Genomic DNA, 133,387 nt, shown 5'->3' with positions numbered 1-133,387 from the left:
GGGAACTTGTTACTCTATTTGTTGGAGTAGAAACAGCTGAGTACAAGACAAGCAAAATATTGGAAGGAACACATCAACCCGAAAGAGTTTATAAATAGCCCCCTAAACTGTTGATTAACCCTTTATAGGATAGGAGATGAGAGAAGGGCATGTTTTGATTATTCATATTGCATCTATGTGATCACAGCCAGCATTTTGACTAAAACCATGAGTGATGATGACTTCTAAACAGTATGCATTTTTATAACATCAAACAATGGCAAAGCTGTACACAGCATATGTTAGCATTCCTTTGACTTCCTTTGACTAATGAAAATTTATGAGCCATAGGTCAGCCAATCATGTTGTCAATGTGCACAGCATATATTATATTATTGTCATTTAGCAGGCACTCTTACCCAAAGCAACTTACATTGATTAAAATTTGAAATGTCATCATTATCATTACACATTATCATTATTTAAACAGCTAGATATTTACTAAGGCAATTATACAGTACCTTATTAAGTACCTTACCCAAAGGTAAAACAGCACTGCCCCAGTGAGGAACTGGACCAGCAACATTTTGGTTATAAGCCATGCTTCTTACCACTATGCTACACTATCATTCAGCTGATTTTAATAAAATTAATAAGCAAGCATGTAATTTTCTAGTTGACTGGATGAGAATGGACAACACACATAAATGAAAGATCGACAAATACACCATATGCTTTGAGATGAGCAAAGAGGCAGCAATGTATCTCTTGCACAGTTTTTCTTGGATACTAAATTGTGCAGAACTTTGGCAAGTTAATACTAAATGTTCAAGACTCAAGGCTGTTCATAAATGTCACAAAGTGAATGATACCTATTCTCAGAATGCACGAGGATAGGTATAACTCAGGGCAATACTTCCCCAGCTTTGGGTATTTTCCCACAAGAAGCAGATCATAATTTCAGCTAAAGCAGCATTGATATCAATGTACAAATTATCCTCAACAACACCTCTACATTCTGCAACCTCTTCTAGTAAAAAAAAAAAAACCTGAGGTTAGGGTGATCAGTTGATGTTTCTGGAATGTAAAAGGCTAGACTGCGGAAATGGGTAGCTAAGCACATAATCAGCTTTGCCCTTAATTATGCTGTGTTACTTAGTTTACACATTTAAGTCCACATTACCAGTGCTAAATACAATCCAATAGAAAATGTTTCCTTGTGCATACACATCACACTAAATCAAATAGTAAACTATTATTACTACTTTTTTACTGTATTGTAGAAAAATATTCCCCAAAACAATTATTTTTCAATGATGTATACAATGCACTTCCTTCACTTAAATCAGTAAAAAAAGCTCCACAATGTAATTAAGAGTTTCTGTTGTAATTTTGAAGAAAGAAATTACACAGCAGCAACAATAGGTATTTTCTGAGTTCCGCAACATCAAATTACGAATGCGTGTAAAGTACGCTTGAAAGACAGGAAGTGGAGGCGACCACCTGCCATAGACTTATAAGAGCTGTTTATGGAAGGGACTGCAGTCAAAGCTGCTTTTTGTGGGTTAGGCCCAAACATAATGCCAGCGATTCACGGCGTCGAGAGATATGAAGGCAAGCCGTCTCTTCTCCTTCATTTCGAAAACCGAGATTCCCCAGTCAATTATGGCTTTACGGCCAGCGGTTGCTAATTTATGATTCTGCATTTTCTTCATTCCATCCACTCATTATGTCTACTCAGAAAACAAATGAACTCCCACTGTTTTTTTTTTTATAAAGCAGTGGGGAAGAATGATTATACAGTATATTTGTAGCATCTGCAAATTGCAAAGTGTTGTAATTGTTGGCCCAAACTCAATCATTTCAAGCTGCACTTAATCTAATACAGACAGCTCTCAAAATGCAATAAGCAGTGTTTTGTTCAAGGAAAGAATCCAGAATTGTTGAAAAAAAAAAACAAGAATGCTTCTGTTTTTGTGAAATCACACTCATTCTACAGTTATTTTGGGAGTGTGGTGTGGGGGTGTGGGAGATGTTGGGACTTTATTTATTTGCAGACGTGGTGTGCATATAGGTCTCTGCTTTCACCAGCTGAGACTGGATGTTCTCCAAGGTGTGTACAAGACATTACATCAACATCAACAGACAGAAAGCCATCAGACCACAACGTTAGTGGCCATGAGAGAAGTACGGTTCCTTAGCTGCCACATTGATTTGTGCATACACACACTCACATATCCACATCTCTGCACAGCTACACAGGGAAACACATTGAATGAGCGTTCTGATGACCCATGTTGAGCACTCTGGGAAAGAGAGGAAAAAAATTGGCTTCACGGATTGATCCCAGATATGCAACACATGTTAGAATCAGTTCTGGTCTTGAGGGCCTGTTTCTGGGCCCCTCGGTGGAGACTGTGTCCCGTGCACAGCTAGGCCATAGCATGACCTTTCCATCTCTGCATTAAGACGACCCAGTGGACCTGGCTCACTCCCCACATGAAATACTGTGACCTCATATTGATTCATTGTGAGGTGTTGCTGCCTGAATAATACATTATCTCATGCCAGAGAAAACAGAACCTTTAATGCCATACCTCTAATAAGCCTTCCATATAATATCAGCATAGTCATTAAAGCCGGCATCAATAACCTTTTATATACAGTTTACCTCACACGCTGAGAATGAGGGATTGTTTTCCCAACAGCAGTCCTGGTGTTGAGGGTAAAAAAACAGGAAGTCTTTCTAGAGATATGCAGCATTAGTGGTACAGGCCTCTGCTCTTCCTGTGCAGGTCTGAAGGAAACCGCGCTGTGAAAATAATGACATCAGCACATATTGTGTCCCTAGACGCAGAATTTAAGCAGAAAATGTCAGAGGCAATTTTGTCTTGCTGGCACACTTTCACTGCGGATACAGTTAAAATCCAGGTCATGTCAGAAAAGGGCAGCCTCCATATTGTTCCTCCTGGCAGTGAAAAAATATGTTTGACATACGTTTTGCTTAAAGAGACTTTTTGTCGTAGCTTCAGCATAAATGTCTGTAGCCTTGACAGGAAACTGTTTTGCTGCTGGTTTGTCAGATTACTAAAAATGTTTTCTTCAGACTGTATGAATAAAGGCAGCTATTGCTCTCAACTTCATTAAGCAGAGCAATCTAATTAAAATTTCCCATTCCCAAATTTTATTTTTTATAGTGGCTTTTTTCAATAGAGATTTACAAAGAGCATTGTGCATCTAGCATAGTGCATTTACCAAAAGGAATAAAAAAACAGAAAAATTGGGGAAAAACCTGGTGAATTATTCTCTGACCTAGAGGAAAGGCAGCTGAGAGACTCCTGGATAATAGTGGAAATGTTAACACATAAAAGGCATCAGTTAATGGCAACAGTTCTATTCTATAGCTGGTGAGGTGGACAGGGGATGCATCTTATTTGTTGCAGCCAGTAGATCAGCAGGTGATATATTTGTCCTATTTGTCCTATTTGCAAAGCAAATAGAAAGTAATGGTTGAATTAGAGTGAGACTAATTTCTTTAGCAGGTGAATTGTGTCAAATGTGTGCCTAGAAAAATTATTTAAATCTAGCAAGAAGCAATTCTTTGGGGCAAGAATCTCACTAGCTCCAAAGCTGATGACACTCTATGAACAAGATTCTGCACTATGTAGAACCTGATATTTTTTTTTGCTGTATAGTTTTGCAGATATCTAACCAGTATTATCCTACATTTAAGAGATGAGACTGCAAGATAGATGGCTTACCACCTAGGCCATACCTGTTTGAACAACCAGCTGTTTTCAGCTTTGTTTATATCAGATTACTGTGTCTGAAATTTATACAGATTTTAAGGCTATTCACCACCAAGTTACTGCACAGTGCCAGCAGGATTAGAGCATTTTCCATGCATCCCTCTCTACCGACAGCTTAATCCAGAATAAGTGTTTCATAATATGTATTCGACTCACCTGTGGGGAGTGGCCATCCCCCTTGCACCTTCCCCAGGGTGACTGACACATGCTGGCATGAAAAAGCAAGGCAAACAGCAAAGATGTGCAAATGATTATAAAATATCTATGCAAATTATTGCATGGTAAAGTAATGCAAAACAAGCAATATGAAAATCAATGTAAGTACACAAACCAGAAAACAATGTCCACTTATATTTTTTTAATTTGGCTTTAATGTTTTATTGTTATTATTATTGTTGTTATTATTATTACTTTCAGCACAGATCAGCCTCTGTAAATTGATATGCCTCTGTGCATTTGTTAAAGCATTTGTTAGAGATGCTTTGACCTAGAGTCTCACTGGTAATATGAAACTGAAGAGTAAAAATTGCAAATTCATAAAGACTCTGGACTGTTTTACCTACATCCTCCACATCATTACAGTGGAGAATAAGTGCTGTAACAATGACAACTAAGACATGCTTTCAAATGAACAAAGGGTTCTGTCTTGTGAGTCTGGCTTGACTGCCTTTTCCATAACCCTTGACCGTGTGACGTGTGACTGGGTCAATTATAAAATTAACTATTTCCGAATAACAGCGCAAATGAGCCAAGTCGGCAGGTTCTCATGAAATAGTACGCAGATGTGTTTTCCCAAATCCCCATGCACGCTGTTTCCATCTCACGGCATGACTCACCCTTCAGTGTGCTTGGTGCTGCGTAACCCGCAAGAAACCCGTCACTGTCATGTACCAGACGCTACGGCTTGTTCACCAGACTGCAATCTGCACAGTGCTGTGTCGCCGGCCAGACAGCTCAGATTTAATTCAGTAGTTAAGCTGAAGAAGCTTTCCCTCCTGCAAACAGAAGAACAGACCAACTCTTGCTCTCCCTTGGTCTGGAACAGTCTCAGTTTGAAAGATGAAGTGTATTGTCCTCCTGTTGACATCATGTTGTCCTCTCCTGATATTTTATACATTTTCAGAATTCCGATCCATGATAATACAGTACATGATTGTAAGTTGCAATTTGTAAAGCTCCAGCTAAACTGTCGGCCAAGAGACGCGTAGGCCTTGGGTGGAGGTCATTCCCAATTTTAAAAAAAGTTGTAGTTTGTATTTGTATTTATTCAGTTCTGGTTGTTTTGATAAAATGGCTTTTTCTTCCAGGGCATTTTAGATATCTCCATAGATTTCCTGGGTTACATTACATTACATTGTTGTCATTTGACACTCACCTCCAGAGAAGATTACGGTTTTATCCACTTAAACAGCTGTATAAATTCTGTACGAGTTCAAGAGAAATGTTCAATGCAGCATTGTAACATTCAATTGAATATTGGTATTTTTTTTGAAAAATGAATATCTGACTATGATAAGAACTGAACTGGTTTGACATAGGCATGAATGACCCTGATATTTCACACTGTGATTGGAACTCTGTAATACCTACACTGTAGTGAGAGTGGGATTAGATATGATTATTGCTGTGGATCTTGTCTGGTCCAGTCAGTGCAAGCCAGGTGTGTAAACACTGACTGTTGATACTATTACATTTAACTCAGGGATTTAATTTTAAAACCATGATAAAGAAATGAAAATATGGTTCTTATTTGTAATCATTGCCACTATTGTTGAACTGGTGAAATGGGAAACCCATGCACGCACACACACACACACGCGCACGCACACGCACACGCACACGCACACACACACGCACACACACACACACACACGCGCGCACACAAACACACACACACACACATGAATGGACTTCTTTTTGTAATGTGTGAGGTATTAAGAATCTGTCATCATCATCTGTCATCATAATCAATAACCAACATCTCAACAGTGATTAAAAGTGATCCTAAAAGACATTTCACAGTGGATGGTGGACCAACGTCTGAAGCTGAGACTGGCTAAAACTGAGATGCTTTTCTTCCCATCCAAGCTTTCCCCGTTTCAAGAGCTCTCCCTCAGCCTAGATTCTACATGCCTTACAACCAGTAGCACTGTCATAAGCCTTGGTGGAATGCTTGATAGCCAACTGTCCTTCTTTACATTACATTACATTACATTATTGGCTTTTAGCAGACACACTTATCCAGAGCGACTTACATCGATTATAGGCTTTTATAATGTTATCCATTTAGACAGTAGGATATTTACTGAGGAAATCGTGGGGGAAATACCTTGCCCAAGGGGACAGCAGTACTCCTGTGGGGAGTCAAACCGGCAACCCTTTGATTACAAGTCCTACTCCTTAACCGCTATGCTACACTTCCACCTTCTCCTCTCAGGTGGCAGCAGTGAGTCGGGCTTGCAGATTCCTCCTGTGCAACATTCGAAGCATCTACCCCTATCTCACTACATATTCAACACAGCTGCTAGCTCAGGCCCTGGTCCTCTCATGCCTGGACTACTGCAACTCCATTTTTGCTTGCCTTCCTGCCTGTGCAATCAAACCTCTACAACTAATCTAAAATGCAGCTGCATGACTTCTCTACAATCTCCCTAAATGTAGTCAAGTTACTCCCCTCCTCACCTCTCTTCATTGACTTCCTATTATCACTCACATCAAGTTCAAAACCTTGGTGCTGGCATACAGGAATGTGAATGGGACAGCTCCCTCATACCTATGACTTGATGGGGTCAGTCTTCTCAGACACAATTCCTGTCTGTACTGGTCCCCAGTGGTGGGATGAACTCCCCATGGGGTTAGAACAGTGGAATCGCTGACCATCTTCTGACACAGACTGAAGACCCACTTCCTTGAATGGATACACTTATGTTCTATTATGCTGGAAGTTGCCCTGGATAAGAGTGTCTGCAAAATGCATGTAATGTAATGTAATGAAGGCAAAGTAAATTGGTTAAACTGAACTGTAATTTGTAAAGTAATACAGTAACTATGTTGGAAAGGAAGAGGTGAATGTGAAGGATCTTTACCATGAACTTAAGCAGCCCAACCAGTTTAACCCAGTTGATGCAATACTCATTCAATCCAATGTAATAAGGATCTCCACTTTATAGAACGTTTGGTTCATCCTCACAGTCACAACACCAATGAAATGCCAAGACTGAAATGACAAGCAGTCACTTCATAATTATCAGCTGGGTTGGGGAGTAACGGAATACATGTAATGGTGTTACGTATTTAAAACACAAAATATGAGTAGCTGTATTCCATTACAGTTACCATTTAAATTGATGGTAATCAAATTACAGTTACTTTTTAAAAATATTTAGATTACTGAAGGGATTACATTGGATTTGTTTCATTTAATTTCATTTATATTTGTCATTTAATATTTATTCAGTTGGAAAATCTAATGATAGGCAACTCCGGGGTGTATTTCCCATATGCCCCTCATGAAAAAAAAGAAGAAGAAAAAAGCACGCAGCCTGCCTGACTCAAAAGACAGTAGAATAGAGAGTGAGACAGAAAGCAACCAGCACAAAGCGTTTATGTCATGGAAATACTGGGACAATTTTACTTTCAAATTTCAAATAAGGTTGTAAAATAACAGTAAAATGCAAGCTGTATTTGCCAGCAACCAAACTGCTATCTGCTTCAAATTAGTCGACCTCTAACCTGAGGAAGCATCTTGAAGTAAGTTCTCTTTTTCATTATACAATATTAAGCTAATATTGATCGCTAGCTAACTATTTTACATAGTTCGGCTGCACTGGATTAGCTATTCAGCTAGCTAGTAGGCTAGGTATAGTATTAAAGCTAACTAGCTAACGAGTAGATACAGTGAACAAGTGAAATTTCACATGTTCAAAACTGCAATTAATCCAACAAGTTTACACTATGCATATTATACCTTAAATTGTTAAGCTACTCCTTTCTCACTCACAATGTAGTTAGGGTGGTTTGTGCCTTTTCTTAGTCATGTTTTCGTGTAATGTACAGTTTTTGAATTAACATTTACAGTTCTGAAGAAACTGTGATGAAATGCCCATAGACTTAACATGGGCATGCCAATGTTAGCCACAACAATGCTAAGTGAAAATTCTAAAAATAACCTCTCAGAGCCTTAGTCGGATGAACATTCTTTAAAAAACTGTTAAAAATTAAAACACAGTGTTCAGAAAGTAATCCAAAGTATTTAGATTACATTATTTACCTTGAATAATCTTAATTTTAGAGCAAGTATTCTGTAATCTGTAGTGGAGTACATATTAAAAGTAACCCTCCCAACCCTGATTATCAGGATGTTTTCATTTAGCCCTGAACTTTTGCCCTATACTGGCTGTATCAAAGAAACTCCATTGCTCCATCCTTGCAGTTTGGTCTGGGTTGTCCAAATACCACACTTCCTGCCTCAGATCACATGACTCCAGGTCAGCAGGCTTCCTCATCCCATACTTGGATTGGCTTCCTTTTAGAGGAAGACTGCTGCATTATCTTATTTTAACAGCTCCACTTTGACCTGTCATATTGCATTATTCAGCTTCTATAAGAATACATTTTATATATACCATGAATGTGTTTAACCAATCAACAGCGGCACTATTGTCATTTGACTCTGAGATTACCTGTGTATTGTGTATATCATGACTGTTGCTACTAATACCGCAGTCAGAAAAACATAATTACTGAAGTTGAACAATATGTTGAAGTGAATGAATCTCACCATTGCTTGTAAGCAGATCAATAAAATGGCTTCCTGATGCATTATGTGTGAATACTCTTTAATTTAGACAAACATACACTCATTTCTACAAGCCGTAAAAGCACAGTAATAGAGAGGAAACTCAAGACAATAGCTGTTGGTGCCAGAGGCCATCATGGCAGAGTTTCCTTTAGTCAGCACATGCCAATGTGTCCCAGTGATGGACGGACAGCTGCCTCTTCCTGTTTTCCTCGACCCTGTGCTGAATCAGCTGGAGGGCCGGTGGGGTGGCCCTCACTCCCAGATGCACACTCCCTGGAGTGCTCCTCTGAAATCTGAATCAAGGCTCTTGCGGGCACACCAGAGTTTTTGGAAAATCAATATTTTCACTTGCTTTTAAGCTTATTATTGAAGATTACAAAATGAAACCTAAGCTCTTTGGGAAAACAGGTCAATAAGTATTTGAAACTCATAAAATATTAGCTTGGGCAAACAAAGCAGAGGGCTCTTCCAAGACTGAGTGGTAAATGGTTGGTGCGTCTGAACACTTTCCCTGAGTTTATTTTTTTCATAGAAATACCTTGAATTGCATCTGGATGAAATCTGTGAGATAGATATGAGAGACACTAGTCACCATTGGAGGAGGGGTTGGTCTTATCCAGGGGCGTGTCTAGCTATTGAAAAGATCGGGGGCTATAGCCCGGAATGATTGGACCTAACGACGCCACCGGTCTTATCTTATCTACTTTTACAGGATGTGTTTCATAGACCACGCAACAGAGCTCAAGGCAGACAGACTGTTCACCGTTCATTTTAAGTGTTGTTACAAGAAAGTGCTTTGTTTGTTATCTTTATGCCACATGGTTATTGTGCTTCTGAAAGACTTTTTAGATAATGATGGATTTATCTGACAGATGATGGGGAGGGGGCAGGGCACAAGAATGGCAGTAAGTGGCCCTTCAAACTGGAGTTGAATAGAGGAGTGACAAACAGTAGCAATGTGGGCACATTGCTACTGTTTGTCTTTTTCTTCTCTCTGCAACTGTATGTTTCAGAATCCCAAATAGGATATATTATGCTAGTCTCACTGCAGTACTCACACAGGAGTGTTGGAAGGTAGCAAATGCAATTCTCCAATACAAATACATTCCAACCGCGACTATTTTTCACGCCTCATGTTGCCCAGCAGACTACGTTGAGCTAAGCACCAGTTGGGGGATGGGCGCAGCTTCACTGATGTCATGCAGGAATGCTGCTGGAACCTGCAAGTCACAGGGTTCCTGAGAGCTACAAGACAAGTGACCCCTGCCGACATACCCACCCGCCCTATCCCGGGCGCAATGAAACCAATTTGTTCTGCAGCTGTGGGCTTCCAGTTAGTTGATGACATGGCTGGGATGGTGTCTGGGCTGTCGAGCTCAGTGCATGCTCAAAACGAATGCCTTGTCTACTAAGCCAATTGAGAGCCCTACTGGGCATGCCTGAGGCATGTGGCCATAGGCCTAGTGTGCCGTCACCAAGGTGTTAAAGTACACATAAGCTGTGATTTGCAACTGATGCAGTGAGGCAGGAAAGGGCTAGAGTAGGTGGAGACAACAAAAACCAATCAGGTCACAAATATATGCATATGTGTAATCTCATGTTCATAGGTCGATTTATCATGTCTTTGATCACCTAATATCTAAAGGTTTTACAAGTGATTTCAGTCATGCTCCCTCCACTCTTAGGTCCACTTTGGCTGATACTCATACCGAGGGTGTCCAACTCAGTATAAGTACAAGCTTGGCGAAATGGCGCAGTAACATACAGTTTAAACACAAATTGCATGCTATAAAATGCAGGTATGGATAGAAGTGTTCTAATGTATGAGCAAACACAATATTAGAGTTGGATTTAGTCCCTGAAGCTTCATTTTACAAGTGAACCTGGGTAAAGTGTTAAGGAGGTGAACCTTCATAGGGGAACCCAAGCTGCAGAAAGACTGTGGTGGGCTGCTTACACCAGTATTGGGCCCCACATGCAAATGAGTAGGACAACAACAGAGGAACTGTAGAGGAGACAGACAGACAGAAGCACATTGACAGAATAACACAGAGTGAGAGAGTTCTACTTCACTGGTCATGCTAGGTCTTGGTACCAGGCCTTAAAAACACATTTCACACTTCGTAACTGTTTCCCTTGGTTTTGTAATTTTACCCCCCCCTCCGCACAGTTGGACCTATGCTGTGTTCCCGGGCAGAGGGTATGCTCAGATATAAACGCATAATCCCTGTGATTAATAGCATGGGATATGTCCCTGCCAGAGTTGCTGAAACATGCTGATGTGATGCTTATCTTTTTTTTCATTTTTGATTTTCGGAATATGCTCTATCTCCAATACCAACAGAAGCACTGTCACCCTAGCTACAAGGAGTCTGTCTGTTCGTAATAATGCTGGCCATTTGCCTCAAGATTTTTTCAACAACACTGCAACCTATTGGAAGTACAATGAACAGGCAGCATTTTCAAATGTGAAGAATTTGGGTCATACCCTGGTGCAAAGAACAAACACACTCACAGATGAATGTACAAATGCATAGATTCACTCACACACTGTCAGCAAAAGAGTAGAGAGAGCGATAAATAGGTCTTTTGGACCTTGTTATATTGTCAATACGATTACATCACCAGTTTGGACTAAGTGTATTTTCAAATATTTGCACTCCTCTTCCAGTAAATCGGTGCTGGGGAAAGTTAAAATTTTCATTATGTGGATAAGGTGAAGGGAAAGCACACCTCAATTCACTAATGGGAATGTTTTCCCCAGGAACTTATGAGGGACACATTTAGGAGCAACATTTAGGAGCGACAACTAGCTGCATGACAAGAAAAATTGAATAAAGAAGCAAAACTAATGTTTTCAGAATCATGCTTTTGTTTCATGTTAGCCAACTACAAAAAATTACCAAAAATACCTCATATTAACTAATTAATTTCAGTGGTTTTCAGAAACTATCTACAATATTATTTGTTCACAAATTCCCTGTAGTTTAAGACATCATACTATATACCTATTCATAAATCAAAAAGAAAATGTAGAAAATTAAATATCTTGTGACTACAGAAAGCAAAGATAATGAGCCCTAAGCAGGAAATGCCACAGCACTCCAAAATATCTCATTTTTAACCAGAGGGTGTGCACTGTGCACAACATTTAGGTGAATGTCCCATGTATATCGCTTAATTGGCAAATGACCTTAAAAATCAGGTGTTGATTGTCGTACATGCTGGGACCTGAAAAGCATTTCATTTAAATATACTGGTGTTTTAGTAAGTAAGTAAGTAAGTTTTTGTGATTGCTGTGTTTCTGCCACTCTGGAAACAGCTCATGTCTGCTCTTGCAAAAATAATGGATCTGAGAACAAATCCATTTAATTATTCATTACCCAATGACATTTGAGTCAGTTCCCTCAAAGTACATCCATACCAAAATGAAATATATCAAAATATATTGAGAAATATATTATTCAGCCTGAAAATGTCACCCCTATACATGCCACTACTGCTAGTGAATAAGGACTAATTAAAGGTCTCCTCACTCATCAGACACAGAATATTATCTTTTAAATTTTTATTTCCATCTGATCTGTTATTTATGCTGGAAATGGTGGTTATTTATGTTATTCATGTTCAGTGGTGGTTCTGCTATTGGTAAATCCACTGTCTAAAGGTCTTGACCTATGGGCACAACAGCCTGGCCAATCATTAACAGATGTCTGTGTTTAAGCACTGGGTCACCCATTCTCACACATCAACTCGCCACCATGAAGACTGTAGCCACGTTCTGTGTCATTGTATGCATTCTGTACAAGATCATATTGGTTGTTGGGGATGACCAAGTGTATGTATACATTACTTCATATATATGTCTGTGTGTGTGTTTGAGTGTGTGTATATGTGATTTTGTGTTGACTTCTTATTCATTGAAGCTGATGTTTTTTGTTAAAATTTGGAAGCAACTGAATTGTAAAGCTAACTAAAAATTATATGGAATCATAAGCACATTTGTTTCTTTATTAGTTTTACTTTAATACATGATCTTGCTTCTTGGCATTTTCTCTGGGTAACTTCAGTCAAAAGTATGCTAAATGGCAGTTTTGTGACCTCCAGCGAGGGTCAGTCTGTTCAGTCACGGCGGACTGCGCGGGATGTGACTGACCCAGCCGCAATCGACTGCAAGATGAGCCCCTGGACAGAATGGAGCAACTGTGACCCCTGCTCCAAAATCATGGTGAGCAACCGTCCATTCTGCAAATCAGAAGGGGTTGACCAGCAGCAGCTGATCTTACGCTTAGTGTTTCACAGACACTAAACCACTGTACTAAAAGACTGAACTAAAGTGCTTGCCTTTCAAAGAAACCACTATTACGAATGTTTGATTCAAGGTTTCAGATTCAGTCTAAATATGAAAAGGGGCCCATTTATAGCTTATAGCAATATATAACTGCAAGGTATAGTTTTGGGGCAGTATTGAATGAAATTGTAATGGAGATGAGTTCTATGTTTCACTTACAGTTCCGCTCTAGGAGCGTGGAGGTTTTCGGTCAGTTTAAGGGCCTGGCCTGCACGCAGCCCCTCGGAGATCGCAAGCCCTGCAGGACAGACCAGGCGTGCGAGGAGGAGCTGCCCCCGCAGTGCTCCAGCACAGAATTCGAGTGTGAATCAGGTGCTGCCATTACACACTGCCACCACCAGCGTCACACTCCTTTGTCCAGCCACAAACAAACTCTCAGTCGATCAATGGCGTTCAGCTTCACCAAAGAAAAACGTGTAATTGATGGGATTGGAGGTGTGTCAAGCTTTGCCTCTCAACGTCATATGTTACAATCACTCCCCTTGGCACCTGCTCGACTCGTGATACTGTTGTAAAAGATAACTTGTCTTCACGTTTTCAGCTTAGTAGTTTATTTGGGTTTCAGTTCAGAAAACCCATAATATTACTGTTGTTTTCACAAACATTTTTTTTGGTAATCTGTTTACAAGTCGATACTTCTTCCTGGGTCGTGCCTATGCCCCCACCCCCAAGATAACTCCTTGGCAAGAGTTTGTGTTTCCTGACAGCTGTAATTTCACAGAATTTTATTTGTTCAAAAAGTTGGTCACGCTGCCTCTCAAAGTTAGGATGTTCAGCCACTTTGATGAAAAAAGGGTGACAGACAGCACTGTCCTTCACACTGACATCACATGAAAAAAAAACTTTTTGCAAGGCTATCTAGCTGTCATTTAATCCAATGGAGAACAATAGATTCTTTTTAATGAGTATTGGTATTCCACTTTAGAAAATAACTTTTAATCTGTTTAAGGCATATAATATTTCATTGTTTTTCCAAACAAGTATTTTGTGCATTTCTGACTCAAGGTGAGGTGAGGGAGGTAGCTACAACACACAACACCTCTCTGCTGCCAGTTTAACTTCTTGTAATGACTGTCTCCTGAATGCCATTATTTTGCATTCTGTTCTTATTTGTTTTAGGAATTGCACATCATAGCAGATTTGGCACGGTTATAATGAACTATCTGTGTGTAACCTGCTGTATAGTAGTCTGAGTGAGAGTGGCCCGTCTCCCTGCACATCAATGCTATTCTAACATTCTACATCATATTGGCAGCACAAATCCATCAGACTGTCAGGGTTGGCAGGGAAAGGACTCAGGCGCAGATAAAACAGGCAGAAAAAGGAGATCCTTTAATCACAGGTCCAAATGCACAGGCAAAAGTCATAGTGAAAAACCAGTCCAAAATCAGTAACCAAAAAATCCACAGAAATACACAGTATCAAAAAACAGCAGGCAAAAAAGGTGAATCAGGAACAGGCAGAATCAAAAACCAAACAGATTAGAATTCATCAAACAGCAAGAACTACACAGGAACAAAGCTGAGACAATCAGGTAAAGAACAAAGGAAACAGCAGGGCATATATACATGGGCTGGTGATGAGAGAACAGGGAACAGGTGTGCAGGATGGGCTTCAGGTGGTGGGCGTGGCAGGAGGGCAGATAGGCGGGACAGGAGGTGGCTGAAAACAAAACAAAAGCACATGCATGGGAAAAACAAACAAAAGACACACCCACACTGACAGACAGGGAGAAACCAGCAGCTCAGGCTGGGGTGCTGACACAGACCCCCTGTGCTTGGCCCAAATTCTTTTTAGTCTTTAATTTTTAAAATCCATCTTTAACATTTCATTGACACATTTAATTTTTTAAACAAACTTTTTATTTTACTAACTCAGATTCAAGACTATGTTTGTGTGATATTTTTGTGTGTTCACCAAATATTAATTTTCAATTCTGAGAATTCAATTTTATGTTTTGAGACTTGTAATTTAAATCTGAAGATATTTAGCTTTCATGACAGTTTTTTCCCCAGCTCCATTAATTATCTTAATGCTAATCACATGCACACACAGGAATGTGCGTATAGCAACGTAGCAGTTAAGAGCAATTCCGCACCAGGGCGTTGAAAAGTGCGTTTCATATTTAAGGCACCTGCATTAAGAAAAGGCTGGTATGCAACGGGGACAATGACTGTGGGGACTTTTCCGATGAAGATTGCGAGCAGGACCCCCGCCGGCCCTGCGGCAATCAGGACCTGCAGCTGTCCGAGCTGGGAAGGACCGCTGGATATGGGTGAGCTCCTGAGAGATGGCCGCCTTACCGTACGCGTTCTCAGCTTGGCGCTGAGCTCCCGCACGCACGTGCCAGCCCTCGGTGGCCTACAAGTTGCAAAACAATAAGTAGCGAGTTAGCCCCGGGAAGTGTCTGTACTGTCTAACGCTTAAGTTGCTGCATTCCCCTACAGCATCAACGTGCTAGGCTCAGAACCCAGAAGCAATGCCTTCAACAACGACTTCTTTAACGGGCTGTGTACCCGCGTCAGGGACCCGAGCACCTTGGAATATCACCGTGTACCGTGGAACGTCGCGACTTTGAACTACGCTGTGAGTTCCTGCTTACGTTACTGCGGAAAGCTTTCCTTCAACGCTTATTTGTCTTCTTGCAATCTAGATTTTTGGACAGTTTACATACATACATGAATACTAGATTTTCTTGAAGCGGATAGTTAGTGTACCTTTACTTGGTAAGAGGACAACTTTACAAGCTTTGGGGCTAGAACCTTTTGGGTTTGTTACATCTCTGACAAAGTATTACTACATAGCTTTACTATTAGAATTCTACATTAAGCATCGGTAAGAGCTTTAAATAATGGAGCAGTTTAATCAATGTGTGAAAATGGAAGAGTAAAGTGTTTGGTTATGTATGCAGTACCAAAGGCACACCGTGCACTGGAATCTGGATGAACTCTTGGTATGTTGTCCAACCAGGTAGCTTCACTGGATGTAATTTTTTCCTGGAATGCAGTTTGGGTACTGTAAAAATTAATATTTTATGCAGACAATCTCAGAAGAGTCCTTTTCCAAGGAGATTTATGAAGATACCAGCTCACTGCTGAAGGAGATTCTGGAGGAAAGAAAAAGCTCTCTGAGTCTGGGACTCTCTTTCAAATTTAAACCCACAGAATTAAGTCTGAGTCCAAATTCAACAGCGAATGCAAATATAGATTTGCAATATGGACATTCCGACAGCATAAAGAAAATAACTGAATATTCCTCAACTAAGGTAAGAGTCCAGTTTTTATGATTATATAGACCTGTGTCATTATGCTTATTTTCTTTCTTGGTGTACAGATAAGTGGTCAACCCTGTCATCCCATAAACTGGCCATTGGCATACCTCCCACCTCTCTCTATTCTCTCTCTCTCTCTATATATATATATATATCTATATATGTGTGTGTGTGTGTATGTGTTTATATAAATATATATATAACATGTCCATATTTATCATGTCTTTGTTACACATATTCATTTTTGGCGGTGTGTTTAAGTCTTTACATGCACTAATTAAGATATGATCATATTTATTATGCTTATGTTGTTTGCAAAATATTTTGAAGGATGAAGGGAAGGGGTGCAGAGTCAAAGGGTAATCCTCCCCTGTTGGGTTTCAGAACCGGAGTTTCATGAGAGTAAAGGGCAAGGTGCAGCTGAGCACCTTCAGAATGAGGTCACGTGACCAAATGACGACAGAGACGTTCCTGGATGACGTGAAGTATCTGCCGGTGGAGTACGCCAAGGGGGAATACTTCAGGTTCATGGAGGATTATGGAACACACTATGCGGCATCTGGGAAGGAGGGAGGCGAATATGAGCTTGTCTACGTGTTAAATAAAGATACCCTGAAGACCAAAAGTATGCTAACTTTAAATCATGGATCATTAAATCATAGCAGCGTTCCACCAAGTTTTATAGAAGGAGGACATATACTATTATGATGCAGAACTGTAATAAATCTATTTAAGACAATCTTAACAAACTGTCTAAGGTTCAACTTAGTTTTTCATCCAGCAGTGTAAAAACTCTAAAGTTCACAGCACTGGAGGGGCACTTGGGGAAATCTATTAAGACTGCACTCATTCATTTAAATTACTAAAATTATTTAATATCTGTCTTAGCAACCTGGAACTAGTATTATACATTTAAACCGGGGAAAATGTTTTGATTAGACATACCAAGCATGGAACAAGTAGATGGCTTTTGTGAAACAGATTTACAAAATGCTTGGTGCAATCGAATTGAAGGGTTGCCCTGTAACGTTGATTTTTCACCTTTCATATGATTTATAGTGACGCATAAAACTGTTGCTGTTGGACATATTTAAGTCCCTGAAAATTGTGCCATGACTCTTATATAATCCAGTCTGTTTAACATAAATGTGTAAAAGTGACATTTCAGCTCATGTCAGGGAACAGTCAGACTGACCTTGCTCTTTTTTTTGCCACAGAGCTGACAGAGCGAAACATCCAGGACTGCCTCACCCTAGACATGTCTATTGACTTCCAGGGTACCCCCAGTCTAGAGAAAGCAAAGGCACACGTTAAACCTGGCTTCTGTGATGACGTGAAGACCTCAGAGGATGGTTAGTTTCTGTCTGCTTTGTGATTGGAGCTTTTTTGTCACAGAAAAAGCCGAGGCTGTGCCCTGTGAGGTGTGTGAGATGCATGCATGCTATTCATGTCCATGGTGTTTGCTGCTCTGACCCCTGTGGCATTGGCCATACTGCGTGACTTTCACTCAGGACAGGGCGATGGGAAGGCACTCATTGACAAGGTGGTGACAGCTGTCAAGGGGGGGACGATCCAAACCGCCACACGCTTCAGGACGCAGATACAGAGGGATGGTGTGCTGGATGTGGAGACCTATGTGCAGTGGGCCAAGTCGCTCGAGGTCGCCCCTGTGCTGATAAACAACCAGGTAACGGCATGAAAAACTCTGCTAGAAGGCTTCAGACTTCTCACCACATTCCACTGATTTAGATCAATTGCTTTAAATGTACTTTGACCCCATTTCAGTGTTGCAATAGAATTTGTCTGTGTGTGTGTGTGTGTGTGTGTGTGTGTGCATGTGTCTTTTTTGTTGGCTCTGAATTAACTAAGATTGATCAATTTTTAAGTGAAAACCACTGTTCATTTGACACCATCTGTCTTTGTTACACATATTCATTTTGGCAGTGTGTTTGATTATTTACGTGTGCTAATTAATGAATTATTTTTATACTGAAAGAGAAATGAAAAATGAAGAAAAAAAACATCACAGCTGAGATCTGAAACAAAAAGTTACGTATAGAAGGAGATGAGGAGAACATAGCAAAGCTGAATGAATAGCAGTAAATCCTCTTAACAAAGAGAAACACAGTCTGGCCACTGTGTATGAGGGGGATGCTATGGCAGAGAGGAGGTAGAATACATGTAGGTGAATACATGTAGAAGGGAAAAAGCCAGGAAATAGTACTCAAACATGGCAAAGAACAGGAAGTGATGAAATGAATGACATTTAAACCAAACGTCTGCTACATCACGTCTGTGATTATAGTGCAGTTTGTGACAGATGTAACATGCACATTCATACATAATCATATGCAATTATAAGATGCAAGGCAACCATGATTTTTGCATTAATAAAGTTATGCAGTTTCCCATGGGTCTAGTTTGTGACATACCCAGGGGAGGGGTGTCCATTCCCACTGGAAAATGGATGGTGAATTCAGTGTCTTTTAGTCTTACAGTGCCATCTAGATGGAGAATGTGAGGCATAGCGTCTTTTCGTTTGACACTGACTGAGGTAATGACAGTGTTCCCTCTCATTGGCATAGCTTGCAAAGTGAAGATATTAGAGGGCATTTCAGGGAGTTCCTTGGACAGAGCGTTGACATTTACAGACAGAGGGGTAACAGTTGCTTTTTCTTTCCTCTTCAAGTGCAGGGTGCTTAAATCTGAATGCTTTTTAAGTTCCCAAACTTCTTTTCACAGTGTATCAAGGATTTACTTTGCATCACATTTCTCCAGATGTTTCAGCTTGCTGTCAATAACAGAGATTGAGTTCTCATCCATGGCAGTAGATTCCTTTTCTGATGTACTGCTGTTGCTAAGGCTGGAGGATTTAAGTGCTCTTTTTTACTTGGTCCTCTCAGCTTCAGAGTTTGCTTCATGTTTTACTGACATTGAATTAGCCTTTACTCGGATCCCAGCTGAAAGCTAAAAAGTTTGAGGAAAAGCTTTAAATTGGCTTGAAGAAGCCTAGCATGGTAGTAGTTACAAATTTTGCTTGAGAAACATATATATCTGCTACAGCAGGCCCATTGTGACATCACTGCATGTGTGTGAATATTGCAATTCTGAATGTATTATCTACATTACTCAATGGGAACATTTGCGATCAGCTGTGCCACGGGGCCGCTACTCACTTTGTCTCCTCTGACCACCAGCCCGAGGCCATCCACTCCCTCATTCCACTGAAGATGCCCCACGCCGAAGCCAAGCGGGAGAACCTGCAGAGGGCCATCGAGGACTACATCGCCGAGTACAGTGTGTGCAAGTGCCAGCCCTGCCACAATGGAGGCACCATCACCCTGATCGATGGCCTGTGCCACTGTCTCTGCCCCCCTGAGTTCGAAGGGCTGGCATGCCAGACAATCAAGTCGGATCTTCTGAAAGGTGAGCTGGCTCATCATTTCACCTGCGCAGAGTGTGGCCTCACGACAATCACCCCACGTGACCCGGCGGATGGATAGTTTTCACATACAGACACGCTTGGCATTATCATGTCTGCGGACACGTCTGTGCATCAGTTTGTTTCTCTCTCTCGCAGAGCGTGGCGAACCCATCCCCCAAGAAGGAAATTGGGGTTGCTGGTCTGCATGGAGCAGCTGCAGTGGAGGCCGAAGGTCTCGAACCCGCAGCTGTAACACCCAGGGCCTGACCGGTGCATCGTGCAAGGGGGAGACCCTCAGCACCGACTACTGCTGAAACACAGCTGTGGCACAGTCAGGGCCCGCTCTCTGTCACACAAACAAACTGCAAAGCAAAATGGATTCCCTCTCATCAGCAGTTGAATGTTCTACAAACCTTTTCACTTTTTTAAAGCACGTAAATTCTGAATTATTTGTGCAAACAGATATTCACAATAAAAAAAATCTTTGAAATGAGCCGTTTGATTTTCATGGAAAACTGCTCATATACAATCAACAATGTAGTAAGTTCATCAAAAACAAACAGAAAAGTCATAAAAAACAAAACCCTCTCAGCTGAACTGCTGCAATAAAAACAAACCCACATGAGTATTACATAGTAGATATGTATATGTTTATTCTTATTTGTACATATGTAGCTTGCACATAATCATCATAATGTTCCTACTTCAATGCAATTGGTTGTCTAAATTATTCAGAATGAAATATATTGTTTACGTTTTCCCATCAATGCACACCAATAATGTTTAAATACAGGTTTTGTACACCTATATTGTACTATTAAGAAATGTTGAAATGTAACATATTGGCAATGTAAGCATGGGGATATGGCTCCATAGCACTGCAGTGACAGATACATCATATTAGATTTAAGAGTTCACATTAGGCTAATGCTGAGTGCTCCAGGAAGCCTAATTCAGTCATTGCACTAGTTCTTTATGTTTTATTAGCAGTTAGAAATATTAACAACAAGGAAAATTCAAATAATACATCACAAACCGTATGTATTTTTGATGTGTTGTATTCCTTATGTTTTAATATTAGTTAGAAATATGAATAATAAGGAATGTTTGATTAATTCTTCACATACCTACACTGGCATATCTTTGACTGTTGACTGCCGTTGCTGTTTCCAAGCTAGGTGCATTGATTAAAACTGGTTTGTTTAATGCTGTTGAGGAAAAAAGATCCTCCTGGTTATTCTGTTACTTCAATTTAACATTTATGCTGGCTCAAAGGGAAAAATGAGAGCTTTACACTGCAGTAGTGTAATATAACAGTACATTTGCCTTTTGTGCCTAAAAACGGAGTCGTGCTATTCTGTCCTTCAAATGATATAGCATCAACATTTCATTTTAATAGGCCCTAACTGAGCTTTTCATAGCGTCCGCATAAGGACACTCAGAAAATTGATTTGAACATGGGTTATTTGTACATGGGTATTTTATAAGTGATGAGTCATGTCGCTTAAAAAATCTCAACTTCAAATGACCCGTATAACACCACCATGCGTGGTAGCACCGCCAAGTTCGTCATTTCTGATGTGGGCATACAAGCCATGGCCCTGCATCATCCTGCCAAGCTACATTAGAAGTTAGCAGTGTATGTGGGACTTAGGACCATGTTTTATCCAAAACAGCAGAAAAGACGGATAAAGAGACAAAACAATAGGATACCTATGCACTTCGGTGTTTGTCCCGCTAAATATTTCAGCTGTGTCCTTTCTCCAGTTTTTCCAGTCTTAATGGAAATATGTTTCAACGGATGGCCTATCCAATAGCACGTTTGAAAACGGCACATATACTTTACAGAAACGTTGTGGTTTGAATTTCACATTATGAAGGTATTCAATATCTGAAACTGGTTTTGAGGATACAAATTCGCACATTTGAGCTCAGTTTCGGTTGATGTCCAGTACATTGCAGACGATTTATTTAATATCCAAATCATAAGAGGGCGCCATTTCTCTTTAAAATAACATAAAAGGGTACCATTCCTTGCAGTATATTTTTATATATGACAGAAATTATGCACAGTTGTTAAGTCAGTATATTATGGGACGCAGTTAAGATAGCTTCTGTATTTCTCCATTTTACAGATTATGATTATGATTACAGATAATGATTATGGTTATACAGATTATGATTACACTCAAAGACAAGCGGTTTCCCAGGTGGATAGCAGCCTCAAGCCAAACTGTTTACACAAGATATTAAGAGGTCGAATAATTAGACAGCGTGGGGTCTGAGGCAAACGTTTCCCACATCGAAAGCACACTTACTTACTTCTATTTATACTTAATTATATGTGTTACCATGCCTTTATGCTAGCTATTTACAAACTCTGTCCATCCCAGTGCATGCCGGTTCTTTCTAACTTTCAACAAACCTGCACCCAGCACAGCGGAATACAACCCCACCGCATAATAACGGACAGTAGAAGCATCCAATGAATCGCATCTACATCTACAGATCGCAGCAAAATAAGGCGGAGCATTCTCGGAATTGCCATCTATACGACGTCATGCGTGAACAGCTGGTCCCGAGCAATAACTGAAAAATGTGGACGAGCATAGCGATATAAAATTGCGTTCGCGGTATCCGGAGGTAAACACTTACTTTATCACGATGTGGCGACCGGATGCTGCGGGACTGGATCGGAGCCGATTGCGTCTCCTGTTGCTTGTTTACACGCATCTCTGCTGTCTAGGAGGTGAGTCATTAACTGAGAGCGAGAAAGAAATTCCTGTTCGGTCCTGGTGCAGTGGAGCTGTCCTTTATGGTGGTACTGAAATACTTCGGAACATCTCGTCGCTGTAGGGACACATCTGCGAGATCGCAAACCGAACAGATTTTTGGTCCCATAATTATTTCTTAGTTACGAACTAGTAAAAATAGTTCCGAATTCCTTTGCTTAAACTCTTTGCGTATTCTCTGTAAAAGCCTTTTCTCCATTGTTCTCTGAAAATCCATAATAATGATATACTCACTTGATTTTATATCCTGCCTTAATGCTCAGGTGATGTGGTTACCATTTAGTCCATCAATCATTTGATTAATAGTACAATTAGTCAACATATGTACACTTTTTCCAACAATTACTTTTTCCATTTAAACTGTTCGATGCGTTGTACGTGGAAAGTATGAATCGATAAGTGGTTTACCCTTCATCAAGCTACATTTCCTATTTTCTGAGCCAGTGTGCAATAAGTCAGTGCGCCACTTCATCTGCTAACGCTGACATTTACGGTTCACTCTACCATTTAAGGAACTTAGGAGTACCTAAGGCAGATTTGTGATAAACGAGACGCTTTAAATTAAGAAAACATATTGGTCGCATCGCGTCCTTTCTCCACAGTCCATTGTATGCACCGAAGGCATCTGAGCAAAATTAATCCCAACACCTATTTTGGGACATAGTTAAATTGCGGTCAATGATACGATTATCCGCAGGTAGTACTGTATATTAAGCACTGTGGTTTCATTTGCAACCCTCAAGCAGGCATTGCTGCTCAGCTTCTCTCAAAAAATCATAACGTACACGTTAGCTTTTAAAGGCAAAACCGGTCACATTCGGCACTCAGAATTAACTCCTGATAATCAACTGATAAAAGTGTAATACGGTGCGAGCCCTGGGCAAATCGTAGTCCTTTACCGTTATGTGCATGGCTTGCTTGTGTTCGTGTGGTATTAGAAGAATAAACCACCAGCAAACCCGTAATCGATCTCTCATCAAGACTCATCAAAACAAGGAGTTTCTCTTTGCCGCGTGGTGCGGGTTTCAGACCAGAGGTGCTGGACAACTTTTGCAATGTTCCGGAATTTAACTTAAAAAAAAATAATAATAATAATAACGCATTGTTTTTCTTCCCAGTTGGAGTTTCGTAAACTACGAAATACATACAATTGTTATTATTAATAGAAGAAACATCATTATATTTCTATATATGTTATACTGCTACCTCAAGTAGGAACTGTGACCAATTATTTTAGGTACCAATTCCTTTTCCTTCTCCTTGGACGCCATGGTCTTATTCATAATTTGCAAGACAATGTGCACAAAGGGTGAATTATTTGGAACTTCTGCTGAGGAAGTGATCAAAAGTGTCATAAACTTTCAAACTTGAGCATTCACATTTTGATGTAACGGTTTCTCTCACCCAGTTTATCCTCTGTTTAGCAGCTGTATGTTTGGCTGTGTTATGAATGTGAGCCTGACGGGATTTCTGCTCAGTCTGTCACAGTCGTATGAGCCTTTTCCCCAAGCATAACTGCTAATGAGAAGCTGTTCTCTCTTGACTAATCTGGCTAAATTAGGGCTTGATTGACAAGTTACACAGATGGCAAAAGATGGGGTGGTTCAAAACATCACCCGTGCAGTCTACTTTACTGAGATGGACTGCACTGGGAGGAAATTTCCTCTCAAGTTCATACATATTCTGAAATTAACTTATATTAACTCCAATGTGGTTGTCTACCTTGGTTTGCAGAAGGCAGGCTCCGTTCAGTGTTCAAGTCATGCAAACAGAAGTGCAGTCTTCATAAGAAATGGGATACACCTTACACACAGTAGAAAGGTTCAGTAAAATGAGCTCCTGACAATATCAAAAGAAAAATCTCCAGCTAATGTGCAGGAGTGATTTTTTTCATTGATCATACAATCAGTGGAAACCACACTCATCAATATCTAGTAATCATAGTGGAATAGGTGGGCAAATGAATCAGATGGCCTCTAAGCAGAAGTGGGAGGCATAACCTAGGAAACAAAATTATATAAAAAGCTTAATCAAATGGACCAAAACCACAAGCTGGATTTCTTTCTTTCTTTCTTCTTAAAAAAAAGCTTACTTTTTTGACCATTTGGTGACAAGTCTTTTTCAGGAGTGAGGTTTTAATACTTGGTGATTCAGGTTTTGACATTTATCAACCTGACAAGAATGTTCAAGAACCAGTTCAATAATGTTTGGAAGATGTTTAAACATAAGTTTGGATATTCACATTGTCTTGTTATTTAGGTGGATAGGTATGGACATAGGATGAATCAGGGGGTACAGGACAGCCTGTTTATGTTAATGTAACAGTAAAAACTGACAGTGCACAAACAAAAGAAACATCAGAATGAATAGCCTGAAAGCAGGATTCACCTTGGCTTCACATTAAAGAATATTTTACCCTCTAAATATACAAGAGTGCTATTCTCTGTATCTTATACAATGTAATGTTTTTTTGTCTGAAACTCAGAGTCAGTGAATACATAGCCTTTCACTAATACCGAGTACGAAACAGGGAATAGCATTCTGTGGGCATAATGATTACTTTGTAGCCCTGCTTTTAGTAGTAGGTGACTATTGCGGAGGTGCAGATTAACAAACCATGGGCAAACAAAATTTCTTCTCTCAGGAAAGTGGAGTGATTTGCCTTTAATCAGAGCCAGCCCGTGAGAGGAGAAATCACCCACGAAAGGCAGCTGAGCCTAAACAGTCATACAAAGTGAAAGTAATGTATTTTCTAAAGCTGATAGGTTCAAAAGAGGTAAGATCAGCCTCTTCTCTTTAAAAATGCAGGGAGTCCTACAGGAGTGGTTCCAGAGAGAATCAGTGCCTGGTCTCTTCGTTCCTCCACTCACAGAAAACCACTTCACTGTTAGTGTTCGGATTTCTGTGATACAATTTGCCTGCCTGTTTTCATGATTTTTATGCCAGACATACAAAGCCGGCATGTCATCAGTGAGGGTCTCCTGGTAGCTGGCCCCTGTGAGTGCCTACAGCCCGCTGTGCTACAGGAGTGGGAGAGATCCACTGCCACACGGTGTGTTGCGGGAGAACAGAAATGTTGCTCTCGCTGAGTCTTGCCAGTCTTCGTTTGACTTGGCAAAATCATATGTTGCTTCAGCACTCATGGCTGTGCAACGCTCTGAACCAGGCAGGTAGCTATTTCCCAATCTCATCCCAACAGTGATATCTAACAGTGATAAAGGTGGTATTTAGTGAATTTACACAGGGCTTCATAACGCAGTCAAAGCCAAGTGGCCAAAACGACATCTAGGACAGTCTGGTGCTTGGCAGATGTTAAGGTGCTATTGAAATTCAGGAGAACCTACCTATCCAGGAGATAGTCTGGCTGCAAGAAGGATCCTCACTCCAGACCCTGTGCTATGATGCCTTGGAAATCATTTCTGAGTGACGGAAAGTGGAGCAGAGCAGGTATTGAATTGATTGCATTAACCCACATTGCAATAACAACAAAAATGTTTTTAAAATGGTACAAAATGTTAAAAGTGAAATCCAGAAACAATAAGGACATTTTTATTAAAAAAAAAAATTATTGCAAAAATTAAGACTGAATCTCTTCATGACAGCATGGCATGAGCACCAGAAATGTGTCTCTCATATCAGAATGATTTTATGGCATCAATATGTACTGCGCCAAGTAGCTTATCTCATTTGCTGACAAAAAGCAGGCTGACTCCACTTAAATGCTGTGTAAATGCTGTTAGTGGAGAAGCCCCCACTCCCCCCACCCCAAACTGTTAAAATACCTACAAAGATTGATTGCTGTTATTAAAAGATTGCTGTTAAGAAATGCAATCACTAGCAAGTATGGTAGCGCTCCTGAAATAAACTGAATGTGATTTACATGATGTGGATACCTCTTAGCATACAGTCCCTAAAATCTGCAGCAGGTGAATTCTCACTCTAAGGAATGTTGTTCGTTTAAGCCATGGCATTGACAGAGTGCAGGGTAGAGGAATCATAACCCCACAATTAATCAACACGCAAGGATCATTACTTAAATGCCTGTAGGGCTGTTTGTGGTACCTGAAGGAGAAGGAGACTATGGGACCTCAAGTATACTAATATAGTTGGAAAGTGCTACACTAGATATATACAAAGTACATAAAGACAAAGACTTCTTTACTTGTTCTAATAAAAAATGCTGAAAGAATACACAGCTCTCCTTACACATAAACAAGGTGCATGCATATATAAAAAGTGACACCTTTTGAAGCTACAAGCAGATTAGTTTAAGATGCAGCATGAAAAATTAAAATAGACTTCAAACACATCTTATTCTGGAGAGGGTTTATGTCATAAGATTTCTATAAAATCACCTAACTGGATAATAAGGGATGCTGTAAGCTTACACTGAAGTTACTGGAAACTGGAAAAAAGAATAACCAGTTTCTTGTTAAGTTATTAGCTTGACTGTATCAAAACAAATCATTGTATTAGCCAGAGAAGGCTATGTTGCTGGCCTGTTCTGACCTTAGAGATTCTGAAGTGACACTGTGAGTATGTTCAGGAAGGTTTGTGTTTGAGAGGAATGCATAATTTCAGTGCCCTTTATCAGAAAGCCAAAAGTGACATTACAACAGTGACATTACAATGTAGAAAGGGCGCACTGCATGAAGTAAGAAGAGCATAAATTTTACTGTGAAAGATGGTCTGTCGGTTTCCGCTTGCGGCGCTACGCTAGCATGAAGCTGGATTTGCAAGGGAAAGTTTTTCAGGTATTGCAGCAGAGCTTTCGAGCCGGGTGATTTGATGCTTATCCACGATAGTTTAACCCCCCGCTGCTTTGCGACTGAGGCACGGATCAGAAAGAAAATTGCTGTGACGCGAAGCAACAGCTCAACAGACCCGGGGCCAATGTTAAAAATGAACGTGCACTAATGCCCACAGAAGCATGTCCTGGAAAATAACCCTTTATGCATTCAAACAGCTGGAGAGAAAAACATCCAATTGGGCCTTGAGCAAAATTATACATAGGTGACAGGTACATTGTCATAACGTAGCAGACACTGTTATGCAGCGTGACTTGCAGCGTGAGAAGTCACATAGGTAACATACAGTAGGTGATGGAAGTCAGCGGGGTGCAAAATACAGGGGGTCTCAGGGGGGTCCGAGACCCCTTGATTGACACTTGAGACCCCCCTGAAAGCCTCAACAGCAAAATTTTGGGGGGTCTCTTGAAAAATCTTTAAAAAATTATTTGTCACAATTGTCACTAAAAATGTCTTTTAAAGCCCAACAGATGCAGCCGGCATCCAAATTCGCATCCTTTTTCTCAGTTGAATTGCTCACGAAATATTAATCGCTAACGATGCTAGTTGCTTGTCTATGCAAGAAAAATTATTTTGAATTTACATCAAATTAAATCATAGTTACAATCTGCATACAGCTCTGCGTCCATCTCCACACCCATTACTCTTGTTTGAATTACTCACAAACTCGTCATTGCATCGATATTACAACCGGAGCTTTGTAATGATGCTAGTCACATATTTGCACATACTGAAGTAATCACGTTATGAAGACAGATCAAACTTCTGCAAAGTAATATCTTTACTAATTTCTTCACCCATTTTCACACTCCTGCTTCTCGGTTGAATAAGTCACAAAGTCCCTATCACTTCACAACGTACCACATATCAAAATAAACAGCAGAACTTACCCTTTCTGATGATACTATGTTTCTCTGTGTGACAAAGCATTGTCGAGTAATCCGGTTTTCAAATCACAGCAAATTTCTGCATTGTCTCCAACATGGGGCTGACATTACATTCCACTTTGTATGAAAAATAAACACAAAATAATGTATTTGCTTTTCATTGCAATGATTCAAAAGTTGTGGTCAAAAGTTGTGCGCAGGTTTTCATAAAATAAAGCACGTTCTTCATCCGATGATTCAGTGACAAGACTTCAGTGAATAAAACAATGACATTCATTTCCGTTAGGCACTAAGCACATATTTTTTCAAATTGCTAATTCATAGAGTATCCCACCATCATGGTTCCAATATTGCAAATTGAGTCTGTGTAAGACTTCAGCATTACACTGGAGCACTAGGCAGGGGCATACCTGCCAACGCTCCCTTTTTTCCCGGGTTTCTCCCGTATTCCAAGGCCATCTCCCAGCGCCCTCCCATTTTGTTGTTTCTCCCCTGAAACTCCTGTAATTTGCACAGCAAACTTTATACTTTATGAATAATCATCATACACAGATCCATAAGTTTCATATGTTTGTCTGATGTTACCCAAGTTGCCAGATCATCTATGAAACACAATCTACACACACTACACACAATTATTTATTTATTTACCACATGCCCCCCCTTTTGCCATTGGGTATTTTGCACACTGGAAGGCAGGTTAACTTTCCTCACAGATTTCTGAGTTCATGCACCACTGGGAAGGACAATGAGAAGGAGATAGGTGACTAATACTCCTGTGTTGCATATACAGGCCTCAGAGCATGACTGTAACAATGGAGGTGTTGCACTTTAGTTTGGTAAGCCTGATTACAGAGAATCCTTACTGATGTGCATTATAATTATTCACCAGGGCAGCATGCAGAGCTCACTTACGATTCATTTTCGGTGCTGGATATTTCTATTACAGTAATTCATCTTAAGCACCATGCTCAAGGGTACAACAGCACTGCCCCACCAGGGAATCCAATATAACGTTACAGCTTTCTTTCTGCGACCCTAGCTGCCAAACCATTGAGCCAGACTGCCACCTTGAACAAGCTGCATGACATGATGTAACTGGACATAGAGATGGGCAGGTCACCGAGTGAAGTGAGTAGAAAAAGGCACACACTGCAGATGAAATGTTTAACGCTTGTATGACAAGGTGTCAGAGTCTTATGCATACAATGGCAGTGTGCTCTCCTCAGAACCTTTGAGAGCCCGTCTGTCAGACGCCGAAGGCTGCCGGGTGCCACTGGCACCGTGACCGGGCTAACTGTGCCCTCCCCGGCGTATCCGGTCCCTCACTGGTGCCCCTTCTGCCAATGGGAGGGGGGTGCTTACTGTTCATATTCATTTTTGGGTTCACAGGCTGTTCCCATGCTCCCCTGCTCCTGATCACCCTGTCCGTTTCTGCGGTGTGGAGTCTCTCCTCCCCGCCCTGCGTGGGAGATCGCTAAAGCAGTTATTGAGCAAAAGATGAAACGAAAGACAACACATTTCCATATTGTGGGGTAGGAATAGGTGCAGAAAGCTCATTACGTGTGGAATGTGTTTTTGCTTTGAAGCTAAATGTCTCCCAGCCTGTTGCTAAGCTGTTTTGAAGTTATTAATGGTTTTGTAATGATAGGGCATACATAACGGGTTGCGTGTGATGGCCATCAGTGAGGCATTTTATTTTTTCAGGCCAAAACAGACCCTCTCTAATTTATATGCATTGCTTATTACTTCAAACAGGAAGCCCTAATGGCGAACCTCACCTTGAGCCATTTGTAGATTGTGTAACGCTGTTAAACAGTTAGGTGGATGCCATGGGTATGGGTAATCATTTACCCATAATTTCCCAATTGAGGACCTCATTCAGAGACTAATTCTACATTAACAGTGGTATGGTTCATTTGGAAGCATAACCTCACGCTAAATGAATTTCAGAGATTGGTAATAACCTGAGTTTATGGGACTGCAGAGACCAACATAGTTTTGTGCCTCAATGTCTCTGCTTGGATAGGCATTAAAATGTGTTGTCTGCTGCTTGTGAAACTGGCAAATGCATGAATGGACATTCCACACTGATTTTCAAATGGAGGAGAGTACGCATCTGACCATCCTGCTGAGGTTTGAAGTCGTGACCCGTGGCCCTGGCGGACACAAGAGTGCAAGCGTCTCGAATCGGAGTCAGATTACGCATGTTGCTTGATAAAACACATCTCGGCCTAGCTGTTCTGGATACTGCGAGCACTCCCGTGGATGAAGTTTGTTCCTGGGAGTTGAGTGAATGGAGCGAGGTGCACTTTGAAAGAGGACAGCTGTTCCTCCTGCAGTCATGCAGAACTGCATCCACGGCCATGCCTCCTGCAGAGACGCAGGCTCCACACAAGTGCAGCGCGGGCGAAGTGGAGTTTCAGGGCACACTCCGTCTAACAGCATCATCCATCATTACTCTTATTACCGCTAATGAAGAGCTGTGGCCGTTAACACATACAGGAGGGTTAATCAGCCACAGTACGGCTTTGATCAGTGATTAATTAACCACACAAGTTTGTCAAATGTTACTGTGTGGCGGAGTTCGTGCTACTGCGCTTCTTTTTTTCCGCTACTGAATGTGAACCGTTTCAGAATTGACATGGTTGAAATTTCATATATACTGGGAACTGTTATTACATTTATTTATTACATTTATGATGAGTGTCATGACAATTCTTTTAGGAACTGTTTGTGAAACAAAAACAATAAATACAGCAGTTCTTTCATTATATATATTTGCATGGACCAGTATGTTTAATAAGTTTTATTTCTGATGAATCAAATTTTCAGATATTGAAACAGTCTCACCCAGTGGAATCTAAAACATGACTGATTTAAATGTGACAAAACAACCACAAGCCAGAGATATGTTTTCCTAGCTAGCTAATGTTGACACTTCCTTCTGCCTGCTTACAGCTCTGTGAAGTTTTGTCATGAAGCCCATGGGGTCTACAACATGGGGTACCCTTTCCATTTACAGTACATTCTCTGTATACTCTGTGGATCCCTCAGTTTATGTTGTCCTCCTTCCTCATTCCATTTTGGAAAAAAAAATTAGGGTACTTCAGTTTTGACACATAGTTCTGGCATTTCACCAGTATCTCCCACTGATATGGAGATAAATAAACTCCCAGCCAGTAAGGCTGTAAAGAGAGACATGCGTTTGCAAGACAGAGCCATCTTTGTCCACAGGGCTCCTCTGGGGTGTTCGCAAAGCATGTAGTGCTTCTCATAACATACTTACTCAGCAAAATTTGCAGCAACTGCAATAATAACCCTGTGGGCATTGAGCCATAATAACATTTGCTGGCTGAAATAAAGGAAGTTTACTTTTGCTCAACAGAATTGAACTGAGAATTCCTAGCACAGAGAACGATACAGATAAAAAAAAAAAAAAACAACAACAACAACAATCTGGTAACTATTTCAGAATGACAGCGAGAGTGGAGAACAAAGTCTATTTCAAATGAACAAATAAAAGCTTTCCTTTGTGTTTGTTGAGTTGTAAACCAATGTGTCGGACACGTGGGTCGTAGAGCTGATTGTAGCATAAATGTTGGCCGTTCCTCCCCTCTTGTGGCTGTTTAGTTTGTGCGTGTGCCTTGCCTTCCCCAGCTCTCGCAAAGTTCTCTTTTTTACAGCGTGTGTTTGCTCGTTGTTGTTTGTTGTTTGCGCCAGATGATTGATTAAATGATTAATATGGCTGTGTGAGCAGTGGGAAGGCGTGCACCATGTTGCAGCTCCCAACAGGGGGACTCACCTGTCTGTGTAGACAGGTATAAAGGAACACGTCATATGCTGCAACTGCAGAGGACACCGAGGGTGGATATTTTGGAGTTGAAAGCAAGCAACTACTTACTATGACTGTGTAGCCTTTTATGTCTGTACACTAAGCTATTTGTTTCAGCCTGATGCCCTTCAGCCATGCAGACAGTAGCTTATAGATCATCCAGATGTTCAGTTTCTGACTTTATTCTTAGCAAGCTGTACTTTTGGATGTCCTCCTTGAAATGATCTTATCCATTAGGTAAATTCACAGAGACTAAAATTTTGTATACTGTCACTTATGTAGCATTACTGCTTAGCACTGTAGGTCTCCATATCGAAAAGTTGTAGCTTTTAATACCTAAGCTAATTTGAATTCCTCAAACCCTCATACGAAGCCCAGAATCCATTAATCCTTCTGTTCTTAAACTACTGTACATTTTCAAGCTGTTATTCATTCTTTAAAACTAAACCCTAAAGTAAGTGGTAGGTATAGTCTACTCTTGCTGTACTTCTCCACCGTGAGACCTGTCCCTCTCATTGAAATATGCCTCTCTACTAAACTTTAGAGGAAGAACATTCGGTTTGTTACCTTTCCATCACATAGGAAATAGCTTCAGAAATCCATATGCATGAAGAATTCCAGCAGTATGACCAAACATCTCATTCAGAAATTTATAGTGCTCCTGCAACATGTAGTCAGTATTCTAACAAAAGAAATGCATTCATACAATGTGCAAGAAATATTTGAGATCTGACTATTGTGACTGGAAGAATAAAGAAAAAGAACTCCGAGATGCCACAAGCTTAAATTCCTGCCTTGCTTGATAACCTGACCCTTAATCCTAATTAGATGATTAGAGGGGTGTATCACACATGCAAGGATGGGAGCTATGTTAACAACTGCGGTCGCACACACTCTCCTCATTCATTGATGAAGCTGAAAGGTTTTAGGGCACCTCTTTATAAAGGTCCCCTTTTTGACAAATTACCTCACAGGACGACTCCCGTTCCCAGAGCAATAGATCAAAACAATACAGAACTGGGGCAGTTTGCAGCCCCCCCCCCCACCCCACCCCCCCACCTCCCAGGGGACAGGCTCACATAACTCATAACAGACATCATATTACACCTCCTGTGCTCCACACCTTTTCCCTGATTTCCATTTCCTCCCCTGTGCACACTAATATTAATGCGCTGACATTCATCTTCTTTTTCTGAGTCTGCCGCTCACTGAAGATTGACGTTAGATCCCTTCAGTGGCGGCGGACCTGGAATGCCTTCGTAGCCTTTGCCCAGGGCTCTGTTGAGGTACAGTACATTAAGGAGCCAAGCAAAGACAAGACTTCATTTTGGCGGTGGCTCATGTACCGGCGATTACTTCTGTCATTTTGAAGGCTAAGATCACTGCATGGTGGACGGTTTCTGTTCACTTTCGTATTTTTATTTAGAATCACGGGACACCCTTATAATTTTTTTTGAAGATTCAAACACCATACAGATTGAAGATTACATATATTAACATTGCTGCAGTGAGATGTCTGTCTATTTAACAACACAGTTCTCCTTAGTTTAGTCCTTATTCATCCATCCTGTTTTCTCTAAGCCTGTAGATTTACTGTCTGTAATTCCAGAAGAAGAAAAGAGTATACCCCTTAATAGCATGGTGTCTATCCCTTTGTGTAAATATGGTAACAAAGGTGCAAGTAAGTAAACAGTGATTTATGCAGTGACAAAGCCCTAGCATCATTTCTGTAGTGTCCATTGATTTACAGGAGGAAAACAAATGAAGTCCCTCACCCTGGATTAACACTGTTCATTATTGCTCCACTACACATATTTGGCCATGTTCAAAGATACGCATTCTCCCACACAGTTAAAGTAAGCGAGCGAGCCTTCATGTTCTGCAGCTCAATACACATTTTTCTACACACAAAGTGGGGGTGAGGACTAAAGGTAAGTAGCATCCACTACTCAATCAGAGCAAATAGCAAAACCATTTCTCAACACACTTCACATAGTTATATCCTTTCCCAGACCGTGAGTGGACAGACAAGATGACAATCAGTAGAGAACCATACACCAGACTCCTGCCCAACTCATGCCTGATGGATGCTAATAGAAAAATAGCATGAAATAATAGCCGCAGATGTCATTTGTGATCCAACATAGATGTTGCTCTGTCTCTGTGAAAATAACCAGCAGCATGTCCTGCAGTAATGACAGTGTCGCGGAGTGGCTCTGCTTTGTGTCTGTGGACCAGCTGATCGTGTTAGGAGAGAGATGAATGAATATGCAGTGTCTGCGTTTGCTTAGAGGCATAACGATGTTATCAAGCGTTGCTACTATGGTTCTGTCCAGTTAGATTTTGGGAGTTGTGGAAAGTTCACCGTGAGGTGGATGGAGTCCTGATCACAGAGTAAAACCAGAGCCAAGCAGAAGTAACACAGATATTTCTCTTGAGAACCGTCAGCCTCGGAACTCAGGTGTAATCCAGGCGCTCATCGTTCATGTGTGATGTTGTGCTCTGTGCTTCATGCTTTATTGCCGTAGCAGTTAGTGCAACACAGGCTGTGGGTAATGCAATGGATAACCAGTTGGTCTGCACCGAGTCAGCCAGCCTGGCTCCACTTTGTTCCAGCCTGGTTCCAGCACTGCGGTGTGAAAAGGGGAAAGCATTAGCGTTGAGGCACTGATCTTCATAAGTGTTCTGATGGATGGAGTCTTCACTAATGCACTACCAGAGCTGTTTGCGCTCCTGTCTTGCTGTAAATGAGAAATGGGTATTTATGTCCTCTATTTGTAGCCTGTTCTAAGTGGAAGGCGACGTTGCCTTGACTTGAGAAAATGCCCTCGTCAGTCTGAGGTAGAGTGCATTTGACTCCAAATAGTAAAACTCAGAATCTTGGGCCATGGCCATAGGATTATAGGCCTCTGACATTTCCTAACCATTTCTGGTGCAATAAAACAGTAAATGGACACTCTCACGAAACTTTGACAGATCTCCAGAGAGAGTAATGGTTTCTAAAGCTGAACTGAAAAGACTGAAGAAGGAGCTAAAAGCGCTGTGCAGCTGGGTACTCGAATTGCATTTAGGTATGATATTAACATTTAATGAACTGTTACACAGTATAAGGAAAAAACTTGTGCTTTCTGTTGCAAAGTGGATCGCTGACGCTGTGACTGTCCATGATTACCACAGCTGCCCATTGAAAAAAAAAAGATTGAAATTCATTAGATGCCAAGGATAGGCGGGGCCTCCTTTAGAGGTATAGCAAACTTTGGGTAAAGCAGAGAAATGACCTTGTAGCTGCAGAAATTTACTCAGACTGTTTTCTCACAGACAGATTGATGGTGGGAGCCTCCTTTCGGATATTCAAGCAGGGTGTTAAACTCACCCTGCCATAAACTTTATTTACAGAGCACTTGGTTAATATCCATCATAAACCGCAAATCAAATTTACCCTTGGTTTTACATCAGCTGAGAGAGCTCTTGCAGAGAATATTTCATGCGGGGCATTGTGGAGGTGCTCTCTGATTGATTACTCTCCAGATAAACATAAAATACCCAGTACTGCTGAGTCCATGGTTTGGGCTCCTCTAAATAGTGGTGGAGTAGACTTCCTCTCAACAAGTTCTGCTGCTTGCGTAACTCAGCTCTGAGCTGCAGAGAACACGCCAAGAATCATAAACAGACTTGACTATGCCTGCTTTTAGACTGAATTATGATAAACACATATATATGTGGATACATAACATTGAAATTATAATGTCCTACAAAGCATTTCTGTGTTTTCTGTTTTTTTTTTCCTTTTAACCTCATGGGCTTTTATCCCTTTCACCCTTGTTGTGTCAAAGCTCTGAGCAGCGTTAAGAACTGTCAGCTCAGTTTCTAGTTGACATTATAGCATGTGTATAGCAATCTTAAACACATTTCAGATAGAGTGGGGCTAGCAAAATCATGAAAATGTAGTTATAAAGCTTTCCAGTGCAAAGGAACAATTCCACTCCAAATTTTCAAGTTTTGCATAATACAAGTATTCATCTACTGCACCATTAATTTTATGTATTTACTTATAATTCTGCATTCCTTTTGAAGAAGTAACATCATATGCTACAGAATGAACATGAATTAATGCAGTAATGAATATACATTTTTATTTGTTGAACTGCGCATAGTGTATCACAGTGCATATAAGCTGTTACTATTTCCGTAAATGCCACTTAATGCTTGTATATATTACCAGTGTAAAGATGTCAGTGTAAAGAATGTGCTACATTTTATGTATATACTTTCATACATGAAAGAAGTAGTTCATTTTAATATATGACACATTTTAAACATGCTCTTAAAATTCTAAGCCACATGAAGGCAATTTTCTTGCTCAGTATGCAACTGCTAAAATGGGTGTTCATGTAAGACTGACACATAATTATCATATGTCATAGTCATAATCATAGTCATATGCTAAAGGAATGTGTAACCTTCATGTTATTGAAGAAGCTGCTCTTTAAAAAGTTATATGAAAAATATGCTGGCACTATGTGGATGACTACATTTAGCATGAAAAACGCCTGCGTACCGGCAGAGATGAGGTATCCGGGTGCGAGTAATCACAAGAATCTGCCGCTCAGAAGGCTGTTCTTCAGAGGACTTTGATCTGATTTCATGCTATTATAGATGATGACACAATGAGATTAGGGTTATTTACTGGTGGAGCGATTTATACAGTGTTCCCAAAAGAAACAGAAAAGTACATCAAGTGATAAAGTCAGTGGGGTAAAATAGACAGAAGAAAGGGGTAGACAGAACTGAAAACAAATGAAAGAAACATAAGAATTCTCTAAGGAAGGAAAGGAAGATAGACTGCCATCAGCATTTCTTTCTCTATTGCAGTTATTTATTTTGGACTTTCTAACCTTGGGTAATGTGAAAGTAGACAACAACAACAACTACAGCAGTAAGAAACAGATCTACCAGTGAGATGTAAAAATAAGTATTGAAAGCTATTTTTGGTTAATGTTCACAGCATATGGTGATAGCACTTTACGCTAGTCTGATTGGCTATCACAACAAATGAATTCCTTTGACTCTCCCACTGGTGTGCCATATTGTTCATGAAATAATGTGTGTGCATCATTCCAAACTGAATGTCATAGGATGGGCTCATGATGGCAATAATAGACACAGACAGCTAACCTTCACCAAAACAAAATGCCATCTGTGAGAGGAACTAGCTTTGTCCAGGTCTGTGTTTAGATGTCTATTTATATCTCTTGATGATTAATATGTTTAGTGGAATGGGAAATGCTGTTATCTGAGGTCTATCCTAGTCTGTTGTCATTTCTTGAAGTCCCCTGCAGCTTTACATATTACATGATCTTAAAGAAAGGCCACAATCGTCTACAAAACACAAAAAAATATCCAACTACTAGTACTTGCTGGCCTGGCACCATCTGCAGTACTACCTTAGCGTGAAACAAGGTGTGAGAGTTCAGTTGGCTTTGCATTGGTAAAAGGGATGCACTACAGGTTTGTGACATATATTCTGTGCAAAAACTACAGTACAGTTCCCAAAAGAATTGTGCTGCTCATTCTATTTGATAAAACTTTAAGTTGTAGTTCAGACAATACATTCACTGAAGGCAGATTGATCACAGTACAGCCAAAAACACAGAAGACAGGGGGCACACAGCCAAAATCAGGCTTTGGACACATTCTACTTCACATGTCTAGGCAAGATTAGGACTGCAATATCACATCAGAAACTGAAGCAGCAAGTAAATGTTGGCAGTTGTGATTCAACAGTGACTAATTTTCAGAGAGTGAGAGTACACAGTAAGTATAAACCTTACTGTACTCTCATTTTGTTGTGTTTTACTCTCATATTTTTAAATACTTAAAAAAAAATCCAGAGAAAAATGCAAATAATTCTACCAATTACCTTCTTTTTGACATAAAACCAAAATTGCAACAGCGATAGACAAATTTATGGGTACTTGAACGACAAAATTGTTCTTGTGAAGCAACTGCCCTCTTCTTTGATGAACTGATTGCACATGGAGCATTGCTGCTTTTGCAGGGAGTTCAGACTTCTTCCTGCAAAGACTTTGCCTTTTACAGTATTTGTTTGCAGACGTGCCTCCCTGGGAGAGGTCTACCAATCAAATGCTTCCGATTTGCTCAGGTTTCTTGTTAGCACTGCCGCTCGTACACTGAGGTCAAATGGAGGTGCGCTCGTTTCTTTGGTTGTAAGTGAAAGCAACCCATAACCTTTGCCATTCAGGCGATGCTGTGTGTCCCCGGAGACCAGCAAAGGAAGGCCAGCGTACGTTAATGAAGAGCTCACTTAAAGGGTTTAATCTGCCACATTAAGTCTCAAGTGCACAGATGATGAAGCACAGACAACCTCGCATTAAAGGGCGGAATTGTAATGTAGCATCATCCTCCTTTTCTCCCACGCGGAGGCGTGTGCTGTGGTGTATACTGCGAGGAGATGTTCAGCTTGACTAAGGATCGCCGTCAAGCATCATGCCAAACCTATCCTCAGCAGGATGGAATAACACATACAGCAGTGCTGTGTACTGGAGACCTAGAAGATTACGCCGATAGACAAAGACAACAAGCTTAATTTAATCAGATGCAAAGAGGGACCTCATAAGGAACAAGCTCTCTCAAATAGACCTGAACTGGAAAAAACAGTAAACCAAGAATTTTTACTCAAACACAGACAACATCATGAAGGTAACCTTCTGACAATGTTGCATTTAATCTGTTCCATAATACACTTGTTTCTCCACACAGTCTTGACAAGGTAACCTGTTCATAAGTACAGGATGGACTGTGCTTGATGAAGGAATGCTGCAAAACATCCCAGCAGATGGCAAGCAGCAATCTCATCACGGCTGAAAAATTTAAGATCAACAGTAACTCCAACTAGGGCTTCACAGGCCAGTGTGCAGAAGGAGGGGACAGCCATCGATTTACTGCCTACAGAGCGACACCCGCTGGTGCCTGTGCATGTTGAAGGTGCTCTTCAGGGCTCCTGGCTTCTGAGGAGACGCTGAGCATATCTTTGTCAGAGAGCCACGGGCCAGAACAGTGCGAATGAGTATGACTGAAGCAGCCGAGCTGAAAAGCGTCGAGCACTAAAGACGATCTGTATCCGGACAAGGTCACTACCTGTGAGGGAGGCGCTAACTGACAGTCCTGGGTGGGGTGGCCTCCAGTTGGAAAGGGTGACTGAAATCAGGACTTGTACCCATTAAAAAGCTCTCAGGTCCCCACAGTCTGAGGAAGTATGCCATATCTCACCACAATCCACATTAAACCACCCCTCTGTTATTATTTTTATTTATTATTATTATTCTGTTCTGGAAAGTTCTGTGCACAATTATTGTTGTGCACACTCTGACCTAGTTTGAGTTTGAGCGATTTGTGATTTTTTTTATCCTGCTGTCAGCAAGGAAGCTTGGTATGGATCTGTTTGTTTGCACATTTAAGGGAGCAGTCTGAAACAGTGCTTAAATGAGGAGGAATGGCATCTGCTTCCCTCACCAAACTCAAAAGCTCACGCTTCAAAGTCATAAATCGTGTTGGTATTGATCGTCCTCAGTGTCTCACACACAGAATGTCGGTTATTGGAAAAAATAATATTAAGAAAAAATACATATACACACAGACACACATATAATATGTTCACACAGTATACAGTAAATACATGATACTATATGGGTGTGTATATAGTTTGTAGCTTGGAAATATTTTCAATTTTACTGCCAGTTTTCAAATGCATTTCTGCCAAGTATCAGGTGTAACCGGACTGGACTGACTGCCGAGGTATTTGTGAAATGGTGACTTGATGGGTGTTTTCAACGGAAGAGAAATCTTTGATATGGAATACCATTTGCATGTGCAGTGGAGCGTCATGCTGCTGCAGCTGTGCCTCGATCAGGCTTGGGTTGCACACCGAAGCAGGTGTTTACAACTCTGATTACAGACTTCTCTTCTCTGTAACAACTGTGAAATCTAACAGCCAGCAATAAGGCTTCCAAAGCAGCAGGCTTAATGTCGCTTTAAAATTGAAAATATACTCCTTTCCCAGGGTAAAGCACAAACGAAAATGGTTTCCTTTGAAATGCAGTGACAGTTTTGCCTTATTTTTGTTCATCGGACGTCTCCATGTGGTTAGTGACCAGTCTGTTTCCTTCATTCTCATAAACTACCTGTAACAGCAGGAGACAGTTTTATATAAGTTTTTTTTTCCCCAGACATGAGCCATTTTTCAAACAGGAAACTCTGAAATTGTGTTGAAGAGGAATGCAGATTTTTGGGTGGACTCCATATGGTGACAGCAGTGAGTGGTTTGTCCTGCAGGAGCTGGAAGTGTTGGCGTCCCGCAGGCCTCTAAGGTCAGGCAGCGCTGGAGTGATCGATGCTGTGGTTCCTCTGTATAGTGTTACCTTGTATTTCAGGAGCGCCACTCCGCTGCTCAGCTTTCCCCTCCCATCAGACCGCTTCCGCGGTTGGATTTCCCCGTGAAGGTGAATCGATCGTGGGTCGAGCGGGCGCAAACATGCCATGAACTTCGGGAGACATGCGTCCACGCTCACCGTAATCACAGGGGCTGCTGAAAACACAAAACAAAGACTGACTGCCACGGCAGTGGGGCTTATTGTGCATAACAGCGAACAAACTGCATCGAAAGTGAAAATGTAGATCCCATTATATATCTGTGCTGAGGCATCACCCCTGTACTCCACACTACACACGTGGGGGCGACAGTGGCTCAGGAGGTAGAGCAATCAACTGGGGATTGGAAGCTCCCTGGTTCGAATCTGGCTCCTTCTGGCAGAATGTTGAAGTGTCCTGATTCGAATCTGGCTCCTACTGGCAGAATGTCAAAGTGTCCTTGACTGAACCCCAAACTGCTCCCAGCGGCCAGTCGGTACCTTGTATGGCACCCTCTGTCACTGGTACGTAGATGTGAGGCATATAACTGTAAAGCGCTTTGAGTACTCAAAAATGAGTAGAAAAGTGCTGTATAAATACAGTCCATTTACTACAGTTCTTGTGTCCTCAGAAAAATGACATAAGCATATCTGCTTATCAACACAGAGCAATGTGTGAATGTGGCACTGCTATTCGGCTGGAGCGTGTGAGTTTGTATCTGAAGCTCTTCAGAATTAGAAGCCTCTAATAATATGATTGTGATATGATTGTACATACTCAAGTACAATTAAAAAGTAAGACTGGTAATTACTGCTTTGATCTTTTATCTGCAGTCAGGGGAATGACGTACGTTCGCTTTCTCCCTTACTGCAATCAGTGCTGAAGTCTATGGCTCCATTTCCACTCACACTTACTGCTGCATACAAAATAAATATCTGTGTCTAAAGGTAGAAGGTGAATGTCCATGTGTTATTGTATAAGGATCAGAGAATGACTTTAGTTACCTTCTGAGCCCCTTATCAAGTTTGTTTTTGTTGTTTTTTTTGGCATGATGGTGCAATGGGCCGCTTGCTGTAACCGTGCTCTGCAGGTTGCCCCGGGTGAGGGCACCTGCGGAATGGAGAGTGTTACAATGCTGTGGCTTTCCCGCGCTGCAGTTCTGCTGCACATGAGCCTCCACAGAACCGCGTGCATCGTGGCAGACTCGGGCCCAGAGTCTCTCACAGGCAAGCCTCACCTTTCTAATATCCTATCAGAAACATGGCGCAAATTCAGTGCTTAAGATAGAAATCTGGGGACGGGTAATGGAAATAAGATTACTCTCCCGCTCCCGTGAGCTTGGGGCCGAGGCTTCCATTCTACAATGGAATTGGAAGAAACAAACATCACGATCACTCCTTTCCTGCTTCCAAGTTAATGCATAAAATGGAGAATTTTCCGGGATGCTGAATTCATCTAAAGTCCGTCTGGAACACCTCCCCCCTCCCTGGATTAATTACAGGTGCCCGCATTAGCCCTAAGGCCCCCGCTAATCAATGGAGAGCCCTGAAGTGGGCACAGCCTGCTAATCAATAGCATGAAATGATAATGGGCGATACATGCAGGCTGAGGGACAGCAATCAATATCAGATGTATGGCCATAATGCAGAAAGCATGTACCTTCATAAAGTGTGCATTTGGAACTTAATGAGGTTGAGGTCTAATTTCTTAAGTGCCATGCACTATCGTATATAACATATAAAAATTATTGTTTTTTATTTCAATACACTGCACTTAAAAAAAAAACATTGGCACAGGAGCATTCCTATACTGATGCTGTTTAAAGCAGTCCACTTAGAAAATCATTTTGGGTTCCTTTGCAACATGTAATAAGAAAGTCAGTTGGGTGCTGCATGACACGCAAGAAGAGCTGTTCAGTATTCAGTGTGTATACAGTGAGCACTGTGTCTTGTGGTAATTACCATAGCACTTAGCACATAAAATATTATGAGAAAAAGCCCAACTATTTAGCATGGAAAAAGAAACAGGCTTTTCAGTGGAAAACTGCTTCAAGACAAACCAAAGAGATGCATTTGAGAAACTACACTGTCTATGAGTCTAAGAGAGGGAGAGCATCATGAAGGATGGAGGAGAATATAAAATTATTTAAAGTTGGACAGTGTGACTGTAGACCCATCAGCCTCTGTCCTCTCTGCTCTGGCTGTCTGCAGAGAGGGGAGCATGACAGTGTTTGATGAGGAAGAAGATGAAATGCAGGTTTTTCCCTTTATGTGGGAGGGAGGAAGGCCAGTGTGCTGAGTGGTGCAGCAGACAGAGAGAGCTCTGAGGTATCGAACCCGAGCGCAACGGCCCTGCAAACCCAACACAGATGGGTGAGGGAGGGGGCTGATCCTGACAGGCAGGGAACAGGGGGACAGAAGCCGTGGGAACAAGATAACAGACAAAACACACCGCACCCAGAGTGGTGGGTGTGGACAGATGTCTGTGCCGGGGGGAAGGGAGTCAGAGGGACTGAGTGATAGCGGGAGAGTGGAGAGGAAATTGGAGGGCACAGGCTTCGGGGAAACAGGCTTCTCCCATTCATTGGATTAAGCCCCTGTCCATCAATCTGTGCCACGGTAGGTCACACCCTCTGTCTGTCAGCAGCTCTTTCCAGGACACCTCCACTAAAAGCCACCCTGAAGGAGGGTAATGGCCTTGTGTGCTATGGGGAGAGAGGTGTGCATGTGTCAGACATCTGTTCAGCACTGTGACATGTGTACCTGTGCCTTTGCAGCCCAGTGTCACACTGATGCAGCGCAAATCATTTATTCCTGTGAAACTCTGTGATAGTTGCACCCTGTAAAGGTGGTGGGTTCTCCCCTGCCAGAACATGGCCAGACTCCCCTCCCCCATGCTACCCAGCCCAGGGGGGCCCGGCCTACCGAACTCAGCTCTGGTGAGTGCACTCTGTCACTACAGCTAACAGACCCAGGTCGTGTGGCCAGGGTTGCGCTTAGAGAGGAGAGGGGAGCATCTCTCTCTCAAGGTTAACAGCACCAGCGAGCTGCCCTGTGAGCAGGGATCTTAGAGGGGCAAGGGGAGAGGCGGTGTGGAGAGAACAGATGTCCCTGTCAGCCTAGCGCATGGCTAACCGCCTCGTGAGCGGAAGGCTGCAGCTGCCAGGACGAGGGCCATGTCACATGGCACCGGCTCTCAGTGTGCAAGCAGAGAGCTGTGTGGCAGAACAATCAAGGAACAGGACGTGTCTTTAGAAGGTTACATGTGCGAGTCCAGGGTTAAAAACAGGTGCTGGTGCCCTGTTTTTACACAGCACAGCACCTTACTCAAAATGCTTCACTGAATTTCCACCTGAATAAATTAACAAGTATTTAAAGTGTAAGGGATGTAGGTCACCCTAAGTATATATGATAGGGGAATAGATATGCACACACATACACATGCACACACATACACATACACACACAGTCACACACACACACACACACACACACACACACACACGCGCGCACACACACACACGCACAGCTGTTTTTTTTTTTTTTTTTTTTACACGTTCCATCTGAGATATTGCTGATTAAACAGGAAAGCTCTTCACTGTCTGCCTCTCTGATTAAGGCTCATATACTGTATGCACCTCTGCAGTTTTACATCCATTTTTAAAGTACACTTCATGTTTAATTGAGTTTTCATCTGCAGTGCCTTTCTCAATTCACCAGACATGTGTGCTTTTAATGTGAATGCCCTAATGGTCCAATCTCAGAGCTCTACATTTCATGGTGACCTTTTAGAATGCTGTTGTTGCCATGGAAAAGTACAGTCTGTTTTTTTTTGTTTCAAATAAACACACACACTGCTATCACAGACTTTAAACAAACAGATTTCAGTGGGAAGGAGGCCTCATTGTTATGCAGTGGCCCCTGAGGAAAGCTGGCATGGAGATGAGGTGGCTATTGAGTTGCTATACAATCAAGGGTTTGCAATTGAATCTCTTTATCTAAGGCGCATGCTGTGAAACTAATGGAGAGGGCAATTCGTTAAATTTGGTCACATCGATTTTGTAATTGAATGCTTAAAAAACACCAGACTTCCCTCAAGGTTTCACCTGAAGTCCAGCAAAGTCTAGTCTGACATCAGAAGATAATGCTGGACCCGAGTAAGTTTTAATCATGACCAGGCCATGCCAGTTCCACCATATTTATGTACCTGCTAAAGAGGTTCCTGAAACATCATTACTCTCTGATGAGCCATAAGGATGTGATGTAAGAGCAGGGATTCAATGAGCTGGGGTTTGTGATTGTGTGCTTCACTGATCCTAGGGCAGTGCTTAAAGACAAGCACACAATCAAGCAGAAGAGGAAGGAAGTGTGTGTACAGGAAACATGAATTAAGGACTAAATAAGGTAACCACTTTGTGCTAAAATTGGTACTGTAAAATGAGATCTTATTTCAGAGCCTAGCAGTATGTGTCTGTGAACTCATCTTGCTCTTCATAAAGGAAGACTGTTTTATTTGGCCTAGATGGTTGATCTTTGGAGGACTATATCATGTCAGGGATTTGTGAAAGCTGATGAAATGCTACTTGGGACAACACCTACTTTATCACGAAGATTCTCTTTTTTCTATTTCACTGCGCTTTTTCTGTTCCCACACTCTGCTCCCATAGTAGACCTGGAGAGTGCTTTGTGTTGGCGAACTCTTCTAAATTTACATTTACATTTATTCATTTGGCAGACGCTTTTATCCAAAGCGACTTACATAGGTTACAGTTCTTTACAATGTTATCCATTCATACAGCTGGATATTTACTGAGGCAACTGTGGGTTAAGTACCTTGCCCAAGGGTACAGCAGCAGTGTCCCAGCGGGGATCGAACCAGCAACCTTTCGGTTACAAGTCCTGCTCCTTAACCACTATGCTACACTGCTGCCTAAATCTCTCCTCGAAACCATCTGCAGTCTGATGAACGGAGATACGAAATATGCTCCGTACCGGCCCTCCTTCCCTAATCCAATACTTCTGCTGAAGAACGAGATGTGTCCGCGTGGATAAGCAAGGGACACGAACTTGCTCGCGTTGTGCAATCAGACAGGACATCCCTGAACAGTAACCTAAAGTCATTTGCTTGACAGCCGTATGGTTGTGTAACTAATTTGGCTGGAATGACTAATGGCAGTGATAGCTTCTGCCATCTGAGATGAATCTTGCTCCAGCTGATGGGACTCACTGCAGCCTGGGTCGCTGCCTTAGACCTGATCCCTTGCTTCCCTTTAAAAGTGTAGGTTCAGTGGCAAAATAAATGGACACAAGGCTGTGCAGGAGAAACTTCAGATGTACACAAAACACTAAAATTATCAGGAACCGTTTGCGACTGAATAGACAAGTAGATATAATTACATGTAATGCTCAGTGGAATTCAGATTCCAAACATGAAATAACATTGTAAGGTTTAGCTTTGTTCTAAACTTAAAGTGTAATGACCTGCTGATCTGTGTAGAATTTTCCAGTTCATTTGTTAGTCAGGCTGTATTTTTGAGATTAATCCACATTTCTTGAGAAGTTACATACACATGCTCACATGAAACACATGATGTTTCACATAGCACAGAGATGTGTGTGAAGAGGGTGTGTGTGAAGTGCATGCTGTGCATGCACCATGTTGGTGTTATTCTGTTCGTCTCGGCACCCCATTAATTATACACCAATGGGCAGCAATAGAGGAGCCCTTTTGGTTCATGTAGCACTTCTCTTTTGTCAGCCCTGAAATTATACATTACAGCACCAGTGGCACAACTGAGAAGAGAAGCTTTCACACATGTACAGCTGCTACGTCGCACAGGAAGAGGAGCTTGCTAAATTATGAATTAGTTTTGGAGTTTGCAGTACTAATACTTTGCCCTTCCTCACCATCGTTCTTTGGTAAGCAGTAGCCACCTGTGAGGGTTTAAACCGAAGCCCACAATGCTCTTGAGGAGAATGTTTCGAGGCTGAAAGAGCACAGCGAGCGCTGACATTTGGAAACACCTAGAGGCCAAATCCCCCATGACTCTCTGGGGCAGAGAAACTGGGGCCCAGTCTGCACCACTCTTTCAGCTCACAGAGCAAAGACAGACTGCGTAGTATGCATCCCTCTGTGCCATCTGCCCTATGGACCGAACTGTGTATTAATATAATTGATGCCTCCTCTGTTCTCGCTGTCACAATAGGCATCGCTCACAACGCTACAGTGCTCTTTTTGGATCAACAGCCTTTTTCGCTGATATCACATGACCCCCCTGTGCGTTGCTTTCTCTGCATACTCCAACCCCGCCCTCAGCAAGGACACCATGCTGCCTGCTACGTCCTTGCTGAATGGCACTATTTCACTGAAAGCTTTTGTGGCAGTCATTTTCCTGTGGGGAAAAAAAAGGGGGGGGGGGGGCTGGAGTCACAGGGAGCTGAAAGGCTGTGGACACCCAGCTAATGCCCTTATTCCAAGAGATTACACAGGGCGGCTTGTCTCCAGTCCCCCTTTTTGTGTCCCCTTTTGAGGGACATAATCTCAGGATTCCATGTCGAGTTTGGATGTCTCATGTAGTTTGGTGTGCTGTCTCTGCTGTGAGAAATCTCCAGAGCCTGTAAGACAGTGTGGGTTTTTTTTTTTTGTTATTCCCAGTGCTGCGGGCTTTGGATGTAATACCATTCGCAGAAATTCAATCCAAGGGTTTTAAGGTGTCTGCTATCTCACCACCCACACAATCCCTCTAAAGATGGCCTCTGAGTCATCGAGGATGTTTCGCATGGAGGATGTGCCCTGGCTCTCTCCACCACCCTGGCTCTCTCCACCACCCCCCTCTCCCTCAGATGTTAATAAGAGAGAGTTTCGGGGGAGAGGCAGAGTCTCCCAAAGCGTGAAAACAGAGGCTTTCTTGGGCCCCTGGCCCCTTCTTCCCAGCCGTCATGCCGTGTCGGCGTGGGCTGCAAGGGGCATAGCGGAGTGCTGCCTTTCAGGGCTTTTTTCCCAATCGGCACTCATCAGGTTGGCTTTTACACATGCTCCTGCAAGCCGCCTGGTAACTCTGCAGCATGGCTCGTTCCCACGGCCCTCTCTGCATGACAAAAATAGCGAACGATGATGACCAGGGAGAGCAGAACGGAGGAAGCCGGCAGGAAAAATAAACAAAGCAAGCGGCTTCTTCTTCCTGTTGTTGTTGTTATTTAGACATCTTATCGCACTCTTCCCGGGGTATTTGCGGAGAGTGCTGTGGCTTGCCCCTGCAACACCTGGCAGAGTGCTCAGAGTGGTAATCGAGTTGGTCTTGGTACTTCCCCTCCTTTGGTCTTTGCGTGTCTGTTTGGATTTGACCTTTTATGCAGATTTCCCACACCCCTCATGAATCTTTCAGAGTGCCCTGTCTTTAGCTCATTGTCTTTTGGAAAGTGGAGGTGTGCCTGCCTGTAGAGGTCCCCCTGCAGGACCGGCATCCAGCTCTCCTCAGAAGAGTTCCTTGCATTTCTGCCTTCTGAGATGGAAGCTGTGGCTTTCAAACGAAATGTTCTGTTGCATTCTCCTGTCGGAGCAACTGTAAACACATCTCATTTTTAGGCCTGGGTTTTGCTGTTAGAAATCTTGGCTTCTTTTGGAAACAGTTAATATGGTAAGCATGAAGCAGACAACTAATAAAACTTCAGTTTTGATTGTTGGTATACCACTTTAGTCATGAAATGAAAACAAGTGGCTACACAGTTATTTCACAATAAATATCAAACCTGGTATTATGTAAAAACAAGCCCGAACATACCAGAGGTATATTTTAAAAAATTTGTTTCTTTAAGATACACAGTCATTCTATTATTGACACACATAGCAGTGTAACAGCATCTTGCCTAGTAGCTAGTAGCCACTGCTTTTATGTCAGCACTGAGCAAGCACTGGACAAGCATCTCTTTGTGAATGAGATCAGAGAGAATAAAACCAGTGGCACTTCATAGATGCCAAGTCCACTCATTGCAGTGTTCCCATTTCGCTAAAACCCCTGGAAGATGTCAAATATCCTCCAGCTATTGAGCAATCTGAGAGGACGCTGTCTCTCTGGTTTACAGAGATGAGTCATTAAGTATTGATCCACAATCAATGGGGGAGAAGAAATGTGGCCCTAAGGTGAGGATGATATTAATTTTAATGTGGTTACCGCAGTCTGGGGGATACAGTCTGAAAGATCTGCTATTGAACTGCTCTGAATTTTGTTGTGTGGGAAGTATTGACAGAAAGATTTAATAAAGATCTGGTAGTTTAGCATTCCCTGAGGGCTTGGAGAATAGAGTGTCCTTGATGATGATTGAGGTGTATGGTAGAATAGCCTTACATGCCCATCAGCTTTTCAGTGTTATTTGATTAAACGGACAGTTAGAATTCAGACATTTACTGCAGCTTGTTTATTGCCAATGAAATCATTATCATGTTAGCTGTTATCATCATTCAGCTGAAAGTCCACAGGAGAAGGGACCTTGTCCTAAATATTGTGACACTGCTCCTCCTGTACTGGGGGAGTATACAGTACTTTTTCACCTGTACAAAGAGACGCAGTGTGGTACTCCTTCTCCTGTACAGACAGAGACAGGGTGGTACTCTCTCTCCTGTACTGAGAGAGACAGTATGGTAGTCCTTCTCCTGTACTGGGAGAAAGTTTCCCAATTTTTAAAGTTAGTCCTCTATGTTTCAGCTGGGTGATTTGTATATTTAATGTGTAACCACTCCTTGTCACTAGTAAATATACTGTATTTCTAAGACACATAGAATTGATCTGCATCTTCCATAAGTTTGATCTGAACTAGGATCTGTTTTTCTCACATTGATTTCTCTTAAACTTCATTGCAATATCTGTACAACTCATAAAGTTGAAGAACAGTCTTCCCAATGATTGACAGAAAATCCGATTACAGTTTCCACTTTGATTTCTGGGTCTCGGCAGAAAGACCGCAGCACCACGTTAGTGTCAGTGGCTCGTCCCTGGAAACAGCCGGCCCGATAAACAGGACACATCTCACTCCTGTGAGAGTCCATTAGCGTAATAAAACTGTCAGCGCCCTGACTCGCTCTGTCTGTCAGTAAAAGGCTGGGGCGAAGCGCGGACCCGCTGCCAAGTGCTGCTGGGCACACGTAGGCCGTCGCTCTGTCCTCTCTGCCACGTTGGAGCGCTTTAACATCAGACTGGTAGAGCGTGGGCCTGTGGCACAGCTTGTCAGGTAGTTTTTTTATGGGGCAGAGGGATGTGTGAGGATCTAAGGACTTGTGCCACCCGCGTTCGCTTTCCTGAGAGGAGATGTTCAGACTGCACTCAGTCAAGTGCTGTTTAATATTCCAATGCCTGACACTACTACAAACAGTGTGGAGCTAAAGAGGAGCGGGAGCACGGCTTGTGAAATAGTGCTGAGTGGTGAGATGTGTGATGTGGAGTGCTGGGTAAAAGCTGGTTCTGCTGTTGAAATCCTGCTCTGGCCTATTACACCGTATCAGCTCAGAACTGCAGCTCAGACTCCGTGTGTGCATGTCAGCGGAGGCTCTCTGAAGAAGCTGGAAACCCAAAGCAAGTTTTTGAAAGTGAGGACCAGAAGTGGACAGCATGGCAGAAAAGTTGTAAACAGCAGACTGGTACAGTTTGCTTCATACTGTGAACACAGTATAGCATAGTAGTATAGAAGCGTATAGTATCAAGTTATGGAACCAGAATAGCAACCTTGAATGTGCATAATATACCATATTTTTTAGAGGAAAATACATTCTCCCTGTTCTGAATTCTGTGTAGTATTGCATACTGTATTCCAAAATTCACAGAAGACAACTGATTCCTCATGTTCTTGTTGGTAACGTTTTAAAAACACATTATAAATGATTTGTTTATGGTGACCTGTGCTCATTCTTAATCTTCCATGCAAAATCAAAGAGCTAAGTAGCCATTTCAGTCCATTCTGTTGCATTTTTGGTAGTATTTTAAAAAAGAATGCTGGTACTCAACTGGAAAATTGTTCTCAAGCTGTATCTTTCAATTAATTCTTTGAGAGAATTCTATTTTGAATGCATCTTTGATTTTCATGAAAACCCTGGGAGCAGAGGCATTAGTGTTAAACCAACATCACTTATACCCTAAATAAAGATCAATGTTTACCATAAGTTAGGAAGTCACAAGGAGAATATGCTATTCTACAAAGTTAGGCAGTACCTTTGCAACTCGGGAGAGCCTGAATTAGAATGGGCCTGCTTTGTATCAGTTGATATTATTGACAGAATGATGGCACTGAAGGCCACTCAGACCACATTAGGACAGATCGTTCTTCCCTCCACAGGCGCAAATAAAAGCTATATTTCTCGTCTTCCTCTCGTGTCCAACAGACTGCCTTTTCGTGACAGACTACTTCACCAGAACGCCCAGGAAGCTGAGTGCATTCCGCTCCTTCGCCAGCGTGGAGCTGTTCCATTTCAACATGCCTGATGACACCGTGCTCGCTGTCTGGAACCTCATCACCTTCAAGGAGCAGGGGGGCACATTTGGGGACAGCTGCCCCGACCGCAACGTCACCGTGTGAGTGTGGGGGACTGTTGGCAGCATTGTGGCTCTGCATCAAAGGGAAAGAAAGTTGGTGGTTCACTCTGCTGGCTGAAATAATATGTCGCTCTCTGATAGCTCAGGCCGGGCTGAATGAACGTTGACTGATTTAATGTTAAATATGCACAGAATGGTAAGCCAGCTAAGGCAGGCATTGTTTTCACTCAATGCTAACAGGTGCTACTGAAGATAACAGGCTGTGTTCAACCATTTTTACATTACAGTAATGTAGTCTATTTGAAATAACCAGTGAAGCTAATCTGGTTTCAGCATCAGCATAATGCTTTCACCTGTCAGCCAAATCAGCCAAGTAAACCAGGGATAAACACTGTCTCTACCACACACACACACACACACACACACACACACACACACACACACACACACACACACACACACACACACAAACATATCATACACACACACATATACACACACACACACACACACACAGATATCATGTATATACACACATGCAAATATATTATGTACACACACATATCATAAACTCACACACGCACACACACACATACATACATACAGACACAATGTACATAACACATACACTAAAACATGTATATTTCATATATATTTAAAAGTTATGAGAACATCTGCAGCAAAGAGGAATTTCATTATGATTCATGGTTTGTTTACATATATTAACAATATTGGTTCAGAGTTTAAAGGCAGATAATTAATTACAGAGGTATTAATGAATGTGTGTGTTAAGAATGCCTGATAATGATAACTGATTAACACCAACACAAAGTTTTAATAGGTCCAAAAACCTCAGTCAGAAAATAAAGTTTCATTTTAATGAGATTCCAGCAGTCACTGAAGATGTGAGACTGTTTTTTTTCCCAGCTGAGTGGAAAACTCTCATTGGAAATTCGACCTTGTATGTCCCGCACAGATGGCAAATAGAAGGTTACCTTAAAGTTAAAAATCCCACACAGGAACACAGGGTGATAAGCTGTAAACAGAAAGCCAGCTTTATGAAGGGCTTGTTTATCACACACTCTGTAGGGAAGAAGTGCGATGCAGTATGTCTCCTCCTGGAGTGAGAAATTGGCTTCTGCAGATCACAGGACCTGAATATTATGAGCCTTTATAATGAATCTGGTCCTTTTGTGGCAATTGGCAGGGGTACAGAGGGATTAGTGAGGGGGAGGCGGCGGTACAGCTGAGGCAAAGGATAACAACCTCGCTCTGCCACTCCCAGATCAATAGCTAACCCCTGGCTCACAGCTGCCGATTCTCATTAGACGTAGCTCAGCCAGGGAGCCAGGCGGCTGGGTGCTCCCGCTAAGCACGAGTCAGCAAGGCAGCACAGCTCCGCGGGAGGAGCCGGGAGTCCTCAGCGCACCTCGGTTTGAAGCCCCACTGAAGAGCTCTGAAAACACGATGCTGAAAAAGGCTCCGGCATTGAAGTGCCGACATTTGCATGCAAACCGAAAAACTTGCCTGAGACTTTGGGCTGTCTTTCTGTGACAGCGCAAACGCGGGGACTCTCTGAGCTGAGTGACACTGTGCTCGTAGTCCCAAAGGTCCTGTTGTTTCTGAAGCAGTCCCAGTGGAGAGACGCTGATGCCTCGCTCCACCACAAGCACAACACATTTCCATTACCCTGTGATTTTTTAGAAAGAAATGGATGGAACACTGTGTTTTTTTTCTCTCGCTTCACTTAATGAGTACTTCAAAATGCCAAATCATTGCATGACCTTGGCCAGGGGACTAGAACATTTGAACAATCAACCCCCCCCCCCCCCCCCCCAACCCCTGTCCTATACACAACCACACACACACACACTCCTCCTCTCATTCTTGACAGCACATGCACAATAGAAGAGCACATTGAGTTCCACTAATGTGGAAGCTGTCTGTGAAAAGCAAGGCTAAGTGTTCACAGTGTGCAGACGCAGAACCATGGTCTTTTATTAAGGTCACAGGACTAATTTGTGAGGCATTGTCTGTGTCCCAGCAGCTTAAAGCCCTGTCCATGGTGCTGAAATCCCTTTCACAGAAGTCAGCTGTGCACGACTTGTCCCTGGGGTCCACTGCTATTATGATTTTAACTGAGTCTTTGCCACAGAGTTGGCAATTTCCTTTTATCCTTCACTCTGGGGTCAATTTCACATTTTGTTGTAATAAAATGATAAAATTTGGCATCTAATCAGTTATTGTGCATCTTCTGGCCATGGGTGAAACCTCAGTGGAGTAAGCTATAAATAATGTAGTTTCTTTTACTAAAATGTGTGGATGTCACAGTGATGATATTTAACTATGAAGGGTAGAAACAGCATGGCGACTGTGACTGTGACACTGTGACTGCTCAGAGTAATTATCTGACCTGCGTGTGATCTTGTGCAGCCCCTGTTGTAAACAGTAATATGGGTCATTCACATTTAAGCCTTGCTGGTCATAACAGACCAGTGGCCATCTTGTCAAGAACAACAGGGTAGGATGTTGAAGACGGTCCATGCCTGCACTTCCTGACTGATTCCTTTGAACTAGAGAGACTCAGGAAGGCAGCCTGCAGGGAGCGGAGACACCTCTTATGACAGCTTAGGGCTCAGCATAATGCAGGGCTTTATGTAGCTTGCACTGGGTAAATGGCCTGCCTCTGTATTATGTGCGTAATAAATAACGGAGTATCACCAGTTTGTGAGACAGGCCCAGTCATCCTCGATGGTCCCACGGATACTTATGCTAAGTTCAATTCACTTTTGCTTTGGAGCTCATTTGTGTGGTGCAATACACCATGATCACATGTTTTGCAGCTGAAATATTAACATAGGGGTGGGTGTAAGGGTCAGGACCTTTCGTCTCTTAAAGGGTGAGGAGTGATCTCCTTAGACAGCAGTACTGATACCCTAAGACAGTGGAGTTGTGGGAGAGCTGGTATGTGTAGTTGGAACTGAGGTGGTTTAGCTGAGCGCTGGTGCAGTCCCATCGGTGCCCTGCACAGTTCATGAGTAACAGACACCATATAATTGTTGCCAGGAGTGTTTTCTCCCGTCTGTCGCTCAGGACATTCTGAGAATCACCAAGAACCAGATTATTGAAACGTCTTGTGGAAGTCTTGTGGCCATTTATGTGGGAAAAATATCGAAGTGTACAGACTCAATAATGAGGTATAGAGGCCCAGGCTGTCTTATAATAGATTCACCTAAGATGGCTGAAATTGCCTTGGATGGGTGTACCTCTAAGGGGTAATGCAGCGCTGCCACGGCCATTCATCTTCATTTCAGCTAGCCATAAATATTACACAATTCATCAGACCATGGCTTTTCCATCATTCATCTTCATACTTTATTTAGTTCTTCCTTGCCGAATGAAGTTCAGTGCAGAATTAAGCCACAATTCTCTTATTTATTTATTTTTTCCTATTTTTGTGTTTTCCGGAGGCTTTTAAAAGCTTTTCTCAAAAACCAATTGGCATGGTCACAAAACCATTTTTGAACAGTAATAATCACCCATTAGATGAGAGGATTAGAGCTCTATCTATAGCTCTGCCTAGGCTTTAAGTTTCAACAATTTGTTGTCATGTTCACTGGAGTTGTTAGTTTATTTTTTCCAATAAATTGCCATTTTCTCAGTAAGTGTATTTGCACCTTTAAAATCTAAAACTTAAATAGAATAACCAACAATTTAAGTTATATAGCTGCAACCATCCTGTGAGTCTAAAAAGTACAAATATATAAATGACCTTGGCGAAAAGAACACCAAATCAAGTTCATACCTTTTAATCGAATGGAAAAATTAATGCATTCTTTGATGCTGTCTAGTCTGCTAGCTGCTGTGTGATAGTTTACATTCTTTCAGTATTTTTTTACTGTTGCAAATTTAATCATTTTTTTTTCTTAATTGTCATTTACAATGTGTAATATTATTTAATATGTGTAATATTAAAACATGTTAGGCTGAAACTATTTATTATAATGCAGTATAAACAAACTCACATGATTAGCATTACTTTTTGCTGTTAATTTTGAATTTCCCATCCTCACCCATTGTAGCAGCCAATAATGTAATAACTACCATTAATGTAATAACTGCCAATAATGTAATAATTTTGATGTTCGTAAGGTAATAAAAGTCTGGCCAATAATGTTATGTAATTTCTGAACCAATAGCGTAATAACTTTTTGCACATAATGTAATAAGTTATTACATTATTGGCTGGTTATTACATTATTAGCTGGGTTAAAAAAATCCTAAAAAGTGTAATAATTGGAGCCAATAATGTAATAATATACTTACTTAATATACTTACTCACTATGTTTAAGTTTTATTTACTATCAAGTGTCAGATTTCCATAACACTTACCCTTAGTGTTACTTCTTTCAAATAGCTGCTCAAAAACCTGACCAATCCTGACCCCTGAATCTTAGGCCCAACTCTGAGAAAACACACACACACACGCACACGCACACGCACACACACACGCACACACACACACACACACACACACACACTCCTCCTCTCATTCTTGACAGCACATGCACAATAGAAGAGCACATTGAGTTCCACTAATGTGGAAGCTGTCTGTGAAAAGCAAGGCTAAGTGTTCACAGTGTGCAGATGCAGAACCATGGTCTTTTATTAAGGTTACAGGACTAATTTGTGAAGCAAACTCTCTCTCTCTCTAGGAATTAAGACTTTTTTTTTGTTTGTGTAACTTGTTGGTTAGACTTATCTCCAGGCCTGCCTTCTACTCCTTAGCCATTTGAGTACCAAATGAAATGCAAACACACATGTTTGCAAACACAGACAATTACTCGTATGTTGTATAATATGAAATCTATACATCTTTGAAGATGCTATGTTCTCAAATAAAAAAGACCACCACTTCTTTCGATGAAAAATATAATCTTTAATCAAGTGTATTTAAATAACTTCTCCAACCAGACTGGCACTATTATCCCTTGTGCTCATACTATACATTTGTACTGTACATTTGACAAAATGGAGGTAAGGTGCTGGAGGTAAAGTTCATTCTCAAATGAAAAGTAACTTCCACTCATTTACAAATATAAAAGAGAACTCGAGAGAATCAAAATGAAATTATCTGCTGACCTAAAATAAAAAACACCACCAAAAAAATGGTCATTCATTCTTCCAGTAGATGTCCTTAACTTTGTACTGTCCGAAAGCTATGTGACTGACCAGAATCCAGGCTTTCATCCATCGTTTGTCCTTACTAAATAACTCTAATACTAAATAACTATTTTTGATAAGATTTCTGATGGTAGGTTTTGAGCTCCAGGCTCATTGCCAGGATCCACTACCATGCCAACCAAAGGGTTTTGTCTTACGCAGCATTGTGTTGCCTTTCATGCCCTTCTCCTAATCTTCATTTGGTTATCCTCAAACAAAAGCCTATGATCTACTATGGTCAGGATGCACCTATATGTGGCTCGGCCATGCTTAACTCTCCATTTCCCCATGTCAAGAAGGTCAGTCTGGTGGCAATCTTGAACTGCTTTGGCTTTAATGGATTTTGGAATGGGTTTGTTTCCAAATGTCGCCTTGTGCAGATGGTAGTGTCTTGACCTGTTCAATGTGTCTTGCACACTAGCTCCACTGATGCCAGAGTATTCTTCTCTAAGGTGTATGTTCAACTTTCTTGCACCAGAGCCTTTTGTTTCATCAAGAACCCTGTTCAGTGCAGGGATAGTTGACTTCTTAGCTACCAGTTTTCCAGCAAATGTAATTGCCTGGCCATCCTCACTGAGGGCGTAAAGTTGCCTATTCCGCCACAGTCGAACAAGAGCAGCAGGTGGGGTCCTTGATCTCTGTGCTGCAGGGACATTAAATTCCCCCTTGAGTGCCTTGAGTATCACATCATAGGTCTCATCTGACATTGCTCTCTGTCCATGTCCTTTACATACCCAAATGATACAGGACAGGAGAAAGATTGTTTATTTCAGGCAACAGTAAGTGTAAGTGTGATGCTTTATAGCCAATAAATAAAACTTAAAGTGATATAAGTATATTATTACATGATCGGCTCCAGTTATTACATTTTATGATTTTTTTTTAAACCCAGCCAATAGTGTAGTAACCAGCCAATATTGTAATAACTTGTTACATTATGCGCAAAAAGTTATTATGTTATTGGTTCAGAAATTTTATTACATTATTAGCAGTTTACAGTTACATTACATTACATTAACAGTAGTTATTACATTATTGGCTCCTACACCCCATCCTTGCCCATCCTGTCTGGATTTGTTAGCAAATATTAATCACTATTACTTTTCTTCTCTACAGTTAAAATTTCACAGTACATTATATTGAAAATTGCCAGCCATGATAGTTAGATTTGGCTTGATGACACTGATTAAAGATTAGATTGCTTTGATAAGTAGATATTCTGTAATTGCTCCTTTTGCATTTTTTCCTGTTCAGTTTGAGCCAATGGAACCTAATTCCCAAACACACTAAGGTCAATGGAGTTTGAATTTTTTAAAAGTTTACATAACATTTCATACTGAATACAATGAATAGGAGGATGACAAGATGCAGAGCCCTCCTGTAGCAGCATGTCATTCTTGACCAACATGGCAGTCAGAACCTTATCATTTTAAGTTGCCCTCATGCATATTCATGGAGGATTCTGTGGCTGCCTGTCTCCTGCTCAGTGAGGAGCTGAAAGCTGGAGAGGACATATTCAAGAGTGCACCAATAAATCATCTCTCAGCAAGCAGCAATGTGCATTGTGTCGTTAAGAAGCCTGATTGTTGTTCTGCCAATCAGCACTTTATGAATTGCAAACACACACCCAGAACATCATTGCTACATAAATGTTGGATATGCTGCATATGATTCAGTCTGTTCATGTCACAAATACACACACATGTGCACGCACACACACACATACACACACACACATTGCAAAGAAAGCCCTGTAAATCCTGTGAAAGTTGATATATTCCGTCATGACTTTAATCTCTCTCCCGCTCTTGTACACAAAACAAATAACTGTAGTTTACTGTTTCTTGCTGGTTTGATTTATTGCTACTATAATGTGAAAGACAAAACCAGAGTTCCAGTGCACTGGAGTGTGAGTTATTCTGAAAAAACAATGCCAGAATTGGATTTTTTCTTCATCTCTCAGAAGTGGATTTTTCAATTAAATTTCCACAGCAAATGGGTGAGTTGAGTTGTGCTGTTGGTTTGACTCACAGGTATTTCAGGTCTGGGGCCCCGCCCGTAATCAATCCCCTTCACACCCGCTTCCCTCAAGACACCATCGTCCCGGGGGCATTTGCCGTAACTCTGACCTGGACACTGCCTAATCGGACCACCGGGGTCTTCAACGTCACCAGCCCTCTTCCTGGAGACTGGTTCCTGGCTGCACATTTGCCAAAGGATGAGGGCAAGATTTCTGTCAAGGTGGGTTGCATTGAAGCATTCATGCTCTCTGAGAAAGCCGCAAATGGTGGGTTTAGTCTCTGCTGGTCTGCTGGGTCTGTCTTAAAAAGTGCCTGCAGCTTCTTGCTCCTATAGTTGGTGCCCAAATTGCAGGTGTGTCAGTCACAGAAATGGAAAAAGAGATTTAATATATTAAGGGGAACATTGTCAAAAATTAAGGTGGCATTCACCAAACAAGGTAAAGCTGCATCAGGAAAGAACAATAGTGGTCGCAAGCCGAAGCTTACTGTCAGGGATAGATGGAACAAAAAAAAAAAACAAAACAAAAAACAACAGCCTCAAAAATTACCACAGAAGTGAATTCACTCTCTGTGATCCTCTCTCAACAAAAACTGCATATGTTCTGAAATCTGTCATAGGGCTGCCTTGCCGACATTTCTTTTAACCAAGACTGAAGTGCAACAATGCCATCACACTAAATTTGACCATTGCATCAGGACATTAAATGTCCCATTTTTTTCTTTGAAGTTGCAGATTACAGTTCATAGATGTGATGAAGTCTTGAAATCTGAACATTAGCTCTAACATATTACCAAACAGGGGATCAAAATAAAGCAGAGGATTTAACAGGTCTTTTATTTGATTGATAGGAGATGAACAATTTCTGCTTATGGAAGCTATCCTAACTCAGCTGTGACTTTCATCAAATCGGGAAGGATTGTACAATATATGGCTAACTTGGAGTATTCAACTGCCGGGACTGACAGGGCGAAGGCCAAAACGGTGGCTGTCTGAGCAAAAACAGTGGTAGATATTTGTGACCTCCTTAGAGATCAATGATGTGTGTCCTACTAATTGTGCTTACTTGTACTTATTTCCTTTCTTTTCTTGGTTGTCATGTGGTATGCAAATGTTTCCCTTGGCACTGTCATATGTTTTTATGGTGATGACGGTCAATGTTTCTGTGTTCTTGCTTTTGTTTATCATTCAAAACCTATAATAAAAAGTTAATCACAGACAAAAAAAAAATCAGGAAGGATGGTCTTTCTGAGGACGCCCACAAAGTGACACAGCTTTCCTCTTGAAATAGCACAAACAGCTTTTTAATGACAATATCAGATGAAGCCATTATAACGATGATACTATCTGCAGGTGTTTTTTAAATGTGAAATATTCATTTTCTAGTATGACAATTTCATTTTGATGTTGTTTTATGCTAATTCACGTAGTTTGACCATGACAACTGGTATGTCTGAATGTACTGTTATTTCGACGGGCACCAAGAAAGCAAATCTGTTTTTTTGGGGGGTTTTTTGCATGACAACTCAGAGAACAGAGAACAACTCAACTCAGCTCAACTGTGTGAATGCAGAGACATTTACTCTTCAGCCATTTATAGACTTGGATATAATGAAGACTTTATGTCCTTCTCTTGCTCTTAAAACCATAGGAATCCGTTTGAACTTTTAAGATCTTTACAGGCACTCTGGGGGGAAATGCCAGCACTGGCAAGCAGTGTTTCAAAAGGCAGTACAAATTCAGTTGATGAATCATTTCTGAGGAACAGACAATTTTGAGTGGATCTAAAACCTGGTTTTTAACTTATTGAAACATTGGGAGATTGACTTGTGGATTCACTTTTCTTGAGGAGGGTACGTTCCCTGTTTCCAAAACTGAATACCCACATTCTCTCCCTTCAAATCTTAATCAGCCTTATGAATTTTTAGAAATAGGTTCATTGATTGTTCCATATGCATATATATATATATATATATATATATATATATATTCATTCACTTAGATATTTGTTTTGGTATCTAGAACCCAGTTCAGTGCAGAAATACAGCATTTTTTGGCAATATAGTGCATTTTTGAGTTACCTTTTTAACATGAACAGACAATTCCCTTTTGGTGATTAAGCAAAGGCCAAGGTACCCCTTTTCTGGTCTCTCTAAGACCTTCTCTGTCATTCATAATGAAAAATTACAGAGCTTGAATTCACTGTATTATGACGAGAGCAGTAAACAGTCATTAAAGGCCCAGGAACATTTTTTCTCAGGTTCATCTTAATGTCGACTTTGTGTTCAAAGAAATGGTGTACTGTACATGCAGCAAACACTTTCCTGTACTGAATATTGCCCTTTAGATCTATCCATTCTGACCATGCATACAGTAACTTTGGAAATTAAGCAACCAAATGTGTGTTGTGACTGAAGTTCAAAGTCTTACAGTTAAAGTTTAATATGTCTATCTAGCACTTTTAATTGTGTTCCCCATGAGCAGAATGCATTTGCGCTGACTGGACCAACAGTGCTGATTAAAGCTGACCTTCACTTCAGTCCTTCCTCTGTTGGGCAGTTTATGGATTTTGTGAGGTGTCTTGCTCCCTCACGTTTCATTTTCAGAGATTTTCAGCTACTCTTTGGTCGTGGCAGGAAAAGCCTGTCCATATAGGCCACCTTCTTTACACTGTCACGGCTCAGGCAGGGACTCGGGCACAGACAGGGTGGCAGGATGCACAAAGGATGTTTATTAACTCCAAAATGGTATTAAAAAAACAAAGTCAAAACAGGCGAAGTCAAAAGCATGGTGAACACGACCAAAAAAAACAGATCCAAAAACACAGTCAAGAGAAACAGGCAAGATCGGCGAAACAGGTTGGCAGGCAGAACAGGAAAAACAGCTTGTAACGAAACAGATAACTGAGACGAACTAGCAACGATACAAGAAACAAGCAGGGAATATATAGGGCAAGGCTGATGAGGAGATGGGATGCAGGTGCGCAGGCAGGCAGGTGGAGACGATCAGGTGGGTGGAAACAGGGTGGAGAGCAGGGCAGGGCTGGAACACAGGGAAAAACAGTAAACAAGAGCACATGGACAGGGAAAAGAAAAACAAACCGGCTAAGAAGCCGCCGTGCTGACATACATTAAGATAGAAATATCTTCTTTCGGAGGTTCATCCATGAAGGCTAGGGTATTGAGTAGGTCAGGGCAGTGTTTCTCAACCCTCTCCTGGAGGACCCCCTGCCCTGCATGTTTTAGATCTCTCCCTGCTCCAACACAGCTGATTCAAACGATCAACTCGTTATGAACTCCTGAAGCTGCTTAAGAACAAACTGATCATTTGAATCAGCTGTGTTGGAGCAGGGAGAGATCTAAAACATGCAGGGCAGGGGGTCCTCCAGGAGAGGGTTGAGAAACACTGGGTCAGGGTATGGGGCAGCTTAGGGTATGAAGGAGGTTAGGATATGGGGCAGCCTAAGGTATAGAGCTAGGGTATGGAGGCTAGTGTGTGGAGCAAGCGAGAGTGGTTGACTCAGCACAAATCCCCCACTGAAATAAAATCGAGAACAATATTGTCTTAAAAAAGGTTCCAGTGTTTCGTTCTCTGCATGCCAACACTGATCTCCTTGCCCATAATTTCAGCATGCCAGGTCTCTTGCTTTCCTCCACAGTCATGTCTTGTTGCCAGTGCCCCAGTTACAAACTTTCAAAATATCAATGAAACACAGCATTGTCTGGAAAGTTGACCTTTTCAGTGAGACAGCAGAGAGATGGTACCTGTGGATCAGTGCTCCTAGTCACCAAATAAAACAAGGAGAAGTAAAAAACCCTGTGGCATATATTTATATAATGCAGCGATTGTTGTTTTTGGAGGTTAGCAGACATCAGGATCACTGCATAGAGCTGTTATTTTCATCTTTAAGCATGATTCATGGTCATTCTGATGTGTATGTTTGTGTTTCGAGTGCAGGAACAAAATGGCAATCACAAAGATTATGAAGAAATTGCATTTTAAATAATGTGCTTTATTTGGAGATTGAAATGAGTCACTCAAGCTAGCAGTACAGAGTGCTCTGCAATGACATAAAGAGAATCAGACTTCCAAAGAAAATTGTAACATTACTAAATGATCTGAATGGAAATTACAGATTCGTGCAATCCAGTAACATTGTGGCGCTAGATCAGTCAATGCAATTAGTCCCATCAAAATTCTAGCCAGGTCTTTGAAACAGTGCTGTTTGGACGAATGCCTTCTGAGGGAGGATCTACAGACTCTCCAGTGATTAGATGTGGCAATCACTGCAGCACATATAATATAATATGTATTGTATTGAAACATCATATATATATATATATATATATATATATATATATATATATATATATATATATATATATATATATATATATATATATATGTATATATATGTATATATATTGCCACTCACTCTGTCAGCATGTTAGTCTGTTAGTCAGTGGAAGTGAGTGAGAGACACTACCATTCATATGATTGCTTGGTCCCAGACACACCTAAAGAAAAAAATCTTTGTTTAGGGGAATTAGGGTCAAGTTAGTGAAAACTCGACTCTCTAAAGAAACAAGCTTTTCCACTGAATCATTTGCAACATGACATTTTATGGAGTTCCATGTTCTTCACTGACATGGTGTGCAAATAACCACTGACCACCATTTTAACTTTGGTGTCATCCAGGTGATCTTTGTTAATGATTGTCACTCCATGAGGACCTGGGCAATGCTGAACAACATATTGTAAGATAGCCCAAATCAAACAGGAAAATAGTTAAGTGCTACCCAGAAAATTCTGTAGAACATAAAAAGATAGGACTTGTGGACTTTGGCCTGAAATTTGCATAAGAAATTTAAGTAAATGCCTCTTTTTATTTCTCACACAAGATTAGGAGCTCAGCATGTGACTGAGGTTTATGAAAATGGTGTTGTAAGATCCAGATAGATGTACTGCTTTATTGAATGTGAGGAAAAATTAGGGAGAAAGTGCACTGTGTTAGACTGAGGCCCAGTGCATCTGATATCAGCATCAGCCAGCTTTTTTTGTGGCTCTGTTGGGATCATGTGCATGCCCAATAATAAATGAGGAAAATCTACATAACACAGCTTATCTCCCCAAAATTGACCAATTTTCATCTAATATCCAGATTGGCATTTTTTTTTGGTTCCTGTGCTGAAAGCTGTGCAGCTGTTTGCGTTCTGAACAGCAGCAGAAAACAGGCGGCTAACTTAACTAGTGGCATATGTGCAATCTTTCACTCCGTTTTATTACATATTACAGGGGCGTAATCCTCGCCCAGCTGGGGGTTGCAGTAACCCCCCCACCCCACAGCTGTAAACATGGGTGGCCTCGTATCAATCATCCCCCACGTTTTGCGTGAAGAGACCCCTTAATGGTTTACATAATTATGGAGATAGCTTTGTTTTTCATCACATGTCCTTCATGACAGGTGAGCCATGAATCTCCTCCGTAATCAAATCAGCAAATTACAAGTTTAGAGACCGCTGCAATATGGCGGCCGAGCCTCTCTCTCCCAGTGGCAGCTGTGCCTTTACTTTATGTATACTGCTCTGCACAAACAACAGATGGGCCCTCTCCCTCCGCCTTCTCACACAATGACAACCTGAGTTTCAGTCTCCTTCAGTCCACATTCAAGGCATTTATCAGGTGCACAACAGTGTTATTAACTGACGCCGTGTCACTTTCATTGTACAATTTGATCGATAAGATTGAGAAGTCAGAACTCACTGAAACAAAGCCTTATTTTGCCTTCTCTGCATGCACAGAGTGCACTTGTGCAGAAAAAGGAGAACTTTTATTGTTGTTTGATGACAAGAGTTACATCTTATTCAAGTAGTAATATTTAAATAAATGAGCATGGCGGAGCAGAAGTAGTCATTCACCGAATGCAAAAGGCCACATCAGTAATTGGTCTGGGAGAGAGATCAAAGGAGTGGGCCCGTCTGAGCCGAGCTGCTCTGAGAGAAACCGAGCACAGGAAGAGCAGCTGGGTGTTTGTAGAAGTAAATAAACATGAACATCTATCAAGGGGAAGGGGTCAGACGTTCAACAGATCATCTCCGCCACAGAGCAGAGGTCCGGCAGCCCCAAAGCCACAGTCTAGTCAGAGAGTCACCATAGAGGTAACTGGAGACAAACACTTCAATATAGGACCACACAGTGACACTCATCAAAGATCTAATCCCTCTAAATCAATCTAATAATGTCTTATTTACATGAATGATCCTAAACCAGAATTGGCTTAGACTTACCAAGAATTATAAATTATAGTATAATAGTATATAGTATAATAGTGTTCTCACATTGTATTTATTTGAACTGAAGCATCTAGACACGTATAGATTGTAATCTTTATATTGTAGTGAAACACACCTCACCTCACCTTAACTACAGTATACTTTGTTACACACAAAGGTAACAAGCAGTTCAGCATTGTACCTTGTTTTTCAAAGACCAGTGATTCACGGTAAGCTTTACCTCAGCACAATCATCTTTGCTGCTCTTTATATTCCCTAATAGAAATTCCAAGCCTCATTTGACATGCTTTGTGATAATACTTTGAATCAGCTCCAACTATGATCTATCTATTCAGTCAAAGAAAAAAAAAATCATGATTAATTGTGAACCCCTGGAAGATTTTCTCTCTCTCTCTCTCTCTCTCTCGCTGAGGCATTTTTATACTGAAAGTCACCCGTGTAGGTGTGGATGGTGACACATGGGTGTTTATATTACTACAGCAAGCAGGCAGAGAGGCCGAAGAATCACAGCCTCCCGGAGCTGTATGCACAGTCTTAATGACGTGGCTTGGTAACCTCACCAGACAACAGGCCTGGTTTGATGACCTTTTGACAGAGAAACGCGACTCCATTCAGGTGCATGGCATTATGAGGCATCAGCTCTGAATAATACACTGTAAAATTTCCTCTGTTCAGAATTCTGATCCATATTTAGAAAATGCATTGGGAACTACTGACTCAGAAGACGTGCCTTTTTTTGTTAAAGGGAATGTGGATGAGTGGAGGTGGTGGAGCTCAGAGAATGCGTGATATTGATGAATCTCTCTGCAGGTAGGAACACCTGTGAAAGACTGACAGGGGCTGAGTAGTGAATAGCTGCTTTGTGATTGGCTGTTCTGCATAGTGATTAATAACAAGCCTCATGCACCTCCTTCCCTGAAAAGAATGCAATCTCCAGGTGCAAATATGTTCTTGTAAAACTGTACAACCCTTCCAGTCTTTCTGGAGAGTCTTGAACTGCTTACTGGGAGGTTGTGTTACTTGATCCTCTACCTCTAAGGCGAGCACACTATGAAGCACATACAAAGCAAAGAGGAAAAACTGAAAACCTGTTTGAAACAACATACGTTACATTCATTTCCTGTGACACATCTAGGCTGGAGTCTCTTTTTTGCTTAAGGTATTAGAACCATGCCAAGGCAACGTATTTATCAGTAAAGATTAGCTACCATCCCTCAGATTGGGATACAAGGTCATTATTAGGATAATAGGATAATTTAATATAAATTGAAATATCAGAGAAAATTTGAATATTAAACAACTTCTTTAATTGAACTGTCCTGACATTTGCTTTGATTAGTTGCAAATAAGATCACAGAATCAAATATAAGGGGGTGGGAATTAAAAATGAATTAATTTCATGTTTAAAATAAGGAGACATGATAACATTCTGCTCTGACACAAGAGTGGGCAACATTTATTTAGAAGATGTCTCATTAATGCTGTCAATATAATTTTAACAACAACAAAAAAAAACTGAATGGACAATTGTAGTTATTCAACAATACTGATGGCTTTTTAGTTTGTCTATCAATAACATTCCCTACGTTTGTATTCCCTTAGTTTATATATGGAATATTGGCTTACCATAGAGTGCTGAATGACCTTTTAAACCAATTTCTCTCTTTTTCACTTCCTCTGTAGGGGCTGTACGAGGAATGCCAATACCTGTTCCAACCACAGCTCATTGTCCAGAGGCTGATTGGAATTTCAGTGCTGTATCCTGGATACTTCATAGATCAGATGATCCCAGTTCACAACAGATCAGTGATCTACAAGTGAGCTGCAGTTTCTTTCATTACCACAAACTCCGCACACGGCCACTCCGGGGGTGTATTGCCTTAGACAGTGAGGTCATTACAGGGAAGCAAACACAAAGCAGTCTAGCACAGGGGAGCTCAGCATACTCTCTGTGTCTCACTCCATTCAAAATCCATATATCGCTTTACCCCTGGGGATTTAAACCAACAACCAATCAGATGCACATTTGCACATGATCAGCCATCTCTCAGTTAACTAGTATCAGCAGTGGGAATGGAAAGGCTTGGCAATAGCTGTTTAACTATCTGAAAGAGTGAGCAATAATGATTTACGAGATACATTTGAGATATTTGTCAGCTCTACTTTGTCAAAATCGCTAAAACATTTCCAAACACATTTCAATTTCAGTTGAGCACTTACAATAATGTAATAATCAATATGCCTTCCTATATTACACATAAGCAATGACATCATGCCTGCAACGTCTTGTTCATGCACTTTATTGGTGCACTGGTCCCCGTTTGCATAACAAAACAAATGACAAGTAATTTAAGCAGAGCCAAGGGGGCTCCACCATCACAGTCTCATTGATGATGTATGTAACCTGCTTTGGTAAATAAATAAATAGAATTAAATTGACGAGTGGGAGAGAGAGAGGAAATTCAGTTTTTAGTCCATGTGGTAAGCACACATCAGCCCAGTGGATTCAGCAGACTGAGTGTGAATGTGTGTGACTCTCTGTACTGTAAAAGGTGAGCAGATTGAGTGTGAACGTGTGGTGCTCTGTACTGTAAAGGGTGTAAGTGTGTGTATGCTCTGTACACTCTGTACTGTAAATGGTGTAAGTGTGTGTACACTGTGTACTGTAAAGGGTGTAAGTGTGTGTGTACACTCTGTACTGTAAAATGTGTAACTGTGTGTCCGCTCTGTACGTTCTGTACGCTGTGTACTGTAAAGGGTGTAAGTTTGTGTATGCTGTGTACTGTAAAGGGTGTAAGTGTGTGTAGGATCTGTACGCTGTGTACTGTAAAGGGTGTAAGTGTGTGTATGCTGTGTACTGTAAAGGGTGTAAGTGTGTGTAGGATCTGTACGCTGTGTACTGTAAAGGGTGTAAGTGTGTGTATGCTGTGTACTGTAAAGGGTGTAAGTGTGTGTAGGATCTGTACGCTGTGTACTGTAAAGGGTGTAAGTGTGTGTATGCTGTGTACTGTAAAGGGTGTAAGTGTGTGTAGGATCTGTACGCTGTGTACTGTAAAGGGTGTAAGTGTGTGTATGCTCTGTACGCTCTGTACTGTAAAGGGTGTAAGTGTGTGTATGCTGTGTACTGTACAGGGTGTAAGTGTGTGTATGCTCTGTACGCTCTGTACTGTAAAGGGTGTAAGTGTGTGTATGCTGTGTACTGTAAAGGGTGTAAGTGTGTGTAGGATCTGTACGCTGTGTACTGTAAAGGGTGTAAGTGTGTGTATGCTGTGTACTGTAAAGGGTGTAAGTGTGTGTATGCTCTGTACGCTCTGTACTGTAAAGGGTGTAAGTGTGTGTATGCTGTGTACTGTACAGGGTGTAAGTGTGTGCATGCTCTGTACGCTCTGTACTGTAAAGGGTGTAAGTGTGTGTATGCTGTGTACTGTACAGGGTGTAAGTGTGTATGTGCTCTGTACGCTCTGCACTGTAAAGGACGATGCTCTGCATAGCAATGCCATGGCCTGCATTCTGCTCTGTATTCCAGGCACATCCTGTCTCAGCTCGTCTGCCCTCGGTGGGTTTCAGCACTCATTAATTTCACATATCAATGCGCTCTCTGCTCAATTAGCAAATAAAAGCCTATTACCCAGGAATCTAAGGGAGAGGGCATAGGTACACAAGCCAAACAATATTGACCTATTAAAAGCTGCTCCATTACCTACTATAATGCGCTAATTGTGTGCTGTGGACTGCTCTGTGCACAACGGCATGTTTCACTGTTGTTACAAGCAAAATATAGCACAGAGGAAAGTTATGTTTAGTCTGTTTGGGAGAGCAGATGGTGGAGTTCCATTTGAGAGCACATTACTGCCATGCTTTTGGTAGTGTTTTGCTTTCAAAAAATGTCAAATAATTAGGAGACATTATTTAACATATTTGACAGTCAGTCTGAGAAAATTCTTAGAAATATCAGTCATTATAAACACGTGTGCATAGGTAATATGTTGAGGCTATGCCATCACATTGTTAAGATTAATTATTACAGTAAGTAATACAGTAAGGTGTTACAGTAAGGAGTAACACTGGTCAGAATAGGTGTGATCTAGAAGTTTGTTGTTTGTTTAATCAATTTCAAAACATACTGGATGTATTCTAATTGTGTGGACAAGAAATGTAGAACATGTATTAAGCTCCATTAAATTATCAAAGAAATGCATCATCATCAGTATCATGCTCACACAATTTCAGCTATCTTGCATCACATTACAGATAAACTGAGAGAAAAATCAAAATGACACATTTGAAACCAACTCATTTGTATCTAAATAAGCAAACTGAAAATCCACAGCACTCTGAGGTCTTGAATTATGAAACAGCATTCATGAGCTTTGTCCCTTTTTCCACATTACAGCCCATTCTGTATTTCAGATTCTGGTGACTTGGTTCAAACTGTAATGACTGAGGAAAAATCAAAATAGTGACACTGAAGTTAGATGATCCAATATAGGTTTGGTAAGACTAACTGCTTGATATAACGTGTTCAGTATTGTACCTAAGAGAACTGTGCGTTTTTTTCACGTTTCAGAGTGTTCATCCCGAACTACATCTCCCAGGTGAAAGTGCAGCTGGTGGACTGCAGCACCAGAAACAAAAGTACAGAGAGCTGTCCGCTGCTGCTGAAGGTCAGGGCCAGAGCACCCCCGCTGCACAACTCCACCTCCGCAGACTGCCAGGAGCAGGTCATCTGCGAGCTGGACACACCCATGCCCTCCTGGGAGCACTGGTACTACATCCTGGTGGAGAGGTACCTCGGCAATGTCGACATCTACTTCCGCATCAGAGTCCAGGTCAAAGGTCAGTGCCAGTGCCATGGCCATGCATGGACCACCTAATCCATTGCCATACCACATTCATGATTTTAAGAGTGATGTTTTTAATGCAAATATATGGATAAGACTTCATTCACAAGAAGAGAATGACCTGAAACTTTTATACTATATTTGCAGCATAATATCAGTAAATCTACTCACTTCAGTGAGAATCTTACTTATGGATACTGTGAAGCAGGAAATCAGAATTTGCCCCAGTAGGTAATGGCAATGTAAATTACATTGCGAAAATGTCCATCAGGGAGTTTGTAAAAAGGTTTGTTAGGAAAAATTCCTGGCCCCACTACTTATAACATGATTCCACAGCACTGAAGGTCTGGAAGAGTGTCTTGTTATTATACAACCCAATTAAAGTGCTCCCCTCAGACTTGTAGTTATTAAACGTACAGTGCAAATGAGTCTTGCAAGTGCCATGTCATTTTGCCAAGCCTGAAAACCCAGTGCCAAATGTTTAAGGAATCAAAATGGTGATGTTGTAAAAGTAAAAATAAAAAGAAAACACTGTGCCAACTTTGAAAATCCAGTTCCTCTGTTTACAAGTAGGGTTTGAAGAATCCCCCCGCACCAGGTCATTTGGCATTTGCTTTTTTTTTACTTCAGTATACAGATGCAAGGAACTGGGTTCTCACACTTGGCACAGTGTGTTTTTAAGAAAATACAAATACTGTTGTGGAAGATGTTTGTCTGCAATGGCAGGCTGAATGCCTGACACCATGACAATTAAAGCAGAACAGCTTGATGATTTGATCAAGTCCATTCATCCTTTATTTGGATTTATTAGAACTCCAACATACACTGCTGTTCCTGCACAGTGCCAGGAATCAGTAACAATGTCCAGCCTACTGAAACAGAATTTCAGCGCATTATTTGAAAGTGCCAGGCCTTGAACATATCAAATAGCCCCAGATGTTTTGAACCAGTCAAGTAGAACAGAGGATGGGACTGTGGTGGCAAAGGCCTGGTGATGCATTTTTGTGGAGATCTTTGTTACCTGCAGAGAAGGCTTTTGTTATCACATCGGTCCTCTCTAATTATACTACTACAACTGAGTGATTGAAGACATGGATAAATTTTGCACTCATTTGTAACCCAAGTATAACTATTGCAACAATTCAGATGAAGTATGCATGTACGTAGGTGTGGGATAGATGGTGAGCTCTGCCATCATAAGTGTCTTATTAAAGGCAACAGGAATGCTTCAGTATACTGTCAGTCTTCAGCACCCAGTTATCTAGGAATTAAACCTTCAATGTTGCAATACTACCTGAATGCAATGAAAAGTTGTCTCACCTGCGAACAAAACTTTGCTTGCTACTAACTTAAACATTTCTAGTGTGTGGGTTCCTATTGGTGATTCTTTCTAGAAAGAGAAAAGAAGATCAATGTGAAATTTAGGTTTGGAGAAAAATGGATGACACTCATTACAGAGGTCTCTCAGCAGGAAGACCTGCAACACACCACATTAACACAGACTCTTATTCCAAATGTGCATCAACAAGATTGGGAACAGGGCAGGAATTTATCAGTTGGATGACAGTGTGTCGTTGTCGAAAAGACAGAGCTTAAGAGAAATAGAGCTCATATTTGATGTCTTTTCACCTTTATGCCTTTGTTTTGTAGTCATAGAGAATACCTTCCCTCTTTTTTCCCAGACTTTAAGAACACATCACAATCTCTTGATGTATTACCATGGGGATTAGGAAAAGTCATTGATGTTCAATGGGCCTAAGCAGGCTTCAGACCCGCCTGGATGAAGCTGTCATTCTGGGAACTGTAACACATGATCAGACTGTCTATGGAGCACATCAGAAAAATGCAAAAAGCCACCTTTCCTCTAGGTCTGCTTCTGGCTCTTTTTAAATCTGATTGAAGGATGCATTCTTTGGTGCTGCAAAACTGCAGAGTTGAGCTGTCCTTGGTTTTGATGGATGTCCATCATCCTGTAACACTTACTGCACTGACATTTATATCCTGTCGTGTCCATTCTTTTTAATAGTGATGAAGACAGAGGAATGAGTAAAAAACAGAGTGGCCATAAATAAAGGTGTCTGACTGCTTTCGTACCACAGCACCTCACTGCGTTCCCACTACTAGCATGTGATCCAGAGCGATTCCCCCCACACCCCAACAACACATCCATGTGTGAACTGCTGTTGGCATTTTCTGGCATCTGTCGGTGTGTGGCCATCATGTTTTCTGGTGAATCACCACATTGAACCTTTTTATGTTACTGTATTTTCAGTTTGATGCTCCCAATAAGACCAGAGAATGACCAATCAGACACCGGGGGTGTGATATGAAAATTGCCTGAAAAGCCATTTACCAAAAATCATCCAAGATGCCGTGGGGGATACACATTAAAGTTTTGAGGGGGACAATTGAAGGTTCGCACTCACAGCTTGTATGTGTCAGATTAAGCGGGCTCATCTGTGATGATAATGAAGCAGATATGATTTCTGAGGTACTTAAAATGCCCCACCACTGTGCATTGTGAAAGTAGGAAGTTTAGAAAGTGTCAGCCTTTGGTGGATGCAAAATTCAGACTTGCACACAATTTTTTGTTTATTACAAGTCTGTCCATGTGGTAGTTATGGACAGTGCTACATGTACCATTAACACTTTTTATTAAACTCAAGGGGCTCTTGGTATCCAGATATTGTATATCTGGGCCATTATCTGTAACCTTTTCTGTAAATCCCATTTCATTTGCAGATTCAAATGAAGTATTTAAATGTGTTTGTAGGCTGGTATGGATACTTTCACACATGGACCTGTGCATGTCTAAACTGCACTGGCATCCATACCACAGTTACAGGACGACAGGGATTAATTGGGGCAAAGCCACAAAATAAACGCTTGCATCGACTGGAATAACACAGCCCTCACTAAACTGGATCCAAGCATAATCCGCCCATGCGACCGGAGCCTGAGGTACGTCTTTCATTAGCTAACTGAGCCTGTGAAGCTTCATGTGGCCTGAAGCTTTGCAGCGTTGCTGTATAGATGAGCCATCTGCGAAATAAGCAGGGCATCAAAACAGCCATACAGTTGACAAGTTGTGTTCTGCATGTTAATAAAGTACTCTAAAGAGAAGTTACTGAAGTATTCTCCGCATATTTATCTCGGGGCATGCGAGTTTTATGAACCTAATTTTCTGATGCACGAATGTTCAGCTCTTGGCACTTTTTGTGTATTGCTCTTGGGTTAGAATCTCCATACATTTTTCCCCAGCATTTGCTCTAAATTTTCTTCTTTTCCCTGCCAAGCTGTGGAGCAAGGTAACTCCCTCCATCTAATTCCAAAACAACATGTTCTGTTCACTCTAGGAACATATATCTATACACATTACCATTATTTTCAGCCAGGGCTGGGGGGTGGGGGGGTGGGGTGGGCTAAAACCATGTTGTGCTAGCAGAATAAAGGGAAATAAGATTTGCTTTCAAACCTGCTATTTTGCTTTAAAAATAGTGTGTTATAGGATTGTGAGAGATTGTGCTGCAAACTAAGCAGACTACTCTGCTAAATAAACTAAGAAAATGAGGCTGGCCTCTCTACCATTTCTATCGCCTTGGATTTCAGGGCAGGTGCTTTGCTGTTCTTTGCTTTTGTCTGAGGTGGCTTTGCTTGAGAGACATTACAATACAATATTGTCATTTAGCAGATGTTCTTATCCAGAGTGACTCACATAGGTTACCATTATATCCACTTGCGCAGCTGATTAATTACTGAGGCAATTCTGGCTAGGTACCTTGCCTAAAGGTACAATGGCAGTGACCTAACAGGGAATCAAAACAGCAACCTTTCGGTTAATAGCCCTGCTCCTTACCACTACACCACACTGTAACCCCCAGGGCACCGCTGCTGACTCAAGGTGACCCATGAAAGAACTTTCAAGTTAACCATACGATAACCCCAGCAACTTTACTCTCTGCCTCGAGGACCGCTTTTGGCATGGCTGCCACAGGCACACTGCACACAGCTTAATTATTTCAGGTTTCGTTTACGTGCCTTTGAATTTCCCTGTGAAAAGTCGTTATAATTTTTTTATGCTGCTGTAAGCTCTCTTTTGACGGCACATCTCCCCTGGGCCATACTATCCGTCTGTTGTGATCAAGGACATTTTCAGAAAATAAATATTAAAGAAGCTCCTCTCCGTACGTGGCGCTGCACCCCCCCGTAGTGAAGCTATTGCTTTGAATGCTGCTCTCGTCAAGTAAAACAATGATGGCTTCTGTTAGCCGCGTTGTGCTAATCAGCCGTGACTCATTTTCGCACCGTAGAGGGCTCTGGCGCACTGCTCCCCCTCGAGGAGCCTGCCTTGAGCTCTACACAGTTAAGCTGACTTAATTACTCATCAGACTCATTGCCAGTGAAGACTGAAGGTCCCTGCTTCATCAAACAGGAAGTTTTCTGAGTTGTGGGTGCACATGCATATCTAATCTTACCTCTGTAAACATTAATTAATGCCTCAATGTTATACCGCCATCTTGGCTTCAGATGGAATCCATGGATCAGTAGCAGAAGTATGATTAAGGGGAATTTCAAATGTTTTCAATTGTTTACTCATTAAGAATGAGTGGGTATGGTCCTTTCATAAAAAAAGCAAAATATCTGTGTCCTAACAGCTGGTGCCTGGAATCAGTAATGAGCTGAACAATGGCCAGTTTCTGTTCAGAACTGAAATGTTCTGAGAAAGTTTCAGATAATTTGGCTAGTTTTTTAAATGAAAATATCCAAATTATGGCTGAATGTCTTTAATATGAGAATGACTCAAGGCCTGAAAGTAAACATTAGGGTTTGCTGGTATCTGGTTATGCTAAATAGTATATGCTCCTTTGAACAGTGTCTTGTTCTCTTAATGTCTTATTCTGAGGCACAGCTGAACAGCGTGTGCACGTAGCATCTATTTGTGGTGACTCTGGTGACTCCAGAGAAGTCTGTGCTTCGTTTTCATGAAATGCTCTCTCTTAAAAGTACAAAAGTCCTGTGTTAATACCAATGCCTTTACTCTTGATACCGAGTGTGAGTGCTCTTGTTATGTTCATGATGACACAGATGTCCCACGCCTATGCAATTATCAGGAGTCAGCTGTAAGCCACCCATGATGTGAGCCCTAAAGAATGAGCCATGCAGAAAATCCTTAAACTATGCATGCTGTAGATATCCTTATCTATGGTATGCAGGGAAAGACAAAATTTATGAATCAATTAAAAGTCCATGTTAAATTCTACCCCCCTAAGATCAGGCAGCTGTTGTTTACTACCGTGAAACTAATCCTTAAAATTAAATCCAAGAATCCACGTCTGTGTGAGAAAGTGGAAAATAATGACATTTCATTCTACTGTATATAATGCTATATAATACTAGATTGAAATGTGAACTTAAATCTAAAATAAAGTTGGTTACCTGCATTTCTTTGATATTGATAAGTATAATTTGTGTCTCTGTTAATTTATCTATATTACTTTATCTATATTAATTTGCCTGAGTAAACCATAGGCGTCAGTGTTTCTTTCTATTCAGTTATAACACTCATCTCTAAAAACAGAAAATGTTAACTCTCAGTACAGCTATGGTTTCATTGTATAGTCAGATAAGATGGAATTGCCTTCCTTGTTGTGTAGCTGTAATTATTGCTCATTAACTGGGGACCTGTGATATTTCCCCTCTCTGTTGAATGGCATTTACACAGACAAACCAAAGCTGGCAGTGAGGGATTTCAACACCCACTGCAAGTCAATGAGCCATGCTTTTAGTTTTCTAATTAGTATTATTTGTCATACAGAGTAATTGAAACATCAGGCAAAGAGCTGAATGATATACAACATGTGAGACGTCTTTATTCACTCTCTTCTATGTCTAGATTACTCATTTTGATGATTCTTGTCAGTCTTTGATCAAGGCTACTACATGATACTACTATAACTGCTTTGATGTTTGTTTTAATGCATTCCCGTAAGGTTCTGCAAGCAAGACAGCATCCTGTTGATGCTGTATACACAGGAAGACCTTAGATAAATGTAGGACACTGTCCTCAGAAAATATTAAACCTTGTGGAATGTATTTGAATAAATGACTGACTGAATCAATGAAGGGCTATGCTGACTTCCCACAGGGGAGATAAGGCTGTCAGCAGTGGCACAAATACATACGAGTTTCATGGTCTGTTTTGTGTAAACGATAATCACTATATAAGGATAAACAGATATCTCAGGGGGCTTCTCACAGTAGTTCCCTCATGTGACAATGTACTATATGCGACATAATGTTTAAATACAATTCTTAAATCACCAAGATATGGAATGGCTACGGGTGCATATGACTGCCTACCTTAAATCTCTATATAGATCCATTTTTATTAGCTAAGTACTTAACTGATGAGTAGTTGATATGTCCAAACGCCTAAACACCAACAATTTCCCTAAGTGGAAGCCATCCAGGCATAGAAATAATGAAACTGAAAAATCAAAATGACAGCTGCTTATGTCTCCCCTTGGATTCTTAGCCTGTAGCACTGTAAAGGAGGAACAAGGAGGATGCAAGCAATCTACAGTACTATGTGTATTGAGGAGAATTAACTTTCACAAGTTGCAATGCAACTGTACTGTAGTATGTAATACAATTACGTTTTAACTAAAATGCAAAACGGTATCAGCTGGTTACATTTCCAGTTCCTGTACATCAGAATATTTTTACACACCCATCCTTTAGTCTTCCATGGCAGAAGGCTCTCCTTTCTGCTGAAATATGCACTGCAGAACTGTCAGGAGATGATCAATAGAGTTGTCACACAGGCCTATGCCTAACACCTCCATCCAAAAAGTGAAAAATAACTGTCTGTGTATCAGATTGTATTTCCCTCATAGAGTCGAGTGCTCTCACAATGGGCACCACGGTGTTCAGATGGAAAGATACATGGACCTTCAATAAAACTAAATAAATGCACTTCTGATGCAACAGCTCCAAACTGAAAAAGCAATCTGGGTTCTTGGGATTTGAATCTTTACACAAAGGTGTAATCACCCCTATCAATCCATCCTTTGTGGAGATCTGGGTTTTACCTTCTTTACTCATTTCTTCAAATAAGTATTCATAGATGTACAATATTTTGCGGTACTGATAGGGATGGTTAACTGATTCCTAAGTTAATTAAATGACTGATAGTTAAATGACTTCTAGTAATCCATTTAATAATTGGACGAAAATCTGGCAGTGTACAGTGTCACATGGCTGTCAGCTGATTCCATGGTGTGATGAATCTCTCGGGTGATATCAGGGATAACCCCACATTTTTGGGAACGGTGAGATGGACACCTCAGTTGATTTCCGTATTCATGGCAATGGCCCTGGCTTTTTTAAAAGTGATGTTGTAGCAGACTGGCCAGAAGAGTCAGACAGGCAGTCCATCATGTTGATCTAATTACGAGAAATAGAGAAAAGACACATGAATAAATAAAGGGTTCAGACTGTGCTGCTCATGAAAGAAGCATTAGCGAGGGGCGCTCAGTCTGTGAAGTTTCTTCTGCAAACAAAGTCTGAAGTCTGAAGCTAAACTGTGGGAGTACACAATGTTAATGGCGCGATCCCATCCTGCTCGCGCACGTCAGAGGGCACGGTTATAACCACGCGAGCAGCACTCTCAGATGGTTTTCATGGAGACAAATACACCCCAGAAACAGAACATCTTTTCATGATCTTACAATTTACAAAGAGGGTTTCTGATAATGACAGAGTAGTCATTGATATTACAGTAAGTGCTGTCAGAAATGCAGAGAATAATGTCTTAATTAACAATGGCTTCATGCAAATCAGTTGCTATTTATGCAGTGGAGTACAATAACAGCCTGACACCAAAGCAATGATTCTTGTATAAAGTATTCATTACACCAAATATTACTGCAATGGCTAAGCTGGTTGTTCTGTGTCAGTTGCTTTAAATGCTCAGTACAAAAAAAAGTATTCTTCCGAAAATATGATTGACGATATAACATTAGCAAAACTGTGAAGGGAATAATAAGTGCCTAAATGAAGTGAAGTTTTCAGTTTTGTGAGACATCAAATCCTTCGCCTCTATGTTTCATCAGGAGTGTGAAATCCTTGCAGAAAGTGATGAAAAAAGTGTTGGTGAGAAAACAGACGCAACAGTTTTCTGGTGGGGTGGAGTGTGTGGAGCAGTTTTCCTCCGTCTGTAGAAAGGATCTCCCAGTATACAGAATTTGAAAGCTGAGGGTCAAAAGCGCTGCACCTGTCTCACTGTATCCACTCCAGTGAGCATCGTGTACATGTGTGTGCATGTGTATGTGTATGTGTATGTGTATGTGTGTGTCTGTGTCTGTGTCTGTTCATATGTGTGTCTGTTCATGTGTGTGTGTCTATGTGTGTGTGTGTGTAATTAGTATGCCTTTTAATGTGTTTATTTTTAAGTACTGCTTTAAAAGTAAGAAGTACTTGTTGAAAAGTACTGTTGGCATAAGCGAGCAGACAGAGTGAATGTGAGATTTAAAAGTCTCCATGCTCTAAAAGAATGTTGCTAATTGGAGCACATGAGGGTTTTTCCTGTTAATGAGGAGCTGTGTGCATTTTATCTGAGAAAATAATTGGAGGACAGGAACTTAAGGGGCAGGTGTCTCCTCAGCTGCATTATTAACCATCAGTAGAACACTACCCTTTCTTCATGTCTATGAACACGATTTGATGGTAGGTCATTTATCTTTTCGACATATCATGCTCCCTGATTGGAATTTCATGCGCACAGAAATAATTGTTTTGTACAGATATTGTATGCTTCACATCTCTCTGATGTATACATTTATGATTTCAGAATGCAAATTTATGAGAACTGGAAGGTGATACATGTCATAATGCAGGAGAAATAATCAGTACTCAATTTTTGTTCCTGAAGGCATTGATGGAAGAAAGCCAGGAAGGAGGGCCTACTGAGGCCCTCTTCTGAACCCAGTATAAACCAATGGCCCACAGTACAGATGGGGACACTGTGTTGTAGGAGATGATGCCTTTTGGGTATATACAGTATCCCTGTTGTCATTAAATCTCCTACTCTTCTTGCTGCTCAGAATAGGGATGTTCCCTGGAGTCCTTTTCCACGTCTGGCACTGTTTCAACATGACCATCTCATTATCCCTCCTACCCAATGCAAGTCACTAAACAATTCTTCACCTCTTCACTAGAGCTGATGAGCAGTGAGCATTCTTGCCCCAAAATAGCCCAGCTGGATGCTGTGCATTGCTGGTCTTTTAAGTAAGCTGTCAGCCTCTCTATAAACTGCTCTGCAGTCCTTGCTGGCGTGATGTGAATGCAATTCATTACTTTTCTCAGCATGAAATCAGGCTGTGTGTAGTTAACACACTACACATGTGTTGGAACACATATACAATGGATACAAATGCAATGACAGTTGACTGGGGCACCTGAAAGTAGGACAGATAAAAGATTGGGGACTGTATCAACACAAAAAGAGCATGTGGTCCCCCAAAAGCCATCCCAGAAAATGGGAAGAGGTGGGATTCATTTCATACAACATTAAGCAGTGATGCTCCGGGTTCCTCTCAAAATGTTCTTGGAATGCAAGAAATTGAGAAAATTTCTATTGCATTCAGTGTCTTTATAATCCCATTAAAGTTGTTGCTAAATTAGGAAACACATTATACTTCCACATGAATATTTCCACATGAACATCCACATCAATATGTAAAATCCATCTGTGGAAAATATTATGGCCTGCTTTTCAATATACTCTTAAGGATAATAAATTATTGAGATCATATGAAATCATTAGGCAGATAGTATCTTTAGTATTATCATCCACATTATTTAATCAGATTCAGTATCTAGGTCTTGAAGGAATCATATACTGCTTTAAACATTCTACATGTAAAAAGAAGTGACACACAGGGTTAGTATTGGGTTTTGGGTTACAAAACACAGTTATAATTTTGAGCACAGTAGAGGTTGGGTTGGGGTTGGCTGTGAAAACCTGTGCTCCACATTTGGTCAATTTAAGAAAATATTACTACACAGTCGATAGAGAGAGATAGTCATATAACTAAGGTGATGAAAAATAAATGAAAGCCTGTCTACAGTGTTTCCAGATTTCACACAACCAATTCAGCACTTCCAGCATACTTTCACTTACCTTTGGATAACAACCTTTAGCATGGAGCGCATGCTTTAGCATAGATAGCATCCTTTAGCATGGATAACATCGTGTAGCGGAGCTTCCAGTTACAAAGGGGCCCACCTTGGGCCCAATCTGCCTGACTGAACATGCATTTTTGTTGTTTAGTTGAATATTTTGAATAAAGTTTGTGTGTCTTGACTGCGGCAAAAAAAAAATAAATAAAAAGTCAGACTGAGGGCGTAATGGTTTCGACCAAGCCCTAGCTAAGTTTCTCACTGCAATATTTATTTTGAATGAGCAGAGACACAACAGAGTTACAGAAAACTTTATTCGCTGTCCAGTATCCTTGTGTAAATGTACAAACAGAAAGATTACTCCCTCTTTGAGTCCCAAAGTATAGGAACTAGGCGATCGCCGGCTGTCTTGCTGTATTTCCCATCACAGTCACTGCTGATGGAGCCGCGGTATTTAAAAATGGTCTCGTGCAATGAGGTGTGCTGAAATAGCACAACTCATTGTAATCTGCATTTCTCTCCGCAATCCTCCACTAAAGGTAAAAAGAAATGACAAAGCTAAGAAACATTGGATGGAAATGGAAAATTAAAAGCACATGGTGGTGAGAATTGGCAGATATGCTAAGAGAAGGCCAGCAGTTTGCTGTGGTAATGGAAAATGACTCAAACTGAGTGAGGACTCCTTTCTGTTTCTCAATTATGATGTAGACACTAAAACTCACATATCCATACAGTTCTCATCTCTTTTCTAAATGGACTGAAAACATTTGGTCAGCAACAAATTTTAATGTGGAAACAACCTGCAGATTCAATTAATTTAATCCAATTAATTGGCTGAATCTGGGCTTTGGTAATGACAGAGGAAACTGGTTTCAATTACATGTGCTCAAAACAAAACAAGCTGCAAAAAAAGAAAAAACTAAAAAGACTAAAAACCTCTTAACAACACAGGACTTCAAGTGATGCCATAAAAGGAAATTGATTGAGTTAATTTTAGCTGTTAATAATTTAATCTGCTTTGCAGTTTACACCTGATTGCGTGAATGCTCTCAAATGCAGTATACATTTTCACACCCCTTAGTAAACAGACGAATCAGGCGAATTCTGATATCCAGATTTTGCTCTGCAAATTATTTTGCTTTTCTGTGGAGAGCTTTGAGGCCCTACCTTATTCCAGCCTTTGCTGAGAGCTGAAGGACATACCTGGTGAATATGTTTTACACTAGAATGTCCTCTTTTTATGCATTTTCCCATTTTTCACCCAGTTTTACATTAGGCTCATCTCACCATGGCAACCTCTGCACTTGGGAGCGCAGGGAAAGACAGATACCATCCCACAACACACACACACGCACACATCAATGTGACAATATCTCGCACTGCAAGTCCCACAGTGGACCAGGAAGCAGACACCATCAAAGGCATATCCCAGATATCATCTGAGCAGCTAATGGGTGACTAACCAAGTCGCAAGTTGCCAAGAGGGGTGCAATGAGGCTACCCTGGCCTACCTGCACACTCGTACCCCTGCCAGAGCAAGGCCAGTTTGTTCTGCTGTTGTGGGCTGATGATGTTGTGGCTGGCTTTCAACTTTGGTGGAAACAAGCTTTGCTACTTCGTATTTCAATCGGGACCCCCCAGGGTCCTCTCTTTTTTTATTACTGAGAACCCATCTTTCACTCAGGACCAATGCTCTCAGCATCAGAGGGTGTCCTAGCTAACTTTACTGAGAATATAACAGATGAATACCAGGGATGATGTGACTGCAGAAAGAATCTAACCAACTGTGAAATGCAGATGTGCCTGCATCCTGCGTGCTTGAGTGAAGCTGGAGGATTTACCACTGAAAGGTGCCGTAGGCAATAAACACACTCTGCAATGGAGATGATGTATGCTTAAAACCATACATCTCCAAAAATGAGTAATTAAGGAAATGCAAGACAATATATAAAAAAGGGATTAATATTTATGACTTTGTTTTTCATGGCAAGTTTTATTCTGTCTGGCTAAGCCATCAGTCTTATTAAGCTAAAGCAAGGCAAATCCCCAGCCTAGTCAGAAGCCATGTGGTAGTATGGTTGTTGGTGTATATAGTGTGGTGCACTTTCAGGAAATACAAATGACAGAAAGGAAGCACAACAATAATCCTGACATAGTCTTATGATTTATTTGGTACACAAGTTGATTTGATTTTGCACACAGCAGTTACACCATACTTTATCGGACAGCCTGTTGCTGTGACTGACTATGATCAAGCAAGCATTCTGTGTGTGCAAGAGCTACTAGTATGGTAGCATGGACTGAAAGTGAGTGGATGTGCTGGCCCTCAGCTGGCCTTTCCATAATGTTTTTCTGCTGTGGCCCCATGGCCTGACTCTGTAGTCGGTGCTTGTCACCTCTTTGTCTTGTAGACATTTTTGTTGGTTCATGCTCTTTCATGCTGACTCTTGAGGAAGATTCCACCTCTCCCTTGGAACAGATCTGAACAACACAGAAATCTCAGAGCAGGGAACATCACTTATGAGCAGGGTGAATTAAGTGTCATAACATTCACACTGCAGTAAAATCAAAGTGCCGCAGTGATTCTCAGAGGATCACAGAATTTAGGTTTAATCTCCATTTGCAATGTGTACAAAATATTTTTTTTTAAGTCACTGCATTTAAAACATGAACAATATGCAGACACCTGCAAACTGTATACAATATTAGTATTAGTATTAGTGTAGAGTATTTTTTCTAATTTCAGAAAAAGACAAAAAATATCTCTTCTTTATGTAAAAACAAGTACGTATTTTAGTTTTAGTTTACAAACAGCACCTGTTTTACACCTGCAGACTTTGTATGAATATTGTATGTATCAATTTCTATAGGACATATGGTGTCATATTTAATTTTCTCTGTAAACATACTCCCCTAGGGCATGAATTATTTAGGTGGTCTATATCTAAAATAGTTTTATTTCTGGGCATCAGCAACAACAGGCAGTGATAGCCTGAAAACCATAAATCAACTATTGCTTATATTGTAATGATATTTTCAGTTCAAATACAGATTTGTGGTGGCTGTTGCTGTGCCCTCTTTCATGCTCAACATGTCCTGTGTCATTCTGCACATGTCCTGTGTCATTCTGAACATGTCCTGTGTCATTCTGAACGTGTCCTGTGTCATTCTGCACATGTCCTGTGTCATTCTGAACGTGTCCTGTGTCATTCTGAACGTGTCCTGTGTCATTCTGCACATGTCCTGTGTCATTCTGAACATGTCCTGTGTCATTCTGAACGTGTCCTGTGTCATTCTGAACGTGTCCTGTGTCATTCTGCACATGTCCTGTGTCATTCTGAATGTGTCCTGTGTCATTCTGAATGAGTCCTATTCATTCCAAACTTAGAGCAGAAATGCTACAGCTTTGTAGGCTTTCACCTGGAGGGGTTCTTTGATGTTTTTGTCTTCTCAGTGTGTTCACTCAGAGAGTGTGTGAGTGGGTGAAGCGCAGTCATTTCAGAGTGTTCCGCTGTTTGAGGTCCTCAGAAGCTCGGAGCTTCCATTTCTAATGTGGATAATTTGAATTTTGAGAAGTCATCATCTCAGTGAAGCATGTATATAGAGATCCAAGGAAACTGTATCTTTGATATTTTAAGGAAAAAATGTTACCATTTTTTGTTGATGTGCTTAGTGCTACATCAAAATGTCCCTGGACACCATGTTTTAGCCTATATTACTACATTAAGTCCACAGTGAGAAACAAAATGAGGTTGAAATTTATCCACAAGATATAAGACTTTGTGACAAGCTCCATTTTAAATGTTGCCAGCCAGTGAAGCAAAATTAAGCATATATTTCGACTTGTACAGTAAAATCATCTCAGAACAGAACGAACCTCAGCTTTGTCCTCCATGCAGTGAATTCATCACAAATACAGACCCTTGAACTCCAGAGAACAAACCAAAGAACTGACTCTGGCTCTGAGGACACAATCCCCAGGAGTATATTATAGTGCAGGAGTAGCTTATATGGAAGTACACATAGCATTAAATGTACATAGAGTATTGTGATTGGTTGGCATATCTAAAGAGACATGTCTTAATTAGTTAGCTTCTCTCCTGTCTGTGACAGCCCTGCACCCTCGGTTCATTAATTTGGCTTTTGTACTTGGTAAAGCACACAAGGACAGTACAAAATGATTCCATTGCTGAGTGCTATAAAAGCCGCAATTCAGCTTTGAACTTCAGGGCTATTCTCGCCATTATTAAATATTCATTTGCGCAGGAGCAATTAAAAATGCAATGAACACAGAGGCAGAAGACATTTTCATTTGCAAACAAATTCTTTGCAGACACAAATGCATGGGGCACATCAAAAGGTGAGCTTGGTAGTGTTCTGCCTGGTTTGAAAGCACGTCCTTGTCTGGGTGATGAGAAGACACGATAGCAGGCAGTGTATGGTTTTATGGGAGGAGGGAAAGGAAACAGCAAAAAGATCTGCAATGAGAGAGACTCAACCTACGGCCATGTTGACCCCTTCTTATCAGCACAGTGGGGAATCAGCAGCAAATCAAAGGTCTGAAAGAATATTTCTAAACACCGGCATTATACATACTTAGTACTCTGCTTTGTACATATGTATGAAAAAACCCCAAAACAGATTCCTGTGAGGTAGCAGCAGATTTACTGAAAAAAAGAATCACTTTTAATTACTCAGTTATATTGAGATGCCAATGGAATATTCTTGATAATTTTGTAACTGTATTATTTATTTTGGTGCACTCCCATAGAGTACAATAAGTTAATGAGCTAAGCAGTATGGAATAAAATGCTAGTATCTTTAAAATCTCATTTTTAAATGGAAGCATTGAACAAGTGGATTGTGTATGTGTAAAGAACATTTTACATATTCTCTAAAAATCTTTTTATCTGTACATGTTAAAATTTAATGCTTTTTCCATGAAATGGATTTTTTTTGCATTCTATGTCAGGGGGTGGATCAGATGACGGAGGGTGCTTTTTGCCAGATTTTCCCCATGTCTCATGCTGTGGAACTCACATTTGTTAAAGTTTAAAACCACTCAGAGAAGCACTGTGTCTCGCACTGAGAGGGCATGTTGTGCAGTACCCTCATCCATCTTACAGGAATGAAAATGACTAAAGCTAACATTTGTATGCGATAGTGCAGAGATTCCAGGGCTTTTCATCCTGTTTGGTCTGTGTCCGGACAAGCTGGGATTCAATTACTGCCATTCCAGTACAGCAGAAAGTCCCAGTAAGGTCAGTTCTCATCAACAGGTTTTTGTTCAGAGAATTGTATCATGTCGATTGCTAATTCCATAGCAGATGAGGTGTGTAGTGTGCTGTGAAGTCAGCCTAGCAATAGCTAAACCTCTTTTCTGGACTAAGGGTACCTGCTGGAAACCTGCTAAAAGCAGAAGCAGAGAATGTTACTTTCTCAAGTTTCATTACATGATGAATGTGTGAAAATGTTTTTTATATAATTATTTTTTACACTGAGGCTCTCAATGGAATTTCTCTCTTTTAGTGCATTGGCCATTGTGTGATCACCTGCTAATGCAATATGTTTTGGTCATTGGGGTCCTAAAAAAGAGTCAGATGATACAAGATTCAAGACATTACAAGTAAAACATGGAGAAATGTTGGAAACTGCATGTTTACCTAACGTGTCTCACCAAATTCAGTGGGCCTCTTTGTCCAGTACTCCCTCTTCCACCCAATAGCTGGTGACATTGATTTTTGCCCATCACTATATAATAAACAGAAATAATAAAAAAAGATTTTTTTTCTCTTTCTTTCTGTCTCATAAGAAATTTCCCTGGTATTATCACTGACACAAAGGCAATTGAGGAAAATGTTCAGTGATTTATGCGACAAGAAAATGTCAGTTTGATTGTGAAGATAAATATCTGGTGCCATCAATGATTCAACAGAGGAAAACCAAAGGACAGGTAAAATTGCCGTCTCAGGTATAATCTGACAGGCAATTACTTGTGATGTTTCATTCCAGCCACCACAGCCATCCTTTGTTTAAATGTTAAATGCGCCAATATATTCCAATAATTTGCTCAGTGGCTAATAAGCATGCCCACAGTGATTCTGACTTCCTGACTGCTTTGGCCATTTGTTTCACTGTGCAGTAGATCTAATCACCTGAACTTCCTGTCTCACCAAACTGACAGCCTTGGAAATGTTTGGAAGCACAGTGGTCATAGCCACTTAAGTAAGACTCCTGCGCAGGAAACCAGTGCTACTGGACAGGAAGTCAGGGCCATGGGCAACTATGCATGGCCTGTTACTGCTCTGAAACCCCATCATTTTCCAATGTCAAAAGGAGGAGGAACACAAGGGGCAAAAGTGTACAGTGTGACTGCCTGGTATTTACACAGGAAATGTGGCTCTGTGAAGGCTCCAAAGGTTGGGCACTGAATGTTAATTAATTGATCATGATTAATTAATAATTGTTGATTGTTCTGTGTAATTGTCCTGTGTAGTGCAAAGTACTCTACAATACTGTGAACACTCTACAACGCTGTGAACGTAATGGACTGTTGTAGTTGCTTTTTTGAATAATGGAGTCCTGCATCCTGAGTCTCACAATTAGTATCCCAGAATTCCAGAGGCATCATTTAGAGGTTTACCGTATATAATTAGCCAAGGTGACATGGCTGTCCTTTCATATCTGAAGTACAATAAGGATGATATGAGGTGATTTCCTAAGTGATTTCCTAAAGTCCTGAATATCACCACAGGTAAAGTCCCTGGGTAATAGAATCATTGTAAATCATGACAAAATTCATAATTAAAAGTAAGATATGTGTTAACTTCTCCGAAATAATACTAAAAACAAAAATAAAATACAACGCCACCATGGATAAGAACTTGAGAGAGCCACCCTTTGCACAACATGAGAAAAGGGCAGCTTTCCCAATGTATGCAGGACTGGGGACGTTGGCAGCAGCAAAGCATTTAAAACGTGTGCATATGATTTCTCAAGCTGTTGGCAGCGTTTTGACTCAAAGCCAAACCTGCTCAATGAGCAAGGCTGTGCCATGTCCCCGCCATCTTGCGTCTCCGCAGAGACAAGCGATTCGACTGTGATCTTGATTGCTTATTGCTTGCCGTGCCCTCCTCGTACAGCGTCTAAGGACAGGTGTGTGTCATTGTCAGGGCTCCGGTGATGAACGGGGAGGGCCTCGGAGACCACGTCCGCTCGCTCTTTCACTCAAGCCGCTTTTGATGTCGCAGCCAAACTATTAATGAAAGGATGAGACACAGAGCGGTACCTGAGCTTTGAGAGGAGCTGCAGTGCTGAGTAATTATGATGTAATTAAACACTGAATGCACAACTCCTGCCGTTCCCCTCAGCCTGTGAGTGAGGGGCACGCATAAGCAGGCGTCTGTGTTCGGGTTGTTCAGCGTTTTTTTTTAATTTAGGAACAAGATCTCCTTCTTCCACTCAGGCAAGGAAGCCAACAACAAGAGCAAGAACACATCCCATTAGAATGGATCATTAAAAACATCAGATCCTATAATTATTATTTTTACAAAGTAAAATGTAGTCACGAGGTGTATTTGAGTCATTTAAATCTTTTGTTTTTCCTATGCCCAGAAGAAAAAGACACAGCGACAAACTTTCTCAATGACAATTTTGAAAAAATGAAGCTGTGTGCATTCAATATGTTCAGCTCAGTTACATAAATTGCTGTAAATAAGATATAAATAAATAAATGAGCATTCAGAAGCAGGACTACATTTTCACACTTCCCACAAACCACACAGCCAGGCATACATTTTATTTGCATGGAGAAAAACCACCTCAGTGCAGTGCCTGTTTGAACTAGCCTATAGTTACCACTCTCCAGTAAATAGGTTTAGCTTCAGGGATTACCTATATGAGCAGCCATTCTCAGTGTGGCACCAGCCTCTGCAGATGTCATCATTTGTATATTGTCCTGAGTTACACCGCCATTATGCAGTCTGAGGTAATAGGATATAATGAGGCTGTCTGGGAGGATGAAGCCGCTGTGGTTTATGCACTATGCACTTGCGCGGTAGGGACGCCCTGGAAATTATGGTGATATTACCTGTGGAAGTATGCAGCATTATCACAGGGGAAAAATGCAAATGAGTTCCTCTTGGCCGTGACAGCCAGTTAGCGTGCAGTATCTCACTTGACTATCTGCCAGAGGCTAGCATGGGTCGAGGCAGAGGCAGACTGCAATGCTGTGGAACTATGCCTCTGTGGTGGAGCATCCCCTCTTGTACATAGAGCACTGTTTTGCATGCCTGTGTTCTGATTGGGTACAGGAGCAATGTTATGCAACTGTTATGCAACAAACATCATGTAATTACAGTGACAAAGTCACAATAGTGGTTACTGCTATTGTTATACTGTATATTCTACTATCACTGTCATGTACTAGATTAACCTCCAGGTCAACAGGCCTGTGGGGCACAACACAGTCTTGCTTATGCAGTCTAAAGAAGTTGGAGCTGGCTCTGCTCAGAGATCATGCTTAGGAAGACTTCAGGAAAAACAACTGATAATCAGAGGGATGGCTAATGCCAGCAGGATTCTGGGTTCTGAAGCACCCATGATTCTTTCTTGGTCATTCAGAATATCATTTTCCTCTTTCCTGTCCTAGCTACTGTTCGATGTTCTATAAAGCATTATAACTGTACTCTGCCAATGAGGATTGTTTGTGTGGCTTTGTGAATACCTCTGCATTGGTAGATGCTTTGAGTGTGCCTAAAACAATATGAAAAAAACTATAAACATCATTCTCTCACCACCAATTACAATCTGTATCTAAATGAATTCAAAAGCCAGCATTTAAACAAGGTGGGAAAAAGTCAATTACAGGTTCATTTTTTGTCAGGTATACCCCACACCACTTAACCCTGGCCACACGCTGGCTGCTGAATGGGTCATTTAAAGTGCTTTGCTTTAAATAAACCACATTTAAACAAATGTTTTTTTTTTTTTTCATACCATGCATAAACCTCATAAACCAGTGTGGGTAATATAGGGATGGAGTCTATGTCTTTAGGCATATACAATAAAGTATGCAAATATTCTGTGTATAAACTTGCAGAAATGAACCCTTAGTGGTCAAATAAATTTGGATCTTTTAAATTTTTTCTGCAGTTTTATTGGAATTGTATTGGATCAGTGAGTGATTAAATGAAACAGGTCAACAATTAATTCAGTAAGGGAAGTTGAGTTTATATCCTTGAATCCTGATGATTTCCTCGAGATAAATCACTGAGCTTTTACATTTGGAACACATTTTAATACCTTCATTTGTGATGCAGAAAATTATGCTTTGTGGATAATAACACTTTATTTTCCAGAAATGTGTGGTAATTGCACTTACAGCACATTTGTAGTGAACAGCAAGGATCTAAAATCAAAAGGTTATGTGAACATTTATATGTGCTCTTAGCTTGAAGAGCTGCCTGATTGCCTACCTTATCAAGGTAACATATAATTAGAATGTTGCCGTTTCTGAAGGAACTCTGCATATGAAAGCACATCATTGCCTTTTCATCTGTTGGGTGCATTTTAAATGTAAATAATTTTCCTGTTTGATACTGAGTAGCACATGTATCGTACATTTTAATATAATTCATTTACATATTCATACTATGATTTGTTTTAAGGCCGTATGATATATGTTAACAGGTAAGATGAGTGTTTAATGGTATGGATAAGGAGGATAAGGACAGTATGTTTAGGCCTAGCCATGACAACATGTTACATGTCACCTAATGGACACACAATGTTGTGGTTTAATAGGCCTGTAATGGTATTGTAGGCGTGGCTTGGCAAGAGCTAGCACAATGATAACAGGACAGTGATTTTGTTCCAATTTTTCGTTTTCATACCATCAAATTTCTTGATTTGTCTGCATACATAAAACATGCAATAGCTAGAACATGATAAAAAGTTATACAGAAAATTTTATGGGTAAAAATCAACACTTCAGCCACCTTCAAATCAAATTTCACCCTAATAGTTCTATTTTCCTTTAAACAGACGGATCCATTCAAATGGAGAGGGGATCAGATGGAATGATGAGAATGAATTTCAATGTGTAATCACAATGGAAATCTATCCCGTAGGCATCCAGTTGTCAGCGTATCTGTTCAAGTCTTAACTTACACACAGTACATTTAATCACTGATCTGTAGCTGTGGGAGCTGCCGACAGGGGTACTTTATTAAAGTGATGGTTGTATCAGTCTTGAGCTCTGCTCGGTAAATAGATCTTTGATTCATGACATGGCATACCCAAGGTCCTACAACACAGGTTGCGTTGATATCAGATGAACCTGAAGCATATTGTTTTAGTGTTTAAAAGGTATCGAGACACAGATCTCTGAGTCAATATGAGCTGAAGGTTCTTGATGGGGTGTAATCTTGTGACTCCACTGGAAGGCATTGCAATTGTCTTGAAGATCACTACTGTGTATGCTGTGAGATGATTTTCCAATATATATGATTTTCAGAATACGTCATTTAGTGGAAAATGGCCAGAGCAGATATGTCAGCAAAAATGGATGTATAGAGAAACTACAGATGTTTGGGAGATTGTTGATGATTGTTGTGCATATTTGGTCAATAAAATGAATTCAATGATGTAATGTGCCAAATATCAGAAATCTAAAGGTTCTCAAAAAATGCTCTGTATTGACTTTTTCCTATCATTATTCTGTTTACGGGTAAGTTGACTTTCTGATGATCTCATTCTAAAATCAACCTGGTTACACTACTGAAAAGTCAAGATAAGACATACATCCAAGCTGGGTTAGATGTTAAGGTGATGGTATGATTTGTGTCAGTAAAAGTCATTAACAAAGAAACTCTGCTGACAACCAATGGGGAAGTGTGAGATGTAGGTGAAGGGTGAAATCTATAATCCACAGCCAGGCTGAACAAAGCATGTAAATATCACATTTAATAATACAGTAGTTGGTTTTTAATAGTTGGTTTTAAAAACATGAATTAAAACTCCAGCTCAATGCGACCCATGCTTAAAGGTTGATGCTGTCATTTCAGTGTAATTATCATTTGTGTTTAGAGGGTTGATAATAGGTCTTAGCTACCTGTACATAATACACAGATACATGCATAGTCAATGTCCCAATCAGTTGGAGCGAGGAGAGCATAGATCCTGCGCAGGTGTTACTTTGTAAATTGCAAGGGTCTGAATCATCTACATAGCTGGAGAAAAAAATGCAAATATTATATTAATTTTAATGAATGGAATCCAAAGATTATATTAGTGTTGGTCTTCTGTGGGCAAGAGCAGCTGCTCAGACTCAGAGTGAAGAGGTTTGGCAGCTATAGTAGTAGGGAACATGACCACTGTTTACACAACAGTGTTTTCCATTTTGTCAAGATCATACTGGAGGATATCAGATTGCCCCACAAGACTGTAAATTCTGTCTGCTGACTAAACATTATGTGCAGTTACTGGATTATAGATGATCAGTTATCAGGTAGCTACCAAGTCCTGTAGAGTAGAGTGGGCTAAGGATCCAGTAAACTGTCAGCAGAATCCCAAACATTACTTGGGCAAACTGTTGACAGTTGTGGAGGAACTAATAACTTGATTTTTATCAGTCTCCCCATTCTTCCAGTGAATATTAAAATGCTGTGTAAAAGTTTTGAGATGAATATGTTAATTGAGGTGCAGGCTTATCGACTCTTTAGGGCACAGCTTAGTTTCTTTATCTGCTCCATTTTTCCATATGTCCCTGCAAAGCACTTTCCGTTTTACAATCAGATGTTTTTTTAATGTCTTGGATATCTGGATATTTTAAAATAATAATAACAATCTAACTTTCTTCAGATTTGCCATTTAAATCAAAGTTATGAAATGTTATCTTTTATAAATGAGAACATGTTGGACAGGGGCCAAGACTTTTTAATAGGCAAAGCTTTATGCTTCAGTGTGATTAGAGATTTGATCAGTCAAATGAGAGAATGGATTATTGCAATGAAAAAGCAGGGAGATGCACAAATAATCATAGGAGACAGGAACTATCTATTAATCTGTATGTAAATGACAGTTTGTTGTAAATATTTATCTCCTTAAATTTACCATAATAAAAAAGCTACTCAGGTAATTTTTTCAATGAAGGTATGTTCTCAGTCCTTTAGCAGTTAGTTAACATTTTTTCTGTAATCATACTGTACCTCATGAACTCTGATGCCATTTGTGTTCTGAAAAAAGACTGAATGAGTAATTGAGGAGTTATTATTTTTAAAACTGTCTCTAATCTGGATTTCCATGCACCTATCACTCAAATCGTATCATTATGGGCAATGTGTGGTATACAGTTTTGAGCACTGGATTCTGGAGACTTGTGGGTTGGCTCCTTGATAACACGAGCATGGCGCTCTACCTGTATCTCCTCAACCAAAACCCCAGAGGTGTAGTGATGACAGCAGATTGTGTATAGTGTAATGTAATGCAAGAATTGCAATAAGGGTGTCTGCAAAACAAATAAATAAATAATTTCATGAATAACTTATACCTTCCATGATGTTTTGATGTTAAGATCAGCATCTCCTGCACTATATCCTCTGCTGTTGCTTTTCAGATTGCTCCAAAGCCACCTCTTCGAAGGGACCCCCGGCCTTCAATATGCCCCAGTCATTTGGCTCTGCCATGGGCGTGTCCCTGTCAGAGACCCTGCCTGCTGCGGGCCTGCCTGGCCTCTCCTGGAACGGCTCGGAGAGGAGCCCTTTCCTGGTGTCTGGGGACAGCCTCGCCTACCTCTCCCCTGCCTCAGACGCTGGCAAGTGCTGGCCCATCCGCCCCACCCTGCGGAACGAATTGGACACATTCTCCGTCCACTTCTACATCTTCTTCGGCCCCAACATCTCCGTCCCTCCCGATAGGGCCACCGTGTTCGCCATCAACTTGATGCCCGTCCTGGACAGTGGGGGAGTCCTCAACATGGAGCTCAGGCTCAACGTGGTGAGTGAAGTACAGTATGGGCACATTTAGCGCCATTTAATGAAGACATTGATTTTAAATTCCGGGATGAATTTCCCCTCTCTTTAATGCACTACCACCGTATAACTATAATGTGGTACAATACAGGTTGATCACTACTACTTTGATGCTTGTATTACAACAATAACCTGTATTGCTCCATAAACAGAGCGATGTCTGTAGAAAAAGTTGCCAGTAGGGATATTGCTGCTGGGGGGCAGCCTGAGACCCATACGCTCATTTTGTGCTGTATATAAGTCAACACTGTGGTAAAGCCATGCTGACAGAGCTTTTATGGGACTATTAAACATGCCATTGAATTTAAAGCATTTGCGATGTCTTAAGAGAGCTTTCAAGCAAACAAGCGCCAAAGCATGAATATTAGCGCTCATTAACCGCCCCTTAGTTCCATGGTTAAATTAATGGGTGTAATCAAGCCTTTGTCAATACTCACAGCCTAGCGGTTTTCATTTGGTGCTGTGCCACTGCAAATGTCAATGTCTTTATGTGCCTTTGAGGCATTGTTCTGATGAGATGAGCTGTCAAATTTAGGCATCCTAACTGCTGAATGTCTTTTATTTCAGTAGCTGAATTTCACAGAGGCAGGACTTCATTTTTCAAACCACTGCATTTTGATTGGATCAGAATGTGTCATACCCCTTGCACAATGGGTGTATCATTGTGAGAGCTGTGAAACAGTCTCAGGTCTTCCATTTAATCCCTGCCTTACACAGGCAGGCATCTGAGGATCTGGGATGGTGTTTGTGAAGCTGCATTGCCTTAGGTGTTTGTGAAGCTGCATAGGTGACTGTTACTCATGGTGCTAAATTTACTGTTCTCCCCATTGCCTCTGCATTGTGGCCAACACAGCATCTGAACTTGTCCCTCCTGCTGTGGCACCACAAGCTCCTGTGACACTCAGATCAGGAATTATGGCCATTTTCTCTAACTTAGCAGACAGCAATGGCATTAGGGTCCTTACTAGATATGATATTATCTTTAATCAGGGTAAGATGGTATCCAATTTTAAAACCTGTCTGAAAATTGGCCATTAGACATTTTATATCCAGAGCTAAGCCTTGCATCTTTAGTAAATCATCATGTGAAAATATTCCCCAGTAAGAACAATCTGAGATTGCCTTTGTTTCTTACCATGATCTCTCCATCTGTAGACTTCTTTTGGATGCTGAACAGTTTATCTTTTTGGATATGAAAATAACTGCGATAAAGATGATGCCATCAGCTGTCTTCTCCTGATAACTAAAATTTTTAGTTTATTATTTTTGTGTGTGTGTATATATATATACTTTAAGTTTTAACTGCAGCATAGACAGTCTGAAAATAAAAATAATAATGCTTAGGTGGACAAAATCGTTGTAGGTACTAACTCTAGCATCCATTTTGCAAAAGTCATGTCTCAAAACAAATGTCAGAAGTCCCTAATTAACTTTGGAGAAATTGCTAAGAGTATCTGGCTAGCTGTACCCCTTTCCTGTACACCTAGACCTTTTAGTCTATGCGGAAAGAGGCCCCTCCGATACATGGGTGTAAGGACCCCAGGGTTTCAAACATTGTCAAACAATTTTAAGTCAGGTCACTTTCTTGTCAATATCACTCTTTTACCTCAGGGTGGTCTTTGTCAGGGTGCTGCTCAGAGAGGGATGAACAGCTTGCCTTTCTGAACTCTGTGGGCTTCTTTCCCTGAGGTAGTTTTTTCTAAGCCAGGCCTGAGACAGTCAGACAGCTAACCCTCCATCTTTGAAGAGTTTCACTTTCAGAACCATCAGAAAACCTGACTTTTAACCGAACAGAAACTAACCTTTAATGGAATGAAAGCTTCCCAGTGTCTCCCCTCTTTCTGGCCCACAGTCTTCACATGCCAGCCTTTTGGTTTTCAGAGCTCTCAGTTATTCTTCTTCATTAGACGCTACCTGCAGAAATTTAAATCTGTCCCACAGTAGAGTATCAATTATGTACACCCACCCTGAGTGAAAGAATTACTTGCAGTGTGTGTGCCTGTGTGTGTGTACATGCACATGTGTGTTTGTGTGTAAGCATATGTGTATCTGTGTGTTGTGTGTTCACACGTGTGTGTGCATGTGTGTGTGTGCGTGTGTATGTGTGTGTGTGTGCGTGTGTTTGTGTGTATATCTGTGTATGCATGCATGTGTGTGTGTGTATACATGTGTGGTTATGTGTGTATCTGTGTATGTGTGTGTCTGTGTATGTGTGTGTGCTATGGTATTGAAAAAGGGGGACAGGGAACGGGGCCACTGACCAGTTGGGCTGGATGGGCGCCAGCCCCCGCCAGACATCAATAAATGGGAAGCGACAACCAAAAGAAGTCAGCCGGCTATCGTCTGAAAAAGGCAATTACCTGACACTAATGAGCCTGTATGATAGGACAGAGAGGGGCAGAGACAGCCAGGCACTCAGCCACAAAGCTGATCTGAAAGGCAGCTTAAAGCAAGCTAAATGATCATATTTTTAAAACGTCATCTCTGTGTCAAATCTGTGTGGCAATTATGCATATTGCCTGTTGATGTGAGGGAACACTCATTACCCCATTCAGTTTAACATGCTGCAGTGCAAGAATTTCAAACACTGTTTCACCTTCTGAGGAAAAAAAAGGGTGGGGGTGAGGGATTGCTGCTGAGATATGTCAGGTGTTTTGAAGGGCGCCATGATCAAATGTGTGATTAAAAACAAACTATTTGTCCTTTGTGCTGTGCTGTGCTTAGATGTATGACTTCAATTTACCAACCTCGGCTGTTATCATAGCTAACTAAAATGTGAACTTTCAAAGACACACCACAGCTGTAAAGATGGCTGCCAGAGCCTGTCACTCCAATCAGGGTGGATACTTAATTTACTAATCATCTGATAACAAACATTGCCTGCAATGAAACACAGCCTGTGTGAGTAATTCATCTGGGTTTTGCTATGAAAAATCATATTCTGTCCTTGGCAATCTATTTGTCAATATTTGTGAATACCTTCATGTTTCTGGGACCAATTGGCAGTCTATATTGTTTGGTCGTATACTTGGCTTCCCTTGTCTTGTCACGTTGCACAACTTAACTTGTGGTAGGGCTTGAATAGTGTTATGCTCACAATTACTGGTCTGGGAGTGTTGTTAACACTGGCACTGTTGCTCATTCAATTTCAATGGATACACTTCTGTTCTTTTGAGTTGGAAGTTGCTTTGGATAAAAGCATATGCTAAATGAATGTAATGTAATGTCATGTATACTAAGTTATGCATCAATGTTCAATATTGATATTCTGCGAATATCAGAACCGCCAAGTCCAACCCGCCGCGCATACACACACCAAGTCGAGAACATTACCCCCACTATAGCGCTGTTTGCTCTAAGAGGCTGACACACACTTGGATATGGTCAGTTCTGTCCTGTGTGTACTGCCTTTCATGCAAATTAATTAAGTGCAGTTACTTCTCCTGCTTTATGAATCCCTCTGTATAAGAATGTCTGCTAAATAATTACATTTACATGTATTTTTCAGTCAATCACTTGATGCAAAACAGCAGCTTGGTGTATCTAATAATAGTTATTATCCACAGTTCCAGGTGATCTACCCGTACCCTTAAATCACAAACATTTTGATGGCATGAATAGCTATCCATTTTCATTACCTAAAACTATAGTTGGCCTTTAGATAGGTGGTTGGCCTTTAAAAACCTAGCATTATTTACATCACATTATTCCACAGGTCACTCCTGGATCTCTGTGCAAACCTTTTGCCTGAGCCCTCTGAATGAGTAATTCTCACACTCACCCTACCAGGCCAAAACAAGAGGCAGCCTTGAGATGTGCCCCACACAGTATTCACACACCAGCTAAGCCCTCTGTAACAGAACTATCCTGTACACACAGACTGACAAACAAGAAGTTATTGTAATGAAATAAGAGTCTACCAGGCCCTGAGGAGGTAGTCTAATGCTAAAATCTCACTGTTAAGAGAGTCAAATACCAAACCTGTGATTGGAGGCCATTAGCCCTTGCTGTGAGGCAATCTATCGTGTCTTCATTTTAGCAAAGTGATTCTATTTTCCCATTTAACAGCTTTAGCTTTATGTCACTGTGTGATTGCTCCTTCAGGTTTGGGAGAGCTCCACTAAGAATTATGCTTAAAGAACTAGAGCAATCTGTAGGCCTTATTTTCACAGTGAAAATACCATCTCAGACATCTGGCTGACTTTTTGTACATGGAGATGAACCTGGACAAATTAGCCACATGTGATCTCTGAACTAGACAAATGCACCCTCTAGCTTTGTTTGTTCAAAGATGTAAACAGATGATGAATCTGCTCACCTCCAAGGGGCCCCCTTGAAATAAACTTTTGCCAATGTCCTTAGCCACCACTGGGGGCCTGTCCTCGGCCAAACCCACAGCAGACACTTTGCATCAAGGAGAGCACCTGGTGGTTGGAAGCCAGGCTGCTTGCTAATTCAGGTGGACAGCGGTCAGCAGAGACCACTGAGCAGGTACTGTGCGGGCAAAGTCCACCCTCTGGAGGTGAGCCCGTGGTTGGACAGACTTCCTCCTGCAGGGCCCCTGGAGTGGGCCTTGTGGACAGTTGGAGGTTGAGGCTGACTCAGGCATCATTAAGGCCTAAGTGATCGCTACAGGGCAAGAAGGCCCTGTAACGATGGTACCAAGATAATTATATGCTTCAAGAACAGAAAGGTATAAATGCAGTCCACCATTCTTAAGTTGCAAAGGACATTCATTCTCAGCAACATTGTTAAAATTATAAAGGAACGGGTGAAATGCAAGGGTTCCTGCTGTGTAAACTCTGACTTGAACCCTTTTTAATTATGCAGCAGGATGCTCTATGATTTCTGTACACTATTTTTGACCAGTTTTTCATGCAATCTGTGCTTGCATCATTTATTTAAGTAAATGTCGGCATTGATCTCGATTTACAACACAAAATTCAAATGTATGATGAGACAGAGGCTGGGGAAGGAGAAGTGAGAGTCAGAAAGATCCGTAAAATGCAGCGAAGAGAGAAAAGTGCTGTTGAAGTTTGATGGTGCAATTTTCTCCCCATTGGTCATCTTTGTTTTTGTCTGTTGTTTTGTTTGGATTTTAGTTTTTTGTTCTCATCCAGGTGAACTCTGTCACTCTGCAAATAAATGCCAAGCTGAAAATTTCTGTCTTGCAGTTGTGCCTGTCTTGTTATTATTAAAACCATCATACAGTGCATAAATTGAATATTGATACTGCACTGACTTATATGTTATATATATATATAAGTAAATGCAGATACAGTAAAATATGTACACAGTATTAACATTCTAAGAATAGTTGTCTTAATTCCAGATTCATCTTTCCTGCTTTTTGAAAAATTTGATGTTTAGCCAGTGTTCAGGAAGCCCTACTTATAACATTGCATCCATGGGAAAATCGGATTCACTTCACAACTGTCTAGTTTAGGACAGAGTGTCTGGGAAGATGCTGTGTAATAAAAGCAGGTACCACCTGTACCTAATGTCTTTGACAGGTGACTTTGTCAAATATGGTCCCACTAATTATATTTTCATCACATTGCACTAACATTGGTAACAAAAGCGTTTATTCCAGTCTACTTCTTTAGCAGTCACACATAACATAAAACTGCGCCAATTATTCATGAACTAAACGTAATAATGTTATACAATTAATCTCTCAATTATGTGATGCTTATCGCGTCCCAATTTTCTATCAGATAATTGCATTGAATTCTCAACAACAACGAAGGAGGAAAAAATAATTATTTTCACACTGAAAATATTAAGCCATATTGCCGGAATATTGCTAATTAAAAAAAGTGCACGGATATTATGAAAGACAAATGTTTAGCTTTATGCGTTTTTGTACATCTAATGTGACACAGAAAAGTACTCTTTCTCTGTCCGTGGTACATGGGTAATTATTCTCGTTTTTGAGGTAGCTTTCAGTGTGATTCCTGAATCTGTAATTGCGTTCAAACCAAGTGTTCTGTTTAGGTGCCCACACTAGGAGCTGTAGATTTGATGAGCCACAGAGCAGTATAATCAGCTGAAACCCCTGAAAACCCAGAGAGCATCTCTGAATGTGTGCCATGTTCTGGCACTTCAAATTCAGAGAGCAAAAATACTGGTTTTTTTAGTTTGTCTCATTTTTCATCTCCCTTTTCCTCTCTGCCTACACTGCTTCCTTTCTACCCTGCTGTGGCTTATTGTCAATTACGCGTTGGATTATAATATGTAATTTTACTTTCACTGTGTTTTTGTGAATGCTAATAATGTTGCAGGTCATTGATTACTCCATTTGCCAGTCAGCCATTTCAGTGTTTACAAGAGATGAGCTTAAATTCTGGATCAGGCCCATGTTACAGTACATTGCACTAAATCCTTTAGTCAGTATTCCTTGTTGAACTCCTGTGTTCCAAGGTAGGGTTGCTTACTGAAGTCAGCCAATTACAGGTGCTTAGCTGAGCACACACATTTTTACCATATTCACAATGTAAAGTGACATCTAAGCTATGCAATGTGTGTTGATGTTACAGCTCGTGTAAGACTGAGAACATAAGCATGTTTGCTGCACTAAAGCCCTGCAACCCAGCCCTAATCCAGAGGCAGCCAACAAAACACGTTGGGTTCAGGCTTAAAACTGTGTTCAGGTTTGGGTCAGGTCAGGCTCACTGTTGTTGGATGTCAAGTTTTGAATGCACTGCTGTCTGAAATCTGGGCTAAAGTCTAATTTTAAATGAATGATGTATACACGAAAGGCATTAAAGTTTTTAAGGCCATACTGAACATATCATATTATTTTTTTTATTTAAACAGGATGTTCTTATTTTCACCTAAGTGCCCTCCGTTTTCCCAAAAAGGACTACATTTTGTTGACCAGAATTTTTCCCATTTTCATTTGTGAACTGGCACAGACTTTATTCACTGTATAGTGTTTTGTTTTCCCAACAAGAATGAATTGTATTGTTTAGTTGTTAAGCTGCTGAACCTTACTGTGGGAACATACTGTGGGATTTATTTATATACAGACCTTTAGTTTCTGAGTGCACTGCAGCCTTTGGTAAGGTTTGTGTGTGTGTGTATATATATATATATATATATATATATATATATATATAGAATGTGACTTTCATTTGATTCCATTACTATCAGTAGACAGCTTGGCATCACTCTTCAAACCCCACCCCCCGGGCCAGGTCAGGCTCAGTTTAGGTAATAGATAAATAAAGTTATTGTCTTCGGGATGAGTTTGGTTTGGGTATTAAACGCCTGTACAGACTTTCATGCTACGGCTTCTCCAGCTGAAGGGCCAGAATACTGTACTGAGCAGGAGGGTAGCGGTGGCCTCAGTGTTCCATGTGAATGTGCTGTCATTCTCATCCTTACATAGTGCCCATCTGTACCTAGTCTCCTCTGGGACAGTGTCCTGTCAGCCTTTCAAACGATGCTCAGAATGAAAAGAGAACACAAAAACATGTGAACAAAGATATGACACAAATATATCAGAGTTGGGGTCAAACCCAGCTGAAGAAATTTTCTTATACTGAATTCAGTGATTGAAAAATCTGCATGGAAAATCATGGCCAATTTTTCAATTCATTAAATGAATTTCAGTCCATTTCCTGCCTGAATTGAAATGGGCCCCAACTCTGCATTGTATGCTTTCAGATTTAAAGGACTATTGAAAATGACTGTGATTTCAATTTTCTGAGAGAAAAATAATTGCAGAGCTCAAATGAAGTATCCATAATTGTTAAGATGCATTATGGTTTGGAAAATAAGTTCTTTCATATTTAATAGTTAAAATAAATTCAAAAGAGGGATGTTGTGAATGCTCTCCTGTTATCTACATTTGCAGCCATTTAGTAATATTAGGTAGGTTGCTGAGGATAATTCATAATTTAACTAAATTATTTTTTGGCAGTTCATATTAAATGGAAAAAACAGTGTTACCGACAGTTACAAACTAATTCAAATGCGTTCAGAAAATTACCACACATCTTCCAAGAACTGCAATTGAAAAGATAATTCGTTTCACAAAAATGTAATGCAAACTAAAAATATCATTTCCATCCCTGCCACACACTCACACATTTATTTCTGTGAATATCAATCCTGCAGTGCCTGGTATGACATAAAATGGTCTATGTAGGTGAACTGGATGTCAGAGTATAAGTGAATATAATATTGACAAATGTGCTCTGGTTTGAACTGAAAAAGAACAAAAGGTTTTGGGCCATCCTAAACTAAAAAGAGAACACAACTTAAAGGTAAACCAGCTCTTATTACTCCATATTTCTCTGGCCTTTGGGGGTAGACAGGAAGTAATGAGGCAATAAGTGTACAAGCACGTAAATTATTGAGAATCTTCCCCTCGCATCACCCGAGCCCACTGCCCAGAACAATGGATCATTAAGTTCAGAGGAAGGAAAAAATTCTGACAGGCAACTACGCTGTTCTCTGTCTTAATGCCTCTAATTTTCCACATGTCGTGAACTTTACAGAACTGTTCTGCACCGGGGCCTCAATAATGCATGTAATGAGGGAGTTGGTGGACAGAAATCTTTATTGGTGTCTCAAGACCAGCAAAGTGGGAGATCTAGGGCAGTTATGCAGCTCGGCGATAATGCTGTCATAAGGCCATGTTCTTTTCTCTTGGAGAGATGATCAAACGTTTTGCATTCGTGCTGCCTTTCACAGCACCGCCTCCTTTAAAACATGGCATTTTTTTAGGCTACGCTCATGAATATGGATGCATGCGTGGAGCCCGGTCAACGTGTTTTCCTACAGTCTTATTTTGTCTTTTTATTTTTTTACAGTCTTCAGTGAGAGAGGAGAACATCACGGTATTTGGCTGTCTGAACCACGGAATGCCAGTTTCATTACCGGATGCTGCCACAGTCAAATGCCAGTCTGGTAGGATGCATATGGATGATCTTAACCTTTGCCTCTGTGGACACTGATAGAGGAGAATCTTTTGTATGTTACAATTTCCTTATGATAGTGTACACGCGTTGTAAAAACACAAATATTATTGAAAATGACACAAAAAAGACAATATATGTGTTATGTTGCCCAGGACACTAAATACTTTACTTGGACTAGGAGGTCTGTGAAATTGTGAAATATGTGATATTTTGTGATAAAAGTTCTTCCTTGTGTTCAGAAGTCTGTTTCTGAGCCAGTGGGAATTGAGAAGAGGGGTCACTGAGGTCTTTATAATGTCAGCTGCCTGTTATTAAACCGACTCCTTGTGGTTTAATATAGCAGGGCCTTCTGTTAGCACCAAAAACTCTGTCAATTGACCATAATTGCTGTTATTGTGTTTACTGCTCTGTGGAGCTTTAGACATTATTTACAGAAACACTTTCTCTTCTCTCTTTTTCCAATCATGTCCCCAGAGCCCTTTGCAGGGTTTGTCCTCTCCGTCAATGCCACCTCCAACATTACCAAGCTGAGGATTCCGTACCCACAGACGGGCACCTGGTACCTCAGTCTGCGCTCAAGTTGTGCCACCGATCATGGGTGAGAAAGTGACTCTGTGCCCAATGCATCGTGCCCACGCTTGTACCAATCTGTCCAGTTTAGCGTCCCTTGGGGACCACTCTCTACAGTCACTTATGAGTTGGCATGCCCTTCCCTTACCTTCCACCCCTTCCAACTCCCTTCCCTCTTGGCAAAAAAATAAAACAGTATCAAAGTCTTTGTTGGGATTTACAGTGATTTATAATGGGATCTAAAGAACAGCATATTTATCTGTAATTCTCATTAAAATCTAACAGCTGTGGAGGCAGTGTTCTCGCGGCACTTGAAAAGCCTTCTGTTGTGCACAAATTATTCTCCATTCAAAACAGCTGCTGAACAATGAATAAATATTAGTTTCCCACTACAGTCCTTGTTTTTCCATCCTTATGCATTCTACTTTACATTTCTGTTGAAGGAATTTTACATTTAAAACATGAATAAGTAATGAAGCATTTAATGGGGAAAAAATATTCACAACTTGGAGCAGACACAAGTTTTTGTGCACTTTTTCAATAACCTTCAAGTCCTAAGTAAAACTGAAACTTCAGGCCAATATTGCATATTTCCATAACTGCACAGAAACATTTTTTGCTTACCCAAGTAATCTTCCTGCCCCGAGCAATAAAAGCCAAATTGCAAACCAGCATTGCAAATTATGAAGTCAAACTTTTTCCTTCTAGCATCATGATGGAATTTGTTCCTTAACTTTGAGAGAGTTCACATAACTTCTTATTTGCTTTACATCAGAGCATGTCCCTTTTATTTCAAGATGAATGGAAATATCGGGCTGGCAACTCAAAAGCCAAGCTGCAAGCTGCAGGATTCAATTCCACCCCTTAATGTGATAATGAACCCACTAGAACCCACTAGATACACTCTAAGGAATGTTATTTTAGGTGTCTGTCATAACTAAATTCCAATTAAAAAAAAAAAAGAAGCCTGTCGCTGGGCAGCCAGTCAAAGCACATTAACTCATGGTGTCGTCCTGTGTCCTTTTCACTGCTTGGTCATCTCCAGGTTTGAAGCGTGCGGCAACGGGACAGCGGAGGTTTACCTGCGCTCCTACCTCACCCCCTGCATCAATGACTGCGGGACATATGGACAATGCAAACTCCTCCGCACAAATAACTACCTGTATGCCGCATGCGAGTGCAAAGCAGGTAAAGTAGGGCGATCTGCTGGGCGGGATTGCACAGTGGACACAAGTCACAGTCTAAATGTAAAATTCAAAACTTCCTGGACTGACGGCCCTGAGAACTCTCCTCCTCTGTACAGTATTATGAAAAAGGCCTCACAGGTGATATTTCCTTCATCTTAACTGCTCATTGTTTTAGCGTAATGTGCCTCTAATCACAGCAATATTTCAATATCTCTGTAATTGTCTGTTCTGGAGAAAGAAATGTCAAGCACAGATAATTGCCAGCAAGTGGTAAATTATACATTTTAATCTGTGATTTTGTCTCTCGTGTAATAGACATCATCAATCAAACCATTGCCTAATTGGAGTAGTGATTGCTGTTATAATGCAATCAAAAATGCATTACTAATAAAATGAATAATGCAATTATGATCTCTCAATTAAACCCAAATTATATGGGGCTTAAGTATGACACTCTCCTCCCGTTGGATACATATAGTAGATTTTTAATGTTCATGTTGACTTTTTAATAATCAGGAACATGACAATGGGGCTTAGGAAAACTGTGGAAGAGTTCAATTAGTCTTTTGGGTGATTGGAAGAAGCACATGATCATAACTCCGTTTATACTTCTCAGTGCAGCTGGCTTTACTGAAGACAGTCTATACTTATTAAATGGTACAGGCTCATAGAGAAGGGGGATAGTGAGAGTTTGTCTCTCTCTCTCTCTCTCTCTCTCTCTTTCTCTCCTTATCTGCCAGGCTGGAATGGGTGGGGCTGTACCGATAACTCGGAGGCCTACTCCTACGGCTTCCAGCTGCTCTCCACCCTGCTGCTGTGCCTCAGCAACCTGATGTTCGTGCCCCCCGTGGCCATCGCCATCCGCAGCCAATACCTGCTGGAGGCCTCCGTCTACATCTTTACCATGTTCTTCTCCACCGTGAGCACCGCGCTCGGGCTTCAGAACGGGGCTGTCTGGGACATGCTGGCAGCGCAGCGCTGCAGTGAACAACTAATCCACACAGAGCAAAGGCGATAGTCATGGCAACTCCTGTAGCTGCTTGTGTTTAAGATTAGGATAATACACGTTTTGTGAATGTTTCAGAAATTTGAGCAGAAGTACTTTAGCTGCTTTAGTTACTGTGGCCCTCCTCTGAGCATCAGGCCTCTTTCCTGGGTAGTCCTGGATCAGAGTGAACATGTAAAGGCGGAATTTTAACAAGCCACTCTGCATATAAAAACATAACATCCCTGTGATGACAGTGCTCCCTTTCTCCATCTCCAGTTCAATACGGCATTAAAAACCCCTTTGTATTCTGCGCAGATTGAAAGAAGCATGGAGAATTGTAGTTATTCGTAGCTCTGCGATAGCGTGACTCTACTACAGTCGGTTTGCAATGGTGATAAGAATCATCCCGGAGTGTGAAATTAACTTGTTGAGAAAGAATAAGTATACAACTGAAAATATCAGCGGCAGAACTCAGTTGAACATTCAGTTGTTAAAATAATGTTACTGTAGGGTTGTGGAATAACCTGAAGTGACTTTAGATTCCCTTGAAGAGTTTATCATGCTTCTGGTTTGTCTGGAGTGAGTTTGCCATTGTTTAGCACTGGTGCATGTTCCGTACCATGAAGTGTGATACATACTGCAGGCAAAGCCGGGTTGTTTGTGCCAATGGTGTTGGTCAGCCCCTGGCGTTCTTCCCTCCTCAGTTCTACCACGCCTGTGACCAGCCAGGGATAGTGGTCTTCTGCATCATGGAGTACGACGTCCTGCAGTTCTGCGACTTCCTCGGCTCGCTCATGTCTGTGTGGGTCACTGTCATCTCTATGGCGAGACTCAAGTCTATCATCAAACAGGTGCACCTCAACAAAAAATCCTGTTATCAGTGACATTTTCGGGGCTAAATGACAAACTGGGACATAAATGAAGGTTGCTCCTCAGAACTGATGACTAATACTATACTAGAACTATACATTGTAAGTATAGTGATATTGGATGCACAAAAAGGAATAAATGAGAAAAAAATTACAGTTCTACACCATTAGGAAACATTCCATTCAGTTAAGTGCATCACTGCCATTTTCAATTACCCAGTATGTGCAGCCTATCACAGTTTACCACAGCATTTGATAAAATTCTTCTCAAGATTGGGATGGAGGAATGATAATTAAAATCTGAAATGAGTTAGTGTGTGTGTTTGACAAAAATCCAATTAGGGCTCCTCCTAAAGGAATTAGGCATATGTCTGAGGAACACAATCTGTCAGTCATATGAAGGTTCAACCACCATCCTATCAATGCTGGTGTGTCCCTCATTTAGCCTCCTAAATTATCTACCCAGAGTATTATCCCCTGCAGGAAGACATGGGAGCAGTTCCCAGTTCCATTCTGTTTGATATATTTATGTGCCTGTATGTAAATATCTATGTAATTTATGCATAGAAGCATGCACTTGGAAGAATAGTGCTCACAAACTGTGGGTAACACCTTTTTAGAGATTTATTTTTGTTATCAATTTGCACAATTTTATCTTGGTGTTGCAAATCTCCTAAATTAGAAGCAACACGGGTGACAAGAAATTAACGGCTTAAAAAAAAAAAGTTTCTGTCCTTGTTCTTGTTCCGTGTAGTGATGAGGTGTTAAAGTTATCTGCCTGTGTAACAGTATTAAAGCAGTGACAAGGTAAAATGACTTTATTAAGGTATTGGTGTTGATGTGCGGATATGAATAAAATGAATAGCGAGCAGAAGTGACCCTTGGGCCGGGAACATTGAGTGAGGGAAACCTTTTAGAATGTCAGTCACAGTATAGTTTCATTAAGGGGGCTTTCCTAAAACAGACTTTTGTGGGATTTTTTTGTGTTTCTTTCAAAGACTGCTCAAAGAATGCTCACATGCGTAACCATCAGCCACCTCTGAAAACTGCTGATGGCTTGCAGACTTCTCCCTGAAGCTGTTTAAATAAACACGCTGAAGTCCCCCGCGCCCTGGCAGCATCTCTTGGTGCCAATCAAGTTTAGTTTGGCTTCAGGGGTGGTGTCATTTTGACAAGCAGGTTCCCGCAGAGGCTTCAGGTCTCATTTATTGTTTCATCAGAGGTGTCATCCAGTAGGTACCTGGTGGCACAGGAGCACTCATTGGCACCAAGCGAGCGCGCACATCTGATGAAGCAGCCTGTGATTTGACTGGGCCCTCACAGCCCCCTGGAGAGCACGCGCATGCACACACAGTGTCAGAGCTAGCTTCAGCAGGCCTGTCTGTTCCCCCCCACCCCAGGTACTGTACCTGCTGGGGGCCATGTTGCTGTCGATGGCACTGCAGCTGGACAGGCACGGCCTCTGGAACCTGCTGGGACCGAGCCTCTTCGCCTTGGGGATCATGGCCATCGCTTGGGTAAGGAGGACCTCTGAGGCATCAAGAAGCTAATGTTAGCAAGCGTTTGCAGGAAAACATTAGAAGGGCAGGCGTTTAGAGGGGTGGCAGTCTGCAGCTTGCACTGTGCCTGGATAAGGCTGGATACTGAATATTGTTAATACAGCCTGAGTATCACTACATTTCATCATGGTTTAATGGAATGTTACTGATTATGTATTGCTTTTATTTTTTAATAGTTCAGCTCTAATTAGCTTGGCCCTTTTTCCTGTCACAGTTTTTTTCCTTAACCCACAATATAAAGAGGAATTTGCTTGTGAAATAAGCTTTTTCACATGTTTTAACACCACAGTGTGGACATCAGGTTTAAATATTTTTTGGAGCATCTTCTATAAGCTGCCAAATATAGTTAGTCACATTCAGCATGTAAAATCAGTTCTGTGTGGCCTGTGGACAGCATGAAATGACAGGCATGTTATTGCACACCATTCTTAGAGCAGAATTCTTTCTTTCACTGCCAATTTAGGACATATGGTAGCTCAAGGAGATAGCCCTTCCACATCATAATATTTTGTATATCTCCATTGTTGTGCACTTAACATTAATTAATTGCAACATCATATCCTTAAGGCAAAATTGGAGTTAGTCTTGTTAGTCTTCATGGATATTTCAGAGATGTGAAGATTTTTGATGTTGACATGCATTTGGTTCCAGCTAATTATTGTCCAGACCCTGACCAGGCAAAATCAATCTGCCATTAATGTGTTTTATGTTCTGGTGTGAGAGTATACATGAAATGAAGGCAGGGCTCAGCCATGTCTTCCCCTTCTCATTTAAGGATAATTAGACCAGCCACAAGCACCTCTGTCTGGTAGTTCAAAGCCCATTTATTTGCTTCGATGCCATTTAATACAGTAAAACCACTCATTAAGATGCACAATTTGGTTTCCTCCAGTGGGGTCTCTCGAATTTAACTTGAAAGCAAAAGGCAACAAAAACAGTGTATGCTGAAGATATAGAAAGACAAAAGACCAAGTGGATGCCGGAGATTCAGAGCTGTTCACCCATTAAGTGAGTAACGTGGCTCCTCAAGTTCTCATGAAGGCCAAACACTGGCAAACTTCACAGCTGTGAATGTGTCTTTCATCAAGCGAAGGCATGCAGAGAGGCCCGTGTACTTTTCTCTGTGGGTTTCTCTCCTGAATTTCTGTTTGTATGTGGGTGTATGTGGGGTTTAATGGTTAAGGGTATGTGTGGAAAACAAAGAATGAAAGCCTCAAGGGTATAACAACCAATTCAGTGTCAGGAAGGATGTTATTGGCATGGAAACAGGACCTTTACTTTTCACACCTTACTGTGATTTTTTAGTTTGACTTACCAGCATTCAGATGAATGAAATGAAATTATTGGGCCAATTGCAATGAACTTACTGTAGGATTACTTACTGCTAAAGAGGATTTGCATGGCTGAGGACAGGGATATTTAACCAAAATGACCTCGTACGGATCTCTTGAAAAGGAAAACTAAAAAATTGTTTAATTTTTCAACTTAATGCATTTAGAAGTATTTTCCTGAAATGACAATGTCACGACCCAAATTGACACATTTTCTCTACGTCTTCAAGTAAAATGTTTTAAGAATAAAATTAAACTCATTTTTTAATCATAGTATTACATCACACACTGACTTTCTTGAGTCTGATAAACATAAAAATGTGAGAACCAGCCTTGTATTTGCAGTGTGCATTGTGATCATATTGTGTTCACAATTGGGTCAGAGATACATGCAGCTGGACAATATGAGCCGTTATGGTTTCAGCCCTCCAGCAGGACTCTGACAGTGTTTCTGTCTGCCCCCCTCCCCCCGCTCTCAGACCGTGCGCACCATCCGGCGGCGCCGCTGCTACCCGCCCACCTGGAAGCGCTGGGTCTTCTACCTCTTCCCGGGCACTATGATCGCCACCTCGGCCGTGGCCCTCTATGCCTTCGTGGAGACGGAGGAAAACTACTTCTACATCCACAGCATCTGGCACATGCTGATCGCCGGCAGTGTGGGCTTTCTGCTGCCGCCACGCGCCAAGCCCGACGCCAAGGTCACGCCCATGCAGCGGCGGCGGGGCTGCGGCTACCAGCTGTGCGTCAACGAGCACGAGGAGATGGGCCTGGTGGACCCGGCCATTGTCACAATCAACAGCATCTGCACCAGCTGATGCCCACCTACCCAACCCCCCCCCCCATCGGGACACGCCCCTTTCTCGCCTTCTTTTACTGCGGAAAAAAGCCAGAGAACTTGAAAACAAAACGTTAATGAAAAAAAGAAAAAAACTTATTTTGTTATCACCATTCTAATTTATATGATGATTATTATTTGTATTTGTATGCTGATTTTTGTGTGTACAGGGAAACACTGATGTTTGGACATACTGTAATTTTTTAATTTTGGCTGAAACGCTGCTGCTAACTCATGGTGACTGTATAATTGTTATGTACTTATTGTTTGCCAAAAAAGATTAAATGTTGAGTGTCATTTGGGCTATGAAAAAGTGGTGGAAATAAATAACTGCTTTATACAAATGTATCTTTTGCACACAAAAATGTGATTATTGTGCGTTTTTATAAATATATGTAATTGAGTAAATAAGCATCAAAATGTAAAAAAGCAAGAAATAGTTTTATCCTGTGGTGTATTTAGCAGTCTGTTGAAATGCATTTCATTGCTTATTCGAATGTGCTGTACAAGTCTATTTGTTAAATATGGGAAAGAATGGCCTAAACCAAGGAAAGAAAGTACTGTTTTTTTTCGTTTTCTGCTATCTTCACTGGGGGTGAACCAGTAATGGAGCTGTGGCAGTGAGTAAACCACATAAATGTCATTTATATTCATATTTCCCAGTAATAGTGACTCGTCTCTTTGGCACACGAACACATTACCCTGTGTCTCAGTTGGTCTGAATGTGATTTTTCCTAAAATGACACTGGCACTGCAGAAGACTATGACAAGAAGACAGAAAGCCCTCCATAACCAGTAAGAGAAATGGAACCTGTTGAATAATTGAACAGGCCCAAAAACTGTTAGGTAAGCATTTGATTAAAATTCATTCAAAGAGGGATGGCAGAGTATCTGTATATAGACATTTACAGGAACGAGGCTTACTGGAATATTCAGAAAAGCTGAGGGACTGTAGCAGTGAAGCTGGTATGACATTCTGAAGATGCTCACTGTTCCTGACCACTGGAGTGGAGCCAGACAGTGTGAAATATCTTTGGCTATTACTGCAATGCGAGGTGAAGTACAATGTACAAATGACAAATGGCCCCTGTTTATGTTTCATATTTCAGGTTTCCCTGCATAGGAATCAATCAATTCCCCCCAATATGTGTAATTACAGCTTAATCCAATTCTAAACAAAACCATTTGGTAATCCAAATATTTTAATCCAAAACATTTGCTAATCCAATATAATCCATATTTTTACACAACACATACTGTATTTTAAGTACAACATTCCTCTGTCAAATGAGCATATGGGCCTAAATCAAAGTGAAGAACACACTTTGCATGGTGGGTTATTGTAATCAGTTAACTACAGAAATGTTAAATTGGTATCATATGCATACATTAAGTTTCCTGAAGCTGTAGCTGTAGCTGATCAGTTCATATGAATTTAGCATGGTCTCCTGTTTAAGACCAGGAAAAACAATTTCTAATAAAAAACAGATGGAATCAAAATGACAAACAGAATATACTCTACTTCAGTGTAGGCACAGGCTTTTTGTTCAATATTTCATAATTTCATTTAAAACTTCAGACCATTTCAACTGATCAATTTTATAAATGCCCTTACAGATGTGTTCTGATTGTTGTGCAATATGTCTCTCTTTTCTTTCCCACTTGCCTTTTATCACCTATCTCTCATTTTCCAGCCACATTAGTCGACTAATAGAAAAGACATGATCAAACATTGTAAAAATCTATTACAAAATCACAATAAGCCCTTGTCTGGAAAAAGTGAACTGGGTACGAATATTCCAGGATTTGTTTTCATTGTTGTGAAGGTTTTTGCATCAGATGAAAGATAAAACAAAGCTCGGTTTTAAGTGTAGAGACAGAGTTGTTGTGCATATTACACATTATTATATTATTATAGGTGCACAGTGCATTATAGGTGTGCAATGCATTATAGGTGCACAGCGCATTATACAATGCATTATAGGTGTACAGTGCATTATAGGTGCTCATTGCATTGTTAGGTCACCTAAAATAACAGTGGATTCACTAAATGAGAAAATGTAATCAATGTGCAGACCTATCCTACATTTCCCACTGTGTTATTTTCATTTTTTCTTTTTTCCTTTTTATTTTTATTTTAGTAATTAAACTTACTGCACGTTACTGACTAATTGTGCACACCTCATAGCAGAAAATGCCATATAAAACATAAATATAAAATAATTTCTAGAGATGACTGAGGTGGAAGAAACTTCTGATACCTCGAATGGAAAAGTGAGACTTTTGGTCTAGTCACTGAGTTTGTGGAACAGATGTTCTCACAGGTGAAACTGACTACTGGGAACTGTCGTCTAACAGTGCTGCATTCTGCATCTTAATAAATTGAGCAAGATAGTTGAACAATTACCAGATGATAACACCAAAGGCTTAATCTGGTAATAATTTTGTGACTATTTAGATGTGTTTACACTTGCTTGCCTCTAAGCTTCTGCAGGTGGGTATATAATCAGTGTATCTGATGCCTGTATGTAAGGCTGTGGTTATTAGCTATTATCTGGGAATATTTATTAACTAACTACACAGGAATTGCTGCCACGCAAAAATAAAGCTACAGTAAATGTACATTTCCTATCTAGTAAATGTAGTAACTTTAACTAAATTCCTGTATAGTTAACTGGAAGGTTTATTGTAGACACATTACAGTTTCAGATATTCTGTTATACACAAGTAATTACAGACATAATTATGCATAGCAAATGCTCTTTATGGGGGCTTACACTGTAGAGATTTTTAGCGAACATTATCCAATGGCTTGGCTGGTCATTTAGTAGCAGTGGTCATAAAATAATATGTATGTAGTGATTTTTTACACCCACATGATTTAAAAAAAATGTGAAGCACATCCCTTTAAGTACCTTCAGCACCAAAGTACAATATCCAGCATGGGAACAGAAACTTCAGCATGTACTGATTAACAGTCACCAGTGTGCTGCATTGCCATGGTAAGCTATTGCTTTAATAGAAGGATCTAGTAAAACAACAAAATCAAACTAATTAATTTTGTTGAATTCAATCTTGCAATGGGCTTCGTTCCCTCATATAAATGATGGGCAGCAGACTTATTTGCCGGCCAGAAAACGAAAGCACCAGTCTAAAATCCAAGCAACACTAATCAATGAAAGCAAACAATGGGCCATCCACCAACTCTATTTCCCCTGTGAGTCCATGGTCAATCCACGAAATCATGCTCTCCATCCGAGGAGATCACACCTTCAGGTGCAGTGACTGTGCTTTCCAATTTGTACTCTCAGGAAATGCCGGGGAAAGGTCTGTCTCACAAAGGGCACCTTCGGGTTACCTGTCACACAGTATCGTACCGGTACATACACCTAGCATCTGCTATGCTGGCCCGATCCAATTACCAGCAGAGCGGTGGTGATATACAAATAGTTTATTTCCAGCAGAGGCGAGAGTCTGTCGGGTCTGAATTCCCGGACCCCTTACTGTCAGCGCTAATGGTGAAGTGCAGCACTTCTCAGCGAGGTGGCAGCTTAGGCGACCATTTCTGTGCATGTGTTGGGCTGGATGAGCTATCAGGGATCAGTGAGTTCGGAGACTGCTAGGACGAGGCACCTGTCGCCGGTGCTAGAAATCACGAAAGTTCATTTGGACCCTGAGCCACCTTGCCCCTGGCCCACCCCCTCACTGGTTTTGTGTACTCATCAGTCAGGGAATGAACCAAAATACAGGGCCTTGTCTCATGACTTTTAATCTACAGCATTGCTTTCTAATGCGGATTTCTGGAACCAGGACCTCCTATGATTATGCAGGCTTTGTTGAGTATGTAGTCTTCCTTTCCATTAGTGAACATCTCCAACAGACATCTCTAATATATTCCTCAATGCCCTCGCTCAGGTCCACCACAGAAAACCCTGTCTGAGTCATATATGCAATATTATATTGAGTAAGAGAATTGAGCTAATGAATTAATATATACATGAAAATCTGCATCATTTAACTCTCAATAGTGCTTGGATGCAAATTTGAATTTCTAGATGCCGTATTCTAATTCTCTCCACACATTCTTTTTAAAATGGTCTCTCCTGCTTCATTATATTGCAAGATTTATTTATCCCCATCATGTCTCCATACTAAAGCATGAAAAGTCTTAGAACATGACAATGGATTTTGATGTGGAACTCTATATAGAATTTAATACATCATATTCTGAAAGTCAGTACTGTGATATTAATTATCATCAAGAAATATAATTCCAGCACAATGCCTGTGAGAGTAAACACACAATAGCAATTTTCCCTTGTGGCCATAAACAATACAAAAGCATTTCATTGTGTTATCCATCAGTTATATACTGTATGTGCTGAAATGAACTTACTGTTTTTTTTATGTGAAGTTCACGTTAACAGGAAAAGAATAAACATTTCAATACAGCCCTCGCAGGATTAATGATTTAATATACCCTTTACTTATTATTTGGAACATCCCTTGACTTGTTTAATCCGTGTCCTGGAGAGAACAGAATGAAAAAACATTTTTGAAGTTGTGTACAAGTGACCACTCACACATATCTGATTATGAGCAGGGAAATAAACAGGAGTTTCTTTCTAGACTTTCTGGGGGAAATATGCCAGAGCTAAATGTAGAGGTTTAACTACAGTATATGATTGCCTACACTCTGAGAATACACATGGTGGCCTTACATAAGAGAGGGTGTGGCCAAGAGCTATAAAAAAGGACTTGCTGTTGCTGTGTGCATGGTTTTCTAGCTGGTTGGCAAACAATCTAACAACAAAGGGAACCTATCTATCTATCTATCTATCTATCTATTTATCTAAGCACTCTACATTCAAATTCATTCAATATACAGTAGAATGCATTTGGAATGTTAGACTGCACAAGACCCAGCATCATTAGATTTTTCCTGTTATATTAATAATATGGTTTTATGAATGAACATGCTAAAGTAACATAAAAGTGTTTGCATTTAATATGTACATGGGGTGCATTTGCTGTCTGACTGGATGGGAGCCATGCATACTGTCTGCTGTGACCTGTGTTTAGAAAAGCAGACGTGATAAATTAACTGACATTGGTGCATTTTAATAATCCGCTCGGCTGCACCCTCAGGCAGTAAATGTTCATAACATGCCACAGATCCTGTTAATTAGGGCCTTATGAATTCAATCATTTAGCTCTCTCCTCCACTGTGTGCTTGAAATGATTACAAGGTGCTTTTTTCACCCCTTGAAAGTTTTTTCCATGTTCATGCTGAGCACTTTGCTTGGTCTGTTGTCTGCTTTTTTTCCCTCGTGGTCTGGGTGGCAAGCTAGGTTCTGCACTTTGGAGAAGGGTCTCAGAGAATAGGACAGTGGGGGCACTTCAGGGGCAGAGGTAGTCCGAGTGTAGAAAAACCCAAAACAGCTTGTTATTCCCAGAGTTCACACCAATTCTGCAGACAGAGGGTGGTGTAGGGTGGAAAGGTCAAGCAAGGGTCCAGCTCTTGAAGAGAAAGGTTCGTATTAAAAATGAAGTAAGATTTATTAGAATTATAGTGTATTGCAGGATCGGGGTATGTGGTCGTGTTGTGTCGAGTGAAGTTTCCCCTGGACACCTCCCTAGCCTACAGGTGAAGGGAGATGTCAGCCTTCTGGATGACTCCTATCCTAAGATCCTGCTGAGATGACTGCAGGTCCAACCTTCTGTGCATTACTCTAACTTACCAGATGAATCTATAAATTTCAATCAAACTTCTCTGCAGCCCTTCCTCGACAGGAGATGAAAACATTCTCGGCTTTTATTACATCAATGTATGCACCATCACATCCATCAGCACAAGAGAAGAAATCTTAAGACAGCTCAATCAGGTCACATCGATCACCAATTCCCATCATCCTTGAGGCCTCCCCAATCAGGCCCATGAGGTCATCCTGCCACTGTCATTGTGTTTTTATTTGAGGCATGTGTTGGGCCTCTTCTGTCCTAATTCTTTTTTTGCAATCACATGACAATTATCCTCTTAGAGTAACTCTTTCACTTTCAGATCTTTGGACACAACCGAAACCGTCTCCTTAAAGGCACTTCTCTGAAAAACAGAAATCAAAAATGTCGTTTTTGCTTCTCGCTTTGCTTCGCTCTGTGTTGATGCCATCAAGAGCGATTCACAGTCCGCCTGACAACGGTGGAGTGAAACAATTACAGAAACAATGTTAATAAAACAAAAATGGGGAACACTAGAATCTATACTGTATTAGCACAAAATTGCAGTTGAACTATAAATATAAAAACAATTCTCTCAACATTTGAATTAAGAACATAAGAACATAAGAACATATGATGACGAGAACAGGCCATTCGGCCCAACTAAGCTCGCCATTTCTTAATTTAAAGAGTATCCAAAACTGCATCAAGTCTTGACTTGAACACAGCAAGGGTCTCTCCCTCAACTACATGACCTGGCAACCTATTCCATGTATTGATAACTCTTTGTGTAAAATAATATTTCCTTACATCAGTGCAGAACTTACTCTTAACTAGTTTCCATTTATGTCCTCTTGTTTTACAGACTGAACTCACCCTAAAGAATCTATTATAGTTAACCTTATTGATTCCTTTTATAAATTTAAATACCTCAATTAAGTCACCCCTAAGCCTCCTCTCGCTTAATCTAATTAGGTTAAGTAACTTGAATCTTTCCTCATAGCATTTATATTTCATGCCAGGAACTAATTTAGTTGCCCTTCTTTGAACCTTTTCTAAAGCTTCAGTATCTTTTTTATATTGCGGTGCCCAGAACTGCACACAGTATTCCAGGTGCGGTCTGACTAAGGCATTGTATAATTTCAATATAACCTCTTTAGATTTATACTCAATAGTTTTGGCTATATATCCCAGCATCCTGTTGGCCTTTTTTACTGCTACAGCACACTGCCTAGATCCTGTTAAGCTTGGGTCCACCATTACTCCCAAGTCCTTTTCAAATTGAGCACATTCTAGTTTTTTTCCACCCATGAAGTAGTCTTGTTTAAGGTTCTTGTTTCCTACATGCAAGATTTTACATTTATCTAAATTGAAAGTCATCTGCCAGGTATCTGCCCACTTTTGGATGCTGTTTAGGTCTTCCTGTATTACCTTAGTTGATTCTATACTGTTGGCTAGACCCCCTAGTTTTGTGTCATCTGCAAATTTTACTATTTTACTTCTAACCTCTGCATCAAGATCATTTATGTATATAAGAAACAGCAAAGGAATTATATTTTTAAATTGTTTTAAGAAAACAAGAAACACATATTAACATTGTTATGATGTTTTGTCAATGTATGAAACAGAGTTCTGATACTTTGAGTTGGAGAGTGGGAATTTCAAAATCAGATTAATACATGAATTACATTACAAGTGGCTAGAATATAAATGACTGTTTTTTTTAAATATCAGGAATTTAATTTTGTCAATTAGTCCTCAGCAGTGCTATGAAAAAGTACAATATAAAACAAATATTTCCGTTCCATTGTTCCTTTTGGTCAGTTTGTTGTTCCTGTTGTGACAACGTTCAGTGACATACTCTACAAAAATAAATAAATAAATAACATTGGTTTAGTATCATTGTGCATTGATGAACATGAATTTTGTAACTGATCTATTCCACATCACTAAGACCTAAGTTATAAAAGGTAGTACATTTACCATCTCTGTCAAGCAGTAAGCCAAACAATGCCTCAAAATGCCTCAGAAGCCAACTTGTTACATCCAAATCATGTTTGGATATTGTTAGGAAAGTTCAGACCCTTTAAGTAGAAATACATACACACACAAACACATACACACATAGTGTATATATATATACAGTGGGGTCCAAAAGTCTGAGACCACATTGAAAATCTCTAATATTTTCACGTAAACCTGGAAATGATCAAAAAGTTTGAGGATTCAGAAATTTGAAAACACAAGAAGTTATGTCATGTTAAATGAAGAAGAAATATTTAAGATTCTGCACTATTTCTAGGTCAGCAATCAAATTTAAGCAAATTTGATTCATTGACCAACTTAACTCCTTTGTACAAAAGGTCAGATTTCCTTGAGTTGTATCCTTTCCATTGAAGCATGTGTTCAGATGACACTCAAGCGGATTTGATCTACTCATCAGAGGCTCGTTCAAGTAACTCAACTTGCAGGTAGTTTTCACCTGTTATAAATATGGCTGTGCCTCAAGTTTCCAGCAGATCATTGCTTACTAAGTAGCATTGTGATAGTGGGAAAAATGGCATCAGAATTAAATGAAAGTGTCAGAAGTCAAATTGTTATTCTAAGCAAAGAGGGGCTTTCTCAGCGTCAAATCGTGGCTAGGCTAAAGGTTTCTAAGGGGGCAATGCATGGAACTCTGAAAGGCTTTGCAGAAACTGGATCAGTTGTATCCAAAGCATGATCAGGCAGGCCAAAAGTGACCACACCATCAGGAGATCAGTACATGAAGCTTAGTTCCCTGAGAGATAGAAAATCAACTTCATCACAGATACAGAATTTGCTTAATAAAGAATGCAATACTCCAATCAGCAAAAGTACTGTCAAAAGAAAGCTGTCTTGTAGTGGTCTCAGAGGACGAGTAGCAGTTTCTAAAACAACTTCTCAGGAGGGGAAACAAGGACAAATGCTTGGGGTGGGCTAAGAAATACCAGCATTTCACAGTGGATCACTGGAAAAAGTACTATTTACTGATGAATCCAAATTTGAGATTTATGGCAGTAACAGAAGGGTGTTTGTAAGGAGATGAACAGGAGCGAGAATGATACTGCAGCGTATCAAACCGACAGTGATACAAGGTGATGGGAACATTCAAGTCTGGGGGTGTATTGCCTACTCTGGAGTTGAACACCTGCACCAAAGAAGACCAAGGAGTCCTGACTGTCAGGGACTTTCCTCCACAGTCACCTGACCTCAACCCCATTGAACATTTATGGGGGCACTTGAAGACTGAGAAAGCCAAGCATTCTGTGACTCTTTGGAACATTGTCAAATCATGCTGGGATGACATGGGTCATCAGGTTTTGCACAAACATGTGGAGTCCATGCAAGCTCGAGTGCATGCAGTCATTAAAGAAAAAGGGGGGCATAGCAAATACTAAGATATTCTGAAATACATGTACATTTTTCAAAGATTTAACTTTTCTCTCAAGTTGTTAAGCTGATATTATCATTTGTAATGAAAAAAATAGTATTACATTTGAAACAAATGCAAAATAGAAGTATTTTGACTAGTGATCTCAGACTTTTGGACCCCACTGTATATGTGTGTGTGGGCCATATATATAAAGAGACAAGACAACCGGGGGGACCACTGTCTGCCCACAGTACCTATTTTAGTTTTTGTTTGGAGTACAAGGAACAATTGTTTGACTGTATTGCAGAGTGACTTAATTCAGCAGACCTGAGGATAAAGTGCCCCCGTCATCAGTTTGCGTAATCAGCAATCTTGTGATGCTACTGCTACATATTGATTTGCTTATATTCCTTATCATTCAGTGATTGCCACTGAGATGCTAGCGAGCAATTTTAAAAAATGTCTCTATTCCTCTGCTGTCAAGGCTCTTTGTGAGAGCTGAGGGTGACAGTGCTTGCAGCGCAGTACAAAGGAAGTGTCATTTGGACTTAGAAGCACTGTGAGGCTCCAAGTGGCAGGACAGTGGGAGCAGGCATAGAGCAGCTGGTGTGGTGGTGTAGTGTTGCTGTAGCTGGGCACGCAGTGCTGTTTCTAAACCCTTTACTCTCATGTAGTTCTGCTGAATAACAGGCACTCAGAATGGGAGGAGAAGAACCATAGAAGAAGAACTGCACCCTGTTCTTACAGGTGGCCCAAACAATCTGTCTGCTCTGATAGTTTCACCACTTTCGCAAAGCAATTTTGAGTGAAGTCATGAGTAATTATCAGATAGTGGTCAGCTGTGATAAGCCACCATAAAGAAACAGAATTCAATTAGACATGTTTCTGCTTGGTTTGCAGCTGCAAGCCATGGCAAAATTAACTTAGCTGGTTCACAGCGCTGCAGGGATGTTTGTTCATTACCCTACATGCAACACGATAAGGCTGGATCAAAAAGTCTTACACACGCAAGTTGATAATGTTCTTGTGTTCTGGTCATTTGCTCCAGCCATTATTATCTTAGTAATGTCTCAGCATCAACCTCACAGGAGAAGCATTATCTGTTAATGGGCTTATCACGGTGTGGAATCCCACATGCCTTTACTTCACTGGTCCAAAACACAGGTTTAATTAGGGGACCTTGTTCTGCACTATAAAGAGCCTTAACAACTTTCTCTTCAATTGTACCTTCTACAGTAATTCAGTAATGGTTGAAAAGCTATGGTGTTTCTCACAGCAGAACATTAGCCTACCTCATTGCCTTCCTAGAACATAATGAAGGCTTATCAGATTTATTAACATTGTAAATGTCATTCTAATATTCCAGGTTTGATTCAATAGAACATGGTGGATGTGAGAGCCGACCAATATCTGACTGAGAGCTGCTGTCTTTATGGGCAGACAAAGCAGGCTACGGTAATCCATCATCCATCAGGGCACTTCCTTGATAGGACCATTAAATGGGAAAATTGTTATCATTAAACAGCTTATAAACATTAAAATGTTTAAATGGTCGCAAAAATGTAATATGTAAAATATAATGCAAAAAAATATAATGTAAAAAATGAGGTACAGCATTGGAATTTCACCTCTCTCAACATTTGAATTAAGAACATAAGAACATAAGAACATATGATGACGAGAACAGGCCATTCGGCCCAACTAAGCTCGCCATTTCTTAATTTAAAGAGTATCCAAAACTGCATCAAGTCTTGACTTGAACACAGCAAGGGTCTCTCCCTCAACTACATGACCTGGCAACCTATTCCATGTATTGATAACTCTTTGTGTAAAATAATATTTCCTTACATCAGTGCAGAACTTACTCTTAACTAGTTTCCATTTATGTCCTCTTGTTTTACAGACTGAACTCACCCTAAAGAATCTATTATAGTTAACCTTATTGATTCCTTTTATAAATTTAAATACCTCAATTAAGTCACCCCTAAGCCTCCTCTCGCTTAATCTAAATAGGTTAAGTAACTTCAATCTTTCCTCATAGCATTTATATTTCATGCCAGGAACTAATTTAGTTGCCCTTCTTTGAACCTTTTCTAAAGCTTCAGTATCTTTTTTATAGTGCGGTGCCCAGAACTGCACACAGTATTCCAGGTGCGGTCTGACTAAGGCATTGTATAATTTCAATATAACCTCTTTAGATTTATACTCAATAGTTTTGGCTATATATCCCAGCATCCTGTTGGCCTTTTTTACTGCTACAGCACACTGCCTAGATCCTGTTAAGCTTGGGTCCACCATTACTCCCAAGTCCTTTTCAAATTGAGCACATTCTAGTTTTTTTCCACCCATGAAGTAGTCTTGTTTAAGGTTCTTGTTTCCTACATGCAAGATTTTACATTTATCTAAATTGAAAGTCATCTGCCAGGTATCTGCCCACTTTTGGATGCTGTTTAGGTCTTCCTGTATTACCTTAGTTGATTCTATACTGTTGGCTAGACCCCCTAGTTTTGTGTCATCTGCAAATTTTACTATTTTACTTCTAACCTCTGCATCAAGATCATTTATGTATATAAGAAACAGCAAAGGAATTATATTTTTAAATTGTTTTAAGAAAACAAGAAACACATATTAACATTGTTATGATGTTTTGTCAATGTATGAAACAGAGTTCTGATACTTTGAGTTGGAGAGTGGGAATTTCAAAATCAGATTAATACATGAATTACATTACAAGTGGCTAGAATATAAATGACTGTTTTTTTTAAATATCAGGAATTTAATTTTGTCAATTAGTCCTCAGCAGTGCTATGAAAAAGTACAATATAAAACAAATATTTCCGTTCCATTGTTCCTTTTGGTCAGTTTGTTGTTCCTGTTGTGACAACGTTCAGTGACATACTCTACAAAAATAAATAAATAAATAACATTGGTTTAGTATCATTGTGCATTGATGAACATGAATTTTGTAACTGATCTATTCCACATCACTAAGACCTAAGTTATAAAAGGTAGTACATTTACCATCTCTGTCAAGCAGTAAGCCAAACAATGCCTCAAAATGCCTCAGAAGCCAACTTGTTACATCCAAATCATGTTTGGATATTGTTAGGAAAGTTCAGACCCTTTAAGTAGAAATACATACACACACAAACACATACACACATAGTGTATATATATATACAGTGGGGTCCAAAAGTCTGAGACCACATTGAAAATCTCTAATATTTTCACGTAAACCTGGAAATGATCAAAAAGTTTGAGGATTCAGAAATTTGAAAACACAAGAAGTTATGTCATGTTAAATGAAGAAGAAATATTTAAGATTCTGCACTATTTCTAGGTCAGCAATCAAATTTAAGCAAATTTGATTCATTGACCAACTTAACTCCTTTGTACAAAAGGTCAGATTTCCTTGAGTTGTATCCTTTCCATTGAAGCATGCGTTCAGATGACACTCAAGCGGATTTGATCTACTCATCAGAGGCTCGTTCAAGTAACTCAACTTGCAGGTAGTTTTCACCTGTTATAAATATGGCTGTGCCTCAAGTTTCCAGCAGATCATTGCTTACTAAGTAGCATTGTGATAGTGGGAAAAATGGCATCAGAATTAAATGAAAGTGTCAGAAGTCAAATTGTTATTCTAAGCAAAGAGGGGCTTTCTCAGCGTCAAATCGTGGCTAGGCTAAAGGTTTCTAAGGGGGCAATGCATGGAACTCTGAAAGGCTTTGCAGAAACTGGATCAGTTGTATCCAAAGCATGATCAGGCAGGCCAAAAGTGACCACACCATCAGGAGATCAGTACATGAAGCTTAGTTCCCTGAGAGATAGAAAAGCAACTTCATCACAGATACAGAATTTGCTTAATAAAGAATGCAATACTCCAATCAGCAAAAGTACTGTCAAAAGAAAGCTGTCTTGTAGTGGTCTCAGAGGACGAGTAGCAGTTTCTAAAACAACTTCTCAGGAGGGGAAACAAGGCCAAATGCTTGGGGTGGGCTAAGAAATACCAGCATTTCACAGTGGATCACTGGAAAACGTACTATTTACTGATGAATCCAAATTTGAGATTTATGGCAGTAACAGAAGGGTGTATGTAAGGAGATGAACAGGAGCGAGAATGATACTGCAGCGTATCAAACCGACAGTGATACAAGGTGATGGGAACATTCAAGTCTGGGGGTGTATTGCCTACTCTGGAGTTGAACACCTGCACCAAAGAAGACCAAGGAGTCCTGACTGTCAGGGACTTTCCTCCACAGTCACCTGACCTCAACCCCATTGAACATTTATGGGGGCACTTGAAGACTGAGAAAGCCAAGCATTCTGTGACTCTTTGGAACATTGTCAAATCATGCTGGGATGACATGGGTCATCAGGTTTTGCACAAACATGTGGAGTCCATGCAAGCTCGAGTGCATGCAGTCATTAAAGAAAAAGGGGGGCATAGCAAATACTAAGATATTCTGAAATACATGTACATTTTTCAAAGATTTAACTTTTCTCTCAAGTTGTTAAGCTGATATTATCATTTGTAATGAAAAAAATAGTATTACATTTGAAACAAATCTGATCTCAGACTTTTGGACCCCACTGTATATGTGTGTGTGGGCCATATATATAAAGAGACAAGACAACCGGGGGGACCACTGTCTGCCCACAGTACCTATTTTAGTTTTTGTTTGGAGTACAAGGAACAATTGTTTGACTGTATTGCAGAGTGACTTAATTCAGCAGACCTGAGGATAAAGTGCCCCCGTCATCAGTTTGCATAATCAGCAATCTTGTGATGCTACTGCTACATATTGATTTGCTTATATTCCTTATCATTCAGTGATTGCCACTGAGATGCTAGCGAGCAATTTTAAAAAATGTCTCTATTCCTCTGCTGTCAAGGCTCTTTGTGAGAGCTGAGGGTGACAGTGCTTGCAGCGCAGTACAAAGGAAGTGTCATTTGGACTTAGAAGCACTGTGAGGCTCCAAGTGGCAGGACAGTGGGAGCAGGCATAGAGCAGCTGGTGTGGTGGTGTAGTGTTGCTGTAGCTGGGCACACAGTGCTGTTTCTAAACCCTTTACTCTCATGTAGTTCTGCTGAATAACAGGCACTCAGAATGGGAGGAGAAGAACCATAGAAGAAGAACTGCACCCTGTTCTTACAGGTGGCCCAAACAATCTGTCTGCTCTGACAGTTTCACCACTTTCGCAAAGCAATTTTGAGTGAAGTCATGAGTAATTATCAGATAGTGGTCAGCTGTGATAAGCCACCATAAAGAAACAGAATTCAATTAGACATGTTTCTGCTTGGTTTGCAGCTGCAAGCCATGGCAAAATTAACTTAGCTGGTTCACAGCGCTGCAGGGATGTTTGTTCATTACCCTACATGCAACACGATAAGGCTGGATCAAAAAGTCTTACACACGCAAGTTGATAATGTTCTTGTGTTCTGGTCATTTGCTCCAGCCATTATTATCTTAGTAATGTCTCAGCATCAACCTCACAGGAGAAGCATTATCTGTTAATGGGCTTATCACGGTGTGGAATCCCACATGCCTTTACTTCACTGGTCCAAAACACAGGTTTAATTAGGGGACCTTGTTCTGCACTATAAAGAGCCTTAACAACTTTCTCTTCAATTGTACCTTCTACAGTAATTCAGTAATGGTTGAAAAGCTATGGTGTTTCTCACAGCAGAACATTAGCCTACCTCATTGCCTTCCTAGAACATAATGAAGGCTTATCAGATTTATTAACATTGTAAATGTCATTCTAATATTCCAGGTTTGATTCAATAGAACATGGTGGATGTGAGAGCCGACCAATATCTGACTGAGAGCTGCTGTCTTTATGGGCAGACAAAGCAGGCTACGGTAATCCATCATCCATCAGGGCACTTCCTTGATAGGACCATTAAATGGGAAAATTGTTATCATTAAACAGCTTATAAACATTAAAATGTTTAAATGGTCGCAAAAATGTAATATGTAAAATATAATGCAAAAAAATATAATGTAAAAAATGAGGTACAGCATTGGAATTTCACCCTTAGATACAATTACTTCCACAAGTTTGAAAAGTAGAGACAGCAGTACAGTCTAGCATTCCTGAATAAACTCTATGTTGTAAATGAAAGCAGTATAAAGTGTGTGGTAAATGAAAGCAGTATAAAGTGTGTGTGGTAAATGAAAGCAGTATGAAGTGTGTGTGGTAAATGAAAGCAATATAAAGTGTGTGGTAAATGAAAACAGTGTAAAATGTGTGTGGTATATAAAACTTGTATAAAGTGTGTGTGGTACATTAAAGCACAACTTGCTATAGTAAGAAAGTTTGCAAGGTAAACAAAAGTAACATTGGGTTGGAGGTCTCCTTAAGGAGGTCTCATTAAAGATTCGGCTACATCTTTTATGGACTTCAGCATAATTAACAGAAATTTTCCATACATAATTAGACAAGTATTGCAGGTTCACACATTCTGTTCCAACAGTCTGCTTTCCACAGACCAGTGAAGTGAATTGACTGACTATGCCACTTAGAATGAAATTGTGCCTGTGTCACATCCGTTACCCTTTGAAATATATGAGAAGAACCACATTACTTATTTACTCCCCTCCTTTCTGAATATGGTTGCAACAACATTGCCACATATAAAGGATAAATACTTACATTTTTCATTCTCTTCGGTACTAAATTCATAAGTCCTTTTTTCCACATGAATTATCCATAAGCCACAACAAAACAACTGTATCCCCAAATTTCCTGTCAGCTCATGTATCATTGATGTGCAAAATGCCCTCTGACAGCTGATAAACAACACACACAATACAAAGAGAATGGAGTTACTTGGATGCTGTTGTTGTGCTTCAGTGCTGTTCCAATTTATTCCTTCTGCTTGTAGAAGACAGAAATAAAACCAGATTTGCATTTCTCCCAGGCAAAAGCTTCTAATTCCATTGAGACTTAGAGGCTGGTATTCAATCGAATCCACCAAGACATTTTAAGGTAAAATACAATTCAATACAAGTAAAATGCAAGCTGAGCCATATTCATTCAAATCAGCTTTATGACCATGGAGATCATCCATATGCTCATCCCTATGTAATCTAAGGGCCCAGATGACAGCTGTGTGTAAAAAAAGGTGGCTTTGTTTGATAATTTGATTTCAGCACAGTCAGCAGAACAGCCATTAGCCCTGACTTTGCGGTTTTGGTCTCATTCATGGTACTACTTTGCCCTGTTTAAGAGGGTGATGGGTGGTGGTTAAAAAATGAGCCCATGGTGATTTGGGGAGAAGTGGCATTTTGGCACAGCATTGTAGGCACTGTCGCATTTGTGTTTATTCCACCTGAGCCCTGGCGAAAGGCCTGCGACAGCTTTCACCCTGATACTTGACAAAAAATTTAAGAAATTATGACAGAAATGTAAAGGGCATCTGCTGTTGAATGCCAACATCTAATGAACAACTTTAATAATTTTGCTTCTCAGTAGTTTGAGACTTTAGAGTAAATGCAATCAATCTTAAAACAGACTTATGACACTTTAGTTTATAACACCGCCCAACCTGCTCAGATTGCACTGTGATTAATTTTGCCTTCTGTGTAAACATCGATAATTAATCCAACAAATAATCTGTCAAATAATACAACATTGACAGATAAGGACAACAGGAACATGCTTCAGACAGATGTGTATGAATTAGGTTTTTTGTGGGAGTGACAGTGAGGGGGATGAAAGCAAGCCAAAACTAGAAAGCGAGGTCCCGTCAGAGGGACAGTGGCAGGAGCTGCTCCAGTGGCCTATCTCTGTCAAGTTTAACCAGTTCTCCTTGACCATAATCCCTCTCTGTTATTGTAAAGGGGATGACTGCCTTGTCATTTTCATATTATCATGTTGACTACAATAGCAAGTGTGAGGTGCACTCTTCTTAGCAGTGTAATAACTATGCACTGCTCTGTAAAATATGACATGGAGACACAACCATCACACCCCCTTGTTCATTCTCTCTGTCTTAGAAAACTCACTATGTTAACATACAGCACCACATTCATCTGGGACAGTTTATTTCTTTGATTGAATTGCCTTTTCCCCTTAAGACTGTTTGTGCAAAGACAGTTTCCACTGGATCTTTTTGAATGCTAAGTATTGATTTGATTGTGACATCATTTCATGTAATTTGCATATTTGTTTTAATCTGTTCATGAGTTGCTTTTTATCCATGGTGTCTAGCAGGTTAGTTCTTGTCTCCAGTAAAAAGTGAGCACTTGACTCTTTGTTACATTACTGACTTCTGCAGTGCAGATCTGCATCTTCCCATGAGGTCTCCTTTGGAGTCCAACAGTAGGGAGGCATGGGCTTCTGCGGCAGTCCCATTCAAGCAAGGGACCTGTCGTAGCTAAATTTCCCAAATTCCTTTAAAAGCGCAATTAAACAAGAGGTATCACAACTGTGTCTTTCATTTTTCATGGAAAAGAGACATTGTGAGAAGTTCTAAGCCAAATTAGTGGGAGTAACAGAATACAGCTGGTCCGAGCCGGTCTACGGGTATCACAAAATTCCCCTTCATCAGCTGAGAGTTTGGTCTGTTTGAGTGCTTTTAAATTTAATTACAATACTGAGGATTCTGAAGATTCTAAATTTGTACGACTTCTAAAGGAAGACTGGTGAGTTATTAAGGACTTCTAAATTATTACCACCAACACTGAGATTCGGCAGAAAAAAGTCATCTTTATCATGTTCTAAATGACTGAACAAAAATAATGAGGGAACACATCTATTTAAAATCTGTGTAATTGCTATGACACTGACCCTGTTATTGTCTCTAAGTGAGAGGGAAGCTGCCTCTCCTTTCTATTATTAAGTCAAGCTCATAATTATGAATTTTAAATGTAATCATATTATCGTATTAAATAATTCAATTAAAAAGGGTAACTCTTGTGCCCTCACAAAATTGTACAGGACAGTCAGGAGCATGTCACACTCCCTTTGGCAGTGGATTCACTCAATTGCTGTGGCACAATTGTACTTTCCCAACAATGGGAACTGTGACATTGGCTTCACAATGAGTTCAATGGAAGAACAGAACAGTGGGACTGAGATGGCACCCCACACCTGTATAGCAATGACAGTTATGAAAGTCAAGAAAGACTCATCACATTTTTGAATGTGTTCATAGAGCACAAGAGAACATGATTACATTATTTTGTCCCACATATATTATGTAATATGTTGCACATGTACATTTGCATATTCACTTCATGGCATCTAAAAATAACAGTTTTCAATCTGGACCGATCAATGCTGATAAAGTAATGCTTCTTTGGCATTTGAAACCTGCCCGTGGATACATTATCTTTCATATTCAGTGCATGTTTGACCTGAGTCTCACCCATCTTTCACATTCCCTCTCAACAGTGTTAGTGCACTCATTAAGAACCCTTCCCATGCATTTGATCAATCTGCTAATTAAAAGGTGACAGCTGCCAAACCACTGTACATCAACATGAGCTCAAACATGAGCACTGTTAATGTTCCTGGCTCTAATTTTAAAGACTGACACACTGGGCTTTTTCATGTTAATAACATATTATAACAGGCTAGGATAGGGGTGTGGTGGAAAGTAGGATGAAGGTACATGCAAATTGGGGGGACAATAAAAAAATCACTAGGAATGTATAATCATGTCCTTGTCCTTGATGTACAGTCATGCATTCTTATCCACATGTTTACTTAGGTTTTAGTCATAGCCACAGTCCAGCAGGCTTCCCTCTCCTTTGGGTGAACATAATTTTGAAAATTGTAGCATCTCAGTTAACATTACACTGCATTCTTAATAATAACTTCAAAAGGAGATAAATTCATTGGGTACAGACATCGCTGGCAGCAGTGCACAAGACTTGGCAGGAAACAGATGGTGGCTTCTGTTCAAACTGCTGTAATTAACTGGTATGGGTTCAGTCTTACTTGGTTCCGAGGCTGCACAGGAGCAGGGGTGGATTCACGGAGGTCCGTGGCCTTGGTGTAAACACGGTGTTTCGATCGAGAGCACCGACATCTGAATCATTCAACTGCAACAGGCTGTCTGCTGTGGTGAGAATGTGCTAGTCTTTTAGGAGGAGAGGGAGGTTCATAGCCAAGACCTGCCAGGACATTGGTGCATCAGTCACATTAAGAAATCATGTCTGGCTCTATCCTGTAGCATCAGTCTGTGCTTGACAGCACTGCAGTGTTGCTCATGCCCCTCGGGAATATCATTATAATGCACTTATGCAGCATGATGCTTCAGGTGCATTCAAGCCACTGACAGTGACTGGAACAATTCAATTTCCCACTGATAGAGTCCAAATATGGCTTCCAAGCTGATCATGGATGGATCGAATAAAAAAAAAAAAATCACGAACTTCATTTCTTACACAATTTAAAAATGGAAAAGAAGAATGAGCATTTTATGACAGTAAGTACTGTGGTAAATTAGTTATCGATTTTTCAGTATTGCTATGGATTTTCACAAGACTTTTAGGATGAATAGGCCCCTTTTTGTAGTTATAAATGTAGTTGTAAAGAGTTGTAAATTGAGAAAGATGTGCTCTGTCAGATGTGTGCTGAGTGTAGCTCAGTGATTTGGCATCTGGCCTCCGGCATCATTCCTGGGAAGAGCTGCCATTGTGTACATTACATAACAAACCATGGGGGGGGGGGTCTGATCAGCATCACCCTTAAAAATTGTGAATTATCTTGATGCTGTTCAAGAATTCATAAATGGTAGACAGACTCTGACAACTCCATAGGCTGTGTGGGGTTGTAAGGTAATCCTGCAGCATCGAGCTGGCCCACTTGCATGAAAAAAAAAAGTGCAAAAGCACGATCTGACTGTGAGTCCTCTATTTTGGGATATTGACAGAACAAGCAGCGCTGACTGCTGGTGGGAATTACGAGACTCCGAATGGCATATTTGCATGCTGGGAAGTGCAGTTTAATCAGAAGTTACATCCTGTGTTTCGCAGACAGCAGACAGACAGCGTTTAATCAACCTGAAGCCAAACTAATTGCACACAACCCAGTGGCATGTCATAGAGAATGTTGCTAATTAGCTGTTTTCCTCAGAGTGAGCATCCTTCTTCCTCTGAAAAATTGCTGCATATACTGTAGAATAAATGTTACATCACATAAATTCAATTACATATCACTGAAAATAGTTACAGGTTAAATATTTTGTATTGTCATATATTCCAAATATAAAAGCCAGTTTATTACTCTGTTTAGTACATTTTTAGAGCTGTAAATGGCTGACTGGTTTGCTGAATGGCTGAAGTGAGTTTGACTGCACTCACACAAGCACTACATCAAATCATTACTCATCATTAGGGAGATGATTGGACAGAGGTGATAAGGGGATATAATAACATTAAGAAATAAATTGATTTTATTTCCCTGAAAACATGCATATATCCATAGTGTGACATTTACTTTGATGTTCAGCATGTTTAAAGTGACATTCCTTTGATTTTACATTAACTCCCGTTACTTTTTGTGTAGACATTCTCAGATCAAGAATGTTGTGGTTAATCTCAGTTTCAGATAACCCAGTTGCACTTTCCCAACTCAGCCACTTCAATTTCTATCTTACTCTTTCAGAGGAGAATCTCATGTATAAAACGGATAGCAGTGCCACCCTGTGTTGATTGCAGGGACATGCAGTTGTTTTAGCATTATTTTCAAATTTCAGTCCCAAGCATTTGAGGAACTAAATAAACCAAAATAACAAAAAAGGAAGGGTGTGTGCATGTGCGTGTGTGTGTGTGTGTGTGTGTGTGTGTGTGTGTGTGGAGGAGCACCACTTAACTTATTTAGGTACAACCATGAGAAAAACCAAGTAAAACCACCTTAAAAGACCATTTTGGTTTAACTCCCTGACTGCACCGACTGCACCAGCCATAGAAGAAAGGAGAAAATTTAACAGTAATATATCCCCCCACATATTTCAATAGCTACAATAACACCCCAATGACAAAGATATAGCTGTCATAGAAGAAAATATGATACAGCTTTCTTTCCCCAACCACACCCCTGTATTTAACAACAGATAATTAGATGGATGTAATCACACACTTTCCTCATGTACATTCCATGCACAGATGCATCCACACATGCACACATATACGCACACACACACACAATACAGAAATCAAGTTAAGCAGAAATGAAGCAGAAGGAACACAGACCTGCTAAATCTGTTAAAGGAATGTTGAGGATTCTCAAATGTATACATTTGCATTCATTACTACACTCTCTCCAGTTTGGATACAAATAAAACATGTCATTGACTCCACCAAAAGTTACAAATTCAACAAGAGCTTACAATTTCAGCGATATGATAAGCCTCATTCTTCACAGCCCCTTCAGAATTTAAAATATTGTTGCAAAGAGATTACTGTTCATTTTGGTTTAAGACAAAAAGATCAGGGATTAGAGCTAGATTAAAGTTAAACTAAAACATCACTAACTGGGATGTGCTAAGAATCCAAGCACCCAGAATAAGCCGTTCACCTTGAGCACTGAGCATAATTAACTGTAATGCAGTGTGCAGATCAAACTCAGCAACACTTTCAGATCTCTATCTCACTTATGCTCACTTTCAGCTGCTCAGAGATTTAAGACTGCTAACTAATTTCATGGTCTTAGTCAGAGATTAGACTGATCCCTGAGAGAACAGTGCTCTATCACTGGAAGTTAATATTCATACATTCATCTCATTCATGCACACATTAATACCTACATGGAAGGAAGCAATGGAGAATGATTGTTGGAATGAATTCTGGATTTTCATCATACCAAAATGAGATTTTTACAGAAACAGTGAAACTGATCCAGCCATTCACTGTGTGTTGTTCACGCTGAGCCAGAATGAAATTTTTCCTCATGTCTTGATCAGCACTAGTTAGTCTGATAGCTTACTCATGTCCAGTAATCTATAGACTATGGTTATACTTTATTTTATAAACCATTTTTATGGTTTTGGGTTTGAGACAGTGCCTTGAAAGATTATTCCACAAACATGGCAACCCTGGCCCACTTTGGACTTTCTGTGGGCAGCATGGGTGAGAGCTTGCCCACTGGGCATTCCTGCAGAGGCCTGAACAAGATCTATCCGGGCTAGGTGGGCATGGGTAAGAGCCTGAACTGTAATGAAAAGTACAGATCATATTGTATAAACCCAATTATTCAATATAACACAAAATGTTCACCATCTAAACAAGCAGAGTGGATACACTATTTCATTTTTCCATCAGCATGTAACCAAGCAATATCTGTTCTAACTGGACACAGAATCATACTAATATGAAAACTGGTTGAAGGTCCACAAAAATACAGGTCCTGGATCTGATGTATTTATTAATTAGCCTGTTAGGGTGGGGTGGCTGATCTTGGATTAGCAATGAGAGGTTAACTAGCTAAGTGATGTAATTCTATCCTTATCTTGACCTTTGTTCTGAGCTGGTTCCTTGTTATAGTGGAAATGGCAGTCTCAGGAAGGTTAAGCAAAAATATTACTCCAGATAGCTAATGTAAAACTATTTTGTTATTCACAAGATGTTATGAGGTTATAAACTAGATAGTATGCATATTGTTTACTTAGTAACAGGTACCTGTTTGGTGTCCCTATGCTAGCTGGTTAGCTACAGGTTAGGTATAAAAATTGTGTTCTCTAATGCAGAGCAAGTTTGTTTACTAGTGTTAGTGCAGGCTTTTTGACATTTTACATATTGTGATGACAGTTTCGGGTTCTTTTTATTGCCATTCCTCTGTCATTTTTCATCCTGACTTTGTGCATGAACTACATGACTCATGTATTGGACAGGAGGATGACATGCACAACCAGTACATACCCTTCTCCTTTTTACTTAGTCAGTGGATGTACAGTTTCAGATACATTATTTTTCTGCAAGATGCTCCATAGGTAAAGATGGAAAAGATTGCTTAGATTTAATTACAGCACTGAGACAGACTAAGAAAATGGATCAGCAGTTTTGAATTCCACTGCAGGTCATTTCTGTTGCAAGTTGTATGACATGTGATTGTTTATTTTTACATTACATTACATTATGTTGTCATTACATTACATCCCTGCCATTTAGCATTAGCATATGCTGTTATCCAGAGCAACTTTATTCGTGTATTTAATAAAGTGACATAAAAAGTTCCAAAAACAGGACCACACTAACCTATTAATTTATTTTCTGCACACAGGCTGATTTCAAATTTCCAGTTTTATCCCTTTAGATATCTAGCAGTAGGGGCATGGGCATTGTAGGCAGCAGTCTCAGACATTTTTTGTTATCTTGATGTTACATTAGCCTTTCTGCCATTTAAATGATTTTCTCATCTTCTGCCAATTTAGGATTTGTCATCCTCAGCTCCACTGTTTCCTGTTTTGGAAGTAAGCCAACATATCATAGCAAGATGTTTTTTTTTTTTTTTCAGCTGGAATGTGGCTAACTGATTAGTTGAAGTAGGACTTTTTTTTCATTGGAGAAGGTGTTAAAACAGATAATTGTTAGAGAGAAAGCATTCGCTTCATATCCATAGTTTAAGAAATTAAACCATTTAAATCATTCACGTTTAATCATTTAAATCTCCAAGCAAGTTTCAGATTCAACTTCCAACAACTTAACCAGTTACGCACCCAATGAGGAAATTAAAGTGCAACTCTTATGAGCTCTTGTTTGCTTAGAACATTCCTATTCCTATTCCAACAACTATGGCCTATGGCCTATATAAAATGTGCTGTCTCGATCTGCCATGATTGTTTTATTAGCTTGCTTTTGTCGTGCTCAACTTCCTTGTGGAGAGAAAATTACTACAAAATAGATCGATTTACATAATAGTCTATAGTTATGCATTTTCACTTTCACTTTCACTTACATTAAGAGCAGTGTTTCTCAGAAAGTATGCTACCTCTGCAGGCACGACAGCCTGTAGAGTGGGGCGTATAGTCACTGTTTTTTAGCGTCCAATTTGCTAGCCATTTTGTTTCACTTTTGGATTAGGCGACCGAAAGGCAACGTTGTTTGAGTATCGTTTGATCCTCTTTGTTGTTATTTGTTTTGGGAACGCGGTAGTATTAACTAATTACACGGCAAAATCTACTGTAACTGAGAAAAAAAAAACAAAAAAAACAACAGAAATTCACTAGTGCATCTGCAGGTGAGTGACAAGTTCAAGTACAATATTTGTATTCATGGCAAGCTAGGTGTTTAGGTCTCTGCTCTGTTGCAGTGTCTTCAGGCTAGCGAGCACCTTTTAAAATAAAATGCGATTCAACGTCGAAATTCTTGCATGGTCATGGTAAGACAATTTGTGAGCGCTCGTTTTTGCCTCAGTTTGCCTCATTAATTCTTCCAACTTCTGCTGTAAATAGCTGCTAGCCACAGTATTAGCTACAGTTAGCTAGAGCCCGTCGCTAATACTTTGGCTAACGACAGCCAAATTGCTACCGCGGTTCAGCTTATTTATGTTACAAGTTTT

General features: G+C 40.5%; 2 protein-coding genes across 2 annotated transcripts; both read left to right on the top strand.

Moving 5' to 3' along the window:
- The first annotated feature begins 12,335 nt into the window (after nucleotides 1–12,335).
- Nucleotides 12,336–20,088, top strand: c9 (complement component 9). The gene is made up of 11 exons (XM_036529911.1): nucleotides 12,336–12,427; nucleotides 12,697–12,817; nucleotides 13,102–13,252; nucleotides 15,071–15,215; nucleotides 15,388–15,526; nucleotides 15,981–16,205; nucleotides 16,596–16,836; nucleotides 17,429–17,563; nucleotides 17,723–17,898; nucleotides 19,409–19,637; nucleotides 19,792–20,088. The coding sequence occupies exons 1-11, from the start codon at nucleotides 12,351–12,353 to the stop codon at nucleotides 19,947–19,949; spliced, it is 1,797 nt and encodes a 598-aa protein (XP_036385804.1). The 5' UTR covers nucleotides 12,336–12,350; the 3' UTR covers nucleotides 19,950–20,088.
- Nucleotides 20,089–22,202: 2,114 nt separating this feature from the next.
- On the top strand, nucleotides 22,203–108,761 carry LOC118778535 (transmembrane protein 8B-like). The gene is made up of 13 exons (XM_036530106.1): nucleotides 22,203–22,384; nucleotides 50,753–50,942; nucleotides 58,161–58,368; nucleotides 66,123–66,256; nucleotides 69,007–69,275; nucleotides 92,079–92,458; nucleotides 101,316–101,412; nucleotides 101,898–102,021; nucleotides 103,039–103,181; nucleotides 103,921–104,099; nucleotides 104,873–105,019; nucleotides 106,438–106,554; nucleotides 108,407–108,761. The coding sequence occupies exons 1-13, from the start codon at nucleotides 22,300–22,302 to the stop codon at nucleotides 108,740–108,742; spliced, it is 2,409 nt and encodes an 802-aa protein (XP_036385999.1). The 5' UTR covers nucleotides 22,203–22,299; the 3' UTR covers nucleotides 108,743–108,761.
- The last annotated feature ends 24,626 nt before the right edge of the window (nucleotides 108,762–133,387 follow it).

The sequence above is a fragment of the Megalops cyprinoides genome, chromosome 5 (genome assembly GCF_013368585.1).
Source record: "Megalops cyprinoides isolate fMegCyp1 chromosome 5, fMegCyp1.pri, whole genome shotgun sequence".
NCBI lineage: Eukaryota > Metazoa > Chordata > Actinopteri > Elopiformes > Megalopidae > Megalops > Megalops cyprinoides.
Note: the sequence above shows the minus strand (reverse complement) of the source record. Positions and strands in the feature narration are given on the sequence as shown.

What these genes read in the sequence shown, in the direction of transcription:
- c9 (XM_036529911.1), top strand. Translation starts at nt 12,351, where the DNA reads ATGAAGACTGTAGCCACGTTCTGTGTCATTGTATGCATTCTGTACAAG. An exon ending in CTGAATATTCCTCAACTAAG is followed by an intron (nt 16,206 to 16,595) that starts GTAAGAGTCCAG and finishes GTTGGGTTTCAG; the next exon opens with AACCGGAGTTTCATGAGAGT. An exon ending in CAAGTCGGATCTTCTGAAAG is followed by an intron (nt 19,638 to 19,791) that starts GTGAGCTGGCTC and finishes TCTCTCTCGCAG; the next exon opens with AGCGTGGCGAACCCATCCCC.
- LOC118778535 (XM_036530106.1), top strand. Translation starts at nt 22,300, where the DNA reads ATGTGGCGACCGGATGCTGCGGGACTGGATCGGAGCCGATTGCGTCTC. An exon ending in CCCGACCGCAACGTCACCGT is followed by an intron (nt 50,943 to 58,160) that starts GTGAGTGTGGGG and finishes TTTGACTCACAG; the next exon opens with GTATTTCAGGTCTGGGGCCC. An exon ending in TGGAGCTCAGGCTCAACGTG is followed by an intron (nt 92,459 to 101,315) that starts GTGAGTGAAGTA and finishes ATTTTTTTACAG; the next exon opens with TCTTCAGTGAGAGAGGAGAA.